The sequence below is a fragment of the Coenobita brevimanus genome, unplaced genomic scaffold, assembly GCF_032717465.1.
Source record: "Coenobita brevimanus isolate Jiangsu-jjx unplaced genomic scaffold, ASM3271746v2 jjx.HiC_scaffold_217, whole genome shotgun sequence".
NCBI lineage: Eukaryota > Metazoa > Arthropoda > Malacostraca > Decapoda > Coenobitidae > Coenobita > Coenobita brevimanus.
Genome location: NW_027643072.1, coordinates 1,269 through 145,447, shown reverse-complemented (window position 1 = coordinate 145,447; position 144,179 = coordinate 1,269). Strand labels below are relative to the sequence as shown.

General features: G+C 42.1%; 1 non-coding gene and 1 pseudogene across 1 annotated transcript; both read left to right on the top strand.

The window, feature by feature from the left end:
- Positions 1–45,249: 45,249 nt before the first annotated feature.
- TRNAM-CAU (transfer RNA methionine (anticodon CAU)) lies at positions 45,250–45,322 on the top strand. Its single transcript has one exon. It is a non-coding gene; the product is annotated as a tRNA-Met (tRNA).
- A 16,896-nt stretch (positions 45,323–62,218) lies between these two features.
- Positions 62,219–135,664, top strand: LOC145389798 (mediator of RNA polymerase II transcription subunit 24-like; annotated as a pseudogene).
- The last annotated feature ends 8,515 nt before the right edge of the window (positions 135,665–144,179 follow it).

The window sequence follows — 144,179 nt, the reverse complement described above, 5'->3', positions numbered from 1 at the left end:
TACGTATATCTCTCCATTCACTTATCCAAACATTACCTCGTCCTGCTTATAGATAACTTCGAACTCTTATTTACCTTCATAACCACTGAGTTACAATTATCAACATCCTATCATTATGCTACCTGCTCTTCCTTGTAAGAATCCTATAACTATTTTATCCACGTCATCAAGTCATTTAAAGTAATCAGCATCGTATTTCCCACCTATAAATGGAAGGGGGGAAAGTATTGGTGATTGAGGATGAAGGGTGTAGGTAAGTGGAAAGGGACGGGGAGAGTATGTGGGTGACTGGAGAGGGAGGAGGAAATGTATGGGCGGTAGAGGGAGGAGGAAAAGTGTTTGGATGATCAGAGGAGAAGGTGAGGAAAGTATGGGCGACTGGTGGGGGACAGGAGAGAGAGTGAATAATGGTGAACGTGAGGAGGTTGTTCGTGACTGGAGGAGGAAGAAGGATTGAGGGAGTATCATGAAGATGGTGGGGGATTGTGGGAGTGTCATGAAAATGAAGGAGGATAGTGGGAGAGTCTGGAGGAGGCAGGAGGATTATGGGAGTGTCTGGAGGAGGAAGGAGGATTGTGGGAGTGTCTGGAGGAGGAAGGAGGATTGTGGGAGTGTCTGGAGGAGGAAGGAGGATTGTGGGAGTGTCTGGAGGAGGAAGGAGGATTATGGGAGTGTCTGGAGGAGGAAGGAGGATTATGGGAGTGTCTGGAGGAGGAAGAAGGATGGTGTGAGTGTCTAGAGGTTAAGGTGATGTCTGTCTGAGATATGAGTGAGGGAAGAACACGTAGGTGACTGGAGGAGGAAGCGTGAAACAGGAAGGTGCGGATAATTGAGGGGAACAAAGGATTGCACAGGTGACAGAGGAGGGGGTGGGCGACTGAATGGAGGATGACAGGGGAAGGTGACAGGAGGATGACTAGAGGGTGACGGGGGGGGGGGTGATGACTGGAGAGAGACAAGGGTGGGTGTGGATGTCTGGAGGGAGACAGGGGAGGGTATTGGTGCCTGGAGGGAGACAAGGGAGGATGTGGATCACTGAAAGGGGACAGGGGTGCGTATGGGTGACTAACTGGAAAGTAAGAAAGGAGGATATAGAGTGGAGAGACGTGGAATGAGAAGGGTGTGGGTGAGTGGAGTGGGACGGGGGAATGGCCACCACAAACAACGACTTTGCACATGTACAAAGAACATCTGCCCCACCAACCAACACGGTCCCACCCCGTCCTGCTCACTTTTTGTTTTTGTACCCCCTCCCAACAAGTTCACTGTAATAATAATAATAATAATAATAATAATAATAATAATAATAATAATAATAGTAATGGTGATGATGATTATGATAATGATGAAAGTAAAGTATCCATTCTATCCAACATCCAGGTATTCATTGTCCCATCACAAGCGTAGAGACATGGGGCTTAGCTACATAGTTTGGATGTAAAAGGTGAGTGACAAGTCCGGTTTCTCCTAACTGGCATAACGCAAACCCCGAACCACCCACTGAATGGAAGCCTGCATGGATAGCATCTAGTTGGAACTTCTTAACCCACTGGATCACCAGGCATTCATTTAGTGAAATGGAGAGCACCCAACGTGCTAACAGTTTTTTGGACTACTGGAAACCACAAAGTTCGGAAATCGCCTAACATGATCTCAGTGGAGGTATTGTTTCAAGTCCATTTCTTTGTTGTGGACCTTTCTAAGATGTAACTATATGGCGGTCGTTAGAAATACAGTAAATACGAAGGAGTCATTGTACTGACGGGACTATCTGGACGTTCCGGAACAAAATAGCTGAACAGATCTAGTTTGACCTAACTGGGACCGAAGTGACCTGATCGGACCTGCATTCACTTGGATGACTTGGAACTGACTGCCTGAGCCGGAATGGATTTGAAAGGCATGACGGAACCTGAACTGATATGAACGGACGCTGACTGACATTATGGCCTGAATACAAGTAACCTACATGTGAAGGGCCAGATGTGTCCTGATGGGAACTGAATTGTTTATACTGGACCTGAGCTGAGTTAACCGAACTGGACTTGAAACAATCTGGCTAAACCCGAACGCAAGGAAAAAGGCCTGCATGACTCTTGACATTTATCTCATGAAACTGGATCCATAATATCAATGTTCCGGTGTTTTTTGGCGCAATGCCATCCCGACATCTTCATACATTTTATGAAATGTTTTTCGTATTTGTTTTACTGATTTGTAAAAATCTGTGTAAGAAAACTCCATTTTTTAAAATCAGTTTTTCAACTTACGAGCATCGTTCTAGTGAAGCGATTAACGATGGCTCTGACTAACCCGTTCCCGTTCGAAAAGCCTCTCTTGAGCTGAATAAAATTTTCTGGAGACTGTAACAAGAAATTTTCTACGTCTTGATACTGGACTATGCCCGAACTTTTGACAGAGCTCTGTAACCTTGATCTTTGACTGATCATGACCCCCTCCACCAGGGTTTAGTTCAGTTTTATTAAAAGTGTGCTGACACTGCCTTGTGACCTTCACCATTGTCCTGTTGTTCTCAATACTGATTAACTTAATCTATGGATGCTTCTAAATCCTTCACCAAGTATTATCCAAATTGGATGTCAGCTTTCTCAGCTAAAGGGTCGAAAATTTTATCTGTCCTGTGACCTTAAATTTTGACCGATTGTTCACAAAACTTAAGCATTTCACCTTTTGTCACCTTTTACCTTTGTACCAAGTCTGATCAAAATCGAATAAAAACTGTAAAAGATTACCTATTCCCGACCTATTACCTCTGATCTGTCTCGGAAAATATCTGCTGTGCTTCCGACCTTGCAAAAAGTAAAACCGACATGTGAAAGAAAAAGGTGATCTGTTTAGTCATCTTTGACCTAAAGCGCACTAACAAAGAACAAGATAAGACTATTTTCATAGACCTCCGGCGGAACTACTGCAGCCATGCAATATCTGATGTCATATCAACTGAAAATTTCAATCTGTATTTCAGAGCAAAATCGCTCACAGCTCTCCAATAGCAGAAATTGGAACTCTCCTTGAAGATGAAACAAAAAAGGATCCCCCAGGTCCACCACTTATAGACCTGTCGGATTCGCTGCAGAAAAAAAAATGCAGCAGCATGAAGAATGTGGAGAAATAGGGATTTTTGTCCTGTGTGTTTTAGCAAGAGGGGAATAAGTCAAGAGTGAGGGCAGTGGAAATGAGTTACTTGAGAGGAGCATGTGGAGTGACGTGGAGGGACAGGTTGACGGATGAAGAAGTGAAGGAACGTTGTGGGGTAGATGTGGATGTGGTTGAAAAGATTAGGAGAAATACACTGAGGTGGTTTGGACATGTGGAGAGGATGGAGAATGAAAGACTGACTAAGAGGGTGTATGTAGGTGAGGTGGAGGGAGGGAGAGGGAGGGGTAGACCAAGGATGAGGTGGAGGGATGGAGTTGAGAGGTATATGAGGGAGGGGGGGTGAGTTGGGGGGAGGGGAGTCAAATGGTGGGTGACAGAGTGACTTGGAGGCGTTTTGTCTGCGGCCACCCTTTGCGGGATTAGGGCGTCGGGCTATAGATAGATAGATAGATAGTGTTTTAGCGTATGGCGTATTAGCGTTGTCTTAGCTACTTTAGGAGATATGTTAGGTATCGACAAGAATAAATTTTAAGGTTGGATACTTAAAAATATCAATACATCCGAGTGTGGATGTTACGAAGGATTACATGTTAAGGCTTCTGGATGCGTCGGGGTCGTGCCTACACAGTGTGTCTACCGACACTCTGATGAACTGAATCTCTCTCGCATTCCTCCTTTTTTCTTCTTATATTTCGTTTTCTTTTCATTCTGCATTTTCATCCTCCCTTCCTCTACCCACCTCCTCTTCATCCTAAACCCTCATTTCTCCTCTTATTCCTCCTCCTCTCCTCCTCCTCTCGTTTCTATTTTCTCTATTTTCTCCATTTCCTCCTCCTCCTCCATCTTCTTGAGAGTTTTCTCGTTTTTTCTTTAACCAACTTTCCTCCTCCTCCTCCTCCTTCTTCCCATCCTTCTCCTCTTCCTCCTCCCCCTCCCCCTCCTCCTCCTCCTCCTCCTCCTCCTCCTCCTTTTCCTTCTCCTCCTGCCTGGCTCCGACACTGCAGGTTTCCTGGTCCTTCTCTTTATGTCTCTCTTCTCTCTCTCATTTCTCTCACTTGCTCTGATCTCTCTCGTTTGTCTTCGTTGACGTTTTCCTCTACCTCAACACTCTTTTGTGTATATTTTTGTCTTTCAGTACAATGTTCCAACAATCTCTCTCTCTCTCTCTCTCTCTCTCTCTCTCTCTCTCTCTCTCTCCCCCTCTCTCTCTCTCAGACCCTTTAAATAAAACTGCGTCTCTTCAGTTATATGCTTGCTCCTGCCAGATGATTTAGTTTAAAGAGGTTATTAGAGGCTATTTCTACCTCTTCAGTTACAAAAGTCTCCCCTAATAATACTAAATTCGTCCACTGATACGAACAAATATTACAAAGATTCACAGGTCATCGAGCTGAAGGGGCCAACTCTTCCCCTCTCCTCTCCACTACTCTTTCTTCTTCTCTTACCTCGCTTCTTCTTTCTTGTCCTCTCCTCTCCCCTTCCCTCTTCTCTTCTTATCTCATTTAACTGATGTCTCCAATATCTTTTCTTGTCCACCTATTACTTCGCTTTCCTATCCTTTTCGTTGACGCATAGAGTAGTTACGCTAGCTATGTTCTACCTTATAACAAACAGCCTCGAAAAGACCAATACGTATATAGCTGTTTGCTTTCCTTTTCACTCGTTACTCTTCTACTGTGCTTCTCCTCTCCTGCCTCCACCTTAACTCCCAACCTCTTTCCCTCTCTTCTCTCCCCTTTCCCTCTTTCCACCTTAATTCTCCCACTCCCTTTCTCTCTCCTCTCTCCCCTACCCCTCCTTCTTCCCTCCCTCCTGCTTAATTCTCCCTCCCTCTCCCTCTCTTCTCTCCCCTGCCCCTCCTTTCCTACCCTAGGCAGCGTGAAAATTTCCTCTGTGTGTGTGTGTGTGTGTGTGTGTGTGTGTGTGTGTGTGTGTGTGCGTGTGTGTGTGTGCGTGTGTGTGTGTGCGTGTGTGTGTGTGCGTGTGTGTGTGTGTGTGTGTGCGCGTGCGGCGTGCGTGCGTGCGTGCGTGCGTGCGTGCGTGCGTGTGTGTGCGTGCGTGCGTGTGTGCGTGTGTGTGTGTGTGTGTGTGCGTGTGTGTGTGTGTGTGTGTGTGTGTGTGTGTGAGAGAGAGAGAGAGAGAGAGAGAGAGAGAGAGAGACAAACAAATGTGTCATGTACGGGTGGGACAACGTATGCAAATCTATGTATGTATGTATGTAACTGCATATGAAGGAGTGCGCTTGCTACGTGTCCCTCGCCCATCATGCCTCCCCTCTCCCTTCCTGCCGCCCCCTTGCCCTCTCATTACCATAATTACTCAACTATTGGTGGTCTAACATTCAGAATCATGAACACTACTGAATAATGAAAGCGTTCACTAATCGTAATGGGTCCAATATTTCTCACACTTCCCTGCTCTCACCAACACCTTCCCCACTCCCTCCTTCCCCCCTCCACTCCCCCTGTGCTATCTGCTATTCCCTCTCGTCCCCCTCCTCCTCCCTCAGTTCCCCTCGCCTTACTTAATCTCATCGCCCTTCCCCTCCCCATCCTCCCTCCTCCCCCTATTTCTCCCTCTGCGGCAGTACTATGTTTTCTATTTCGGTAGATTATGTTCTTGTCTGCCTAAAGTATCGTGATGTACGAACAATGAGATTAGATATCGAAACTGTAAGATGCGAATTAGTTACAAAGACGGTATTTTGTTTTGGCTAACGTTACATCGATACGTTCAGCTAAGAGCAACTCGGCAGAAATGAACAGTATATGACGTGCTAGATGAACGCTGTGACCGGAAAATAAATATATATGTATATATACTTCAGCATACAGTAAGCGATTTTATGTTAACTGAAGAGAAGCCACCACAGCTAATGGGTTAAGTTTACACACACACACACACACACACACACACACACACACACACACACACACACACACACACACACACACACACACACACACACACACGTTGCGAAAAGTTTCACTGACGAAGTGGGTGGTTACTGTCCCCCTTGAGCAAGGGGACTGGTGTGTGCGTGTGTGGTCACAGCCTTGCCCTTAGATCGGACTATATGAGCTCTCAGCTCCCTTCCGGGAGGGTAAAAGCTGACGATCACGACCATCAAGTGATCCTGACCGACCCGGTGAATTACACACACACACACACACACACACACACACACACACACACACACACACACACCATTACTTGCAACTGGCTGGCCTATCATACAGCCATATCCTATATTCATGAAGTACAACACATCTTACATTTATGTAGTATGTAAAAAAAAAAAAAAAAAAAAAAGATGGTTATATAATACAGAACTGGGAAATATGATGATGATGATGATGATGATGATGATGATGATGATGATGATGATGAGAGGGGAGTAAACAGGGTGAGATGAGGAGAATGAGAGAGATGGATGGACATAACAGTGAATGTATTATGTATATTAACCTGACAAATGCCGAAGTAAGCTGGTAAGGGTGAGGTAATATGGAGCCTGACCCTACCGTGACACCATATAATTATTGATTTATCCACCGATAGATCTATCTATCTATCTATAGCCCGACGCCCTAATCCCGCAAAGAGTGGCCGCAGACAAAACGCCTCCAAGTCGCTTTGTCACCCACCATTTGACTACCCTCCCCCCAACTCACCCCCTCCCCCTCATATACCTCTCAACTCCATCCCTCCACCTCATCCTCGGTCTACCCCTCCCTCTCCCTCCCTCCACTTCACCTACATACACCCTCTTCATTCTGTCCTTGACCTCCGCGGCAGGCAGACGTGCTTCCCAGAGCGCTTCATCACACAGTAATTTAACAACTGAGTTGAAACTGATCGGATGCACTACAAAACCAACGTGCCCCTGAAATGGCTAGTGCCATGGCCATGAACGAGGGAAGGGAGGCCCCCTTGGGTGACAACGAGGAAGAAATAGATATGGATACCGGGTTTACGGAGGTCATCAGTACAAGAGAGAAGAGAAAGAGGATGATACGCGGCAGCGAGAGGGAAGCGAGTGATGAAGAAGAGGACAGAGACAACAAAAAGGTAAAGAATAAGTCGTGTGGGGTAGATGGAGGTGTTACTATACCATGTGATACGGGGAAGGCAGCTGGAGTGCAGCCGACTACACCACGTGGGTCAGGAGCAATGCCTAGCCAGGACCGTGACGAGGCCACCCCAAGGAATAGAGTGAGGCTTCTCTTCCCCACCAACACTGACCTAAATTATCACCAAAAACTACTCTGGACGGTGAAGCTTGGACTTGCATATCGACGGTTCGAGGTCCTGTTTAAGGAAGGTAGGCAGAGACCTTACGTCACAGTAGGAAGTCAGGAGGCAGTGGAGATGCTGACCACGACTGGTTTTGAGGGTGTGACACTGCAGGTTCCGGAGGAGAGGGAGAGATGCACCAAGGTTATCGTGTTTAGATATCCCATAATACTAGACCCAGAATTCTTCCTGAACGACCCTAGGTTTATCTGGGCCAAGCGACACATGAACAAGGGGCAGAAGAACCAAGTGATTGCCCTAATGAAAGGGGACATCCCAAGGCAAGCTTTTATTCCGGGTGCTGGATACAGAAGCTTACGGCCCTACATTGAGGAACCAGCATTTTGCCTTCGCTGCAGCAGGTGGGGACACAGGGCCTGGCGCTGCCAAGAGGACACACGCTGCAGATTCTGCGCTAGGAAGCACGAGTCCAGCGAATGCGGAGAAAAAATCAAGATGGGGACACGTGTCGAACCTCGGTGCTGTAACTGTGGTGGAAACCACAATGCAAGGTCTCCTCTGTGTCCAAAAAGACCAAATTATCTGGCGCGAGGGTCCGAGGGGCAGGAAGAAAGGACAGCAGAGCAGAGGACAAGGGGAGGGAGAGAATCAACGGATGGAGGTGCTGGCCACGTGAAACAGCCCTGCCAGGTCCAGGTTGTACAAGGGAGGCAGGCGTGGGTGGGAAGGCCACATGTGTATGGGGAAGGTGGTGAGGCAGAGTGGCCGCCCCTGGGGAATGCCTCGAGGGGTCCCAGGGACGAGCTGTGTGATGGCGACATAGCCCCACCTGCCAGCAGCGCAGGTCACACCTCACCCCCACATCCTAGTCACGTGGTCACCCCATCCCTCACAACAACACAACCTAACAACAACACTCAGCAGGGAAATGGTGAGTTAATCATATACATAAAAGAACTGGGCAGAAAACTAGAAGCACTAGAAAAGAAAGTTAATAAACTAATGAACCCGACAGAAAATGCTGAATACAATAGTGAGAGCACAGACAACATAGTAAACAGCAACAGTGAGAGTGAACACGCCAAAAAGTCTCCAGAGCGTAAAATTGTAATAAGGGGAAAAGAGAAAACGCTCAAAACTCACAAGGTTCTAACCAGTGGTGTTGCAGGTATAGGAAGGGTTTTGGAAACGTGCCAGGATGATGAGAAAACGTGTAAGGTGTTTAAAGGTTGGCTGGAACTGCATAAACATAGGGACAAGTTCTCCAAGGAATTAGAGGAAATATCAAATATGGTATTAGAGACACCTATGGATAATGGGTCTCTGCGAATAATGCCGCCTAACAAAGTCCCTGCCAAAGTTTTCTCATATTGCAAAGTAATATTAAAATCTGTTTCTTCGCCACTCAAGAAATCTCCCCGGGTGAGGGTGGTCTTAAAGTTTTAGTGGCCCCACCGGAGGCTCTGCAGAAGATCCTGGCCCTTATTCATGTCAGCCTAGGAGATTCTTGCACTTCTTCGTGACTATAGTTGGTCTGTGTTTACCTGACGAGACGAAACCTGACAGCTCATACAACTTCACTACTGAATCGTTGTGGCATAATATTCAGTGAGGCTTAATTATGAAACGGGAATGAATCTCCTTGGTTGCTAGCCAAATCAGTCCTCCATTCCGACTACATCTGGGCATCAACTGGGCTGACAGAGATTAGGAGTCTGCTATGTTAGATCAAACGTGCTGTAGTTTACTTTTGTATATGGTAGGCTTGTGCTATTTCTCTTGCATATCATTTACGCAATCTATTTCGGTGTTAAAGATAACGGCGTAAAAGAGAATACTAAGCCTTATTATTCAAGATAAAAATCCAACAAACAGGTGAAATAAAGCTTTCTAAGATCACGAGAATCTGGGACCCTGAGAGTAAATTTTTCTTCTAATATTAAAAAAAGTCCACTCTCAACCTTTGCTAGTACCGCACCTGCTTAACGCCTTCAGCGAGAGGACGTGTTGTTTATTTATCAGTTTTACTAAACTCTGGAAGGACGTAAAATAGTGTAATGGTTAATGAAGGCTATGATAACCCACTGCAGCTGGAGAAGTTGATCAAGAAAAAGGTAAATCAAATCTTCAAGAGGTATAAATCATAACATATTAATGACGTCCCCTTGCCGATGAGGATAATATTACACAATCTCGTCTGAGGTGAAGAGGAGCTCATGAAAGAGAAAATAATTAATATATACGGTTTCCCCTTTCCCAACAGAGGCACATAACGCACCTAACAAGCTAAACTAAGATATTATATTCTGTTCATTAAGTAAAATTGTACTATGAACAGAACAGTTTCATTCATTTTCTTGTTCTTCCTTTCTTTCCCTTTTCCTTTGCTTCATTTTTCTTACATAACATTTAAATGGGGGACACCTGTAACCTGGTGAATGGATTATTTTGTTATTGAAATTATTTTTCCTTCCTCAGTTCATCTTCTGTTAAAAAAAAAAAAACGCTACAAACTCATATTTTTGTGAAGCACTGTTAACCACACAATTACACATGTACAAGCTCTACTGTCGCTGTAATTGGGCTGGAAGTCATACTCATAAAACATAAAATAATAGGCCATCTCTTTTTTCAACGCTACACCTTGTAAAAATTAATCCATGCTGGTATATTCGTCACCACTAATATATAAGAGAAAGGGTAGTGTGTCTATTAGGTATGTACAGTTTAAGTCCTCTCTCTCTCTCTCTCTCTCTCTCGTATCAATCCATCCACCATCCATCTACCCACCCCTCTATCCATCTATCTACCTATCCATCCATCCATCGACCCATCTCTGTCTGTCTCTATCTATCTATCTACCTATCTCTCTATCATAATGTCAGGTGCTACAGAGAGGCTGGGGTTTAGAACTATGCATGAGCGTGACATGAGTTCAAAGTTTGGATCCTACTGCTCCATGAATCTCAGCGACGGCGGTGGTGGTGATGCTGTGCTGCCGTGGGTTTGGGGGACTTTGAAACACCTCTTAGTGAATTATTATACATTTACAACAGTTTTACGTCTGTCAGTAGCAAGAGTAAGCATGAAGGAAGTGTGAGTTGAGGGAGGGCAACGTAATGGCAGGAGACAGGGCGACATGGAGGCTGTTTTTTTGTGGCCACTCCTTATGGAATTAGGGCGTCTGGCTATAAGTAGACTGATAGACAGTGCAATACCTGCGTCCCACAACTGTCCCCCTTACTATGACCTTCATCTCTGACGGAATGTTTTGAGAGAATGTTCATCCTATCTCGCCTTGTCTTTTTTTTTTTTTTTTTTTTGCTCACCTCACCCTCAATCCTTTCTCCAAGTTTGGTTCAAATCGGATTAAAAGTCTAAGTTATACAGTTTGCGGACAGACAGAGAGACAGGCAGACAGAAAGGCTGAGAGAGAGAGAGAGAGAGAGAGAGAGAATCTAGAGGCTGGAGAGGGAGGTAGATTGATCTCTTACAATGTTAATGCACTACGGCACCCTAGCCTCGGGTCCTCTCATTTCCCTAGCCCTCAAGAGCCCCTTGTGCAGCAGCAGCAGTAGTAATGGTTGTAGTAGTAGTGGTAGTAGTAACAGTAGTAGTAACAGTAGTAGTAACGGTATTTGTCGTAGCAGCGGTAGTAGTACTACACTCTTAACATTAATGTTATCCAAAGTGTGGTCCTTTTACAGCTTATTTCACGTAGGTCAGTGGAGGGCAAAGGCAATCCTACGACTCTACCTACGTCCTTTCCAAAGCATTTGTTCGTGGCTGGCATCATGTATTGGCACTGATTAATTCTGGATTTCAGCATTCAAGATGGAGCGATAGCAATTTTAGGTCAGGTTAGAGTAAAAGCAGTATTGTAGTAGTTGCCAGCCAAGGCTCATCTGAATATGAACCCGGTGGACTGCAGGCAGAAGTTGTGTTCCTGCTGCGGTTCACCATCCTCTAGGGGGACAAGGAGGCCGCTGAGGGACGTTTGCATAACCGGGTAACGGAGCTGCCCGGCTATATCAGTGCCACCAAGAGAAGGCGTCTCCCTCCAGTACCCCGGAACCCACAAAAATATAAAAAAAGATTGTCTTATTATTACCTTTACCCGGCTTTGAAAGTCCCCATTATGAAAGCCCCCAAAAGATTGAATATAAACGAGTATGTCAATAAGGAAGCAGGCAGGTGGCAGACTGGAGAGCTACGGTGCACAAAATATAGGCGTCAGCGTGAAGTATAAAAGCATTGAGTGAGGGTGGTCGTGTTCCCTGTCACACACACTTGTCACTGCACCGGCCAAAAAAAAAAAAAAAAGTCATTGAGCTACACTGGCTAGGTGCTGGGAAATAAGTGAATTAATTGGTACCTCGATATTACCTGATCACCAAGTTATTATCTTGGGTTGATGGTATATTTGTTCGATTCTTACTACGGACAGATTTTTATTGGCAGGTTTATAGAGACGTTGCGTTATTATTATTATTATTATTATTATTATTATTACTATTTATATTATTATTATTGTAATTATTTTAGTTGGTGTTAAAGGCTAACAGGCTCTTACGCATCTCATGCTAAAAGTTTTCAGTGTGATCATGTCTGGTAAGTTTATGTTGTCGGTAAATAAATTAATAAATTAAAAAGTAATTGGATAGATAAAGGAATCGATCTTATATACCCCACTCTGTCCCCCAAAACCTTAATTGAACACAGACACATCAAAGGCACATTGGAACATCAGCTAGTAAAAAAAAACAAAAAACAAAACTGAATTAACATGTTCATTCAGTAGCAGTGTGTCATATATCACTTTATTATTTGCCAGCACTTCACACCCGATCATGCTTTTTAGTTCACCAGTACTGCACACCTGACCCTCCCCCCAGGTGACGTGGATTTGTTGCGTTATGACTCTTGTAATCTCAGGCGACACATGTTTCAGCACAAATAAATGCAGTCACGTTTCATTCTAAGCACAGGTAAATGCAGACGTGTTTCATTCTAAGCAAAGGTAAATGCAGCCATGTTTCATTCTAAGCACAGGTAAATGGAGTCATGTTTCATTTTAAGCCGCTAACGCACTGGGGGAGAATCTGCTAGATTGTATTTTTATTGTTACCTGTTCTTTGACGTGGCCCCAGGGTCATCTGAACGTGAACCCTGTGGACTGCAGTCTGAATCTGATCCTTCTTCTGGACCCCACTGTCTCGCTACATACGATTATATTCAGCTTAGTGGTTACCCAAACAGTGAGGGGGTTAGATACAGCTAATAACCCATTATATTTGTAACTTATTTTTCTTGCTTAATATTCCTACTTCCAGACGAATTTATTTATGTCAGAAATGGCCTCACGTACTAAAATGTGTAATGAAGACTATATATGGATCCTGTTTGAAATATCTACAGTAAAGTGAAATGAGTAATCTAGAGGCAGCGAGAAGATAATAAAAAGTAATTGCGGTAAAGGGCTTAAGAATGAGATGAAATAGAGGAAAACGGAGTGGAGGGGTTCAAAATGAGATGAAATACGGAGTGGAGGGGTTCAAAATGAGATGAAACACGGAGTGGAAGGGTTCAAAATGGGATGAAATACGGAGTGGAGGGGTTCAAAATGAGATGAAACACGGAGTGGAAGGGTTCAAAATGAGATGAAATACGGAGTGGAGGGGTTCAAAATGAGATGAAACACGGAGTGGAAGGGTTCAAAATGAGATGAAATACGGAGTGGAGGGGTTCAAAATGAGATGAAATACGGAGTGGAGGGGTTCAAAATGAGATGAAATACGGAGTGGAGGGGTTCAAAATGAGATGAAATACGGAGTGGAAGGGTTCAAAATGAGATGAAAGAGAGAGAATCGAAATAAAGGGGTGAAAAACAACCTCCATTACCCCCTGCAATACGATGACGTCATTATGTTTGTCTTGTTAAACCCTTACGATTCTGTTCAACTCGCACTGACTCCTCCTCCTCCCTCTCTCTCTCTCTCTCTCTCTCTCTCTCTCTCTCTCTCACTCCAGCTGAGAGAATGAATATGAGTGAATGTGCTTGCTTTCTCTTTCTTAAAGCCTCCTCCTGCTAAATCCGGTAAAAAAATGGATGTGCAGTTACGGATATAAACACAGATTTAGTTCATTACAAGGACTAACGAGACAACGAACACTGACTAAATGAACCCCAGCGATGCGAAGTTCCGAATCAGGTCCATTTTTCAGAATATTTTGTAAGAGTTGATAATTATTCGACTAAGAAGTAAAACGATACTATTTTTGGCAATGGAACGTAAAAACCTCTCTACAAAAATCATCGTCAGTATTATCATTAGCCTTATGCTCTGTTCACTTTAACTTGGCCTAAAATGTCCCTCTCTCCTTCTTAAATGCTGAGCTGCGGCAAAAGATTAGCACTATAATAGGGCGCTAGTTACGAAGAAGTATTAAGTAACGGATGTACAGCTATACCATTTTATTTTCAGCCACTGAGCTACGGGAAATGTGCTACTAAAGGGCGGAACTCTGAACCAAATTAAAGTGAATGGACTATAGAAATGGTTATACGTGTTAGAGATCTGCTCAGCTCTCTTGTACTGATTAATTATACCCTAGTTGGTTTTATTTTGATGGAGAGCATTTTCTAACTGAAGGGGTTAGATAGAGTCTTTACTAATTCTATCACTGCTAAGGGGGGCTCTCTAACTCAATAATATCGTCTAACAGGAAGAGGAATGAAATAGTAGTAGTGGTAGTAGTGGTAGTAGTAGTAGTAGTAGTGGTAGTAGTAGTAGTAGTGGTAGTAGTGGTAATAGTGGTAGTAGTAGTAGTAGTAGTAGTAGTAGGAGGAGGAGGAGTGGTCATAGGATGAGGAGGATGAGGAGGAATAATAATAATAATAATAATAATAATAATAATAATAAAAATAACAATAATAACAACAACAACAACAGCAACAACAACAACACTACTACTACTACTACTACTAAAGTAACGGCTTGAAGGAACTAATAATTTAACGCATGAAAGTATATCTTTCTTGGACTTGCAACTGCTGCTCTGAAAATGATCTTAGTAAAGTTCTGGTCTTTATCTCACAAGAAGGCGGTCATTGTTGCCTATTTGTCCTTCTTTCAACCAGGCTATTGGACACGAGGCGTGCAATCTTCACAGCTTTACACGCACCACAAGCCATCATTGTTACACCTTTCCGTGCACCACAAAATCTCATATTTACACCCAGCCGCGCAACTTCATCACGTAGAATGATCGCAGAATTACAGCCACGTAGCTCAGCATTAGTCAGCATACCTCTGGGCTGAGAATCACCAGTTTACTTAAGAGTAATTCCCAGTCCTAACCTAGATCCGTTTTTGTAGGAAAGAGAGGGATAAGATTGAAAATTATGGTCGAATATTGAACTCCTTGAAGCCGTGGCTATCTTTTGTATTTTCTTCTTGCCATTTTCTGACGACTTAATTCGCCTTCAGACGGGCTTACGGTACAGGAGGGGTTAGATATAGTTAAAATTCCCTTTAATACGAGAAGCCTAAGTTGAGGAAAATCGTCTGGTAGCAGCATAAATAAACTATACCATTTTCACCTTAACCCATCCCAGATTCTTGTCCTTTTACAGCATATTTTCCTCAGGACGTTGGCAGAATCAGACAGTACTCCAGTTCTCCTTCCTTTCCATAGCACTTCCTCGTGATTAGCGCCATATTCTAGGATCAGTCTATAGCTACAACTCATCATTCAAGATGGAGAGATGGAAATTTTAGGTCAAGTTAAAACAGTATAGCAAGGACGTCATGTGGAATCAGCTGCATAAAGATGAAACGTGAAAGAGAAACCAAGGCTTATATTCCCGTCGGTAAAGGAAGCTACCTAACCTCTCTTCCTTAGCTACTTATTTTTTGGATATAGCTGGTTAAAATCAATTTGTATTTTATTTTTGCTGATTGTGTTGGTATTGGAATGATTTAAATGGCACAGAAGAGAATAATAAGAGGTTATAAGCAAAATTAGTCGCCTAGGAAAAGGCGTTAGGAAGCCTCCATAACAGGAGAACCTAGGTCTGTCTCTAAATCTGACGGGCACAAATGAAGCTCCTGCAGTTATTATGATTTGATATACTGGCACTCCAGATGCCATACTGCACAAAGCAATGATCCACACAGGCCAGACATGTTCTATATTTGTCATGAGTTTTTTTTTTTTGTTAATGTGGGCCCGCCTTTCCTTTCTAAATTAAGGTTTTTACCTCTTGAGCTCGAGGATTAGTTTCTATTTTTATTCTTACTCTTCATAACTTCAAACCTGACGATTTTTTTTTTTGCATGATTTTTTTTTTTTCAGCCGAAAACACTGGATCATAGTTTTCATAAATCCATTCAGTGCTAGAGGTCTTGCCTAAGTTAAATAAAACCGTCAAAAGGCAGCAAAGAAAAGCAAGAAGGAACAATCAAATAATGCACCATCCGCGTCCTACGCTTGGTTCGAGGGACACAACAAAAGACAAAGTGAAATGTTCGGCCCTAAGACCAAATGGCAGCCAAGGGGGTTGCGGTCTCTAAGAGTTTATTGCTGTGTTTTATTTAGTTTCAAAAGAATCACTAATTTATCTACAAACTTCGGAATATTGCTCTGCCAGTCTTTTGGTACAAGATATTCAAAACCCAGTGGTTACTTGATTTGCCATCTTTTCTGTGAAGGCATAATTTCATCGGTCTATGCGTTATCTGTCTACCTTTCTAGCTGTCTGTCTGTCTGTCAAAGTATAATATCAAGTGACTTTTCTAAAAGTTCTCCGAATATATCGGTCACAAGTTAATGAAGACATTTCTTCTTACTGTAACCTATCATCCCATATATATATATATATATATATATATATATATATATATATATATATATATATATATATATAATATACACTCACACCTTGTCTCTCTGTCTCGTTCGTGGTCACCCTGTCCTCCTCCAATGCACGTCAGTTGCTTACACACTCCTACTCAGTATCTCGCTCTCCATTCTCTGTACATATCGGAACCACCTCGTAATTTTTCTTTGTCATTTTTCCCCAAACATCATCCTCTAAGCAACATGCATCGCGAATAATCTCATTTTTCTCTCTCTCTCTCTCTCTCTCTCTCTCTCTCTCTCTCTCTCTCTCTCTCTCTCTCTCTCACACACACACACACACACACACACACACACACACACACACACACACACACACACACACACACCCTAAGTCACTCTGCAGCAGATTCTGAGCAAACTTTTCTCAACAGCTCTCGTTGGGGATGGAAGCCTTTTAAAGAATCATCCACGCTTCACTTCCCTCAAACAGTGGAGATTCAAGCTGGGATAGGAGCTAGTATGTGTTTTAATGACAGTTTTCTCACACAGTAAAGCCACTTACAGCATTTAGTGAATTCTGATTTATTTTTATCACGAGTAATCTTCATATGCGGTAAAGTTAGTTCTAGTATTTCGAGTGTTTGTTTGTTTGTTTGTGTGTGTGTGTGTGTGTGTGTGTGTGTGTGTGTGTGTGTGTGTGTGTACTGATAATCTCATACACGAAAATAAACACTCTAAGCACTTTGAGACTGGTGTTCTTTTTCGCTGATAACCTTCACATACAAGTAAGTAATATCCAACAATATCAGAGAAACCTTTTATCATATATATCAAGGGTAATCAATGAATACAGCTCCTATTCCACTTCTTGCGGTAATACCTCTTGTTTTGCAGGGACGGCTCAACGTCATCAGTGTCTATCCTGCATCACTGATTCATTTCCTAGTCCCAGTGTCATACCTACGCCCACACCTGCAGATTGAGCCGTCCTGCAGCATACATAATACTACCAGGGGAGTATCTAATGGAGCGCTATTTATGGAACACCCTGAATAATAAAAAAAAAATCGTATCTCGAGAAGACTTTTATTTCTCACTATTACTCTTCGCACACACACACACACACACACACACACACACACACACACACACACACATTTAACACGGTCACCTCTCTCCATCATCATCGAGAATTTCCGGCGTCTGCGTCACTATGGCAACGCAGACAAGACGCCGCCATTGCCTTCCGCACTAATTAGATCCAATTGTGACATGCCCTCGCTCCAATTGTGATCCGTCCCGCTCCAACTGTGATCTGTTTAGCTTCGTATATGACCTGGTTCGCTAACCTGATAGGAGTTGGGGCGACACGAAAGACCTCGTCTGCCCTTTGAGATGGCTGCAGGGATGTGGAGAGTACTGTAGAGGGAAGATAGATAGATGGACAGATAGATGGATGGATGGATAAATAGGGAGACAGATAGATGAATAGATAGAGGCATAGATAAGTAAATAAATATACAGACTGATACATAGGTAAACATATGGATAGATGGATGGATGGACGGAGGGAGGGATATGTAGACAGATCTATTGAGATAAATGAATGCATGGATGGATAGATGCATGGATGGAGGAATAGATGGATAGAAAATTGGATAGATAAATGGATGGTATATAGAACGATATATATATATATATATATATATATATATATATATATATATATATATATATATATATATAAATGGATATATATATATATATATATATATATATATATATATATATATATATATATATATATATATATATATATATTTTATAAATGGATGATGAAAGGACGAATGAATGGATGGATAGAGAGATGGAAGGATGAATGGATAGATAGATAGATGGATGAAAGGAGAGAGAGAGAGAGAGAGAGAGAGAGAGAGAGAGAGAGAGAGAGAGAGAGAGAGAGAGAGAGAGAGAGAGGCATTATCAAAGTAAATGGTAAACTTGTATCGAGTTGGGAAACTACGCAGTGCAGGGGCGATGCTGAAGGTGGAAACTGGTTGGGGGTGTCAAATAATGCACACACACACACACACACACACACACACACACACACACACACACACACACACAAGCACCTCCCCCCACACAAGCGAGTTAACAGGGCGAATGGAAGAGATTGTAGTGATGAAAGAAAGCTGACTCTTGATTAAAAATTGAAAAAAAGAAACAGGATGGTGAAAGCACAAAAAATAAATAAAAAAATAAAATAAAAGACAACAAGGCAGGGCAAGGAATAAAAGCAAAGAGAATGATAGAAAAACTGGAAGAGGTGATAGTGCTGGAGCAGCAGCGAGTGGTGATGCCAAGAGGGGAAGAACATCGTTGACAATGGCGAAAATGAGAGAGAGAGAGAGAGAGAGAGAGAGAGCGTACGATATCTCTCACAATCTCATGCTCCTATGACATTCCGAGCTGAATAAAATCGCTTGGCGTTATATGGAGTAGAGCCATAGAGCTGTCCCGACCATGAGAGGGGTTAATGATGACAATATTAACGCTCTCAGGCCCATGATACACTCTCAGCTGAATAAAATCGTCTGGGGTTGGCTGGAATAGAAGACTAGAGTTGTCCCGCCCATGAGAGGGGTAATGGCAATAACATAAACACTCACGTCAGCTGCAATACAGTGCTAGAGATCTCCCGACGATGTGAGAGGGTTAATTAAGCCGGTTAGGGAAGGAACGAGATGAATCCTTTATCGCAGTGTTATTGCTTTTTGTCCGAGTTGCTTTGACGAGTCTATACGCATGTAGGAGCTCTGATTAACGGTACTCGAACTAAATGTCGTTATTCTTCATATCCACATATTGTAAAGCTCTGGTTGCAACATACCTAAATCACGTTAAATCATTCCTTTTCTCTGTGTGCATGCCGTCTTTATAATACTACTAAATAACGTCTTTACGAAATAGTGTTTCAATACTTCGGCACATGACAGGCCCATCAATCTCTCGGGGAAGGATACTTTTTGTTTTTATTTACCTAATAATGAAACACTCTGCTTTAGGCAGAACTAAAATCATGGGAATCCAAGAACAATATTTCTGTTCTTCATTGTACAGTCGAGGAAAGAACTTCGTATTATGTTTCACCTCTTCTACCACTTCTTGCTTTTCATCCTCCGGTGATTGAGTCGGTAGCGTGTGCGCCTTCCTCTCCCGATGTGGTTGAAACCCACATGGGGACGGACGTTTAAAAAGGTACAGTTGTATTATGCGGTTTCTCAAGCTCGCACTCTATGGAGGACTCCAAAACACAGCCACTTGGACGCAGTTGCCAGTTACACTTCTCACCCTACTCTCCGACAGCTTTTTACGCCTATACCCAAGCGTAAACCATAGGGGGAAGGAGGATCACTTCCCCCGAGACAAAGTTGTGTTCCTCTGATATGCGGATCAGTTTCCCTTCATCACCAGTAAAACATGGCTTGGACGTGTATAACAGAGCTGCCTACCCATCTCAAACGTGTGCAGGACTACATATATAAACATTTCACTTTTCTACTCTGGCAGTGTTTCCATACTGAGAGGCTCGACATGTTTTTCTGTCTATGTGTGTTTCTGTTTGATATGATCCGTCAGAGTGGAAAGTGATGGATATGCGCAAAGTGTGATGTACATGCACCCGAATAGTGATTTTTTTTTCTTTTTTCAATGACTGGAGTACACATGAAACAGTCGCTCTCGTGAGGCCAGTCAGCTCGGACGTGCTAGAGACCTGTGGTAGTGTTGTGCTAGTGTGCTTTAGTGATCTGTGATAGTGGTTGTGTTAGTGTGTTGTAGTGATCAGCGATAGTGCTGTGCTAGTGATCCGTGAGTGTGTGTGTTGTGGTGACCCGTAGTGACCCGTGATAGTGTGTGCTACCTTGTGTGAACTAGTGCGTAATGGCTTCCTCGGCAAAGAGCTGTGTCCCCACTGTAGGTACTGAAAAGGATTACCTTGAATTAAAGGAGGAACTTCTCGAACTGAAGCGGGAGGTACAAATTCTCAGGCAGGAGAAGGCACAAATGAGGGAATTGTTGGAGGAGATGTTGGAGGAGAAAGAGAAAAAGGCTGAAGGTTGGACACTTGTTAACAAGGGTGCAACGAAGTTCACTCTTAAAAAGCAAACGGAAATTAAGACAACTAATACATTCGACACACTACGGGACGAATGTGAAGGGAAGGCAGAGAGGGAAGTAGAGGAGAAGGACGGTGAGAGAACTTCCAGTACAGGTAAGTATAAACAGAACAAGAAAGGTAAGAAAAATGTTGTTGTTGTTGGAGACTCCCAGGTGAGATATCTGAACAGGGCCATGTATACTCCACTCGCTAAACATGTGTGTCTTCCAGGGGCCAGGGTGGCTAATGTGGTAGATAAAATTTCAAATATCGTAAAGGAAAGTGGTGACAAACCCACTGTGTGCCTCAGTGTAGGAGGCAATGATATTAGTAGCCGTAAGAGTGAGGTACTGTGGAAAAGGTACAAGTTGATGTTAGAAAAGGTTAGGGAGAGGGGAGGAACCCCTGTAGTGCTTGGTGTTTTACCAAGGTGGCGGGTTGGAAGGGAATGGTTGAGCAGGGCAATAGGGTTTAATTGCCGCCTTGAAAGGTATTGCAAAGATAATGCAATACCTTTCATAGACAGCTGGGACCGGTTTTATGGACGAAGTGCCTTGTATAGTTGGGATGGGACTCATCTTAGCAGGCAAGGAGTTACTGTTTTAGCTGGAATGATAGATAGGGAGTTGGAGGGATTTTTTCGAGATTGAGAAGTAGGTGTACAGGAAGATGCAGCAACTACAGTCAGAAATCATTATTACCATGTTTGGATAGATGCATCGATACTTGCAAAATTAAGAACAAAAGTTCAACCAATAGTGTAGATACATCCACTCAGGCACCTCAAATTGAGCAGGCGATGATAGATGACAGAACAAGCGATGATAGAAGGGCGATAAGAGATAGTACAAAAAATTGTTATATTAGTAAAGTAAAAGAGTTTCCCAGTTAGTAATAAAATAAATAACAGTAAATGCCAAGGTAAAGGCATAACTACTCGTAATAATCTGAAAGTGTACTACACAAACAGCCGGAGTTTACGTAATAAAATGGATGAACTGAGGGCTTTAATTTGTACAGAGAAAATAGACATTGCCGTTATTAGTGAAACTTGGATGAATACAGACACTCGAGAATTTTTAGCAGAATATCAGATAAAAGGCTATAATATTTTTGTGTCAAACCGTCAGGGAAGAAAGGGGGAGGAGTAGCTATTTATGTAAAGGATTCATTAAACTGTTACAATAAAGCAGACATTAAAGTAAATAGGGACACAGAAAGTGTCTGGGTTGAAATTAGTAACAATAGGGAGAAATTAGTCTTAGGAGCAATTTACAGATCTCCAAAATTAAGTAGAGCTGATAGTAAATACCTCTGGGAGGAAATTAGGAAAGCATCACAGTCCAGCTTAGTAATAATTGTTGGGGACCTTAATCTGCCAAGGATAGATTGGAGAAATCAGACAGGAGATGCAGAGTCAGAGGAATTTCTAGAGGTAGTACAGGATAATTTCCTTTATCAGTATATCAGGGAGCCCACCAGAGGTAATAATATACTAGATTTGGTTTTAGCTAATAAAGAAAATATCATTAGCGATATAGAGGTTGGTGGACGACTTGGTAATAGCGATCATGAAGAAATTAAGTTCAAATTTATTTGGGATGTCTGTTCCACTGAAAATACCTCCACCGTTCCTAATTTTCGTCTAGGAGATTTCGATGGCTTAAGAGCTTATTTTCGAACGGTATTCCACAGGGAGATTAGCAATTTGAGGGAATGTCAGGTTAGTGGGGATCCCCAGGTCATAGGTCAGGCGCAGGAAGCACGTGGGGACGTCCGTCAGGTGTCTGTGAGGGGGGAGGTGGTAGATAGGAATGTAGTCCAGGTGACGGAAATTAACTCAGCTCCAGTACCAAACAGACGTTCGACCAGTGAGAAGTATAACGAGTTAATAAATATAATATACGGAGGCCAAGATAGATATATTCCTTCAAAACCGTTTAGAACTAACAATTCCAGAACCAAGATGGTTAAACAACAGATAAAAATCTCTCATAGGCCAAAGGAAAGGAATATATAGAAAAATAAAACGTGGAGAGGAACACTTACGTAACCGGTACACAATTTTAAATAGAGAAGTAAAGAGGGAGATAAGAAAAGCAAAGAGAAGTTATGAAATTAAGGTTGCCAGTGAATAAAAAGTAAACCCCAAGGGTTTTTATCAAATGTACCGAACGAAAAATAAAGATAGGATAGGACCACTCAGAACAGAATCAGGTGACATTACCAGTGAAGATAAAGAAATGTGCTCCATCCTAAATAATTATTTCATATCAGTATTCACCAAGGAAAATCTAAGCCTGGTCCCTCAAGCAGCAAATATTTACCATGAGAATACGGAAAATATTCTTAGTAAAATAACCATTAGTAAGGAGGACGTATTGAAAGAAATTAACAAGTTAAAACCTCAAAAATCGCCAGGTCCGGACGATATATATGCAAAAATTATAAAAGAAACCAAAGAAGAATTATGTCAGCCACTTTTAACGTTATTTAATGACTCTTTAAGTTCAGGAGAAGTTCCAGAGGCGTGGAAAACCGCAAACGTAGTGCCCATCTTTAAAAAGGGTGATAAATCAGCTGCGTCGAATTATCGTCCGATAAGTCTAACGTCAATAGTAGGAAAAATGTTAGAGTCAATTTTGGCAAATAAGATTAGAGAACACTTAGAAAGATTTAATCTTATAAACGAAAGTCAGCACGGATTCAGGCAAGGACGATCCTGCCTCACAAATTTGTTGTCATTCTACTCGGAGGTCTATGAGGCAGTAGATAGCGATAAAGCTTACGATGTTATTTATCTGGACTTTAGTAAAGCTTTTGATAGAGTCCCACACGAAAGGTTAGTTAGAAAGGTTCGAGCACACGGTATAGACGGCGATATCTTAAAATGGATAGAATCCTGGCTGAAAGGACGAAAGCAGAGAGTATTAATAAATGGAAATAAGTCGGACTGGGGATTAGTAACTAGCGGTGTACCACAGGGTTCAGTACTCGGTCCCTTATTATTTATCATATATATAAATGATCTAGACTTAGGAGTCAATAGCAGAATCAGCAAATTTGCCGACGATACAAAAATAGGGCGTATCATTAACTCGACTGACGATTGCCATTACTTACAAAAAGACCTCGATACATTGTCCAAATGGTCTAAAACTTGGCAAATGGAATTTAACGTTGAAAAATGTAAAGTACTTAACGTAGGCAAGACCATTGGAGATACTAAATACAGCTTAGATAACAAAGAAATTAGCAAATCGGAATGCGAGAGAGATCTAGGAGTTATGATTAGTAACGACCTTAAACCTAGGCAACAGTGCATTAATGCGAGAAATAAAGCAAATAGGGTCCTAGGATTTATTTCGAGAAGCGTGAGCAATAGATCATCTAAAGTAATACTGAAACTTTATCTAGCATTAGTAAGGCCACATTTAGACTACGCAGTACAATTTTGGTGTCCTTACTATAGAATGGATATTAATTCGTTAGAAAATGTACAGAGAAGAATGACTAAAATGATACATGACGTCCGGAACCTGTCATATGAAGACAGACTGAAAAGACTAAGTCTGCATTCGCTAGAGAGGCGTAGAGTAAGGGGAGACTTAATTGAGGTTTTTAAGTGGATGAATGGTATAAATAAGGGAAATATTAGCAAGGTACTTAAAGTGAGCATACAGGATAGAACTAGAAATAATGGTTTCAAACTAGAAAAATTCCGTTTCAGAAAGGAAATCGGTAGAAATTGGTTTGGTAATAGAGTAGTAGACGAATGGAATAAGCTACCTAGTAAAGTAGTTGCTACCTCTTCCATTGAGAGTTTCAAGCATAGGCTAGATAAGCATATGACTAATAAGGGGTGAATATAGAATAAAGAAAATATTATAACCAATACTAATTAAAAAATAAATTTTCTTTTCAGGTTACACTATGATAGTCTCTATTCTCCTTTCACACTTTCCTGTAAAATGTCCACGCCAGTTTTTCTATACGGCGTGGTGTTCTTTCTGACTTTTTCCTGCCGGCTTCGGCTGGAGGGTTTGGAGGGCGGGGGAGAGCCTTCTTCTTTGCTATCCTTATCTCATTCTAGTAGTTCAGTTACTCTTCTAGGAGCTGCCTAGCATGGGCCAACCGGCCTACTGCAGTTATCCTCTCTTCTTATGTTCTTATGTTCTTAATATAAGGCTCGAAACACCAATATACTGTAATAAATAAATAAATAAATAAATAAATAAAAACAAGGAAGAAGAACGCCGTGGTGAAAGTATGTGTGAGTGAGTGTTGTGTTTCAGGTGAGGGTGTAGGATATACAGAGGCACAACGCTCCAACCCTTCCAACCCTTCATAGGTATGGTACAGTGTTGGTCCAGCCACCTGCCAGTTGAAGGTGAAGTTCCATGGGAAGGGAAGGACTGAAGACAATAGATCTCCCCTTACAGTGACACAAAACACACGGAAAAGAATCAGATTTACAGGCAGTTTAGCGAAGCAGACACTAAACATAATGAAAAGGCTACAGAAGGTTCAAGAAGTGATCTGGTGTCTGAGAGGAAACGAATTTAATTGCAGTTTGTGAGAGGGAAGAATAGTGACGATCTGAATTTCGTAACAGAAGTTCGGTCTGCTAGTAGGCCTTCCACAAGACCAAGTGGCAGTCCCTCAAACCCACAAGAAGAAGAAGAAGAAGTAGAAGAAGAAGAAGAAATGAAAAAAAAAATGCCATAGAACTGAAGAGGTTAATAGAAAAGGATAAGATGAGAGCTTAAATTCCCGTACCACAAAGAGGGAGGATAGAACATCAACAAAAGCTCGATTAATAGGAACAAGAATAACAACAAAGGAAATCTGATAATGGCAAGACCGAAACATAATAACTATTTGTCATGGTATTAAAAGGGTTATTGAGAAGGAAGGGATGGGAGCTATATTCCAGTACCACACGGAGGGAAGGCGAGAACAGCATCAACAAAGTCCCGTCTAATAATGGCAAGAACAATATCAGAGGTCTGTCTAAAATGTCTAACAACAGTAAGAATGTAAGGGTTAACAGGGAAGGAAGGGATGGGAGCTTAAATTCCAGGAGCACACAGTGAGAAGGAGATAACAGCAACAACAAAGGCTCGTCTAATAATGTGGAGGGAAAGGGTGGGTGAAACAAGAACCTGAACTCCCAGGGCCGGGCAAGAGGTACATTGCCACGCCACCATGTTACTGTGCAGCATCATACGGCTCGCTGCCTCTCCAAGCTTCATATATCCAGCGCTTTGTTTTGGACCCGAGAAGACGGTGTTATGTTACTCCCAGTAGGGTACATATTCTCTCTCTCTCTCTCTCTCTCTCTCTCCCTCTCTCTCTCTCTCTCTCTCTCTCTCTTTACGCTGCATCATTTATTAATTCCCCACTCCAGTGCCACAACCAAGCCCACGCCGACTGAGATGTCCTTGCAACACATAAAATATTGCCACATGAGTCTAGTGCAGCGCTGTATACGGGCGGCCAGAATACAGTACACACACACACACACACACACACACACACACACACACACACAGTCCACGCACAATAGGCAAAAAAGTCCACGCACAGGTCAAAGAAAACTCTGGGTACACCATTCACTGTCCTGTAACCCACACTGGCAGTTCATTGAGCCCTTTCACTACTATTACGTCTTATTTGGTTCTATTCTTTCTGCTTTGGGATGTTTTCATTTGACTATATATATTTTTTTCATCTGCAGTAGTGAAAGGATTAACAAGTGCTACAATTTATTCATCGATATTATTCAGCGGCACAAGTGAAAGAAATAAAAAAAAATGCTATATCTTGTTTAGCAATATAATTCAAGTGTACAAGTAAACTGAATAATCAGTACTCTTATTCAACGATATTGTTCCAGTGCAGGAGAGAAGGGATTGATCAAACATATCACTGCAGGTTAAAAAATCATTCTAAAACTCAAAAATAATAGTAATAATAATAATAATAATAATAATTAATAATAATGATAAAAATCTTGGAGGGAGCACGACTAAAATGATATAAACGTTTTTGGGGTGAAATGGCACATCGCCTCCTCACGATGACACCTTAAATACTTTATATCCAATACCACCAGACATTTTACTCAGCGTAGGAGAGACTTTTCGAACAGGAAGGGTTGATTACAGCCTTCTTTAACCCTTCCACCAAAAGAGGCCTCCCATGTAATAGTCAAAATCGTCTGGTAGGAGCAAGAAAAAGAAAAAAAAAACAGAGACGTGGCTGACTGGAGGGTTTAACAACGAGTGAACCAAAATCGTGTGTTACAACCAAGAATAAACCCCAATAGATGTTTAGAACTGTCGGGTTTGACTACAGGTAAATAAAAATATAAACCCAAAACGGAGTGATTGAAATAAAAGGTTTAACTACTGGTAAATCAGAATATAAACCTAAAAAATACGTGGATGAATGGAAGGGTTTAACTCCATGTAAATCAAAATACATCTCAAAAGGTATTCTCGAGTTGAAGGGTTTACCAACACGTAAATAAAAATCATCCGGCAGCAGCAAAAATAAACCCATAAGAGACGTGGCTGAATTGAAGGCTTTGAAGCCACAGCACAGGAGGAGCCAAGTTAGCACCTGTTGCGTATGTACTGAGTCATTTGCATGCCTTGGTGTCACACTGGCTCTGTTTGCAGTTCACACAGTACTTTGCATGGCGGTGCTTGAGCTGCGTTGCTGTTTCGGTGTTTCTTGCTTTGGTATTTTTTTTCTCTTTCTATATCTCTGTGTATCTATCTATTTATCTATCTATGTTTGTCTATCAGTCTGTCTATCTATCAAACCTTCATTTCCCGAGGTGCTTGGTATGGTCTTCTTTAGTTGTTTCACTACTAGTGATCTGTCCTAAATTGCATGTAATCATCTGAAGACAGCGAAGCTAAAATATAAAGATACGTAATGATATTGAAATGGCTGTTTCTCCCTTCACCAGCACATAACCTTGCCTGTCACGCCCTCTCTCAACAACCATCACCCTTAACTCTGACTGTATGTAGTACTTTCAAACATCGCCGCCCATAAACGCTATCAAACTCTCGTACGCCTGGGTCTCGTACTTTCATTCAGAGTTAATATGCAGCACTCCACCATCTGCATATATCAGACTTTAAAGGGTCTAAATCGCCACGCCTCACCGATTTCATTTTTTTGTTTTTCACACTGTTTTCGACCTCCACCCTCACCCGTTCAGTAGGAGGATGTCTTCTTCATTTAATTCATAGTTTCCTGATAATTTGGTTGAATTTAGGGGAGGGTATTGGAACTGGAAGGGTTAGATACAGTCTTCACCAAACCTTTCACTATTAGGATGTTTTAATGTGGTAGCCGCAATTATTTAAAACTATATATCGTATTGAGAGACTTTACTACACTCCTAGGGACATAATGTACTCTTCCTTTCAACACTGATAATAACCAGTCACATAAGCATCCACCTACCCTTAGCCATGCTTTGCTGCCAACATAAAAAATCTTTACAGTATTCAGCAGTTCTCTCCTTCCACACCATCTTTACTGGACACCTTCCCTACTCCCTCCATGTCCACTTTCTTATCCGTTTTCAAGGTATGTAAATTCCCAAACCATCTTGCCTTCTTTCTCACGTGCTGTCTCCACTTTCTGTCTTACCGAATAAATTTCCTTCTACCACTCAAAAAAACTACCGTGTTCTTTAATCAACATATTTTCTGCTGCCTGTTTCGCCTTCTTAGTCATTATTTTTTCACGCAACTTACCTACAAAGTGTTATATACTGTACAACACTTTCATTGCAATTTTCAACAATAAGGTTATGCAAGATAATTATGCATGATAAAAGATACAGTTCATGAAGCATTATTACTTGAAATGCAGAATTTACGAAACTGAGAGTCGTAACACCTTTTCCTTAGCTACTCATTCCGATCGTTACACTTCAATATCCTCTTATAAGCTATTGCTGGAAACTGTCGATGTTAAGACGATACAGAGAGAGAGAGAGAGAGAGAGAGAGGACAGAGAGAGGAGAGGGAGAGAGAGAGAGAGAGAGAGAGAGAGAGAGAGAGAGAGTACTCAGTTATAATATGCAAAATAAATCGAATAAATCGCCGAGGAAGAGTTACTACGAATCTCCCCTGCCACATGCAATACGACCCTTATAGCAGGGAGGGAAATGCCTGCCGCCACACAGTACAATATAGCACCATTTCCGAATTCAGGTCTAGCTTTATGGGCCTCAGGTATCGGACTGCTGGAGCTTGATCATAAAGCGTCCAATTCGAAATGGCTTTGGAGAATTCATGACATATCTTCCCAAGCAACTTATTTTTCACTTTATTCACTATCCTTTTGTATGTGAGTGAGGGTAATTATGCAGATATTTAAGATGGTACAAATAGCATAGATTAGGTTAAGGTGTAGTAGGCGAAATAAATCGCTAAGGAAATGGTGTTACGGAGCCTCCAATGACATCTAGAACACGGGCTGAATAATATATGTGCTGGTAGTCCCAAATTTTCTGTGACGGACGCAGCTGAATATTTATCTACGTTCAAACCAGACGATTTTATACAGTTGAAGGAAATCGTAGCAGAGAAAGGGTAAATCGTATCTCCAATTAACCTATTAAAAAAAAAAACTAAAATCACGAATAACTTTTTTGATTTTGTGGAAATGTAAGAGAATGATGATGATAAAGATGATGATAATGATCGTGATGATGATGATGACGGTAGGTTACTGAGACGTGCGTTGGTGTGCTTCAGATGACGTGTATGTTGTGTGTTTCAAGTGACGTGTTGTGTTTCAGGTGACGTGTATGTTGTGTGTTTCAAGTGACGTATGTTGTGTTTCAAGTGACGTGTATGTTGTGTGTTTCAAGTGACGTGTATGTTGTGTGTTTCAAGTGACGTGTATGTTGTGTGTTTTAAGTGACGTGTATGTTGTGTTTCAAGTGACGTGTATGTTGTGTGTTTCAAGTGACGTGTATGTTGTGTTTCAAGTGACGTGTATGTTGTGTTTCAAGTGACGTGTATGTTGTGTGTTTCAAGTGACGTGTATGTTGTGTTTCAAGTGACGTGTATGTTGTGTTTCAAGTGACGTGTATGTTGTGTGTTTCAAGTGACGTGTATGTTGTGTTTCAAGTGACGTGTATGTTGTGTTTCAAGTGACGTGTATGTTGTGTTTCAAGTGACGTGTATGTTGTGTGTTTCAAGTGACGTGTATGTTGTGTGTTTCAAGTGACGTGTATGTTGTGTGTTTCAAGTGACGTGTATGTTGTGTTTCAAGTGACGTGTATGTTGTGTTTCAAGTGACGTGTATGTTGTGTTTCAAGTGACGTGTATGTTGTGTGTTTCAAGTGACGTGTATGTTGTGTGTTTCAAGTGACGTGTATGTTGTGTTTCAAGTGACGTGTATGTTGTGTTTCAAGTGACGTGTATGTTGTGTTTCAAGTGACGTGTATGTTGTGTTTCAAGTGACGTGTACGTTGTGTTTCAAGTGACGTGTATGTTGTTTCAGGTGACGTGTATGTTGTGTTTCAAGTGACGTGTATTTTGTGTTTCAGGTGGCGTGGATCCGCCAAGGTGACATGCACGTGCTGACGGTAGGGCTGTTCACGTACACCACGGACGATCGATTCACGGCCCTGCTCTCAGAGGGTTCGCACGACTGGACACTCCGCATCGCCTCAGCACAGCGCTCTGACTCCGGCACGTACGAGTGTCAAGTGTCAGCTGAACCCAAAATGTCACAGCCTTTGGTGCCTCAGGTTGTGGGTAGGTTCATATAGTTTTCTCTGTCTCTGTCTGTCTCTCTGTCTGTCTCTCTTCTCTGTCTATCTATCTGTCTGTCTGTCTCTCTTCTATGTCTGTCTATCTGTCTGTCTGTCTATCTATCTATCTATCCCCACAACGAGACCTACAAGTGTTGAGTGTCAATTAAATTCAATATATCATAGATTTTTATGCTTAATTTTGTGGGTAGGTACGTAATATTTTCTCTGTCTCGGCTTCTTTTTCTCTCATTTTTCTCTGTGTCTATCTATCTACCTACCTACCAGTCTATTTATCAGTCTATCTACACTATTAAACCTACGAGTGTCAAGTGCCAACTGAACCCGAGATGTCACAGCCTTTTGTGATTGAGGTTGTTAATAGGTTCATAATTCTCTCTCTCTCTCTCTCTCTCTCTCTCTCTCTCTCTCTTCATTTATCTATCTACATCTATTGCCTAAACACTCTGACTCCGGCATCCAAGAGTGTCAGATGTTTGAGGAGTTCAAGAAGTTGCTCTCTTTTGTACTTAGGTTGCCAGTAAGTCCATTTTCCTCGGACTATCTGTTTTTCCACTAATTGCAGGTTACTAGCAGATGTCATACTGTGTTCTTTATTGATGATTTATGTTGAGATTAATTCCTTCACTATGATGCCATATTATTAGCATTAGTCTAATTATCCCCAGACAAAAATATCCAGTTCATGAGATATTTTTGAAATGAAGGAAAGGAGGAAGAGGAATAATCCCCAGAGCTGGACCTAGAAAGATCATGTAACCTTGCTAGGGTGACGGGAGAGCGCTACCCCTCCCAGCGAGGCAGCTACGAGGGCGGGGCGCGAACTCTCGACCTCGCGGTCTCTAGTCAAGCCCTCTACCACTGAGCCACCCCTCTCCCCGAACTGAAGGGAATAATATTATCGTGCCCTCTTAAAATGAACAAAATCCTGATGGTCAGCACAAATAATAATAAAAAAAAAATTGCCACCAGGTTGAAAGAGTTAAGGGTGAACTCCCACGGTGCAAGGAGTAGGGAGTCTCCATTAACCTAATTACTGTAAGAGGTCTTCACTTGGGGAGGAAAGTAAAGGAAAAAAGAAAAAAAATACTACTACTATTACTAATACTGTACTACTACTACTACTGCTACTTCTATTACTACTACAACTCCTACTGCTACTATTACTACCACCACCACTACCACCACCATCACCGCCATTACTGTTACTAGTGCTACTATTATCATTGTTACTACTACTACTGTTGCTGCTGCTGCTACTACTACTACTACTATTACTACAACTGCTACTGCTACCACTATTATTCCTACTACTGTACTTTATTCCTAATACTTCCACTACTACAACTACTATTGCTATCACCAAGTCTGTTACTACAACTATTACTATTATTTCCGCACGACTACCACTACTACTACTACTACCACTACTAATAATGACAATAATAATAATAATAATAATAATAATAATAACAATACAAAATAAAATATAACAAAAGGAGTTCACCAGTACCCAGAAAGGAAGAAAAATTATTCTCACTGAAGAACTTAATAAACCGCGATGCTGTTTGTAACCTGTCGTATTTTTGTGGCTTAATGGTTTCTGTAGCAAGTCATTTTCGTGTGTGTTCGTGTTTTTATCTCCTCTTTTGTGGCCTGTGGCTTTGTGCAAGGGTGTGGGTGTTGCCAGAGTGACAGTATTGTGTGGGTGTGAGTGCCAAAAATGGTGTTGTGGAAAATGTGTATGAGGTAGTACTGTTGGTGTGTGTGTGTGTGTGTGTGTGTGTGTGTGTGTGTGTGTGTGTGTGTGTGTGTGTGAGAGAGAGAGAGAGAGAGAGAGAGAGAGAGAGAGAGAGAGAGAAAGGCATCCATGGGAGACAGTGTGTGTGTGTGTGTGTGTGTGTGCGAGTCTCTGTGTATGTGTCGGTGCATGTATGTATATGTGTGCGTCAGCCTGTATACGTGCTTGTTTGTGTATGGACGTGTATGTGTGTGTGTTGTGCGTGGGAAGAATGTAACACAACACCAGCGGCCTGGTATTGACAGCGTGGTGTGGCAGGGGCGGTGTGGTGTGAAATTGTTTACGTGATGCCGTGTCTGGTGTCGTGGTGTCAGGGCTGGAGGGGGGGTTGGCGATGAGTAGGGATGAAGGATTTTTTTCTCTTCTCGGGATGAAAGATGGGGTTACGGATGTGGAGAAAGAGATGAGTGTGTGTGTGTGTGTGTGTGTGTGTGTGATGAACGCCGGGATTAGGAAACCGGAATTAGGGAGGTGAGAGTGTAGTGTGTGCGTGTGTGTGTGTGTGTGTGTGTGTGTGTGTGTGTGTGTGTGTGTGTGTGTGTGTGTGTGTGTGGTGTGTGTGTGTGTGTGTGTGTGTGTGTGTGTGTGTGTGATGAACGCCGGGATTAGGAAACCGGAATTAGGGAGGTGAGAGTGTAGTGTGTGCGTGCGTGCGTGTGTGTGTGTGTGTGTGTGTGTGTGTGTGTGTGTGTGTGTGTGTGTGTGTGTGTGTGTGTCGGGTGGCGTGGAAGGAAGGAGGGTTGGAAGAGGGATAGAGAGGCTTGGAGATGTTGTTTTGTCGTGGCCACCGTAGATGAAATCCAGGATTAGACGTCTTGAATTAATGAGAGAGAGAGAGAGAGAGTAGCGTGGTGTGACCGAGGGTGAGAGTGGTTGGGATGAAGTGTTGGTGAGAAGGAACTGGCTGGATATGGGGCACCTTTTTTTCCCTCGTGATCACCTTGGATATAATATGAGTTTTCAGCATCATAACACCTTGTAAGTTGCTCATGGTCGACGCCAGTACCCTCAGTCTGACATAATAATAACGGCACTCTTAGAATCTCACGCTGCCATGTGCTTTTCACGGAAGGGTCGCGGACACACCGGTCCGAGCTCGAGTCATCACGAGGGGCAGAGGCACCCGCCATAACGGGAGCGACTCAGCCAGTGAAGGGAAGGAAAGAGGGGGCCCCCGCAGCTACGGCCGCGCGGCGGCAACGGCGGCGGTGCTCGACGGGGGCGGGGGAGGCGGCTGTCCGGCTTCAGAGAGGCGGGAGGCACAGACGACAAAGACGACGGCGGTGGGGGCTGAGCACCCGCGCCGGAGCGCGAGCACGGCCCGAGAACCGCTGCAGCCGCCGCCGCCGCCGGCCGGAACCCACCACCGACCACCGGACCGCCCCACACCACACCACCACACCAGGGACACCAGCACCACCGCCAGTGACGCCACCACGACGACACACCCGCACCCTGGGCCCCCTCCCGCCACCTCGCCGCCCCCTGGATGCCTCCTATCGAGGCCCAGTCCAGCGGCCACGATCAGGCTCCGCTTCCAGCACAGGCCCGACTGACCCGACCCTCAGAGCCAATCCTTATCCCGAAGTTACGGATCTAATTTGCCGACTTCCTTTACCTACATTAATCTATCGACCAGAGGCTACATACCTTGGAGACCAGATGAGGATATGGGTACGCATTAGCCCGAAAATGGGTCCGTCCCAGCCCTGGGGGACTGGTTCACCCAGCAGGTTACTCAGCAAATGCGTTTTCAAGGCCCGGCGGAGGAGCACGGGACGCCACCCACCTGCTGCGCTCTACGGCAGCCGTGTTACCATTGCCCTTTCTCACTGTGAGTGGCTTCCAGGGCCACGGCAGACAGATGGAGAGAAAGAAGGAGAATATATCGTGCTGCAACAAAGACGGCAAACAGTGTGGGAGGTGCTTGCGAGTTGCACGTTGTTAGTGACAGTAACACTGACATTATTCAACAAGACAGATGCAATACATTGCCTCCTTCCACAACAGAGGCTTCTTTGCATGTGAAAGGATGAAATACAAGTCTTGCATGCTGAGTATCGGGGAGATCAATGGCCAAATAACAAGACAGACAGATAAGATATATATAATACAGTTTCCCTCAGCCCAGGCCACAGCACGTGAGGAACGACCAAGGGAACTTCATATGGTAAGCGGTAGCAACAACAACTTCACTTGCCAAGTAACAAAGGTATGGACAAAAACAAAGATATATAGAAAAGATTGAGCCTAATTCCATTTATCTTTCGACAACAGAAGCGGCAGCCCGTGTGGAAGTACCCAGGAACTTCATATCGACCTACGTACCAAGGAACAGGAAAACAGACTTGGGTACGGGCAGAGAGGAAATATAGAGCATAATGCCATATATCTTTTCGCAACAGAGGGTTTAGCTCGTGTTGAAGGTCTCCAGGGAACTTCAGATGGTCAGAGGCAGCAACATCAACCTGCCATGCCAAGCAACAGGGGGACGGGTAGATATCCGAACAAATACTTGCCGATAAGGAGAAAAAGTAATATCTTGGAACGTGAATGGATTGAAAAATAGAATTACAGACCTTCACTATTATATTTTAAATCACTGTATAGATGTGATACTCCTTCAGGAGACGGGGGATAGGGATGGCAATCTGTTTAAACTCGGTGGATATACAAAGTATCAACTTATGGCGGGTGATGGTATACGGGGTGTATCTACATACGTAAGAAATTCCATTCCATCGGAGCTGTTAGAGTGTCCCCACAGGAGTGAAGGTGTGGAGTCAGTTTCCGTCAAAATTTATCTGAGTGAGGGTGTGCTGAACGTAATTAACCTGTATGTTTCTAAAAATTGCATTACCATTAGCTCTCTGCCTGATACTGTTTTTAGTGAAGTGACCTTAGTAGCTGGGGACCTTAATGCTCGTCACAAAGATTTGGAGACAGAGGGAAAGACCAATACTAATGGCGTGAGATTTAGACAGTTTATATTAGATTACCCTGAATCCAAAATACTGGGGACACAGGAGGCGACACATATCAAGGGAGGGAGATTAGACTACGCTGTGATTCTAAATGGTCAGGGTCTAGAGGGAAAATGTGAAACTGCACCAGACTTGCTAAGTGATCACTTCTCCCTTGTTATCACTATACCACTGGGAAAACGAAAAATCACACATAGCAGAAAACGATTAACACTACCCAAAGATAAAGTTGATTTCTTTATTGATGGTGTGCGGGAATGGTATAGTGGCTATCATCCGAGCAGTGTAGACCAGTTTTACGAAGACCTAGTTAAGGTTATTAACGAATTACTCAATCATAAAAGGCGCGTGTAAGAAAACTTGCTCATACCATACAGACAAATACTATAACAATAAAGAATTAAAACAACTGTCGCAAGTGATGAGACTGGCTCACAGAAAATGGGACACTCTACCGGGAAAAGCCCACACCCTGCAACACTATGTACTTCACTGCTCAAAATTAGCGCAGTTTAGAAATCCTGCTGTAGACTCAGTGACCGAACAAGTCGTTTGGATGTTTAATAACGATAAAATAGGAAGTATACTGAATTGTAAAAACATCAAACACATACTTAAGTAGACATTGCTATATTGTGATGTAAGAGTAACTGAACAAAATATCTGAGTAGGGTGAAGAGTACATTATGCTCTTATGTAATATCTCAGAGCAGGGTGAAAAGTACATTATGTTCTTATGTTAGTATGTAATATCTCGGAGTAGGGTGAAGAGTAGCTCAGCGTCCTCATCCTTTTGAGGTGATAATGTAATATATAGATATACCTGTATACGTATATGTATGTATAACTGTTTGTCTCAATAAACTGTCTAAATTCTAAAAATACATCCTCTTAGTCAGTCTTTCATTCTCCATTCTCTCCACATGTCCAAACCACCTCAGTGTATTTCTCCTAATCTTCTCAACCACATCCACATCCACCCCACAACGTTCCTCCACTTCTTCATTCGTCAACCTGTCCCTCCATGTCATTCCACATGCTCCTCTCAAGTAACTCATTTCCACTGCTCTCACTCTTGACTTGTTCCCCTCTTGCAAGGTCCACGCCTCGCTTCCATACGTCAGGGTAGGGATCACAATACTATCATGCAGGGACTTCTTAACTTCCATACTCACCTCCCTATTTCTCATCACTGCTTTCAGTGAACCAACAACCTTCCTTCCCTGCTGTACCCTTTCATTTACTTCATCCCCCAAAGTTCCATCCTTACTCATCACACTACCCAAGTACTTGAATGCACTCACATTCTCCATATCCTCACCATCTAACTTCACTGTACATATTGTGACTTCATTCCTCTCAAACACCATAACTTAACTTTTGTTTACATTAACTTTCAGCGTCCTCCTCCTACACACTGTCCCAAATTCATTCACCAAACCTTGCAACTCCCATTCATCTTCACTCAACAATACTGTATCATCAGCAAACAGCAACACCGGAATCTTCCAAATCTCACCCTCATTCATTAGAGCCACCCCTACATCCACTGCCCTACCTTGTACCTCCTTTACAACCCCATCCATATATATATTAAACAGCCATGGAGACATTACACACCCCTGTTTCAGTCCCACATTGAGATCAAAGAACTCACTCAGCTCACCATCCACTCGCACCGTAGCCCTAGCTCCCTCGTACATACTCTTCACAGCACTCAACAATTTCCCCTCCACTCCATATATTCTTAATACCTTCCACATACCTTGCCCATCTATTCTGTCATAAGCTTTCTCCAAGTCCATGAAGGCAGCATACACTTTCCTTCCCTTCTCTAGATACTTCTCCACTAAACATCTTAGAACAAATATCTGATCTACACACCCTTTTCCCTTCCTAAATCCCCCTTGTTCTTCTCCAACTAGCTCCTCTGTCATATGCCTAACCCTATCAGTGAGTATTCTACCATATATTTTACCAGTCACACTAAGAAGGCAAATACCCCTATGGTTACCACATACTTCTCTCTCCCCTTTTCCTTTGTACAGAGGAACAATTATACCTGATTTCCAGTCCTCTGGAACCCTTCCCTCTTCCCAAGCCAATCTACACAACTTCCATATCCACTCCACAACAATCTCACCCCCATACCTAAGCATTTCACCACACACTCCATCAATTCCTGGGGCCTTTCCCAGCTTAATCTTCTTCATCGCTTCCACTACTTCCGACCTACTGATCTCTTCCTCCCTCCTCTCATCTCTTCTTCTCCCAGCCATTCCCCAACCACTTATACTCACACTGCTCTCACTCTCTACGCTCAACAAATCCTCAAAGTGCTCTTTCCATCTCCTCAATTTCTCTCTCTTCTCCACCAACAATCTATTATTCCTATCTTTCACTCCCCTACTATTTCCCCTTTCACACTGCCTTACTTTCTTTACCTCCTTCCAAAACAATTTCTTACTCTCACTCCATTTCACACTCAGATTCCTCCCAAACTCTTCATCCACTTTCTTCTTACTCTCCTTCACCAGTCTCTTAAACTCCCTTCTCCTGCTCACATATACCTCTCTCTTCTCTCTCTCATCTTCTCCCCTACCTCTACTCGCCAACCATTCACCATATGCCTTCTTCTTTTGTTCCACAGCTCGTTTCACCTCATCATTCCACCATGCTGTCCCTTGCACACCCTTGCATTTCCTCCTCACTCCACAAACCGCCTCACACGCTGCGCCTATCTCTTCCGTGAATATCTTACATACTTCTTCCACCCCTTCCATCTGCTCTAGCTCATACCTTCCCAATCTTTCTTCCACTATGCTCTTATACTCTGTCCTTTTCTCACTATCTTGCAATTTCTCCACTCTTCTCACAGGAGCTGCTTCCTCCTGTCTTCCCCTTCGCCTCCTCAACCACTTTCTTTGCAGCTCTACCTTGGCCATCACTAAGTGATGGTCCGAGACTCCATTCCCCCACCCTCTCCACACCCTTGCATCCAACACTTGTCTTCTCATTCGCTCATCCAGACACACGTAGTCTATCATTGCCTTTCGTTCAACAAGTTCACCATCCATCCTCCTCATTACTCTCCATGTATACCGGTGGATCAGACACAACATTAAATTAGACCAGATCCTCTCCTCCCCCACCCCTTCCCTCAGATCCCATCCTCCCCACCCCACCCTCTCTACACGTCCCCTCCTATGTCATCCACATTTGCTAACCAACTCCTGACTGACGTTAGTGAGGGCGAACAAATCTACCAGATCAGTTTTTGCAAACACACGCCTTTTATGCATTTGTTTTAGGATGGGGAAGGGGGAAGGAGTGAGGACCTGTGAATTTATGACAGTGGATTAGCTTGTATATTTAGGCTGTTAAAGATCATGGTGACTTCCTTTTGTAAACTGTTATAAATCCCAATCTTTATGGCTATGACTGTTACTTCTCTCTTCAGTGTTATGCCTGAGCTGGGCAAAAATGATGTATAATGCTAAACTTGTCCCTATCATGAGAGGGTTGATGGTGATTATTAAATCTACGTGGAGTTGACTATTTCCACGCATACTTACAAACTGATCTACAAGACGGTAATATACAGCCTTAATTAGGTTAGTACCGGTAGTTGAAAATCTTGGTAGGTAGTCTAAGCAGGTAGATAAAAGTATGACTAGCCTCAATGATATCAACCTGCCCATCTACCTGTCCATCTACTTGTCAATCAAATTACAGCAGCCTAGTGCCAGAGTTCATTCAAGGTAGAAGTCAGCAAGAGATACATACATAAATACTGAGCATACAGCAAGGCATCAAAAATTACCAGGACTTGGAATGGTAATGTCTGGAGGTATTGTATGCTTATGTCCTGCCCTCATAACAAGCGCTCATTCTTAACCCTTTCACTTCGATGACAAACAATTTACTTCTGTTACAAGACGATTTTCTTCACCTGATGATACACTTCTCGGACAGGACGGGTTAGATACTGTATTAATTTCTTCAGAACCTGATTTTTCTCTCCCTAAGATAACTAAAATCGTCTGACGGGAAAAGAGATTTAAACAAACTACCTAGCCAGATTCAAGGAGTTAACTAAAACCGTCTGGACATAAAAAACGTACAATAAATCAACAACTTGGAAGAAATTGAAGGGGTTAATTATATCTTGCCCATTCACTAAAATACGTTTCTCTTAATCTGAATAACATCTTGAGGGGTTGGCAAGAATATGCATCCTAACACCACCATTACCATCTTAACACCATCTCTAACTATTTTAAATGGGGAAAGGGGGAGATGCAAAAACATGATGAAGAAAACGAAACTAGGAGAAACTGTCTTCAGGACATTAGCAAAACGAGGCCATACATCAACTTAATCATTTACTTTATCATTATCATTATCATCATCATCATTATCATCACCTTCATCATCATCTCATCTCCCACAATTTAAATAAGGTGTGCAGAAAACTGAAGCAGAAGAGCGAAATAAGCAGTAAAAAAAGGAACTATCAGTAAAGTACCCAGTGAACTCATTTCTTTCTCCATTTATTCCCTCATCATGATCATCATCATCTTAAACCCACCTCATGCTCTTTAAATGGACTGTGCAGGATCCGGAAGCAGACAGGAGAAAAATAATAGTGAGAAAATTTAATAACAAAGTATCCAGTAAAGTGATTGATTTATTTACTGATTTACGTCTTCCAATTAAATCTGCCTCACACCTTAAAAATAAACATTACATAATATTTCCCAGTCTACTTTCACCTTCCATTTCACTTCTAGCTCCTCTTCCTCTCCCTCCTTCTCGTCCTCTTCCTCCTCCACTTCCATACTCATCCCTTCCCCCTCCTCCTCCTCCTTCATCTCCTCCTCTTTAACATTCAACTCTTCCTCTTTCTTCCTCAGGTCTTCCTCACTCACCTCATACCTCGCTCTCCCTTCTCCACACTTCCTCTTCCTGCTTTTTCCCATACCAATATAATCCTCTAAGTGTGTCAGGCCAAATCAGATTTTTTATCCTGGTTACCGAAGGATGTTTTTACTTTGCTGAAGGAAGCCCCACATAGGCAAGAGATTACAAATATTGATGTACGCTCTCTCTCTCTCTCTCTCTCCTTAACAACCCTGCCTCCCCTTTGTCTCCCCTCTCCCTCAATCTCTCCATCCTCCTCCTCTTTACCCCACTTTGCCCCCTTCCCTCCTCCCCTTCCTTCCCCCTCGTATCCCCCTTCCCCCTCCCTCCTCCCCAACCATTCCCCCTCCCCCTCAGTATTGTGATGGTAATAGGGGCAATAAAGACTGACTGGTCACTTTACGAGGCGATGGAAAGAGAGGAGGAATGGAACAGGCATTTTTTAATCCCCATCTGAGATATGAGCAATGTCTTAACTCTCTCTCTCTCTCTCTCTCTCTCTCTCTCTCTCTCTCTTTCTGTCTCTGTATACGAATGGTGTGTGTGTGTGTGTGTGTGTGTGTGTGTGTGATCTTTCAAGTATGTACTAATCTGTTCAACACGATAACCTTCATTCCTTCATTCTTGCCGTCTCATGAAACCTTATCCAGTTTTTGAGCGACGTTCCGAAGAGAAGGGATTGGACACAGCCTTCATTAAATTCTCCACTACAAGGGAGGTCTCCTAAGTAAATAATAATAATAATAATAATAATAATAATAATAATAATAATGTTTCCTCGGGATGAATCGTATACACTTCTTTGGGAACGGTTCACATCTCAAAACCTCTACATCATAACCTTATCAATTACTGCTCTACCTACCCCCCCTTCCCTCCCCTCCCCACTTCCCCCTCCTTCTCCCCTCATTTACCTCCCCTCCCCCTCCCTCCTCCCCTCACTTACCAGCCCTCCCCCCTCCCGCTCCCTTTACCATCAAGCCATATCTCTTCTCACTAATAAAACTCTCCTCTGAGGCGATAAGATAAGGCCCTTGACTCCCACCTGCCTCTCTCGACTACGTTAAGATTAGATGCTGGTGATAGAGAGAGTTTTTACCTTCACCTGTGGAATGATTCAGACATACACAAAAGCTCTCTTATGATTCATGCACACTCAGACACACACACACACACACACACACACACACACACACACACACACACGTCCTGAGGGGTCTGACCACCTTGATATGTGTCACTGGTATGAATAGAAAGTGTACAATTAAATGCCAGTATATGAAAGGTCGTTGCCTACTCACAAGCACCTACTACACTACTACTACTACTACTACTACTACTACTACTACTACTACCACGAATAAATAATAATAATAATAATATTAATAATGATAATAATAATAATAATAATAATAATAATAATAATAATAATAATAATAATTTTAGAGGAATCTTAAGCAATAATATACGCAATTTTTTTTTTCAACATCGCTGACTTAATTGGTTTCAGAAGGGCACGGCAGCAGGTTTGAGAGAGAGAGAGAGAGAGAGAGAGAGAGAGAAGGTAATTACTATCTTCACATCATCAACCACGTGATTTTCATTATACTCTTGGCTCCCTAATGACGTCATCTCTTTCTCTCTCTCTCTCTCTCTCTCTCTCTCAAACCTCCCCTACTGTTTCTCTTCTCTGTCCCCTTTCAACTGTTCTATGTCTTCCCTTTCCTTCCCTTTCTACTCAACACTCTCTCTCTTTCTCTCTCTCTCTCTCTCTCTCTCTCTCTCTCACTCTCTCTCTCTCTCTCTCTCTCTCTCTCTCTGCGGTATTTAAGCCAGCAGTAAATCCCCAGGTGCACTACGATAAAAACGTACGCGTACCTTACGAGGGTAGGTAGCCACACACACACACACACACACACACACACACACATGCAGAGTTAATACATACACGCACATAAACAGCCTCGTTTATGTTAATCTAAAATACATGCACATACACACATACACATTCATATAAAAACAAATATACACCTTAGTAATCCCGACATACATTGTAAATATACACATGGATGAAACACACACACACACACACACACACACACACACACACACACACACACATGCAAGCAATCCACACACTAATAAACATAACCACAAAGGCAATCTCTCTCTCTCTACCTGTGTGCTAGCCTCAATACTATCTCCATTGACCTCAATTGGATCCCAGTCTATAATATTTCTATTTATATTCGACACGAGGGGGGAGAGGGAAGAGGGGGGCAAGAGGAAGAGGGGAGGGGGAGGGGGAAGAGTGGGAGAAGGAGGGGGAAGAGGGGAGGGAAGAGGGAGAGGGGGAAGGGAGCAGGTGATTGTACCCTTTCTCCGTTGATTCGAGTCCCAATTATCTCCAGTGCTATGAGTTGTTTAATTATATATCTGTTGATCTATATTTATATTTCTTTACTACATGTCAGTCGATTTTATTCAGCTCAAGGGAAAGACACTGGAAAAAAAAAACTCCATTACTTTCAATACAATTAGTGTTATCTTACTCTCCTTTTAATACTGACATGCGATTTTATTCAGCTTAGAGAATGGCTAAACGTCTCCAGCCATTCCTTTACTACCACACGGTCTTTTATTTTATTTCTGCTAAAGTTAGGCGTGAAATAAATGGAGTACAAAATAAGCAAGTGAAATCTATGAGAAAGATGGATGGAGAAAATGGGTCAAGGATGGAAAAACAAGAGGTAAGAATATGAAGATAGGGTTAAATAGAGGTGAGATGTGGTGAAGCTGAGATGACGGGCTGACAGACTGACAGACAGACAGAGATAGACAGACAGATAGACAGACAAACAGACAGGTAGGTACAGGTAGATGAACAGAAATAAACACATACGATACATACATCCAAAGAGTCACACATGTACAGACGAAATAAACAGACATGGAAAAATAAACACACACACACACACACACACACACACACACACACACACACACACACACACACACACACACACACACACAAAGATATACAGGCAAACAGACAGACAAACGAAGAAAAGCAGACAGACCAACACTCATTACCTTCGTCCCCCATAAATTTAGGTAGTAAAGACAAGGACATAGAAAATGGGGTGAACTAATCTTACCTTTACTGCCCTCCTCTACTGTATATCCACAGGGGGAAGGGGTTAAGCACAATCTGTACATTTATCTACCTGGCTGGCTGGTTATCTATCTATCTATTTATCTGTCTGTCTCTCTCTTTATATCTTTTTCTATCAATCTATATCGTATCTATGTCAGTCTGCTTTTCTATCTATCTATGAATCTATGTATCTATCTATCTATCCAACTATTTTCAGACACCTAAATCCCGGAGACCTACAAATAAATCGCCCCTGTCACCCTGTCCTTTGCCATCAAGCTGCCTTTCCTTCAAGTCATACACCTTCAGTTAACTCTCCACCCCATCCCCTCATAGTTGATCTCCTTCTCTTTCCCACTCCACTTCACTCACACACTCTCCTAGTCAGTCTCTCCTTCTTCATTCCCTCCAACTACCTCAGCCCGTTGACATGTTAGCTTCGTCTCAGCTTCGGTCTTCCCCTCCTCCTCCACCTCACTCACATACACTCTCCTAGTCAATCTCTCTTTCTCCACTCTAACTGTATAAATCCTCCTATATATCAGTTTATTCTCGCTACAGGCAGACGATTTTTCCTCGATTTTACTGGGCTCTTGTATTAGGGGGTTTGACGAAGGCTTTATCTCAACTCCTCGGGTCGAAAAGTCTCTCTTAAATAAAATCGTCTGAAGGTAGGAAGAATTAAATATAAAATAAGTCATTGGAGAGAGAGAGAGAGAGAGAGAGAGAGAGAGAGAGAGAGAGAGATAATGATAATGAATAAAACAACACACACCTTCCACTCTGAACACACAGACACTCAGACGCACACCATACCAAGCCCAACCCCCCCTGATGCCTAGATAACGAGCGCGCGCGCGTGCGTGCGTGCGTGCGTGCGTGTGTGTGTGTGTGTGTGTGTGTGTGTGTGTGTGTGTGTGTGTGTGAGAGAGAGAGAGAGAGAGAGAGAGAGAGACGTGTGACACCCAATGGTCCTGATACCAACAACATACACACACCGCCATATGCTCACGCACGCACACAAACCCACTCGCATACACACACACAGACACACACACACACACACACACACACACACACACACACACACGTGGCTTCTGGATTAGCCGAAGGTGTTATGTCGAAAGCCAATCATGTATTTTAACCCCCCCTCTCTCTCTCTCTCTCTCTCTCTCTCTCTCTCTCTCTCTCTCTCCAACCAATAGCTCCCTCATTTCCTCACTCTTTCTTGGACGTTCTCTTACACTCCTTCTCTCTTTTTTCACTACATTTCGCTCTTCTCACTTAATTACATCCCTCCATCACTCTCTCCTACTCAGTCCCAATTATCCCCTCTCGTTCATTTTCCTCTTCTCTCCTAATAATATAGTTTGCCTTCTTTCACTGTTTTCCTCTCCCTCGTTCCTTCACCTTCCCTCTACTCAACTTATACTCCATGCACCCTATCTCTCTCTCTCTCCCTCTCTCTCTCTCTGCTTTCATCTTCAGCTCTAATATCTGTACCTCACTTCTTCCCTCTTCTTCTTCTGTTCCCTTTTCTCCAGATCTCTTTTTACTTCTTCGTTCCATTTCTTTCATATACCCTAGTTTAATCTGTCTGATCAACGTTCTTTTTCAGGCTACAGTTCTTTCCATTAGTCTTTATTTTCTTCTAGTATTAGTTTTTCCGCGTCGATAACTTTCTTGACTTACATTCTTTTTTATTATCCTTTTCTTATTCATTCATAATTTTCACTCAAAGTTTTCACCCACTTGTTCTTTCCAAAATCCTTCCCGTTCTTTTTTTTTCCGGTTTTCCTTTTTCCTCCATACTTTCTCGAACTCCAAATGTTTCCATTATCGCCTCCGTTTTCCATTCTTATTGGTTTTATTTTTACACCTGCTGTTTTCACACATAATTGTCCATTTTTCTCTCTCCTCTGATATACCTAATCCTTTTTTCTGCTAAGATGAGGGGCAACTTCAGTCAGACTGGAAGATAACTTTGACTAATAACCAAGGAGATTCATTTCTGCTTCATTACTAAGGCTGATTAAATTTGATGGACCCGCAACTTAGTACCGTATATGCAAGAGTGACCCTGTTCCATCAGATGAAATGAGTATAATTATTTTCATTTATCTTTTCCTATTCCTTACTTGTTTCTCCTTTGAGTCCGAGGCCTCGATGGCGCAGTAGGCAGCGCGTGAGTCTCATAATCTCAAGGTCGTGAGTTCGATCCTCACTCGGGGCACTATATTTTACTGGAGACAGCCTTTAGTGATTCAGTGGCGAGATGGTCTTTTCAGCTGAGTAAAATCGTCTAGCAGTACCCTAGATATGTTCCAAAACCCTATAATCTTAACACTTCTTAAAATTAGTACTCGAGATAGGGAGATGGCAGTTTCAAGCCAAGTCAGAGTAAAGGGAGTAGAGTGTTTATCTTTCTCCTTTATCTCTTTACCAAATGCGTTGCTCTGTCTAGTTTTCAACCTCTTGAATACTTGGATTTTACTCAGCTGAACAACAAACCGTCCCGTGTCTACCTAATAAAATACCAAAGAGAATCAACAGCAGCGAGAGGGTTAGGTGTCCACGTTATCATCTAATTAAACCTTTCCCCACTACGGATGTATGGAGGTACAGTGCCTTATACAGGTAGACTCTTGGACTACTGTGTAAAAGGACGCGAGATCGATCCTGGCCTGACGTAAGGAAAGCTTCTGCGGATTCAGATCTCGCTGAAAAGTCGTAACAGATCTTAAACAAGGCCTTCAAAATACCCCCAGTAATACCAGCACCATCACACCAGTCGGGTATTGGTGTTCAAGAGCCGACGCGTGATGGTGTGTGACGCAATCTGTTGCGCGTTGAAGGGCTGTCAAGCCTTGGGGAACGGACTTAAGGTTTATACGGGATTTAGCATAAAATTCCTAAGCCCTTCCGTACGAGTGACGTGGGGAGAGAGTAACGTACCTGCTGTGACCATAAATTACACAAACAGCGGAAGTCTCAACAATAAAACCTTTCACTTTGATTAACATTCAACAATTTTGCAGGGAGCATTAACCCCCTCAGTCCGACGCAGTACTTTTCACCTTATTCTGGCTATATTCAGACAATGTTAAGATTCTGAGAGACTTTTATAAATCAATGTGTTAGTAGTAGCCATCCTTAACTTCTCCCCAAGTCTGTTCAACCTAAATAAAACTGCCTGTTGGTAGCAAGATAATAATCACCATCATCATCATCATCATCATCATCATCATCATCATCATCATCATCGTCGTCATCATCATCATCATCATCGTCATCATCATCATCATCATCATCGTCATCATCATCGTCATCATCATCATCATCATCATCGTCATCGTCATCATCATCATCATCATCATCATCATCATCGTCATCATCATCATCATCATCATCATCATAACAATACTGCACAGGATGGAAGGCGTTTAAAAAGAGTGGACAAGGCAAGGGTTCAAGTTTTACATCCTCGTTCACTGTCAAATACCCGGAAGTTGAGTGTTTCCGGCAACTGCTGATTCCGTCGCCACCGCTGCAACCATGCGGCAACAAAACATAAAACGGGATACTCGGCGACACTACATAATATACAGCAGAGGAAGAAGCCACTAGTACCACCACTTCCGTCTCGTAACCACAAATACCATCACCTCCTTCTCGTAACCACAAATACCATCACCTCCGTCTCGTAACCACAAATACCATCACCTCCTTCTCGTAACCACAAATACCATCACCTCCTTCTCGTAACCACAAATACCATCACCTCCTTCTCGTAACCACAAATACCATCACTTCCTTCTCGTAACCACAAATACCATCACTTCCGTCTCGTAACCACAAATACCATCACCTCCTTCTCGTAACCACAAATACCATCACCTCCTTCTCGTAACCACAAATACCATCACCTCCTTCTCGTAACCACAAATACCATCACCTCCTTCTCGTAACCACAAATACCACCACCTCCTTCTCGTAACCACAAATACCATCACCTCCTTCTCGTAACCACAAATACCATCACCTCCTTCTCGTAACCACAAATACCATCACCTCCTTCTCGTAACCACAAATACCATCACCTCCTTCTCGTAACCACAAATACCATCACTTCCTTCTCGTAACCACAAATACCATCACCTCCTTCTCGTAACCACAAATACCATCACTTCCTTCTCGTAACCACAAATACCATCACTTCCTTCTCGTAACCACAAATACCATCACTTCCTTCTCGTAACCACAAATACCACCACCTCCTTCTCGTAACCACAAATACCATCACTTCCTTCTCGTAACCACAAATACCATCACTTCCTTCTCGTAACCACAAATACCACCACCTCCTTCTCGTAACCACAAATACCATCACTTCCGTCTCGTAACCACAAATACCACCACTTCTTTCTCGTAACCACAAATACCATCACCTCCTTCTCGTAACCACAAATACCATCACCTCCTTCTCGTAACCACAAATACCATCACCTCCTTCTCGTAACCACAAATACCATCACTTCCTTCTCGTAACCAAGATATATTTTTCAAGGAGGAACGAGAAGGAAGTACGGTGTCTTCTTAAACCTCTTGTTCCTTCTAAAAAAAAACAAAAAAAATCTTATAGGAATGCCACATACTCCATCCATTCCTTTACCTCAAATTCTGTTCTATTCTGACCTCAGTTTCGAGAGGGGAATCAATAACTTCTATACTCTTTTCACCTCAACTTGGTCTAAAACTGCAATGTGTCAATCCTGAATTCTAAGCTTTAACAACAGATTAGCATTTAAAATATTATGCTAGTCACGAAGAAGTGCTATTAAAAGGTTGTGAAGCCGCCACTACTTTTTTTTCTATCAAGCTTTGTAAAATGAGCTGCAAAAGGACGAAAAGCTGAGTCCAAGAGACTCCCTATTACCCACTGCTTAGCGATTTATTCCTGGGTAAGTGAGGTTAATATAATTTTGTACGTTACTTATAAAGAGCAAGATGATATTAGCATGATTTAAACAACACAGAAGAGGATAGCAAGGTGTAATACGCAAACTAAATCGCTCAGGAAGAGGTGTTAGGGAGAGTCCTTATCCGAAGAGAATACGGATGTGGGTGAAAAAAGTAGGCTACGTGTTGCAGAGAGCCATGTGAAACTATGTGTGTGTGTGTGTGTGTGTGTGTGTGTGTGTGTGTGTGTAAATTTGTAGTTATATTTATGTACGTATGTATGTATGCTATTACGGAACCAACAGTAACTATAGAAAAACACATGTATCTTTATTAGGAGGCAAAATATATATTAATATGTATAGGCTATAGACGAGCAGATACCGTGTTGCGAGAACGGCTCAGTCTCCTGGTGTGGGCGCGAGTGTTGCAGTGAGATCAGAAAATGAAGAAACGACGCAGGGTAAACTGTGATACGACAAGCTGATCCGTCCCCGCAACACACGAGAGGGCGACAAGAGCTGCGCCGTATTGGTAAAGAAATAAAGAGCAGTTGTCTTCCTTTGTCTTATTATTTTCTTCTTCCGCCTCCTCTCTTCTTCATTCTGCTTCTTCCTTTTCCTTTTCTCCTTTCTAATCCCTTCCTTTTTCTTTTAGCTTAATTTTCTACTTACTACTTGCCTTCTCCCCTCTCTGTTCCTTCGTCTCTCTCTCTCTCTCTCTCTCTCTCCACTGTCTTCCTTCTCTCCATCACACCTCTCTCCTTTCTTATCTCTTTCTTCGCCTTACTTTTTGTCTCAGTTTCTCCATCTTTCACTTCACTAGCCCTGCCACTCTCAGCCCCCCCCCCTTCCCACTTATCTCTCCTCTGATTCAAATTAACTGCCATTCCCGTCTGCTAATCTCTCTCTCTCTCTCTCTCTCTCTCCTGTCATCCCCTACCCTTTTCATTGCCCACCCTAACTTTTCAATTCCCTATCCATCCCCTTCCTCTTCATCGGCCTCCTTCTCTTCTCCTTCCCATCTTTTTCTCCCTACCTCGATCCCCTGCCCTGCTCTCCCCCTACCCCTTCCCCTCCCCGTCCCTGCCCCTGCCCCTGTGGTGTTTATGAGGGGCAGTAAAGCAGCATCAGGCCAATAAAGTGATCTGTTCACCCACACCAAGACATCCAGCAAAAACCACACACACACACACACACACACACACACACACACACACCGCTCGCTGGTGCAGTGGTAACGTTCTCGCTTGCCATCTGGTAGACGAGAGTTCGCGCCTCGCTCAGGTTGCGAAAAGTTTCACTGACGAAGTGGATGGTTACTGTCCCCCTTGAGCAAGGGGACGGGTGTGTGAAGGTCACAGCCTTGCCCTTAGATCGGACTATATGAGCTCTCAGCTCCCTTCCGGGAGGGTAAAAGCTGACGATCACGACCATCAACTGATCCTGACCGACCCGGTGACCGACCCGGTGAATTACACCCACACACACCTCATGACTACATAAACATACACATATATACACATAAAATATATACCAATATACAGGTATGTAGTCTAAATATACAAAACTACGAAAATATAGATACCGTATATATACAGGGATATAAATCATTTCTATGAAAAACGACGAACATGTAAGTGCGTACACTATGCATACATACATACGTACACAAACGTAAATACACACTCTGCTACTTTCACAAACACTTACATTTTGACTTCACACACTTTCACCTCTCTCTCTCTCTCTTTCTTTCTCTCTCTCTCTCTCTCTCTCTCTCTCTAACACGGGCCTAAGGTAATGTAATTTGATGAGTCTACACAAGGCCGCCATCTTGAATTTGGAGGGGGGAGGGGCAAGGAGTGTGGAGAGTAAGTGTGGATGGAGGGAGAGGGAGGAAGAGAAGACGTGGATGGGGAGGGAAGGAGAAAAATGAAGAAGGAAGAGCAAAGTCGGAGAGAAGTGAGAGAAAATGGGATAAAGAAATGCCAAGATAAACAGGGATATGATTAAAAGGGATATGATTACAAAATAAAGAAGAAGAAGAAAAAGAAAGGCGTGAAGAGCGAGAGAATGTGGAAGAAATGGAAGAGGGGGAGTGCAGAGGTGGAGAGAGAGAGAGAGAGAGAGAGGATGTACTGAGGTGACAGAGTGTGGAGCAAAGTGAGGGAAAAAAAAAAGTCAGTTTTTCTTATAATGACGATAATAAAGAGAGGCAAAGGGAAGGAACCTTAGAGACTCTCCCTTCTAAAGAAAGATGATGATTAAAAAAAAGCAAAATAAAGATAAATATCAAGAGAGAAATGGAGAGAAGAAGCAGAGATGAAAGGAAGAAATGTGGGTGACGAGAGGAGAGAAGAGGAGAGGAAAGGAGAGGAGAGGGAAGTACAGGAACAAAAGGAATAGCGATTGAGAAGACAAGAAGAAAAGTGGGAGAAGAAAGCAGAGAGATGAATAGGAACAAGAGGAAGAGAGACTGAGAAGACAGGAAGAAATCTGGGAGAGGAGAGGAGAGGAGACGAGACGAGAGGAGAAGGAAGTATAAGAACAAAAAGGAAGAGAGATTATGGCAAGAAGGGGATGTAGGGTGAAAGAAGGGGAAAAGAGCATGATGTTTACTGAAATAAAGAGTACAAAGGTAGCAAGGTTTTTATATATAATGAGAGAGAGAGAGAGAGAGAGAGAGAGAGAGAGAGAGAGAGAGAGAGAGAGAGAGAGAGAGAGAGAGAGAGGGAGAGAGAGAGAGAGAGAGAGGGAGAGAGAGAGAGAGAGAGAATTAGTTTACAGTAGATTAAACTCCCTAATACATTAACAGCCTTCAAAAATATAGCCATTCTATTCAGCTCCAGTATCTCTCTCTCTCTCTCTCTCTCTCTCTCTCTCTCTCTCTCTCTCTCTCTCTCTCTCCTCATTATACCTCAACCCCTCCACTACAAAGACGATTTCCTTCAAGTTACCTCCAGACGATTTTATTCAGCTCAGGCTATATCAGAAACTAAAAGGATTCAATATTCCCTTCATTTACCCCTTTACTATAGCCTCTCCTCAGCTGCATTAAATCGTCTGAAGGAAGAATTAACTAAGCGTCGTCTAATACAGGCGGTTAAATTCAGCTAGGAATAAAATCGTCAGTCCTTCTTGTCTTTTTATTCTTACTATATTCAGACGATTTTTTCTTCATACTGGGGCAGGATTTTAGATGTGAAGGTAAGGAAGGATATACAATGATTTAATTCATCTAGTTAGAGAGAGAGAGAGAGAGAGAGAGAGAGAGAGAGTGTGTGTGTGTGTGTGTGTGTGTGTGTGTGTGTGTGTGTGTGTGTGTGTGTATATATATATACTCTTCACAGCATTCAACAATTTCCCCTCCACTCCATATATTCTTAATACCTTCCACATACCTTGCCCATCTATTCTGTCATAAGCTTTCTCCAAGTCCATGAAGGCAGCATACACTTTCCTTCCCTTCTCTAGATACTTCTCCACTAAACATCTTAGAACAAATATCTGATCTACACACCCTTTTCCCTTCCTAAATCCCCCTTGTTCTTCTCCAACTAGCTCCTCTGTCATATGCCTAACCCTATCAATGAGTATTCTACCATATATTTTACCAGTCACACTAAGAAGGCAAATACCCCTATGGTTACCACATACTTCTCTCTCCCCTTTTCCTTTCTATAAAGGAACAATTATACCTGATTTCCAGTCCTCTGGAACCCTTCCCTCTTCCCAAGCCAATCTACACAACTTCCATATCCACTCCACAACAATCTCACCCCCATACCTCAGCATTTCACCACACACTCCATCAATCCCTGGGGCCTTTCCCATCTTGATCTTCTTCATCGCTTCCACTACTTCCGCCCTACTGATCTCTTCCTCCCTCCTCTCATCTCTCCTTCTCCCAGCCATTCCCCAACCACTTATACTCGCACTGTTGTCACCCTCTACATTCAACAAATCCTCAAAGTGCTCCTTCCATCTCCTCACTGTAGTGGAAGGGTTAATGTAGTGTGTGTGTGTGTGTGTGTGTGTGTGTGTGTGTGTGTGTGTGTGTGTGTGTGTGTGTGTGTGTGAGAGAGAGAGAGAGAGAGAGAGAGAGAGAGAGGTGGGGGAGTTGATGAAATGATGTGGAAAAATACTACGTGTCTTGTAATCACTCACCTGCATTGCCAAAATTCTATCTCTTGAGCATTCTTACTTGGTGTGCATCTCCCCCTGCCTTCGACCTCCATTTTTCTAACGCTGTGTGTCCAGGTACAGCATGGTCTTGACGTTGGCTTGCTTGTTTGACTATCTTGAGTTTGTGTTCAGCCTTTGGTTCCTTCTCTCTGAAAAATGAAATAGTGTTAGTATATTGTATTGCTAGCACTTACTGTTAGGAATTTGGCGGAGAGGAACACGCAGAGAACATCAGGAAAATGGTAATGAAAATAAAAAAGATAAGAAAACTGTATAAATAAATGAGGGAAACCTGTCATAGAGGTATCCAGGAAAAATGGCCTTGGGTTCATTCTTCCTTGCATAAAAAAAAAATACACAAATAATATAGACTCCTTCAACACTTCGTCTTAATTTAGTCCTTAATCTTAAAACTATGAGACCAAAGGAGAATTAAAGACCTCAGTTTTTCACGGTCACTAATGTAAGACCAGCAGGGATCAGATTTATTAGCCTGCATGCCACATTTTGAGTTCCTAATTAAGATATCATACAGGTAAAATCAACACATCAGTACAGGTGCATAATATCAGTGATGGTTTGTGTAGCGTGTTGTGAAGCATGTGAACTGCAGGATTTTCTATCCATCTATCTATTGCCAGCCGCCTTAATCCCTTATATGGGGTGGCCACAAACATATCGCCTCCACGTCACCCTGTCCCCCGCCATTTCACTTCCCTACTCCCTCTTCACACACCCCTTCCCCATATACCTCTCCACTCCATCCCTCCATCTCATCCTTGACCTTCCCCTCCCTCTCTCCCCCTCCACCTCAGTCGCATACACTCACCTCTTCAGTCTCTCACTCTCCATCCTCTCCACATGGCCAAATCACCTCAATGTGTTTCTCCTAACGCTTCCTATCACATCCACATTCACACCACAACGCTCCTTCACATCCTCATTTGCCAGTCTGTCTCACTATGTGACTCCACAGGCTCCTCTCAAACAACTCATTTCCACTGCTCACGCTCTTGACTTATGTCCCTCCAACAACATCGAAGCTTCACTTCCATACGTTAGAGTTGGTATCACAATACTGTCATGTAATAAATTTTTCACTTCCGTGCTCGTTTCCTTGTTCCTTATCACTGCCCTCAAGGAACCAGCAACCTTTCTTCCTTATTGTACCCTTTCAAGCACTTCACCCTCCAAACTTCCATCCTTACTCATCACGCTACCCAAGTACTTAAACGTATTCAGAGTTTCCATTTCCTCATCATCCAACCTCACTGTACATTCACTGACTTCACCTCTCTCGAAGACCATAACGTTATTCTTCCCTACATGTACCTTTAGATTCCGTTTCTTACACACTCTCCCAGACTCATCCACGAAGCCTTGCAGCTCCCCTTCGTCTTCACTTAACAACACAGTACCATCTGCGAACAACAATACAGTGAGTTTCGAAACACTGCCCTGTCTCACTAGGGCCACTCCAGCATCCACTGCCCTGCCTTGTATCTCTTTTATAACGCCAACCATATACAGATTGAACAACCATGGAGACATGACACATCCCTGTTTCAACCCAGTCTTCAAATAGAAAACTTCACTCAGTTCACTATCCACACGCACTGCAGCCTTAGCACCATCATACATACCCCTCACAGCATTCAGCAACTTCCCATCTACTCCATATATTCTTAATGCTTTCCACAATCCTTGTCTATCCATCCTGTCATTTGTTTTCTCCAAATCCAGTATTTTACCGCAAATTATTACTCGATGCATTCCGGTATATATTATGCTTATAGGTCATGAAAATTTGCCAGTTTAATGACTACATTCATTTTGTTATGAGTATTTATTAGACTTTACAAATCTGACACATAATTATTACCAAGTTACAGTGACCTAATATATCTATCCTGGCATCATCAATATACTAAAACGTCTGGTGTCACTGTTCTGACATGCTTCCAATACTGTTAACTGTTTAAGCCGACCAGTGCTATGAACAGTTTTATGAAATATTCTTTTTTCTCATCCATGCATTCATCAGTGCCTAGAGTAAGTGTTTTATTTATGGAACGGTTATCTGAACTCCTCGATATGTCGATAGAGTAAGTGGGAGAGGTTTAAACGACGGAATACAGAATACGGAAAGGTCAGTGAAAGTGATATCCACATTTGAAACAATGACTGGCAGCATCCAAGGTTGAACATAACACATGAAGTAATAATGATGAGACCAGAATATCTGACAGAATAGTGAAAATTCTTTACTTATTCAACATCATGACACCTTCTCATTATTATTATTATTATTATTATTATTATTTAACTGGTACAACCTGATGATTATAATTGGCTCAGGTGTGAACACTGCAGGTAACTGGGTTGTCAACAGTCTCCTCTACTCCTGCCAGCGTCTAGAGATTTCTCCTAAGATGGATGAAGCTCTACTGAAGGGAAGAGGCTGTGTGTGTGTGTGTGTGTGTGTGTGTGTGTGTGTGTGTGTGTGTGTGTGTGTGTGTGTGTGTGTGTGTGTATGTGTGTGTGTGTGTGTGTGTGTGTGTGTGTGTGTGTGTGTGGAGGTGTGGCTGTGTATGGAGGTGTGGCTGTGTGTCTCTGTAGGATATTACACAAACCAGCTCCATAACGTGGTGTCTAAATATGTATATCATCATTTCGTAAAGCCTCTTATTTCCTAAGTACAGAATCACCCACTGTCTATCAATAAAGATAATATATACTTACATATATTCACACCATATTACTTCTACCAATGACATACACACACTCTGACACATAAACATAACCAATACTTTACAATATTTCCACTTTCACAAACATCACACTCCCTACACACCCATCCCATTCCAAGATGTACTTTGCCAGCATGTGGTAGTTAATTCTGCCTTTCACTCTCCCTCATATTTCTCCACTTTCATATGCATCATCCCTCCTACGGACACCCATCTCCCACTGGCACCTCGTCAGCATGGAAGTTAATTCTGGCTATCACTCTCCCTCCGACTGTAAGGTCCGACCCTACACTGAACGTAGCATAGATTAATAAAGATATATATTCAAGGAAAAACTCCAGGATTATGTTAAGCTGAGAGAAGACCTTACAGAGCAACAGAAAAGAAAAATCAATTGACTCGCTACTATGGATGTATTTATATCTCGGTGCTCTTTCTTATATCTAAAACTAATCTCTGGAGGGGTGACCACAAACAAACCGCCTCCATGTTACCTTGTCATGCATCATCAGGCTGCCTCTCCTTCAACTCACACCAGCATCGTTCATATACCTCTCCACAGCATCCCTCCACCTCATTATTCTCGGTCTCCCACTACTCGTCTCTCCACCTAACTCACATACACTCTCTTATACTCCTTTCACTCTAACTTGTCCTAATATTACTGTCTCTGTCTTCAGTTCTGAGCTGTAGCAATACGAATACCAGAATATGACGCGTAAAATAAATAAATAAATAACAAGCATCATGGTAGGTGGTGGTAGGTGGTGGCGACCATCATCCACTCACTTGATGTAGTGCTGCCTACTTCTTCCTTAGCCTTTATCATTCTTTTTCTGTGCCTCCCCTCCTCTCTTCCTATTTCTCGCATCTTTCCTGTCACTTCTTATTGCTTTTCTTTCCTTTACAGGTGGCTTTACATTGAGTGACAAGCCAAATGGTTTCCTGTAAGCCAAGAAACCATTTACAACGCTGGGTGGTAACCATATAACCAAACCATACGTGCTCCCTACGTGTCAACAAGTGGGTTGGTGGAGGGTTAGTGCCCCTCCCCGTAAAACAAATAACTCAAAGTCAAATGGCCACCCATTACGGGATTATGGCGTCTGGCAATAGATAGATAGATCATGGTAGGAACGTACGTAGAACCGTAGTACTGTATTATATTTTCCTGCCACTGAGCTACATGAAATAAGCTACAATGGGACGAAAACCTGGGCCAAGTTAAGGTGGAAGAACTATAGGTAATCTCTCAGTCTTCATTGCACATGGCCAAACCATCTCAAGGTACCTCTCCCAACACCCTCCAGCGCATCCACATCAACACCACAGCGTATCTTTACTTTTTCAGATTAATACAGACGATTTGGCGCAGCGGCGAGAACTCGTAGCTATCAAAGAACGAATGAACAGTATCCTCGCTTACCCTTCTGTACCTCAAGAAGACGGGGAAGCTGTTTACACACTATAATCCTATCACTGAGTTAATATACACACAGCACCTGCGTCCTCCCCTTTCTCGGTTAGAGGGTGACTGATGGGATTCGGAGCTTCAAGAGTTCACAGAGTTCCAGTTCGAGACAGAAGACTCATTTCAATCATGCTCGGTAACATTTGCTTTACTGTATATTTCATTTTAACTATACTCTTTTCACTTATGTGTTATATACTTAAACATTATCATTATCTTTACATTAACCACTTCACTCTGAGAACGTCTCTTTGCCTCTGTTCATATTACTGTCAGACGATTTTAATTATCTAGAGTAAAACCTGTCGAAAATGATCGCTTATAGCATCATCATCCATTAACCTCTACGTAAGATGCGCCTTTTTAATTATATCTGCCACCGAGTCTCAAGATATTAATATATATATATTTTTTTATTATGACATACATATTAACATCTGACTGCCAGAATGTATCTCAGCTGAATGAAATAATCTTAGTAAGTATTTAGGTGCGTTTACACTACCCATAAGATCCTCTCAGTATCCCACACATCATCTTGGCTCATCATCATCATCATCATAATCATCATCTTATCACCGTTATTATTAGATTACCCATCATATGACTACAACATGTGTGCCCATGCGTGTATTACTGCATGTGTATGCAGATATAAGATGTGTGAGTTAGAGAAAGAACAGAGGAATTAGTTGGAGAAGAACAGGGAGGCTTTAGGAAGGGAAGAGGTTGTGTAGATCAGGGCCGGTATTAATAAAAACTTCTAGGAGTACTCTTAAAATTATTACTAAATGTGGTTGTAGATGAGAGTTGCTTCTAAAAGTTCCTCCTAGGAGGACTCGTAGTAGTAATTTCGCTCCTACCATGAAGTGTTACCAGCACAAAGAATCTATCTATCTATCTATTGCCAGACGCCTCAATCCCGTTTGGGGTGGCCACAAACAAATCGCATCCAAGTCGCCCTGTCCCCCGCCATTTCACTGCCCTGCTCCCAACTCATACCCCCCTCTCTCATATACCTCTCCATCCCATCCCTCCATCTCATCCTCGGCCTCCCCCTCCCTCTTCCCTCATCCATCCCACTCACATACACTCTCTTCGTCAGTCTTTCACCCTCCATCCTCTCCACATGGCCAGACCACCTCAGTGTGTTCCTCATAACGCTTCCTATCACATCCACATCCACACCACAACGCTCCTTTATATCCTCATTCGTCAGCCTGTCTCTCCATGTGACTCCACAGGCTCCTCTTAAATAACTCATTTCCACTGCTCTCACTCTTGACTTGTGTCCTTCCAACAACGTCAAAGCTTCACTTCCGTACGTTAGAGTTGGTATCACAATACTGTCATGTAGTAACTTTTTCACTTCCATGCTCACTTCCCTGTTTCTTATCACTGCTTTCAAGGAACCAGCAACCTTTCTTCCCTGCTGTACCCTTTTAAGCACTTCACCCTCCAAACCTCCATCCTTACTCATCACACTACCCAAGTACTTAAACGTACTCACATTTTCCAATTCCTCACCATCCAACCTCGCTGTACATTCACTGACTTCACCTCTCTCAAAGACCATCCCTTTACTCTTCCCTACATTCACCTTTAGATTCCGTTTCTTACACACTCTCCCAAACTCATCCACCAAGCCTTGCAGCTCCCCTTCGTCTTCACTCAGCAACACAGAGGACCAGGTGACGCATCGTATTTTCGTCTCCGGTGGCGATGAGTGGATGAGTTCTTCTGGCTGAATGTTGGTGACAGGTGAGATGACTTTTTTTTTTTTTTTTTTTTTTTTGAGTTCCTAGGGCAGGTGCAAATTCTCTCCCTGGAGGATTGGATTGGTGGAAATTTCCATTGTGCCTGGTGTATTCTCAGTGTGATGGGGGCTGTGTCGGGTGTGGTGGGGTTTGTTGGGGGTGGTTGTGGTGATGCTGGGGATGTGGGTGAGGGTGTGGCTGCATACCTGGGTGGTGGGCGGGAGAGACGGCTGGATCTGGTTGTGTGGGTGGTGAGGACGGGCGTGGGTGGTGAGGTGGTGCGGCCACGTGGTGCAGTGGCTTGTCATGGGTGGATGGTTGAACATCCTGGTGTTGAAGTATGTGGTGGTGGGTGCGGGGTTGGTGCGTGGAGTGTGCATGTGGGGAGATTGTGTGGGCATAGGGGTGGTGACAGGTGGTGATGTGGTGGGTCCACGTGGTGTACCGGCAGGTGTGGGCGGTGGGTTGATTGTCTAGGTGGTGGAGTGTGAAGTTGTGGTGGCAGTGATGAGCAAGGGGCTGGTGTGTGGTTTGGCATCGGAGGTGGTTGGGGAGTGGGTGTGCTTGGGGGAAAATTTGGTGGGTGTAGGGGTGGTGGCGGGTTATTTGAGGTGTCGGTGACGTGGTGGGGTGACGGGGGGTGGGTCGGGGTCTCCCAGGGGTCCATCCTGCAATACAGACAGCTCCAAAACAAACTCCGTGCATGTCTAATGGAAACGAAAATAAAGAGGGCAAAGCTTCAATATCTCCAAGGCATTTTAAAGAGAAGAAATAATTCACTATTAATGGAAATTGTAGAAGAGCTGAGGGAACGCAAGAGTAAGTGGATGAGGGAATGTGAGAAGGCACTAAAAGATCTTGACCTAAATACAGAAGGGTTAAAAAATATAACAAAAGATGAACTAACCAGGAAAATATATGATGACACAAAAAGGTGGAGAAAAGACATGGAAAATAAACCAAGCTTAGAAGTATATAAAAAATGGAAGAAAGAAATAGGTGGAGTAGATGAAATATATGATAATTCACCAGCCTCCATAATTCTGTTTAAATGCAGATCTAATACACTAAATTTAGCAAATAGAAATAGATTCAAGGGAACTGAGCCAAATTGTCCAATGTGTAATGTAGAGACAGAAGACGATACATTTTTTATTAGACTGCACAGGATATATGGAAGAAAGAACACAACTGGTAGAATTACAACAGCCATATATAGAGGAAAGAAATAAAATACTTGGGAATCTCCTATTTAAAACAAGTGGTATTGAAAAAAAGAATTTAATAATATTTAAATGCTGGAAAAAAAAGAGAAAGGAAAGTGAAGGGGCTCAGAAATTCAGGCGACTGATTATAGCTTACACGTAGTAAGAGAAGAGGAGGTGTGACCACAGAAAGACATAAGAAAGAGAAAGAAGGAAATCGTTTAGAGGTGCCGTTGTAAAGGCAATACCTCAACAACATCACAAACAAAATTGGAAATTTTTTATTTAGTAACATAAACATTGAACAGAAAAAAGGTATCCTATATAACCTCTGGGAAATAAGAGAAAAGAAATTAATGGAGCAAAACACAACGTAGTGAATGATTGAACAGGAATAGAGTTCAGGAGGTGCCGTTGAAAAGACATTACCTCTGACAATCATCTGACAATCAGTAAACATCTAGAGTTAGACTTGTTGTGTGTGGGAGATTACAGAAACTTTGACCATTTTTGTTTTGACTTTATTAAGACCGGCTCATTTATCTGGTTGTGGCATCAGAATCAAGATACATTGTGTGGGACGTACAGACGTAAGTTACTCTGTTGGTAAGCCTAATGTTAAATTTCAGAACTGAGGGCTTATAGGAAAAACTGGTCAAAATAGAATCGTAGGAGAGCGTGGCATGTTTGTTACATACCTAATTCATGTATGTTCATTTTGACTTCTTTTCTATATGAAGGATTTTTGGTGAATGTACGCTTTAAGCAACAGAAAGACATTACCAGTTAACATTCACATTCCTCAAGCTTGGTTTCAGTTTTTTCCTGGCTGCTTTGAGGGTGGTAAATGACCTTTTCCTGTTATTATCATCACATTCCTTAAGCAGTACCTGAGGTTGTTGGTTTCCGGCATAATGGAAGGTGGATTTTGTTTCCCATCTCCCACTAGCTCTTAATCCATGCAAAAAGATTTCCAGATATTCATATGGTTTGCTGGTTGTCCAACAGTATCTGATGATAAACCTCGTAGAAAGTCTCTTGGAAGTTAAACAGAATGAGGTCTATGGTTTCACCTTGATCTTACTGTAGTGTGATATACAGTAATCCCTATACTATCCGGACGCCCACTTTCCGGACACTCCATTTACCGGACATTGTGGGCCTGGACCTTCAGAACCCAAAAATGGCCAAAAAACGAAAAAAATCTCCCCCCAATCCAATTTTTTTTCCCTCCTGTAATTTGAAATTGCCGCGCGGCACCGAACAGCTGTTTACACCACGGCCTCTTCCCCCCTTCCTTCCTCCCCCCTCCCCCCTCTCCTGTCAGTATTGCCATTTGATATTTTTCATTACCAAATGTTGGCCAATTTGGTAATGAAAAATTCATTTGGTAATGAATTAGAATAATGCATTACCATATGGATTTTTCACATGTATGAGGATACACAGGATGGAGATGGTGGATTGTCTGCTCTTTCTGATTAATCTACCAGCCTACATAACATGAAAATAATCAACATGCTGTTAATTATAAGAAGAGTGATTGCATGTACTGTATTTCCACTTGTATATATAATTAGGAATAAATGCTAGCTTTACGAATTTGGTAATGAAAAGTTAGATTTGGTACCGGTAATGAAAATTGAGGAGTTTGGTAATGTGGCCGTTGGGATCTGGCAACTCTGTTTCCCCGTCACCAACACTCCAACAGTTACTGCTTTACTTCGATCGCGAGTGGGTGTTTATTACAGTGGATGCCACACGTGCTCGTTTTTTGTGAATAAACAGTGAATGAACTACAATACCTCGCCAGTAGACCACATGAGAATTTACAGTGTTGTGCAATGTTAAGAAATTAGAATTGGAGTGCAAAGGATTAACAGTGGAGTGCAAACTGGCAATTGAAACTGGTGGTTGAAACTGGCCTGGTGCAATTAACAATGTGCAGTGTTAAACAATTAAAACTCACAGTGCAAGAAATTACTGTAAGTGCAGCACAACACTGGATTACTGTGTGTGCTTCATGAGCATTTTCACCACTGCCAAAGCCTTAGAGAAGGACAGACGTGCTGTAAGTACCCTGGCTGAGGTACAGACACTTCTAATTCCCCATTCTTTGGTTCCTTTTCATTTATTTCATGCTTTATGTCCATTATTGGTGTGAATAGGGTCTTAAATAGGTTTAAATATGTGCTGTGCATGTCTGGTAGGGAGTTATTTAGGTGACTTTCAAAATTAGGCTGGGTTAGGGTCCATAAATACCAGTCCAGGAGCCAGGGACTTGTTGTAAGTACCCAGAATGTTTCATATTGTACTGTATTTTCCATACTTACCTCTAAAACCTCATTTCACTCTTTTATGTCCCTTATTGGTGTGAATAGGGTCTTGGGTGCTATACATGTGCAGTAGGGAGGTGTTTTTCTGAGTTAGGCTAGGTTAGGGTCCATAACTACCAGTCCAGGAGCCAGAGGCTTGTTGTAAGTACCCAGAATGTTAAATATTGTATAAACTCACCTCTAAAACCTCATTCTCTGGTTCTTTTGCATTTATTTCAGTCTTTTATGTGCCTTATTGGTGTGATTTGGGTCTTAAATAGATGCTATGCATGTCCAGAGTGAGTTGTATAGGTGTTTGTCTGAGTTAGGGTCCATAAGTACAAGTCCAGGAGGCTGGGGCCCAATATCCGGACAGGACCACTTTTGGGACATGCCTTTGGCTCTGTTACATCGGATAGTGGAGGGATTACTGTATATATACATATATATATATTTTTTTTCCAGAAGAGGAGATGAAGGCCTGATTTTAATCCTGAGTGCATAGCCTGTTGGCTGTGTAGAGGGTTGAGGTGAACATTGATCACCATGGTTCTAGAACCAGTCACCAGCAGTAAGGTGGGCACTATTCGCTCCCTGCTTATCAGAGCTTGGCGGGAACGATGGTCAGACCTGCAGTGGGGAATACATATAAAGACGGTGAGAAGAAAACAGTCACTATTTTATGTTTAGGAGTTTTATATAGCAAACTAAAACCTTGCTGTGAGTACGGTACCATGATTATAGTAATTCAGGATGAAAAATGTTATTGATTGAGAAGAAAAGTGTGGCTTATGTGTCAGCGCTGTGAGAACTTTAGAAATGCTGCCAAACACCATTCTTGTATGAATAATACAACTAGAGGACACTTATGATAGTTTCCAAGAAGTTTTGTTTTTTCAGGTGTTGCCTTGGGGTGTGAGTGGAGACATCTACCACTTAGCTGATTACATTCTGCAGCAGGCTCTAATGGGACCCCTGCCAAATACCCTTATCCTGTCCTACCTCAGACACTCTCTTAGTTCTCAGGTAGGTTGAGTGACATTCCTCTGGTAGGTTGAGTGATGTGGTGTGTCATAATTAAAATTTTATGATGCTGTCATAAAACTGAGAGGTTTTTGTACAATTATGGTTTGTATGAAAGTATGAACATTTCCATCCAGTACTATATTATGTTAGATTTCATTGTACAGTAATATGATTGAATTTTGAACCTAAAAAGTTTTGGGATATCACAGTTTATAATTGAATGAAATATGCTATGATTATTGCTTATGGTCATGTTTATGTTTGTTCATGTGTATGAAATTTCACCAGTATGGTAAGTTTTTAACTTGCAATACTGTATTTTTCTTTTGGCTTTTGGGCTTAACTAACTCTGTGGGAGAATAGTGACAAGACTGAGTGTTTATGGATTTCATGGGAAGCTCTTTCTGAAATGCTGGATATTATTCTTTTGAATTTCTTACTGGTTATGTGAAATTATTTCTTATCTAATTCACACATTAGCAAAGTAATGAATTGCTGTTATTGCAATATTATACTGTAGTTTATATTTTTTTTCTCAGATTGTTTCGTATGGTGGTGTGATTGAGAGCATCAGCAAGTATGATGGACTACACAAACCACACTGTATTCATGCTTTACTCACCCTTCTGCAGTCAATGATGGTACTCCATTAGTGTTTGTGTATCTCATGTGTTTTGCATAGAACTGTACAATTACTCAGTACTTGAGTTATTGCTAAATGTTTTGATAGAAGAATGATGAATTTTAATGATATACAGTACTCACTCAATGTAGTGCTGCTCTCAGGTGTCTGCCCTTTCCTCTCCATCCTTCTTTCCTTCCATTCTCTTCTGTCTTTCTTTCCTTCATTCTTTCATTATCCTTCTGCCTACGGGTGACTTTATACTCCCTCATCTGTCTTTCTTTCCTTCATTCTTTCCACTTCCATCAGCCTGTGGGTGACTCTACACTGAGTGACGAACCAAATGGTTTCCTGTACACCAGGAAACCATTTTCTACGCTGGGTGGTAACCATATAACCAAATTTTGGCGCCTGGTGGTTTAGTGGGTAATTATTGCACTCCAATCGGATTGAGCTGGTGAAAGTTTATATCCAAGGGATGGTTGGGGTTTATTGCTCATGTAATGCCACTCAGGGATGAGTGAGGTTGGTCACTCTCATCTTAAATGTCGGGACCAACTGCCTAGCCCCGAGCTCCTACGCTCCTCATGGGGCATTGTAGGATTAGATGATGGATGGATGGATACAGTACTGTAAGCCATTGTGTATAACCATAATGGAATATGTAGCTTTCAGACATTCATTTCATTTGAAATTTGTATTTGTTAATACAGTTTGAATTATTATTATTTTTATTATTATTGTTGTTGTTTGCTGTTATTATTATTATCTTCATCATGGATCTTTTGTTGCCCCATTGGAAGCATAGGAGCCCAGGGCTAGGCAAGTTGGTCCTGACGAAGAGAGTGTATGTGAGTGAGGTGGAGGGGGGGAGGGGGGAGAGGGAGGCTGAGGATGATGTGGAAGGATGGGGTGGAGAGGTATATGAGAGAGGGGGGTGTGAGTTGGGAGCAGGGCAGTGAAATGGTGTGGGACAGGGCGACGTGGAGGCAGTTTGTTTGTGGCCACCCTGAACAGGATTGAGGCATCTGGCAATAGATGGATAGATAGATTATTATTATTATTATTATTGTGGAAGGTAGGGGTGCTTACCATCCATTCACTCAGTGTAGTGCTGCTTTGGGTGTCTGCCTTTTCCTCTCTTCCCTCCTTCATCTTCTGTCTTTCTTTCCTTCATTCTTTCCTCCTCCTCCTGCCTGCTGGTGACTACATTTCCTGTTCTGTCCCACTTTTGTCCATTCTTTCCTCTTCCTTCTGTCTGTGGGTGACTTTACACTGAGTGACAAGGCAAATGGTTTCCTGAACACCAGGAAACCATTTATTATGCTGGGTGGTAACCATATAATCAGACTGTGGTGCCTGGTGGTTTTTTACTCATCAACTTTGTCTGTTTTTAGTAGTGTATCGTATAATATAAACATCATTGAAAATGATAGTATACAGTTTATACCAATATAACCAATTTGAGGGGCAAATAAAATCCTTGGGAATGTTTTTTTTGTGTGTAAGTCCAGGCTGCCCTTGTGGCATTTTTTCTGATCATGTCACACGATTATTATTAGTCATTATTCTTATCCATCCATCCATCATCCAGTCCTATGCTGCCCCATGAGGAGTGTAGGAGCCCAGGGCTAGGCAAGTTGGTCTTGACATTTAAAATGAGTGTGCCCAGCCTCACTCATCCCTAAGTGGCATTACGTGAGCAGTATACCCCAGTTACCTCTTGGATATAAACCTGCACAGGCTCAATCCGATTGGAGCACCTTAATTACCCAATAAATCACCAGGTGCCGTAATTGGGTTGTATGGTTATCACCCAGCATAGTAAATGGTTTCTTGGTGTACGGGAACCCGTTGGAATTGTCACTCAGTGCAGAGTCACCTGTAGAAGGAAGGAAGAAGATAGAATGAAGGAAAGAAAGACAGAAGAGGAAGGAAGGAAAAAAAGGAGGGAAGAGAGGAAAGGGCAGTCACCTGAGAGCAGCACTACATTGAGTGAGTGGATGGTGAGGGTCCCCACCTACCACTTATTATTATTATTATTAGATTCGATGATGATAGTGATTTTTAGTCATTATTGTTACAGTACTTACAAAAAATTAGTAAAGTAATGTAATGGTTTCAGAAAAGTGTGTCATGCAGAGGAAAACCTGAGGATTGTCTGATTCTAGCTACTTCCATTGTTGGTGGTGTAAAATGGTTGGCACAGGTGAGTGGAAGTACAGTAAAGTGTCATATCCAGTACTGGTACCTGTACTTTTAACTGTCTCCTTTAGTTATAATGTAGCAAATTTAGTTTTCTGAGTTACTTCCTTGTTATGCTGGTAGTTCTTCTTGTATTTTACTTATGCATGTGTGAACCATCAGGTTCAGTATGGGAGAGTAGCATATGCTTATATTTAGTTTTACGTGGAGAAAACTTTGCATTCAATTTTTGCCACATCCATACCAACAGACCTACAAAACTTTTCTCCATGCTAGGCCTATCCCACTGCCCATTACCGTCTCACCTTAACCTACCTTTTCCTCACCACCCATACCACCCATTTTATACCTTCCTTCACCCACCACACAGTAAACTTAACTCCTTCATGGCTGCCGGCGTCAAATGATGTTTAGCCGATAAATGGCCGCAGGCGTCGTTTGAGCGGGGCCTATAAAAAACTGCAAACATTTTTGGGAAGTGAACGAACATTCTGAACGTCTTCGGACTGACCTACAATACACTCCCATATACCTCATCGACCAGTTCAGAGCCTGGTGCTGTAATGAGTGGATTTTCAATTTTTCTGCTCCTGGCCATTCGTAAACAAGCAGAACTGCACCCATTATCTCGACCCAGGCAAAAAATATCATCTTTGTCCTCTCTTGCAAATCACACACAACCACCTGTTTACGATTATGAATTAATACAGGCACAAACAAACATTACTTGATAATATGCAAAAAATACAATTTTGTCTTGGTATCTTTACCTATTTGCTTAGGTTTGTTGTACTGGTTTGGATCATTCAATGCAGCACCACTTGTAGAAAACTGTAAAAACATTCGGGAAGTGAACGAACATCTGGGACATGAGACTGACCTTCACACTCTCACACCTCATCTGTTGCTGCCAGTTCGCCACCTGCTGCTGTGACGAGTGGATGTGCGATTTTTTCGCTCGTGGCCATGCCTAAACACACATAGTTACACCCATTATTTCGACACAGACAGAAAATATCATCTTTTTCCTCCCTTGCAAAACACACAACCTCCCTGTTTACGGTTATAAATAAACACAGGCATAAACAAAAAAGACATGAAAATAAAAGAAAAATTCATTTTTGTTTGGTATCTTTACCGATTTGGTCAGGTTTGTTGCACTGTTTTGAATCATTTTACACATTCTTTGCCTTTCACAAGCATAACAGGATAGTTTTCTGTGTTCACGTGATGCTTTTGTGGGTGAAAAGAATTTCCTTCCCTTCCTGCTAATCAGCTTGTGCAAGGTGCGAATGGCAGCTCGTCTTGCTTATATCACTGAATATTATTAGGCAACAGCATGTACATACACCTATCTAAAGAGTATGTGTGCAGGGATGGATCATTGCTAAGTACTGCATATGAACAGTAGCTAAAGCCATTCACATGAAAAATTCTAAATGTAGCAGAAATTTCTTTTGTATAATCACATATGAACACCTGTAGTGTGCTCAGGAAAGGAAATGGTAGCGTGTATATAAGAGAGCTTTGTACTTTGTACAGGTGATGGCATGGACTATACAACAGCTGGTGGACCTGTGCACAGCCCCTGAACATTCGACAAATCTCAGCTTGGCTGCTTCTATTCTTGTCCACATTCTCAGCTCACCTTTCCTCACCTGTATGCTTGAAATTGGACGCCGAGAAGAACCAAGTAAGAATGGAAGTTTACTAATGGAGATATTACATGACTGTAAATATTGTTTTATGTATGTCAAAACTTTCCTTAACCCCTACACGCCAGGGGTTTTACGACATTACCCACTCCTCCCAACAGGGGATTTCCATGATTTTGGGAAAAATACCCTTACATCAAACCCTGTTATCTGCCAAACTATATTAGCTAGGGAAAAAATTAAAGATACATAAGACTCACCAACCCTTTCAAATGAAAGTAACTTCAGGTCTCCAGGTGGTCCCATCGATGAGTAAGGATAAGTTAAAGATGACTGGTTTTCTGTGTTTTGGCTGGCTGTTTCCGAGCGCGTGCCACTAGCAGTGACCTTGGACTCGCTGGCCAGCTTTGGCAGCACTGACTGGTGTGGTGATTGTAACACTGTCCAGACTTCCTTTGAGGAAAACTGGAATTTTCCACTCAGTCTTTGACTTTTCATTGCTCACCATCGTAAGGATGAGTCATCACTCTGTTCATGTGGCTCCCCATAGAGTTTTCTGGCCATTTCATAGTGTCACTGTGCCCTGTAGGTGTGTGGGAAAAGAACAGCTCTTTGATTTTCTGTACTTTGTTCTTGCGTCAAATATAATCATTTCCCACTACTAAGGCATTTATATTTGCACTTGATATCACAGTTATGGGTAATTGCACTTTGAGAAGTAAATGCTCTGGCTGTTTCATGCAGTATGGTTGAGCAGAAAATGGCATTTTTGAGCCACTCCTTGCCTCTGCCTCGCATTCTATGCGGTAAACTCGCGCATTGAAGGGTTTTTGGTTATGGTTTTTGGTCACTCGTGCACAAGGTGAATCGCGCACTGCGATGACGTGCACTGTGCGAACCTACTGTATATGTAACCCCGTTTCTGGCCGGGGTGGTGCTTACCTGGTTTTCCCTCCAAGCGCCTCAATTATTGTAGTAGTAAATTGAGTAATTTTTTTTTTTTTTTTTTTTTTTTTTTTTTTTTTTTTTGCAGGTGGAGAATTTGAAAAACAAAGCAATGGTGTGGTGGTGGTGGTGGTTATTGAGTAACCTTGGTCTGTCTGGCTGAGCAGACCCACCAGCCACAAGCAAAACTGCCTCTGCAGGGTTGCCCCATTCAGTGAACTAATATTCTCTTGCAGTGGACACTGGACAGTGCCTCATCACAGCAAGGTGCAGGAAAGGGGATGGAAATTTGGTTCCTGGATGGATGCCTCATTTACATCTCCACACAGTTTATGGGCACCATAGTAGGCTTCACATCACCCCATTATTTGGTCATATGTAATAACATTTACAAGATTATGAAAATCCCAGCATGGATTTTGTCTCTGTTTGTGGGTGTTTTTCCTGCATATGAATGGTGACTCTGGTTACCAGGCTGGTAACTGGATTTCACTTCATGGTAATACTTTCAGCACTCCTATTCAGGTCTCTCATTACAAACATGCAACAACTCTTAGGCATCTGTCCTGTCACCTTATATGCAGCAGTTGGTCCCAAAACCTTGCTTTCTCTTCCTAACCTGTATCATTACAAAGTGCATATGCAATGATCACTGCTTCTTGAGTGCAAATTTGACATAAATGCAATTCAGGTTGATACATTTTAAAGTTTTTATTCCTTTCTTACAGCCTTGAAAAAGCTATATCATTGATGAATATCTCTGGTGAAGGTAACTGTTGTATGCTGAACTGTTCCAGCCATGTTACTCTGTAGTTTGATAGCCAGTTGGATGTTTGCTTGTTATGACAAAGAGAGACTGAAGCTGTTTGTGATTGATATACTGTATTTTGTCAGACAGCTGAGAGTTTTGAAGACATAAATGACAAGCAAACAGATGTCAGACAGCTGAGAGTTTTGAAGACATAAATGACAAGTAAACAGATGTCAGACAGCTGAGAGTTTTGAAGACATAAATGACAAGTAAACAGATGTCAGACAGCTGAGAGTTTTGAAGACATAAATGACAAGTAAACAGATGTCAGACAGCTGAGAGTTTTGAAGACATAAATGACAAGTAAACAGATGTCAGACAGCTGAGAGTTTTGAAGACATAAATGACAAGTAAACAGATGTCAGACAGCTGAGAGTTTTGAAGATGTAAATGACAAGTAAACAGATGTCAGACAGCTGAGAGTTTTGAAGATGTAAATGACAAGTAAACAGATGTCAGACAGCTGAGAGTTTTGAAGACGTAAATGACAAGTAAACAGATATATGTTCCATTAAACTGGACATTGTTAGCATATTCCTCTGCATTTTTTTTTTTTTTTTTTTTTTTTTGATCGTACCCACCCATATAGCATTCAGAAAATTAGGATGTGATGATGATGATGATGATGTTGATTCAGAAGTAAAACTAAAATATGCAATACTTTTGTTCAGGTACCTGGGGCAGCTGTGTTAAGAAAATGGTGGAAGTTGAGACATTGCTAGCAGGTTTGTTGAGAACAAAGATAATCTTATTAACACTGTCTGGTAAGTTGCAGTTGCTTACTTTATGACAGAAGTATCTGCTGAATTAATGCATGGATATATAGTTGTAAAGAATATGTCAAGATTACATAATTTGCATAAGGAAACATGTATGAAATACTGGTCTTGTAATGTATGCAACACATGTATTCTGCTGTAACTGAGCTTTAATGATTACACTCTTTTTCATTAATATGAATGGTGTTGTGTACAGCCAACTACGTGATCACCAACCTTTAGACAGTGTGGGGAAAAAGCACAAATTTGATAGCATGAAGGTGCCTCTTTGCCACGCCATGCATAGCCTGGTCATGTTGGAGGTCCTCTCTCACACCAGCCGCCATGCCTCAACTTTTGCACAACAACTACTTCTTCTTCAGCAGCTCCAGGTATGCTCACTGTTTCTTTTATTACTGTTCATTAACCCTTTCAGTCTGTTGATTTGTTTTATTGATCATCTTGCTACTTGCAGATGATGTTATTTCTGTATATCTCTATATACCCAGGTTGCTACCCCCAAAGAAAGGGATAGCCGAGACAGGACGACACACTCCCAATTTACTCATCCACACAAACACACTCATTTGCATCTTAGCCCAAAGGGGAGGAGGGACAGATTCTCACCGTCCCACACCACACAAGGGTCAACTGCGCAGTTCAATCGGTGTCCATCCCCGTACCCGCACCTGACCTGATCAGCTGATCAGACCAAATGTGGGAGAATATCCCCTCAGGTGCGTCGTCATTTATTCTTCCACAATTTCTCTCCAATCATTTCTATCACGCGCAGCCACTCTTCCATGCTCAACAGACATCCCTCTCGCATCCAACACTCTCTTCACACTATTCATGGTTTTCCTCTCAGCCTTACACCTCTCACATCTGATTGGATGATGTTATTTGGATATGTAAAATCCATCCTAGACAACTTACCAGCTAACAAAGCTCCAAGTCCAGATGGAATTCCTCCAATTGTTTTGAAAAACTGTTCCCTGAACTTGCTCCTGCTGTAGCTAAATTATTCAGACTATGCATACGTACCTCTTCATTCCCTGATTCTTGGAAAGAAGCCAATATCCACCCAATTACGAAGAAAGGAAATTCGTCTAACCCCCCTGATTACAGACCAAGAGCTATCATGTCTTCTCTTGGTAAAGTGTTTGAAATTGTAATTGATAAGCACATAGGTAAACATCTTGAATCCAGCAGCTTGATTATTGATAGACAGTATGGTTTTCACCACAAAAGATCCGCTATTGATATACATAATTTCCTGACTCATGTGATCCATCAGTCAGTTGACCAACTTGAAGAAACTTTTGCAGTAGCCCTTGATATTTCTAAAGCTTTTGACGGAGTGTGGCACCGTTCCTTGCTATCGAGACTCCCTTGCTATGGCCTAACATCTTTTGTTCCTCTGATTTCCACATATCTGAGTAACAGAAAGATAACAGTTTAAGTAGTTGATGTATATTCCCATTTCCACTTGATTAATGCTGCTGTGCCACAAGGATAAATTTTGGCTTCAACCCTATTCCTAATTCAAATGAACCCTTTTGCACACGGTAAGTTTCGGTGAGTTTTCTGGCTCACGATTTTATTCCACCCCCCTCTCCGCCAGCTCCCCTGTGCAACTATGAAAACATGTATTCTGGCCTTATTTTTGCCACCCAAACATATGTCTATCTATCTATCTATATGTATACATATACAGTAAAAGTCCATTAATCTGAATGGCAGTGGACTGAGAATCATTTGGATTATCAGATTTTTCTAATTTTGAGGTGGGACCCCAGAGACAATTTCATGTTTAAACTGAAATTTTACCTAATGGATCACTTTTCATTCACTCATAATACAATATGACACATATTAACATTATGTAATACACAAATTTTGTACTTAATAATGTTTACTGAAGACACGAACTGTAATTGGTAAATTAAGAGATGTTATGGGTTTCTTAACGCACCTGTAATGTATAGTGTTGAAAACAGCAGTTGTAGGCAGGTAAATCCAAGTAAAGAGAGTAAGTCCAGGATTATTAATAATATGCACGTATTGTCAAAGCACAAAAACTTAATATGTATTACTGTGGAAAATTCCTTAAACATACAGTACAGTATACTGTATTTCACTTTGTTTGTCACTTTCACTCATCGTCCTCAAGCATCTGCTTAGGACTACCTGTTTCTTCTAGAGATCCTTGAGGTGCCTTCTTTGGAGTGTGGGTAGGTGGTCTTGGGTAGTCATCAGTGGATGTACCTGAATGGTTGCTCATGCACTTCAGCTACTCACAGCTATTAGCCTGCCTGACAGTCTGGGCACATTTCTTGTGGAACTCATTTCACAAGATATGGAATTTGGTCACCTCATCCCCATTGTAATGATTATTTTGTTCAATGAAATGCACCAGTTTATCAAAGTATACAGAAGCTTCCTTCCATGAATCCTCCATGACAACACTGCCTGGCACTTTGGCACATTTGGCACCCAGTGGAATGTTTTAAGTTTGATTTTTTTTACTTTTGAGAGTTTTTGTCAGCCTTCTTCAGAAATTCAGAATACTGTATTGGGAGTTTTGGATTATCTGTGTTTAGATTAATGGACTTTTACTGTATATATATATATATATATATATATATATATATATATATATATATATATATATCTATATATATATCTATATATATATATATATATATATATTATATATATATATATTATATATATTATATATATATATATATATATATATATATATATATATATATATATATATATATATATATCTATATCTATCTATCTATAGCCCGACGCCCCAATACCGCAAAGGGTAGCCACAGACAAAACGCCTCCAAGTCACTCTGTCACCCACCATTTGACTACCCTCCCCCCAACTCACCCCCCCCTCCCTCATATACCTCTCAACTCCATCCCTCCACCTCATCCTCGGTCTACCCCTCCCTCTCCCTCCCTCCACCTCACCTACATACACCCTCTTAGTCAGTCTTTCATTCTCCATTCTCTTCACATGTCCAAACCACCTCAGTGTATTTCTCCTAATCTTCTCAACCACATCCACATCCACCCCACAACGTTCCTTCACTTCTTCATTCATCAACCTGTCCCTCCACGTCACTCCACATGCTCCTCTCAAGTAACTCATTTCCACTGCTCTCACTCTTGACTTGTTCCCCTCTTGCAAGGTTCACGCCTCACTATACGTCAGAGTAGGGATCACAATACTATCATGCAGTGACTTCTTAACTTCCATACTCACCTCCCTATTTCTCATCACTGCTTTCAGTGTACCAACAACCTTCCTTCCCTGCTGTACCCTTTCACGCACTTCATCCCCCAAAGTTCCATCCTTACTCATCACACTACCCAAGTACTTGAATGCACTCACATTCTCCATATCCTCACAATCCAACCTCACTGCACACTCTGTGACTTCATTCCTCTCAAACACCATAACTTTACTTTTGTTTACATTAACTTTCAGATTCCTCCTCCAACACACTGTCCCAAATTCATTCACCAAACCTTGCAACTCCCATTCATCTTCACTCAACAATACTGTATCATCAGCAAACAGCAACACCGGAAGCTTCCAAATCTCACCCTCATTCATTAGAGCCACCCCCACATCCACTGCCCTACCTTGCACCTCCTTTACAACCCCATCCATGTATATATTAAACAGCCATGGAGACATCACACAACCCTGTTTCAGTCCCACATTGAGATCAAAGAACTCACTCAGCTCACCATCCACTCGCACTGTAGCCCTAGCTCCCTTGTACATACTCTTCACAGCACTCAGCAATTTCCCCTTCACTCCATATATTCTTAATACCTTCCACATACCTTGCCTATCTATTCTGTCATAAGCTTTCTCCAAGTCCATGAAGGCAGCATACACTTTCCTTCCCTTCTCTCGAAACTTCTCCACTAAACGTCTTAGAACAAATATCTGATCTACACGCCCTTTTCCCTTCGTAAATCCCCCTTGTTCTTTTCCAACTAGCTCCTCTGTCATATGCCTAACCCTATCAATGAGTATTCTACCATATATTTTATCAGTCACACTAAGAAGGCAAATACCCCTGTGGTTACCACATACTTCTCTCTCCCCTTTTCCTCTGTATAAAGGAACAATTATACCTGATTTCCAGTCCTCTGGAACCCTTCCCTCTTCCCAAGCCAATCTACACAACTTCCATATCCACTCCACAACAATCTCACCCCCATACCGCAGCATTTCACCACACACTTCATCAATCCCTGGGGCCTTTCCCAACTTAATCTTCATCGCTTCCAGTACTTCCACCCTACTGATCTCTTCCTCCCTCCTCTCATCTCTTCTTCTCCCAGCCATTCCCCAACCACTTATACGTGCACTGCTCTCACTCTCTACATATACTGTATATATATATATATATATATATATATATATATATATATATAAACACACAGTATATACACAAATATATATAGATATATATATATATACACATACTGTATATGCATATATATATATATATATATATATATATATACACATACTGTATATACATATATATATATATATATATATATATATATATATATATATATATATATATATACATACACATACTGTATATACATATATATATATATATATATACTCATATATATATATATAAGCATTTACAGTGCTCGTCAAAATTATCGAGCGCCTACCGCTGGGCGCGCAGTACTTATGGCCAAAAAAAAATCACCCATTTCTGGGGGTAAAAATTGAGCCACAAGTTTGCGGCGCTAGCATGACGTTATGGTACCCTGAGGCCTTCCGACGCGCTGGTTGGTTCCCGCCTCAGTTGCCCACGGGCTGCCTGAGAGAGAGGAACTCTGCTGCGTCTCCCTCTCTTTTGGCGCCATTTTTTACCGAGTGTCCCGCAGTGTTTTGGCTTTCACCATTTTGTTATGGCACCTACCCATGAACTATCGAGTGAAATCATATCCCAGATCATTGCTCTAAAGGAGGCAGGCCACCAGACAAAGGAAATTAGTGAATTGGTTGGTGTGGCTCGATCGACAGTGCGTCGGTGGTGCACGTGGTTTCGAGTGGAAAACAGTGGTGAAGTTCCCACAAAGAAACTGAGGCCTGGTAGGCCTAGGAAAACTTCCCCAAGGTCTGTTAATGTTTTAAAACATGCAGTGGAGTTTAATCCTCGTGTGAGTGCAAGGAAAATAAAGGAGAGCAACCCGGAAGTGTTTGGTGAGGTGTCTGTGAGAACAGTGTCTCGTAGGGTCCATGAACTTGGTTACACAAGTCACAGGCCTGTGAAGAATCCTCTTCTCACAAAAAACCAGTGACTTCGTAGGCTTGCCTTTGCTAATAAATATCTTAACTGGGATGAGGAGCAATGGTTGTCAGTGTTGTGGTCTGATGAGGCAACGTTTAGTGTCACCTGTAACAGAGGAGCACGTGTGTACCGACGCAAAGGTAGTGACCCACTTGACCCACGGTATGTAGAGAGCACAGTTAAACATCCTGATTCACTCATGGTATGGGCTTGTTTTTCTGGTCAAGGTTTGGGGAAGCTTGTTGTGCTTCTGAAGAACATAAGAGTGAATCAGGATGTTTACCTGGAGTAAAGGATACCCTATGAAGCACTAAAGGTAAATAAAATGCATTATTTATATGTTTTTTGATTGTTGAAAGGTTTGTTTCGTAGGAGGGACGTAGGGCGCTCGATACTTCTGACGAGCACTGTAGTAAAAAATGACCAGCTGGTTGACTAGGTTGGGTTTCACCAGGCCACCTGTATTGCTGGGCCAGGCAACCAAAGATGTACAGTATGTTGCTTGCCACAGGGTGCAGTGTGAAGCATTGCTAAAACACTAGGCAACTTGTCTCTTTAGCTGCTCAGTATAGGAGGCCACTTACAGCAGACATGTGGGGGGGGGGGGCTACATCTGTGTCCTAAGACGACTAGGGCAGGGAACATCAACATTAGCTGGCTCCCTTACCTGGTGATGAAGGGGGAGCACTTGGTTCACAAGACTGATGAAGATTAATCCAGTTGCCACAACTAGGTCACCAAAAGAAAGGTTGTCGATGACCATGCTTCGAGCCCCATCACCATTTTAACCCCTTCTTTACCGAAAATGTGTTTTGATGTACCCCCGTACATCGCCAGTAAACACCCGTGAGACACCGGGACTGCTACCGTTGTACGCTGGTACACCCTCTAATGAATGGCAGCTTATGGGCCTCAGGGGAGCCCAGTAAGGCTGTTTCTGAGGACCTCGGGTTAGCAACAGCTCTGTGTTTTGACAACAAAGACTGTGACGAAGTTCTGACGAATTCTGACATCATAAGATACATCATGACTGAGTTACAGTGGCACCAATGGCTTGCTCACTCATCTGTGATGTAACCTCTTTTAGACCAATCATTATTTTATTTATAATTTTTACTACAGATATCGTACTATATTTTCTGCTGACATACGGCAAAGTTTACACCCCTTGGCCTGCCTGAGAGAGTCAGTTACCATGCACTTGAGCACGAGAGAGGGTGTACAGGATATTTTTCTCTCATGGCGTCTCTGGCAGATTCCGATAGTGACGAGTTTATTCCTCACGAGGATACTTATTTAGATGTATCAGATGATGATGCAGCAGTGTCTGATGTGTCAGTAGATGACTGTGATCCTGAAAATGATAGCGAAGTTGATGTGAGTGAGGAGGAGGAGGAAATTAGTAGGGAGCTTAGTGACGCTGCATTCTCGGCAACAAGTGGGTCAAGGTCGCCATCACCATCACATGTGTCCACACACTTCATGCTCAGCTTACAAGGTAAATAAATAAGCCATCCATCTGTGCAGGACATTTTTTTCAAGCCAGTTTGTACAGTAGTTACCTGGATAACAGTACTTTAGCATAAGATATGTAAACTTATATACCGTAATGATTTATTTAATAATATTTTTTTATTACCAACATCATGCTGGGTTTATGTGATCATCAGTATACAAACAAATAAAAAAAGAGTGAATGGTTTCGACTTGGCAAAAAATATACACTATCCCTCACACTACGGGAGGGGGAGCTATCAGGTCGGTATGGGGGGTAAACATAATGTTTACACTGGGGGGAGGGGTCGGGAAAGAAGGGGTTAAGGTAGTTGACTTCAGTGTGAAGCACATTGATGTGTGTCCAGTTTCACTGAGCACCGTTGAGAGGATGGTCACATGGAGAGGTTGAAGAATGAGAGGTTAACTCTGAGAGTGTGAGTGAGGTGGAGGGGGGAAAGGAGGGGGAGACTGAGGATGAGATGGAGAGATGGAGTGGAGAGGTACTGTAGGCCTATATGAGAGGGGGTGTAAGTTGGAGTGAAGGCAGCATGATGGCAGAGAACAGTGACATGGATGTGATTAATCTGTGTCCACCTTTTATGGGATTAAGGTGTCTGGCAATAGATATATGGATAGATAAACTGATAGACTATGTTGATAGATTTTCCAGGTTTTGTACTTTTCTCTCCTGTTTCAGAATCTTTCCCACTTCATAGTAAGTGGAGGAAAAATTGAATTTCACTGATGATGATCTTGATTATTTGTTATTGTGCTGTACCTGACAGTATTCTGCAAGCACCAGTCTGATAGTATTGTAATAATACTTTTTTTGTCACTTTCAGGGTCTGAGCACTGAAGAATTGTTCGTGGAATTATTGCGGAGTAGTTTTCTGGGTCTGAGTTGCCCAGAGTATCAGCCCTACCAGGAGCTGAAGTGGGTGGGCTTCACCTTCATCAAGGTCCCCTCCATCCTCAATACTATCCACCTTACGTTAAATGGACCAGGTTAGCCCTCTCTTACCATCAGCTCTGCTTTGGTTTGTGTGTGTGTTCTTACATAATTGTTCTTACCTAATTGTATCTTTACAGTAATGAGTCAAGCTCATACTGTCCCATGTCTTAAGCCATTTTTATCGTACATATCCTTAAATTTATGAATTGTCTTGGCACACACTATTTCATTCGGTAGTGCATTCCACTGATCAATTGCCCTATGTAGGAAACTAAATTTTCTTACGTCTTTATCGCCTCTCTTTTTATGCAGTTTTTTGCAGTGTCCTCTTGCTGATACATCCCTATAGGTTATGTAATAATTTATGTCTATTTTCTCCTTCCCTAATATACATTTTTATTGCATAATCATGTCTCCTCTTTTCCTTCTCTCATGTAGTGTAGGTAGATTCAGTTTTTCTAGTCTTTCTTCATAACTTAGATCCCTAAAGCTTGGTACCCATCTTGTAGCAGCCCTTTGAACTTTTTCAATCTTATCTCTGTGTTTTTGGAGATGAGAATTCCAGACTACTGATGCATACTCCAGGGTTGGTCTCATGAATGATGTTATTATCCTACTTAGCATGTCTTCATTTATGTATGTGAATGCTATTCACATATTTGCAAGCAGTGTATACACGTTCCGTACCTTCTCACTGATGTGGTCAGCCGAGATAGTCTGTTATTGATAATCACACCTAGGTCCTTCTCTCTTTCTGGTGTGTGTAGGGTTTTACTTCCTACCGTATAGTCCCAATCTGGTCTTTTTCCACTTTTACCAAACTTGATTATATGACACTTGTCCACATTGAATTCCATTTGCCATGTACTACTCCATTCATGAAGTTTATATAATTCTTCTTGTAGCTCTTTACAAGAGTCTGCATTAGTAAATCTCCTTTGTATTTTTGCATCATCATCAAACATATTTAGATAGCTTTCATTTCCAGTGTTGCTATCTGTATCATTTATATACACTAAAAACATAATTGGTGCCAGCACTGAGCCCTGTGGAACTCCACCAGTCACTTCCCACCATGATGAGTAATTTCCCCTTAGTACTGTTCTCATTTCTCTTTTTTTGAGAAAATCCTTTATCCAACAATACTGTTTGCCTTGGATTTCTCCTTGATGGTACAGTTTCTATAAAAGTCTTTGATGTGGTACTGTCAAATGCTTTCTTGAAATGTAAATAGATACACTACTGTCCACACCTCCTTCTCTTTTCTGTAATGTTTCTGTTACTCTGTCATAGTAGCTCAACAGATTAGTAACACATGATTTTCCCTTTCTGAAACCAAACTGTCTTTCTGTTATAATACTGTGTTGTTCTAGATGATTTCATCCATCCATCCATCATCCAATCCTACATTGCCCCATGAGGAGCGTAAGAGCCCGGGGCTAGGCAGTTGCTCCCGACATTTAAGATGAAAGTGACTAGATGATTTACCCAAACTTTTCTTATCAGCTTTTCTAATACCTTGCTTACAACACTGGTTAGTGATACTGGTCGGTAGTTGAGTGGATTTTGTCTGTTCCCTTTCTTGAATAAGGGGACAATGTTTGCTTTCTTCCAAATATCAGGTAGTTTACCTTGTCCCATGGTATCCTTGAAAATTAAAGATAATGGTTTACTTAACTCCTTTGCACATTCATGTAGAAGTGGTATGTCTCTCTCCTGTACCATGTCAATTGCTCATGAGTAAAAGCTCAACAAGTTGGAAACTCATAACCTTCCACTTCTAAATCCAAACTGACATTCAGCCAAAATATTAATCTCTTCTAGATATTTTATCCATCTGTCTTTCAGGATTCTCTCACACAATTCTGCGACCATGCTGGTTAGGGACACTAGTCTATAATTCAGGGGTTCTTCCCTGTTTCCTCGCTTATAAATTGGTACCACATTTGCCCTCTTCCATTCTTGTGGCACTTTCCCCTCTTCCAGAGAACACACAACTAAACTGTGAATTTTATCCGTCAGTTGTTTTCTGCATTCCTTCAGTACCCAATTAGAAATTCCATCTGGTCCTGGGGCTTTCGTTACATCTTGAATTTCCAGTAATTTATACACTTCCTGTACCTCCACTTATATTTCTTTTATCACCGGTACATTTCTAATCACTCTCTTCTTCCACACACTCCTTTTCGTTTCATTTTCGTTTCATTTTTAAAGGCTCCACCATGCTTGCATGTGTCGCCCTTGGTCACCTAATGGCGGCTTTCCACACTGCACGATCCATTGCAGCCTCCCTGTTCATTCCCTTAACCCTGAGGTAACACTTAATGACCTCGTCCCATTAGTGAAAACCGATTGGAAATATATATTTGTTCATTATTTCGGCTTGCACTGCTGCATCTTTATAGACCTCTCCTTCTACTTTCAGTTTGGTGATTCCTTCCTTTTGTTTCATTTTGCCATTAACAAATCTATAAAACAGTTTGGGTTCATCCTTACTTTTGTCTATTATACCTTTTTCAAAATTCCTTTCTTCTTCTCTACGTATTCTTGTGTATTCATTTCTAGTTCTTTTATATTCTTCCTTTGTTCTGTTGTTACCTCTCTTTCTCCGGTTGTTCCACGCCTTATCTCTCTCTCTTTTTGCTGTCATACACCTTCTATTAAACCACTCCTTTTTCCTGCTTTCTTTCCCTCTTACTCTTGGTACAAATTTTTCCACTCCCAAATTATAGAGGTCTAGAAAGATATCTCACTTCCTCTGTATCTCTCTTGTTTCTCTGAATTTTCTCCAATCCGCATTTTCGAAAAATTTTCTCAATCCTGTAAAATTTGCTTTCCCAAAGTTGTATCTCCCCTGCCTATAAAGCTCGTCTCTTGGCTCCACGTTCCCTATTTTCATCTGGAACTCAATGACCACATGATCACTTTTTCCTATAGGACAGATATATTTCAGTGATTCTATTACACTGGGTTCTTTGGTAAACAGTAATTCTAACCTTCCTGGTGTGTCCTCACCTCGGAACCTTGTCTCTTCTTTGACCCATTGCGTCATCACATTATTCATTATTACATTTAATAATATAGTGCCCCACGAATCTTTGCTGCCCCCTGAGTCCCATTCTTCCCAGTTCATCTCTTTACAGTTAAAGTCACCCACCAAAATTATATTGTTGCTTTTCTCAATTATTTTTTGTAAATAACTGGCCATATCTGACAACATTTCCTGGTATTCATCATCACTCCATGCTCTTGTTTTAGGGGGAACATACACTACTGCCAAATCTCGCTTGTTATTCTCTCCAGTTTCAAATCTCATATTTATCACTTTGGGCCTGCCTTCTCCCATTTCCACAGTATCTACATTGATGTTGTTCTTCACTACTATCATCACTCCTCCCTCCGATTTTTCTTTTCTGTCTCTTCTCCACGATTTGTATTTACCATCTCCCATATGAACATCAATATCTTCTCTGAATTTGGTCTCTACAAAGCACATAATATCAGGTTCATGTACCCTCAAAAAATCGTTGATTTATAGTCTTGCCGATATTAAACCATCAACATTAATATATGTCCCCTTCACATTATTTTTTATGTTTTTATACCTTCTTTTCTCCTTCTCTCTGTCAGTACCCTTTTCTTAATTTCTGATCCATGACTCTCCAATAAAACACTGCCTTCTCTTCCTCCGTTCTCTGCTCGTTTTTTACCTTTGCTTCCTTTACTAACTCCTTTATTTTGGCTCTTTCTTCCTCATTTGCATCTCTCCTTATCCAAACATTTTTTTAACCCTTCCTTGTCTGATAATTTCCATGTTCTACTGATAATTTTGTTTACTTTTGCCTGAGACTTATACTTTACCTTCAATGGCCTTGTCCCTCCTTCCTTGTACTTTCCTAACCTAAACACCTCTTCAATCTCTTCTTGAGCTTCGTTGTTTTCCTCCATGACTATTGATATTATTTCTTTAACCCCTTAACTGCGGGGCGTCACTTTCGTGACGCATGGGAGCAAGGGATCATACCGCGGGGCCTCACTTTTGTGATTCTGTGTTATTTTGAATTTGCCCGGACTTTCAAGTGGTGGCTTGTATCATTTATCAGTACTGCCAATGTCCAACACTAGTCAGCACTCCTAATCTCATCTTTACTCCCATCCATTGTTGACAATTTAGCCATTTCTCCCCGTTCTTGACTCCCCTCCCTACCTCCCCTCCATTACCCTCTCCTCTCGCCTGCCCAGCCGTGCTGCGCTAAGTAAGTCTTCCCTGGAATTTTCCACTGATTTTGTCCATTGAAATAAGCCCTATGCCCTATTCTTATACCAAATAATATATACAAAAAAGAAATAAGGTAAGTGATAGTGCCATACACCTGGAATTGGCTAATTATCACCTGACAACACCTCACGTGCACTCATTCGCTAATTTTCGCTGCTTATTTCCCCTTGAAATATGCCGTATAATCTATTCTCTTAATAAAAATATATATAAGGAGGGAAGGGAGAAGCCAAAGTGATATTTACATTCACCTGGAACTACCTAATTTATTATGTATTGTCTAGATTTGCTGCCAATCATTTCATAGCATATGTATTAGCAGCTGTCACCAGGCTGAGATTAGCAGCACTGCACTTCCCCTAGGCAGGCCACCACACACTGTATTCGGTTTACTGTCGTCTTTCAAGGTGAATGCACTTCGGATTCGCGCCTGTCCTATTCTGCCGCTTTTGAGCCCCATGCAAAGGGCCCTGTGACCTCTACCCTCTACTAAACCTCGTGTGGAAAAAGGTAAAGGGTTAAGTAAGTGGTGTGGAACGTGAACTGGCTAATTTGTCAATGAAAATGATAGAGAGTGACTACAATCTTTCTGGTGAGTAAAACAGTGCAAGTGGAAATGTAAATAATGTGTAAACAGCAAGTGAAAGCAATGAATGTAAATATAAGTGAACAGTGGAAAATAGTTTTACAAGTTACTGCAAGTGACAGTGCATAAAAGTGTAAGTAAAATATAAATGTAAATAATGTAAATAAAATAGAGAATGTGAATAGAAATGTAAATAAGTAGTAATATAAGAATACAAGTATATATACTAGGAGTAATGAAAGTGAAAGTGAAAGTAATGAAAATGAAAGTGACAGCTTCACTCTCTATGCTAGTATACACGAGAAAGTGAATGCCTGGAGTGAAATAAACTACTAGTACTGTACTGAAAGAAGCTTTTCATTCATTCATTCATTGTCAGACACCATGTATCCCAAACGGGGTGGCCAAGGGCTTAGAGTACTTGTATATAAATATTGTAAAGTAGTAATATAAGAATACGAGTATATATACTAGGAGTAATGAAAGTGAAAGTGAAAGTAATGAAAATGAAAGTGACAGCTTCTCTCTCTAGCTAGTATACACGAGAAAGTGTATGCCTGGAGTGAAAATAAACTACTAGTACTGAAAGAAACTTATAGATAAATATTGTATATATAAATAAGTGTAATAAAGTACTAGGAATATAAAGTGTGAGTGTGTTTATAAATAATAAATGACAGCTTCGCCTCAGAATACCATCGTGGAACCAGCATGGGAGGAAAGCTCGTATGCGCTCGTAATTTACGTTGCTTTCACAGTGTTTTTTTTTGGAGTATATTTTCCAAACTACTTGAAATTCATAGAATAGTGTTTGTAGTTATAATATCAGGCAGTGGTAACCATATTACAGAGTGTCGGGAAGTGTAGAGTGGAGACTTCGTTACCCAACTTCAGAAGTCTTCACAAGTCTTAAGGTAGTCGACGAAGGCTCAACAAACATCCCAGGGGAAAGCTGAAGGTATGTGCCATATGCATATGTAATTATAATATTCTAGGACTTATAACTGATTTTTGGCAAATATTTTTAAAAAGTCAGTCAGAATGTGAATATCCCCTCGTGAGGTGCACGGACCGCCTCCGACATGCCCGCGCATAAGGGGTTAACCTTACTCAGTTCTTCTCTTTCTCTTTCTGATCTCTTTGTCATACGTTTTTCTTTAACTCCTGAAATTATTACACATTTTTTCTTATCTGCTACATCCCTAACTAAAGATTCTCTACTTCTCAGCACCCTAACCACTTCTCTCTCCACCTTTTCCTTGCTTTGTTGGTGTATAATCTCTTTCAAATTTACATTTCCCTCTTTCTGAATTTTCTTCCACCCCTTATGTTGCTCCTTGATTTCTTTAATGTGTTCATCCTGTATTCTTCATTTGGATTCTTACTCATCTAGTTTGCTTTTCATCCTATCTCTTTCATCTTCCAACCTCTTATTCTCACTCTTAAGCTGTTTTATTTCTTTTGAGGCTGATTCATTGCTCACTTTTAATTCAGTAACGTCTCTTTCTTGTTCGTCACTACGTGAACAAATTTTTTCCAGTTTATTTCGCAGACTTTTGATCTCGTTTTCCTGCTCTGTTGTCCGTTCCTGTAGCTCTGTAATTACTGCCCATACCTTTTTTATCTCCTGGACATTCGTCTCTGCTGTTTTCTCTACACCTGCTATTCTTGTTTGGTTCAGCTTAATACTTCCATTTCCCATGTCCTCTTCAGAGAAGCCCTGGAACTCTCTCTCACTACTTGTAAACAATGCACCGTCCCTTTCCACCATGAATCAACCATATGGAGGCTTTCTATTTTCGCTGTATCTTGTTGTTTTTATAACCGAAACCGTGATTTTTTAACTACTGTCCGATGGGACCACCACTCATGCCCTCATTAACTTAATCACAAATAGGCTAGTCTTCGTTTTGTCACTGATTCAGAGATTATTTCTCCATGATCCAGGAGGAGCTCCGTCTCTATCGGCTTCCTGCGTGTGTGTGTGTGTGTGTGTATTTACCTGTTTGTGTATTTACCAGTTTGTATTTACCTACTTGTGGTATACAGGAATTGAACTAAGCTTGTGTTGTCCTGTCTCCATATCTACATTTATCTAGTCTAGTTTTAAACACATGATTGTTTTTTTGCCTGCACCACCTCTTCGTCTAAGTCATTCCAAATACTTATGCTTCTGTTCGGGAAACTGAACCTTTTAAGATCATTAAGACATATACTTTTCCTCAGCTTAAAGTCATGACCTCTTGTTCCTCCATCATCCAACACAAAAAGATCATCTCTACCCACTCGTTCCACTTCTCATACATTTCTAATTATTATCAAGTTACCTCTTTCCCTTTTCCCATCCAGTGTTTGTAACTTCAGTTTTTCCAAAGTCTCCTCATAGGTGAGTTCCCCTAAGCATGGTATCATCCTCGTTGCCATCCGTTGAACCCTTTCTAGTTTATCAGTATGCATCTTCAAATTAAGTGACCATACCACAGCTGCATACTCTAGTCTTGGTCTTATCATGGTCACCATTAACTCCCTCAGCATTTCCTCGTCCATATAATTAAAAGCGACTCTCATGTTGGTAAGTAATCCTTGAGCTCTCCAGTGATTCTGTTTGTATGCTTTTCAAGTTATCCTGAATAATGATTCGCAAGTCTTTCTCATCTTTTCTTTTAATATTATCTCATTGCCCATTTTATATGTCCAGTGCGGTCTTTTTTTCACTCATTCCTATTTCTGACACTTAACACTTCTTGGCATGAAAATCCATTTTCCAAGTCTGGCTCCATCTGTGGAGTTTGTCCAAGTCCCCTTGCAGTTTTTTACAACTATCAGTACATTTAAAATGTTTTGTGGTTTTAGCATCATCTGCAAACATACACGTGTAACTATTCAGACCCTCTGGCAAATCATTTACATATATCAGAAACATTATTCTGGTTAATATAGAGCCCTGGGGTACTCCACTCTTGCACGAGATCCAGGAGATTTTGGTCCCAGCAGCTTTCTTGGCTTATTATATCTAGAGTATTCCAATTTATATTTGTATTAAAATCTCCAGTTAGCATAATTCTTTCCGATTTCTCTTTCATTTTATGGAGTAATGCTTTTAAACTCTGAATTGTACTCTCTGCCAGGTCCTCATATTTGTCTCTTTCCCATGTGTTTGATCTGGGTGGCATGTACAAATTGGCTACAATTACTTTCCTTTCAGATGTATTGATCTCTTCTGCAATCAGTTCTACTTGTGAGGGTATATCTAGTTCTATTTCTTTGACTTTTTGTTTTTTCTTAGTTAATATTATAATTCCTCCTCCCTTTTTTAAGTTCCTATCTCTTTTCCATATATTATATTCCTCTAAGTTTAGTAGGTCATTTGATATCCTTGGTGTTAATTTTGTTTCAGTTAGGCATATTATATGTGGTTCATTTTCTCTGACATAATCAACATCTCTAATAATTTAGTTACAATTCCATCCACATTTGAGTACATCAGCTTAATCATCTTGTTTATATACTTGTCATGACATGGTTCTACTACCTTCCTCCTTTTTATTCCCTCCTGTTTATGTACCACTTTCATACCTGCAATCCTATTACTTTGTAAAAAACTGTATTCTTCTCCTCTTCTGATTTTCCCTCATTTTTTGTTTTTGCTTCCTCCCTCTTCTCTTTCAGTAATTCCAGTTCCTCTTGTGTTAGGCATCTTTTTATCCATACACTTTTGAACTCCTCTTTTTCCATAAGATTCTTTGCATTTTTTAGTATCCCCTCCACGGTGTTTACTCTCTGGAAGGTTACCTTTAGGGGTCTTCACTTGCTTTTCTCGTAATTCCCTAACCTTTTGTGTTCCTCTATGTCTTTACTACAGATTTCCTCTGATACTTCTTTCAATAAGCTCATTACATTTGTGTGTGTGTGTGTGTGTATGTGTGTGTGTGTGTGTGTGTGTCTCTCTCTCTCTCTCTCTCTCTCTCTCTCTCACTAATGCTGGTACCTCTTCCCCTCATTTTTTTTATTTTTATTTTTTTGTCCTTCTATACAGTCATTATTCAACCTCTTACTTCTGTTTGATGTTCTTAGGTTTGTTTTTTTCACCTGTTAAACATATTATATACAGTATGGGCTTATAAGTTGTAGATTGGAGTTACCAGTCATAGCTTGCAGTTCAAGATGATTTACAAGTGTTATAGTGATAACAGATTCATTCACTTCTCAGTTACATATATATATACAGTACTGTTGAACTGGGTGATATTTCTGTATACTATTGAGCCAGTGCTGAACATGGTGTTTAAATTTATTGCAGTTTTGCAAATGCTGAAGCAGTAAATTTTGATCAAAGGTTAATTACGGTAGAGAGTGAGACTCAGTTTACTCTGTGAAGAGCTTCTGCTCTTTGCATTATACCTTTGTATGATGTGAAGAGCAGAAACTTGTAGGGTTTGGAAATGGAAGATCTGCCATTTATTTGTCCCGGATGGTGATTTCCATGGTTACTGCAGCACTGCATCCCATTGCCAAATATAACTGGATGAAACAGACAGAGCAAAACAAAGAAATGCACATGTGAATTATGTCCAATGCTGATTTGTATGTTGTGCTCAGCAGTAGTTAGTGTGGAACAAGCATTAATAAGTTATTAACATCATTATGATTAGCGTCCTATCTCTTTTCTTCTCGCCTGTTTACAAAGATGATATTCACACTTATAGTACAGTAATGCATGTATTCTTGCTGGTGTACCGTAGGTGACTCTGGTAGTGGAGGCGAGTGTGAAGACCTTGCAAAAGCAGTACAGCGGCTCTCTCAGATGACCCTTTTGATGGATCAGGTGGATTCTCGTATCAATTGCAATTGCTTAGAATACCTTCTCAATGAGCTGATCCATGTCAATAAAAACCTCATTCCAGAAAGGGATGCCCAAGCAGTTGTTGCTATCAGGTAGGTTCATAACTTTTGCTCATTAAAGGTAACTTGAACCATGTACAGTACTTGTATACAGTAGGTATATACCACTTTCTTTTTTGTGTCGAAAAACTAAATGCAACACTTCTTCCTCATCTTGAATTCTCTCTTCATTTGTGTATAATGTACAGTAATTGTCTTCCAGCATATTCACCTGAATGCTATTCTTTTGATTCAGCTGAAGGATATGTTTCTTCCTCCTATCCAAATCACTCAGATATACTGTACTCACTTAAAAATTTTATCACTCCCTCACTGGCATGTACGAGAAAAATTGGTTTATGTAGAACAAACCAGCTGCTTCATCAACAGAATAAGCTGTCAGTATTCAGTCTGTATGAGTCTCAGAGTTACCCACAAGTCACATTCTCTGGCCAGCCCCTCCAGTTCAGCAGACCGCAGAATCTTGGGACTCACTGGATACACATGTGACTTTTTCTTAGCATGCAAACAACATTGGTGCAGTGCTCCTACATGAACTGAGGACACTACAGATGCTGGCAGGTGTGAGCTTTGGCTATCAGAAAGAATCGCTGATAATAGTTGACGAGCAATTACACTCAGTCTTCGAGTAACACGGACGACATACTGTACACTGGACAAGGACCGTGGTGCTCAAGCCTGTGTCACTCAGACAATATGTTTGTTTATTTAATGGTTCAGTGTAGTATGACGTCTTACCAAAACTCTTATTTTTACCTCTTCTTACCAACCTGTCCCACATAAATTACCCCCTACTTATACCCATCATCAGCTAAAACATTGAAAGAGCTATAACTTGCCAGCAAAGGTACCCGGTGTTGCCGGGCCAAAAAAGAGGCGAACACTCTAATCTTATTTGTTCTGGTTCAATCATTGTGTCTACTCCAGAAAGACCATGTGCTTCTTGTGGTTTTGAAGGGGGGTTATAAGAGGTCCAGAAACTTTCCATTTCAGCTTTCACAGACTAATGCACAGTATTTGTGTGCACTTGTTTACTCTTAAGCCCCGGTTACACACTAGCGACTTCAAGGTCATGTCTTAGTTGGCTCCCACTCCTTCTGACTGGCCTCGAATCTGCTCTGCTCACGACTGCCTGATGACCGGGCGTGATGTCCTCATGAACATGACGAGATCACGAGGCGACCGTGAGGTGACGGAGCTACGGGTTTTCAAATTTGAAATTTAACAAATTTTTGTCAGCCACAACTATGACATGACTGCCCACGAACGCAAGACAACTGAATGACTTGTTTGGGGGATGCACCCCAACCTCCCCACAACCAACCCATGGGGCGGGGCATCACACCTGGACCACCAGTGACACCCAGTGTGGGGCAGGTCATCACACCTGGACCACCAGTGACACCCAGTGCATCACCATGCACCTCTCCTGTGTTCCACCCACTGTCAAAAACAAGAGACTGCTCATGACATGCAGTCGTAATGTTTTTTTTGTTTTTTTTCCCCCCCCAACAGCATCACGACACGCAACTACCGCATCACGATGCTTCTGATTGAGCTAAGACTGCTTCACGACCGATGTACGACACTCCTGACTGCAACGCAACTGTGACATGATTTTTGGCAAGTCAAACGTTAAAAAATCGTGAGGCCCGACGAGTTGTCCCAGTAGCTCACGAGCACCTGAAAGAGTCCGGGCTTTGCCGGTGAATCAATGGACGATCGATGAGAAAATGCGTTACGACTGTGACTCGCACGGCGGTCGGACCTTGAGTTGCTTGTGTATGACCAGGGCTTTACCGGTGACCCCAAATGACCTTCAACCAGTGACCTCAGATGACCTTGGAGATCAGCCTCACATAGCTTGTGTTGGACCTGGAGGTCATGTGATTCTTTATGCCAAGAATTGGGCTGCTGGGTCCAGTCGTTTGAGCATGTATTGCTGGTGACCTCAAATGACCTCCGACCAGTGATCTCAAATGACCTCAGAGGTCAACCTTACATAGCCTTGGTCCGAACTGTAGGTCATGCGAGTGTCTATGCCAAGAATTGGGCTGCAGGGGTACCTTGCATTGCCTGGGCAGGCACCCTACTGATGTCCTCAAATGACCCAGATCCGAATTTTGACCCTCCCAAAGCCACCCTTTAGTGTCCCTGATTCAGAATATATATGGGTCTTGGGGTCTCTGGCCCTTGATTTGGGTGTGATTGAAGGACAAACAAACAAACAAGCAATGCAGCTCATTTATGTAAATAGTCATTAATTCATTCATCATCTAGTCTTGTGTTGCCCCATGAGGAGATTAGGAGCCCAGAGTTAGACAAGTTCTATCTATCTATCTATTGCCAGACGCCTCAATCCCGTTTGGGGTGGCCACAAACAAATCGCCTCCAAGTCGCCCTGTCCCCCGCCATTTCACTACCCTGCTCCCAACTCACACCCCCCTCTCTCATATACCTCTCCACCCCATCCCTCCATCTCAACCTCGGTCTCCCCCTCCCTCTTCCACCCTCCACCTCACTCACATACACTCTCTTCGTCAGTCTTTCACCCTCCATCCTCTCCACATGGCCAAACCACCTCAGTGTGTTCCTCACAACGCTTCCTATCACATCCACATCAACACCACAACGCTCCTTTATATCCTCATTCGTCAGCCTGTCTCTCCACGTGACTCCACAAGCTCCTCTTAAATAACTCATTTCCACTGCTCTCACTCTTGACTTGTGTCCTTCCAACAACGTCCAAGCTTCACTTCCGTACGTTAGAGTTGGTATCACAATACTGTCATGTAGTAACTTTTTTACTTCCATGCTCACTTCCCTGTTTCTTATCACTGCTTTCAAGGAACCAGCAACCTTTCTTCCCTGCTGTACCCTTTCAAGCACTTCACCCTCCAAACCTCCATCCTTACTCATCACACTACCCAAATACTTAAACGTACTCACATTTTCCAATTCCTCACCATCCAACCTCGCTATACATTCACTGACTTCACCTCTCTCAAAGACCATCACTTTACTCTTCCCTACATTCACCTTTAGGTTCCGTTTCTTACACACTCTCTCAAACTCATCCACCAAGCCTTGCAGCTCCCCTTCATCTTCACTCAACAACACAGTATCATCTGCAAACAACAGTACAGGGAGTTTCCAAACACTATCCTCTCTCACCAGGGCCACTCCAACATCCACTACCCTACCTTGTACCTCTTTTATTACCCCATCCATGTACAGATTGAACAACCATGGAGACATGACACATCCCTGTTTCAAACCAACTTTCAAAGAGAAAAATTCACTTAGTTCACCATCCACACGCACTGCAGCCTTAGCACCATCATACATACTCTTCACAGCATTCAACAACTTCCCATCTACTCCATATATTCTTAACACTTTCCACAATCCTTGTCTATCCACCCTGTCATATGCTTTCTCCAAATCCATGAAAGCCGCATACAACTTCTTTCCCTTCTCTAGAAACTTTTCCACTAAAGATCTAAGAATGAATATCTGATCTACACAACCTCTTCCCTTCCTAAAGCCTCCCTGTTCTTCTCCAACTAATTTCTCTGTTCTTTCTCTAACTCTGTCTATAAGTATCCTACCATACACTTTTCCTATTATACTAAGAAGACAAATGCCCCTATGATTACCACACACTTCTTTTTCCCCTTTTCCTTTGTACAAGGGAATAATTATACCTGACTTCCAATCCTCCGGGACTCTACCTTCCTCCCAGGCCAATCTGCACATCTTCCACATCCATTCTACTACTATCTCTCCCCCATGCTTCAGCATCTCACCACACACTCCATCAATTCTTGGGGCTTTCCCCGATTTAACTTTCTTCATTGCTTCCACAACCTCTATCCTACTGATTTCTACCTGTCTTCTCACCTCCCTCCTTCTCCCAGCCATTCCCCAGCCACTTATACTCGCATTACTTCCTTCCTCTACGTTCAACAATTCCTTAAAGTGTTCTCTCCATCTGCTCACTTTTTCTCCCTTCTCCACTAGTAATCTACCATGTTTATCTTTCACTCCCCTGCTAACTTCACTTCCACCCTGTCTTACTCTTTTCACTTCTCTCCAGAACATTTTCTTACAGTCCCTCCACTTTACACTCAAATTCCTTCCAAATTCCTCATCCACTCTCTTCTTACTCTCTCTTACTAAACTTTTCACCTCTCTCTTCCTTTCCACATATAACTCTCTCTTCTGCCTCTCAACTTCTTCCACGCCCCTATTTCTCATCCATTCATTGTATGCTTTCTTCTTTTGTGCCACAGCCTGTTTCACCTCTTCAGTCCACCACGCTGTTCCTTGCACCCCCCTCCGTCTTCTCTTCCTTCCACACACCACATCACATGCTGCACATATTTCTTCTGTAAATATCTTACACACACCTTCCACGTCTCCCATCTGCTCCAATTCATATTTGCCCAATCGTTCCTCCACTTCTCTCTTATACTCTGCCTTTTTCTCATCCTCTTGTAACCTTTCCACTCTCCTTGTAACTACTCCTTCCTCTCGTCTTTCCCTTCTTCTATTCCTCCATCTTACTTGCATCCTAATTCTGGCCACCACCAAGTAGTGGTCAGAAAGGCCACTCCCCCAACCTCTATAAACTCTTGCATCCAATATACATCTTCGCATCCTTTCATCCACACACACATAATCAATCATTGCCTTCCTTTCATTCAGTTCACCACCCACCCTTCTCATCACTCGCCATGTATACCTGTGGATCATTTTATGCCTGAAGAGGGTATTGGCTATTACCAACCCCCTCCCAGCACAGATGTCCACTAACGCACTCCCATTCTCATCTATCTCAGCAGGCACACCCCACTCACCAACTATTCCATCCACCTTCACATTACCAACTTTACCATTCATATCACCGATCAAAAACACTCTCTCATTCCTTCCAAACTTTTCCATGCACACTTCCACATTTGTCCAGAACTCTTCTCTCACTCTTCTAGCACGATCTTGCGTTGGCGCATACACACACACAATCGCCCACATTTGTATTCCAACTTTCAACTTTACCCACACAATCCTTGACCCAACTGATCCATACTGTCTTATGCTCTTCTTCCATCTTTTACTCACAACTATACACACTCCTTCCTTTGCCCTCTCATTCTCATCTACTCCTGCACATATACCCCATCCATACTCCCATTCTCTCACACTTTCTCCTCTCCATTTTGTTTCAGTTATTCCACATACATCCACTTTCGCATCCTCAAGCACCTGGACAATCTCTCTCTCTTTCACCTCATCATTCGCTCCTCTTACATTCCATGTACACATTACCAAGTCCTTTGTCCGGTCCTGGGTCGTCAACGTTTGGTCAGTCCTTGTCCGAGGCTTCTTGTTTGTTTTTTTAGTTAGTTGTTTTCCGGGGAGGGGCACTAACCCTCCGCCAACCCTTTTAGTCGCCTTTTACGACAAGCAGATTTTTCACCAGTGACCTCCCTCCAGTCCCGACAGATTTTCATAGGTTTTTTTTTTTTTTTTTTTAAACCTCCGTTTTTTATGAGAAACCGAAAATTCAGAGAGAAAGTGCTCACCTGAGCTTAGAAATGCCTGGTACAGATGACCTTCCCTTCATCTGGTACCGTCTTGTATCAAGTCTGGCTCCAGATAAAACGTTTTCTATGAGGGATAACTATTCCAGACCACTCAGAATAGGTAGATATTTATTTATTTGGTACAAATTTATGTGTAGTATAAGAGTATATTGGTTTTCTATCTATCTGTCTATTGCCAGACTCCTTAATCCCGTACGGGGTTGCCACAGACAAATCGCCTCCACGTCGCCCTGTCCCCCGCCATTTCATTTCCCTGCTCCCAACTCACAATATACCTCTCCACTCCATCCCTCCATCTCATCCTAAGCCTCTCCCTTCCTCTTCCCCCCTCCACCTCACTCATATACACTCTCCTCATCAGTCTCTCACCCTCCATCCTCTCCACATGGCCAAACCACCTCAGTGTGTTCCTCCCAATGCTTCCTATCACATCCACATCCACACCACAACGCTCCTTTATATCCTCATGTGTCAGCCTGTCTCTCCATGTGACTCCACAGGCTCCTCTTAAATAACTCATTTGCACTGCTCTCACTCTTGACTTGTGTCCGTCCAGCTATGTTAAAGCTTCACTTCCATACATTAGAGTTGGTATCACAATACTGTCATGTAGTAACTTTTTCACTTCCATGCTCACTGCCCTGTTTCTTATCACTGCTTTCAAGGAACCAGCAACCTTTCTTCATTATTGTACCCTTTCAAACACTTCACCCTCCAAACTTCCATCCTTACTCATCACACTCCCCAAGTACTTGAACGTACTCACATTTTCCGTTTCCTCACCATCCAACCTCACTGCACATTCACTGACATCACCTCTCACAAAGACCATCACTAAACTCTTCCCTACATTGACCTTTAGATTCTGTTTCTTACACACTCTCCCAAACTCATCCACGAAGCCTTGCAGCTCCCCTTTCATCTTCACTCTACAACATAGTATCATCTGCAAACAACAGTACAGGGAGTTTCCAAACATTACCCTCTCTCACTAGGGAGACTCCAACATCCACTGCCCTACCTTGTACCTCTTTTATTACCCCATCCATGTACAGATTGAACAACCATGGAGACATGACACATCTCTGTTTCAACCCAACCTTCAAAGAGAAAAATTCACTCAGTTCACCATCCACACGCACTGTAGCCTTAGCACCCTCATACATACTCTTCACGGCATTCCACAACTTCCCATCTACTCCATATATTCTTAATACTTTCCACAATCCATGTCTATCGACCCTGTCATATGCTTTCTCCAAATCCATGAAGGCCGCATACAACTTCTTCCCCTCCTCTAGAAACTTTTCCACTCAAGATCTGAGAATGAATATCCGATATACACAACCTCTTCCCTTCCTAAAGCCTCCCTGTTCTTCTCCAACTAATTCTTCTGTTATTTCACTAACTCTGTCGATAAGTATCCTGCCAAACACTTTTCCTGTTACACTAAGAAGACAAATGCCCCTATGATTACCACACACTTCTTTTTCCCCTTTTCCTTTATACAAGGGAATAATTATACCTGACTTCCAATCCTCCGGGACTCTACCTTCCTCCCAGGCCAATCTTCACATCTTCCACATCCATTCTTCTACTATCTCCCCCACATGCTTCAGGATTTCACCACACACTCCATCAATTCCTGGGGCTTTCCCCAATTTAACTTTATTGCTTCCACAACTTCTATCCTACTGATTTCTTCCTGTCTTTTCACCTCCCTCCTTCTCCCAGCCATTCCCCAGCCACGTATACTCGCATTACTTCCATTCAACAGTTCCTTAAAGTGTACTCTCCATCTGCTTACTTTTTCTCCCTTCTCCACCAGTAATCTACCATTTTTATCTTTCACTCCCCTACTAACTTCACTGTCACCCTGTCTTACTCTCTTCACCTCTTTCCAGAACATTTTCTTACAGTCCCTCCACTTTACACTCAAATTCCTTCCAAATTTCTCTTCCACTCTCTTCTTACTCTTTCTTACTAATCTTTTCACCTCTCTCTTCCTTTCTACGTATAACTCTCTCTTCCGCCTCTCAACTTCTTCCATGCCCCTATTTCTCATCCATTTGTTGTATGCTCTCTTCTTTTGTGCCACAGCCTATCTCACCTCTTCATTCCACCATGCTGTTCCTTGCACCCCCTTCCATCATCTCTTCACCCCACACACCACATCACATGCTGCACATATATTAGTTTTCACACAGTAATATAGGCATTATGAGCATTATTTCACTCACCAAACCAGTCGAGCAGGGCAGTACTCCCGAGGTGGATGGAAAGCTGATGACAGGGAGTGCTGGAGCTCCCGTTTCATCAGCCCTCAGGACTAGTTCCTGACCATCCCCCTTTGCTGAACTTTTTCAGTGTCTCAGTTACACAGAGAGTAGGCCAGCATGCTCTCCAGTACAAATTTCTCTATCTATCTTCACCAAACTACATGCACAGTACACACTACACTTTCTATTCAAAATTTACCAAAATGGCGTCAGTTCACCTAGCCTCGGAGTCCCCAGGGGGGGGGACCATAAATGCCCCCGCCATCTGCCCCTCTCCCGGTGACGACTCGAGGTGCCTGGAACCACTGTCTGACTCTCTTCTTCTTCATTTCTGCAACATTCGCGGCCTTTCATCTAACTTTCGCTCTGTTGAGCACCACCTCTCCTCCTCTAAACCTCACCTTCTTTTTCTAACGGAGACTCAGCTGTCTGAGGCAACTGACAGCAAACCCTTTTCTGTATCCTCCTACTTTCTTTATACTCATTTCAAAGCCAAAGGTGGCTGTTGTGTATACATACGCAACGACTTATCTTGCTCTCGTGTTCCTGAACTTGATTCTTCTGAATTCTCCACTCTCTGGCTTCGGCTTTCCTGTCATTCTCTGACTAAATATATCTGTGCTGTTTACTTATCCCCTAATTCTACTGACTATCAAAAATTCTTCGACTATCTTACTTCTACGATGGAACACATTCTGTCCATTTCTCCTTTCTCTGAAATCTCCATTCTTGGAGATTTCAATGTTCACCACCACCTTTGGCTCTCCTCTCCTTTCACGGATCCACCTGGTGAACAAGCCTACATCTTTTCTATCCTTAATGACCTAGAGCAGCTTGTACAGCACCCTACCCGTATCCCTGACCGCCTTGGAGAGAGCTCCAACATACTTGACCTCTTCCTCACAACTAATCCTTCAGCTTACTCTGTTAATCTTTTCTCTCCGTTGGGCTCCTCCGATCACAACCTTATTACCTTAACCTGTCCTATCGCTCCAGTACGGCCTGCGGACCCTCCAGGGAAACGTCGTCTCTGGCATTTTGGAGCTGCGGACTGGGAGGCCCTCAGGCAGTACTTCTTTGATTTTCCCTGGAATGATTATTGCTTCCATGGCCGTGAGCCATCTGAGTGTGCCTTGCGCATTACGGAGGTTATTCTCTCGGGCATGGAAGCATACATTCCTTTCTCATATCCTTTGACTAACGCAAGAAAGCCTTGGTTTAATCACGCTTGTTCTAATGCTGTCCGCAACAAGGAGAAGGCCTACAAAAGGTACCGGAGCCAACCCACCCCTGAATCACATAATCTTTACGTTTCTGCCCGGAATCGTGCTAAGTCTGTTCTTCGCTCTACTAAAAATAATTTCATCCATACTAAATGCTCTCAACTCTCCAACTCGAATTCTTCCTGCTCCTTCTGGCACCTTGCCAAAAATCTTTCTAACAACTTTACCTCATCATCCTTCCCTCCTCTTTTCTACTCTGATGGTTCTGTAGCTATTTCTTCTACTGATAAAGCAGATCTCTTCGCACAGACTTTCTCCTCCAATTCCACCTTAGACAATTCCGGTGCTGTTCCTCCATCACTTCCCCCTCTGACTTCCTCATGGCTGACATTAAAATGTCTTCAGTTGATGTATTTTCTGCCATTACTGGCCTCAGTACTAACAAGGCATATGGGCCTGATGGGGTCCCTCCTGTTGTTCTCAAAAACTGTGCTTCTGTGCTTACACCCTGCCTAGGCAAACTATTTCGCCTTTGTCTGTCAACTTGTACCTTTCCTTCTTGCTGGAAGTTTGCTCTCATTCAGCCAGTCCCAAAGAAGGGTGACCACTCCCAACCCTCCAACTATCGTCCAATTGCTTTAACGTCCTGTATTTCAAAAGTTTTCGAGTCAATTCTTAATAAAAAAATTTTAAGGCATCTTTCCTATCACAACCTTCTTTCCGATCGTCAGTATGGGTTCCGTCAGGGACGCTCCACTGGCGATCTTCTCACCTACCTTTCAGACTCCTGGTCATCCTCCTTTCGGGACTTTGGCGAAAGCTTTGCCATTGCACTTGACATCTCAAAGGCTTTTGATCGAGTCTGGCATAAATCTTTAATTTCCAAACTGCCCTCCTACGGTTTCTATCCTTCTATCTGTACCTTCATCGCTAGCTTCCTTTCTGGTCGTTCTATAGCTGCTGTCGTAGACGGCCATCGTTCTTCTCCTAGATCTATCAACAGTGGTGTTCCTCAGGGCTCTGTCCTATCACCAACTCTCTTCCTTTTATTCATCAATGATCTTCTAAGCTGTACATCTAACTCTATCCACTCATACGCTGATGACTCCACCCTTCACCTTTCCATTCGGTTCCCGCAACGCCCATCTCAACAGTTACTTCAAGAAACAAGGGATGAGGCTATGGCACACCTAATGTCTGACTTGGCTCATATCTCTGACTGGGGTAAAAATAATATGGTTGTCTTTAATGCTTCTAAGACTCAGTTCTTACACCTATCAACCCGACAAAATCTTCCACAGGTATACCCACTAATGTTTAATAATATTCAGATTAATCCTGCATCATCCTTGAACATGCTTGGGGTTTCATTTACTCGGGACTTATCTTGGAAAGATCATATTGCATCTCTTGTAAAATCTGCTTCCAAGAGATTGGGTGTGCTAAGCCGACTCCGCTCTTTCTTTACCCCTGCACAATTGTTGACTCTATACAGGGGTTTTATCCGCCCCTGTGTGGAGTACAACTCTCATGTGTGGGGAGGCTCCCACATACAGCTCTTCTCAATAGGGTGGAGTCAAAGGCTTTTCGTCTCATTAACTCTCCTCCTCTTACTGACTCCCTTCAACCTCTGTCTCTTCGCCGCACTGTTGCATCTTTATCTCTTTTCTATCGCTACTTTAATGGTCACTGCTCCTCTGAACTGTCTGCTTGCATTCCTCCACCTCTACGACGGGCGCGTAGCACCCGTCTGGCAGCAAACTCTCATCCCTTTTCTGTCCAACTCTCTAATGCAAGAGTTAACCGTTACTCCCAGTCTTTCATTCATGCAACAGGTCAGCTCTGGAACTGTCTCCCTCTGTCTGTATTTCCTCCTGCCTATGATCTCCAGTCTTTCAAACGCAGTGTGTCCAGGCATCTCAAAATGATCGGATCTTGAATTTGGCTCTCTATTGTATTTTGTTTTTCTCTTGGAGGGAACTGTTACTGCGGGCTCATGGCCTTTGGTTCCTTCTTCCTCGCATTAAAAAAAAAAAAAAAAAAAAAAAAAAAAAATACTGCACCTTCATTGGCGACGTTACCTCCTCATCACTTCTGATCATTTCTTCCTCTAGCACCACGTAAACTTTGTCCTCCACATTGTCATCGATTAGGGAATCACCCTCACCTTGAATTTCATACTGTGGTGCGACATGTCTTTACTGACCAGGTCACTGGTAACAGTTGAGTTGCTGAGACAATGGCATGTGGGGGGGGGAGGTCACTCGGGGTAAGGCATTGTCCCCACCTGGCCTCAGGTAGAGGAAGGTGTCCCGCATATATGTACCAAAAATCACAAGCGAAATTTGAAAAATGTGCAAATGACGGACCTTGCAATTGCATAGCATTTATAAACATTGACGGGACTCACAGTGACAAAACGTCCGTGTGCATATGTACGTTAACAGGATGGGGAGGGTTAAGATGTGAGTGACCAGCCTAACTCATCGCTGAGTGGCATTACATGAACAATAAACCCCAACCACTTTTTGGATGCAAACCTGCACAGGCTTAATCCAATTGGAGTACCTTAATTACCTACTAAACCACCAGGTGCCATAATATGGTTATATGGTTACCACTCAGCATAGTAAATGGTTTCCTGTTATACTGAAAACCATTTGGCTTGTCACCCAGTGTTGAGTCACCTGTAGACAGAAGGAAAAGGAAAGATTGAAGGAAAGGAAGACAGAAGAGGAAGGAATGAAAGAAGAAAGTAAAGGGCAGCACTACATTGAGTGAGTGGATGTTGAGCACCCCCACCGACCATTAGGCGATATAACTTTATTGTGATTAGTCAAGTTCAAATGAAATGGAGGACTAGAAGACGGGAAGGACATGAGACGGTCATCAGGGTCAGCTACATAACAATCCCTCTCAACATTTGTGACTGTGAAACTCCTGTGTGTGTAAGTATAGTGACTTCCCTGCTACCTTTCCCATCAAGTGTAACTAACCTCTTAGATATGAAGTTAGCAAATAAATGACCTGGGAAGGAGTCACTTTGTAAACTTCTTGGGGGAGGACACTCTGATGGAGTCTTATTACTACTCTCACTTGATCCTGATGGCTGCACAGCTCCAGTCTTACTAGTGTCTAACAGTGGCTCTACAGGAGTCTGTTTATCAACTACTGACTGCTCCACTCTGACCTTATCAACATTATCTACCCGCTGGGGAGGGGAGGGGGTGACTACGGTTAACAATATCTAGGGGGTGGCAGCTCTCTGTTGGTGTCATAAGATCCCCAGGAGTTTACCAAAGTAACGTGTTTCACGTTGGAACTTTTCCCTTGTTTTTTCCAGCACCAGTCCTCCAAGTGCCCCGTTTTGCTAATACTGGCAAAATCTGACACTTGACCCTCTGGCAACACTGTTCTCGCTTACTTTTGTGGAACTAACTTGCTCTGGGGTTGCGGTGTTCCCAGTAGTGTCACTTGACATTAACCTGCCTTTCTCAGAGGAAAGGTTCACAAAAATTGGTTGGTTCACTGTCCTACCTTTAACAAATGACTGAGGCTTATGTTCATGCTTATGAATAATGCTATAATTATCTGCTACAACAGCAGCCTCAGGTAGGGTATCTAAATCTTTCTCTGCTAGGTATGTAGCAGCATCCCTATCTGTGTTACCAGTGAAGTTCTCCTAGATCATTAATTCTCTCAGTTTAGAGAAATTGTCAACTTTCTTAGAATGTAACCATTGATCAAATAAGTCTGTGAGTATGCTATCATATTCCAAATGAGTCAGATCTTTCTGTTTAACCCCTTAACTACGGGGCGTCACTTTCGTCACTCTTGGGAGCAAGGGGTCGCCGCGGGGCGTCACATTTGTGAGTCTGTGTTATTTTGAATTCGCCCGGATTTTCAAGTGGTGGCTTGTATCATTTATCAGTACTGCCAATGTCCAACACTAGTCAGCACTCCTAATCTCATCTGTACTCCCATCCATTGTTGACAATTTAGCCATTTCTCCCCGTTCTTGACTCCCCTCCCTACCTCCCCTCCATTACCCTCTCCTCTCGCCTGCCCAGCCGTGCTGCGCTAAGTAAATCATCCCTGGAATTTTCCACTGATTTCATCCATTGAAATAAGCCCTATGCCCTAGTCTTATACCAAATAATATATACAAAATAGAAATAAGGTAAGTGATAGTGTCATACACCTGGAATTGGCTAATTATCACCTGACAACACCTCACGTGCACTCATTCGCTAATTTTCGCTGTTTATTTCCCCTTGAAATATGCCGTATAATTTATTCTCGTAATAAAAATATATATAAGAAAGGAAGGGAGAACCCAAAGTGATATTTACATTCACCTGGAACTACCTAATTTATTATGTATTGTCTAGATTACCTGCCGATCATTTCATAGCTTATATATTAGCAGCTGTCACCACACTGACATTGGCAGCATTGCACTCCCCCTAGGCAGGCCACCACACACTGTATTCAGTTTACTGTCGTCTTTCAAGGTGAAACCACGTCGGATTCGCGCCTGTCCTATTCCGCCGCTTTTTAGCCCCATGCAAAAGTCCCTGTGACCTCTACCCCCTACTAAACCTCGTGTGGAAAGGGGTAAAGGGTTAAGTGAATGGTGTGGAACGTGAACTGGCTAATTTATCAATGAAAATGATGGACAGTGACTACGATCTTTCTGGTGAGTAAAACAGTGCAAGTGGAAATGTAAATAATGTGTAAACAGCAAGTGGAAGCAATGAATGTAAATATAAGTGAACAGTGGAAAATAGTTTTATAAGTTATTGCAAGTGACAGTGCATAAAAGTGTAAGTAAAATAGAAATGTAAATAAAATAGAGAATGTAAATAGAAATGTAAATGAGTAGTAATATAAGAATACAAGTATATATACTAGGAGTAACGAAAGTGAAAGTTTCACTCTAGCATGTATAAATACTATGAGTTATGAAAGTGGAAGTGAAAGTGGCAGATTCGCTCTCAGCGCTAGTATACAGGACGAGAATGTGAATGCTACGTATTTTACTGAAAGAGAAATTGAATGCCTACAGTGACAATAAACTAATATTACTGAAGGAAACTTATGGATAAAGACTGCAGATATATATAAGTGTTATATAGTAATAGAAATATATGGATAAAGACTGCAGGTATATATAAGTGTTATTTAGTAATAGAAATATAAAGTGTGAGTGTTTTTATGAATAATAAATGATAGAACACCAGCGGTGAACGAGCGCAAGTGGGAAGGTCATATGCGCTCATAATTTTCATTGCTTTCACGTGTTTTTTTTTTTTCGGAGTATGGATTCCAGACTATTTGAAAATCATAGAATAGTGTTTCTAGTGATAATATCAGGCTGTGGTAATCATATTACGGGTTGTCAGGAAGTGTAAAATGGAGACTTCGTTACCCAACTTCAGAAGTCTCCACAAGTCCTATGGTACTCGACGAAGGCTCAACAAACATCCCAGGAGAAAGCTGAAGATATGTGCCATATGCTTATCTAATTTTAATATTCTAGGACTAATAACTGATTTTTGGCAAATATTTTTAGAGAGTCTGTCGGAGCGCGAATATGCCCGCAAGAGACGCAAGTCAAGCCAAAACAACCCCGCGGTTTATGGGTTAAAAGTAGATAAAAATTTAAGCCTATATGCCTCTGGCATAAATTCATATGCTTTGAGAATGGCATCTTTTAAACATTCATAGTTAGAACTTACGTTTAAGTACTTGGGTAGTGTGATGAGCAAGGATGGAGGTTTGGAGGGTGAAGTGCTTGAAAGGGTACAGCAGGGAAGAAAGGTTGCTGGTTCCTTGAAAGCAGTGATAAGAAGCAGGGAAGTGAGCATGGAAGTGAAAAAGTTACTACATGACAGTATTGTGATACCAACTCTAACGTTATGGAGGTGGAGCTTGGACGTTGCTGGAAGGACACAAGTCAAGAGTGAGAGCAGTGGAAATGAGTTATTTAAGAGGAGCCTGTGGAGTCACATGGAGAGACAGGCTGACAAATGAGGATATAAAGGAGCGTTGTGGTGTGGATGTGGATGTGATAGGAAGCGTTAGGAGGAATACACTGAGGTGGTTTGGCCATGTGGAGAGGATGGAGGGTGAAAGACTGATGAAGAGAGTGTATGTGAGTGAGGTGGAGGGGGGAAGAGGGAGGGGGAGGCCGAGGATGAGATGGAGGGATGGGGTGGAGAGGTCTATGAGAGAGGGGGGTGTGAGTTGGGAGCTGGGCAGTGAAATGGCAGGGGACAGGGCGACATGGAGGCAATTTGTTTGTGGCCACCCCAAACGGGATTGAGACGTCTGGCAATAGATAAATAGATAGATAGTTAGCACTTTGATCAACTGATAAAGAAATATAAGCCACCTGAGCCTTTCCTTTCAAAACACTCTGCAGCAGTACTGTCCAAGAGTCTTTTGGCCAAGAAAGATGACCTGCCACCTTTTCAAACATATGGAAGTACTTAGTGACATCTTGCCCATTAACCCCTCAAGACTGATGCCGCATGATCTTGCTTTTGTGTAATTTGACATGCCAGCCTATCCCACTCGATCGATAAAGACACACAAAAAATGGGGGAGGGTAACTCCGCCCCTTTGGTGACGTGTATAGGATCAGACCAATGAGAGCTAGTGTCTAGGGTGGTATGGCATGATTGGCCCCCTAAGGTAGGGGAGAAGGAATCCCTCCCACCACCATCACTTTACCTCCGTCAGCCCAATTGCGTCATCTCCACATTGTCCCCTCCCAACCCACCATACCTCCAACATACCCTGTACAGAGGTGTATGTGCATAGCAACCTTTCTCCCTTCTCCCTTCTCCCCTGTCCCTCCATCCTCCTCCCCCCTCCAGCCATACACACTCCACCTCCACTTTTCTCCTGGCTTGTTTTGTTGCTATGGGCATATGCCACACTGACAGCTTGTCCTACCAACTCTAGGGAACACTTCACATTAACATTAGTTATATATATATAATTATTTACCATAAATAATGCATTTTCTGTACATTTTCTGTTTTCGCCCATGGGGTATTGGTAACCTTTTTGCATCTTTGACAGGCGGTTGTGCAATAACTATTTGGTCAATCTGGCTGAAACATACATTTTCAGGTGTGTAAATTCAGTCTCTTGAAATGTGGAAGAAATATTTTTACATTGGTGAAAGGCGAAAAATTGACCCTGTTTTGCGGCTGGAGGGACAGACCTGCTGAACAAATTGCGTACTTTAGAGGTTAATGGGAGTGCTAGCTTTATGTTCCTGGCAACATCAAAAGATTCCCTGGCAGACAAACTATTAGCTCAGGGTGAACTATCATGGTGCTTCAGTCTGAATTCATAATCCATTTCCTTTGTCTCACTTGGGCTTGTAACTCAAGTTCTCTCACTTTAGCTTGCACTTCTGGTTCTCTCACTTTATCTTTCACTTCAAGTTCTCTCAGGCCAATTCTGACTTGCTCAGGTTGCACTTTGTCGCCAGTATCATGAGCTGAAAAATCGCTGGGGCAAGATATCTCTGATGCCAAAACCTCAGGATCAACACCTTGTGCAGTATCAAGTAGCTCAGGACTAACTGTGGAGGACTCATTTTACGTAAACATGGTGTCCAGTATTAAAACAAGTAAATTAGTCTTAGTGATTGGGGCAGAAAATCTCAACTTCAAGGCCTGGGCAAGCAATATGAGCTCATGTTTTGTGAGTGTTATTCATTCTGGTTGGGGAAGGCGTAGACTCCAAAAATGTTTTCACATCACTGTCACTCATTAAGGCCATGATTACTGATTATAGTTAAGTAGGTAAGAGTAAGCACTGTGTATTTGGCCAAGGTTACCAATATTATGTCACAGAGCTATCCCGGCAAGGAGGTTGCCAAATTGTTATGGGTGTATATATTACGGTGCACTCTTAACCCATAATTAATTGCCAATAGGGGTAAGGTAAAGCTTTCAAGAAAATTAACTTTACTTTACACTGTAATGTACACACACCAAAGAAGAAACCAGGATTCGTTTTACAAAGGGGAATTCACGTAGGCCTCACAATACAAATGTAAAACGAGGTATTTCTCTTACCTAACCAGATTACAATCAGTGGAGGCAAGGAGAACTCGTCGATGATATAATCTAGATATAATGCACACACTAGTGTCATATGAAGTGAACCAAAAATGGGAAATAGTGCACAAACAGTGTGTTTTGTAATCTTAGTAATGTTTGAAAATACTGTATGTTGAAAAGTGCAGCAGAATGTGTCTCTCTCGCTAGGTCCTCAAGCTTTATAGTAGCCTTACTCCGCCTCTCCTGGCCAACTAGCCACTAAGCTGTCTTAAGTATAATCTGCAGTCAGTATTAAACAACGGAGGGCACCGGCTATCAATTACGAGTTAACATATCCCAAACATAGCCAATGAGTAGCTGTCGAGAAAGATGGAACTGAACTGTTATTGGAAAACACTCTCACTTTTTGTCCCTCCCACACTATATGTCACTCCCACTTACGGTCAAGGACAAAGGTCTCTGTGTAGTTCTGGGAAAAACATTTACTGATATTCTGCCTAGAAGCAGAAAAACTGACTGCTGAGTAAACAGAAGGAAAATAGCAAGGTCTTAAATTCATCAACTACAGGCAGCAAAACTGATGAGGAAAAGATTTAACATTCTTGACGGCCCGCCTTATCTCTCTACTTTATCTTCACACCTTCTGTTTCACCCATTCACTACTGGGGTAACTACGCCAGTGACACTACCCACACGCTGAATCAGTAGCTCACAGGAGGTTGTTCTTGAGAGCTCTGCACTGTTCATTAACACTTACATCAACAGCTCCCTGTTCAACCACCACTCTACTCACCATTCTATAGAAGGGATTTCTTACTGCTTGGTCTTTCTTTTAGTTTCCATATTTTTCTCCTAGGTGCATAGGTCCTCTTCTTCATGACCTGCTCTTTTAGCACCATGTCACATTTCAATAATCTGTGTTGCTTCATACACTCTTCACTCCCTATAATTTTAACATCCCTCTCCAACCTGCTATCAGTCCTCTTGACCAGGAATTTGTCTATCTGGCTATTATTTCCCCCAGACTCGTATGTAATCAACCTACTCTCTCTTTTCCTAAAATGCTTGGAAAATAAATGTCAGAAATGAATTTGTCATGGTTTTATTATTAGATTAAAGCATTTAAAATTTTCATTAACTGAATTCCAAATATTCACAGCAAAATTTCAAATTTTTGAAATGCCTTAAATCAAAATTGGCAGCCAAAAGGGTTAAATTGATCTCGTTTGTAATACCATGTTTATTCCCTCCGCTATTATCTTTTTCAACTGTCATTGTGTTTTTGTTGGAAATGGAGTGTAATTCATATGAAGGAAGTCACTTCAGAAGTTTCTCTTCTGATAATAAGCACATATTCTGAGCCCCTTCAGCACGGTGTATTAAACTTACTAATCATAACTGTAAATTGTATGTTGATTTTTACAGAGTGCAAGAATCTAACGTCCTGGCAAACATCCAGAACAACGAAGGGCAGGGGTCCCATATTGGTAACCCAAACCTCATCCTTCATGCCCAGCCCACCGTAACTAGCATTCTGAAAACTCTAAGCAACAAAAATCAGGTCAGTCACTTTTAGTGTCTTAAGTCTCTAAACAGTAAGATCATACACCCACCGCAAATTGACTTAGGACCTACACATCGAATTGCTATGGAAGAGTTGTCTGTCTTTGCTTTGTGTTTCCACTTCTACCAAGTGAATTTTTGGTGCAAGAAGTAACTGGCAATTCCTATGGTGTTGGCAGGAGGTGGTGAAACACTCAGCATGTCAGTGCTTGCCCAGAAGGGAGAGTGGGAGTATATGTTCCTGTAGCTCCGAGCCCCTCTTTTTTCATATGCATTACTGTTTGCCCTGTTATTTTCCTAGAGTCGAATTGTCATGCCTGGAAAGTACTGCTCAAGGGATGAGAGGGTCTGTATCATTGCTTGGAGGTAGGATAATGTCCCTGTTGACACGATTTGTGAATGTACTGGATGCGCAGAGTTGACCGTCATGAAGATTCTTGCTGCAATGTGCGGCCTGCCACCTGATATCATACCAGAGCACAGGCATGGTGGTGGAAAGAAGAGGACGACTTCCAGAGGTACAGATACGCTTCTCAAGAGAGAAGTAATCAAGAATCCTCAACTGACAGCAGCAGAATTGAAGAGAATGCATCGCCAGCTGTTACAAGACGTCTCAGTTCGAACTATCCAACACCGCTTGCAGGAGCAGGGTTTGCCAAGCCACACCGCAGCCAAGAAACCGCCTCTCACTGACTGCATGAAGAAGCAGCGCACTCAGTTTGCCAAGAAGTATGCACACTGGATATTGAATGAGTGGAGAAAAGCTATGTTTTCTGATGAAAGCACATTTCAAGTGTTCCAGGTGCGTTTTGCCAAGGTTTGTCGCCCTGCCTCCTGTAATCGATATGACCATGCTTACACGGTGCTGACTGTCAAGCACCCACAGTCTGTAATGGTAAGTGGTGTTTCTCAGGTGAAATGGGAAGGAGAGGCCTCTACTTTCTTCCTAAGAACTTGATGATGAATGGTGGCCGGTACATTCAAGTTGTGAAAGATCATATGGTATACTTTTTTGCTATTCATGGGTGCAACTTTTTCATGCACGATTCAGCTCCATATCACAAGTCAAGAAAGGTGACAAAATGGCTTCAGGATAATCGGTTTGAGGTCCTCGACTGGCCTGGCAACAGTCCGGATCTAAATCTGATAGAAAACTGCTGGGCAAAGATGAAGAAAATCATGGGAGAGAAGAAGACACCCAATTTGGACAACCTCAAGACTGAACTGACATAGTTGGTGCAAAGAAATGTCCTTACTTTGGAGATCTAAGTGATTCCATGCCAAAATGTATCCAGCTGGTCTTGAAAAACAAGGGAAACATGATTTCTTATTAATGAATGGCATTTCATGAACAAATGTTGTGATATACTATGATTTCTGTGTTTTTTAATACCTTTTGGGGGGAGGTCCTAAGTCAATTTGTGGTAGCTATATATATACATACATACAGGCATACCCCAGTTTAACGATGTAATCGGTTAGGTACAACCCCATTGTTAGGCTGGGTATTGTGTATCGGGGTACTTTTAACATGTACAGTAATGTGGAGCGTTTACCAGCCTTGGTTTTCCCCCCCAAACCAAGGCCAAAACCCAGCCAACTGAGCCCAAAAACAAGTTTAAAACCAATCTAAATGGCTGTCAGGGAAGCTAACCTAAGCCTAACACCTGTAAATAACTCACTAAAACCAACAAATACAATTAAAAAATCGTCAAATATAAGTCTGGAAAGAATCAAGTTTAGGAAACTGTACCCAAAAATGACAATGTTCACCTCACATTTGGCTAAAACACATTAATCTAAACCTAAAAACAGTTTATAAATCAACCTAAACACACAGTTTTAGTCTAAAATATCATCAAAATCGGTTTTTAAAAAAATCAAAACCCATCATTAAACCGGGGTTTGGCCATCATTAGGCAGGGTATGGTGGTATTTCTACTCCCATCGTTAAGGCTGGGTATCGCATCTAGGGGTATCGTATATCAAGGTATTATTGTGTATGCAGTAACTTCTCAAATAATGTGAGGGTTATGTTCCTGGAGAGGTTGCCTTATCTAAAAACGTGTTATTTAAACATAAGTTTCCCATAAGAAACAATGGTAAAATTGGGGGTTACGTTCCTGGACTCAGGGAAAGTCAACCCATTTGGGAAATTATGCTGCTCTGAACTTAAAAGAAACGATATTAATTTGAAAGAAAATCCACATACAAAACAAAAACAGTTTATTTGGGGAGAAGTAAACAACATTTGAGCCCTAGTTGGGCCGAAGCGTTGTTTACTTCACCCCAAATACATACAGTACTGTTTTTGTTTTTTACATGGATTTCCTTTCAGTTTTGCTTCTTTCACGGCATTGTCAAAGTTCTTCAACATTATTGATACATTAGGAGGTCATAGAAACAATATAGTAACAGCAACATTTTCATTACGGTAAGTAGGTCACAAACAATAACAACACACAGCATCACTTCATCTATGCATCACTCGTCATCTGCTGCTGTCCCTCCTCACCCCGTTTCCCAACCTCCATCCCTCCCCCACCTACTGCTGCTCCCCCTCTTCGCTCTGCTGTCCTGATATTTAAAGACTTAATTTACCATAATGAAACAGGTACAATATATATACAGTATATATATTTTTTCAACTGAATACGGTAAATTAAACCGTCCCCGAGACGGTCTATCAGCTCGGGACTGTCCAAGACGCGCACAGCTAATTTGAAAACATCACGTACGTGTAAAATCGCGTTAAATCGAGAAACCCTTGTTAGTTAAACATATCTCCTTAAATATTTGCTCGTGTTAAAACAAAAATGCACTGGTTAAACTCGCGTTAGTTGAGAGGTTACCGTATATACATACAGGTAACTCGCACGGAACACGAGGGTTTCGTTCCTACCGTGCCGTGTTAGGTGCGAAATCGCGTATATTTAAACTACTCCGTATTTTGCTCCCTAGACCCCCCAAATGTGTTGTTTTGCTGTTATCTGTCACTAGAAAGCACTTTAAGTGGTTAGAAGGTTTATTTAATGTTATAACTCACAAATACAGTACTCCTGAGCAAAACTTCCACACACAAATACTGTACGTAAACACAAGGAAACATTCCGACGCCGATCATAGGTAATAAATTAGGTTAACTGGTACCAGTGCTTTAACTTACAAGTACATACCAGAACAGTACATATTTAACTTAGAAATGCAGTACTGTGATATCGAATGATTTCAGTACATAATCTGTTAGGAATGGCTGGAAAAAAAAAAAATGTTATGAATACATTTTCACCTTTTTGATATATGTTTATGGTAGTTTCGAGTTATTTTTTACGTTATCGTTGTGCCCATGCTTGGAAAAGGGAGCGAAAGAGTTGAATTTTCAGTCCTAAATGAGAAAACTGCACGTCCTCCAAGGCTAGACTCTGCCACGGGAGAATAAGGTGGAGGGTCAGTCCGATTAGCAATAAGGAAGTTGTGCCACAACTTCGAGCTCCCACACCACGAGAATGGCTAAAAATAGAATCGTAATGCAGTTTCAGAACGAACAATAAGTCTAATTATTACGAATACAGATGCAAAGCAGAAATAAATACGTTTACAGACAGGGAAAACGTATTTTTTCCGTCATAACATGTTCATCTTTCTCAATCATTTTACGTTCATCTTTATCATTTTACCTTGTTATTTTCGCAATATATATTGTTGCCTCGTAAACAGGGTGGTTGTTTGTGTTTTGCAAGGGAGGAAAAAGGTTGTATTTTCTGTCTGGGTCGAGATAATGGGTGTAACTATATGTGGTTAGGCATGGCCACGAGCGAAAAAATCGTACATCCACTCATCACGATAGCCGGTGGTGAACTGACAGTCTAATGACAGATGATACTTGAGACGGTGAAGTCAAGGTCATGTCCCAGATTTTCGTTCACTTCCCGAAAGTTTTCACAATTTTCTACAAGTTGCAAACCATTACAGCAAACCTGAGCAAATAGGTAAAGATACCAAGACAAAAATGTATTTTTCTCTTATTATAAGTCTTTAACGAACAAACAAAAAAAAGGCAATATTCCGACGCCGATCATAGGTAATCATATAAATCAGGTTAACTCCTTCATTTAATGCTTTAATTGCTTACAAGTACATACCAGAACAGTAAATATTTAACTTACAAATACAGTACTGTAGAAAAGCAGTACAGTAAGAGTTTAACGAACAAACAAAAAAGGCAATATTCCAACGCCGATCATGGGTAATCATATAATTCGGGTTATCTGGTTACAAGGCTTTATTTAATGATTTAACTTTATTTAAGTGCTTACAAGTACAGTACATACGAGAACAGTAAATATTTAACTTACAAATACTGAACAGCACTGTGGAAAAAACGAACAAATAAAAAAGGCAATATTCTGACGCCTATCAGGTAAACTGGTTATAAGACTTTATTTCTTGCTTTAACGTTATTTAATAGTACTTTAAGTTGCACATAAACTTACCAGAACAGTACGGTACTGTAAATATTTAACTTACAAATACTGTGCTACTGTACTCGGGAATGTCTCACTCACTGAATAATTTCCCGCCTAGATCGTCACGTAATCAAAACAAACCGGGCGCTGCCATGGTGACGTTCGAGGATTTGATATTTCAAAGGCCTCTCCTGCGTTAATTTGTAGTTTTCATAATGGTTTTTAAATCTTACGTTGTCTTATATGTATCCCAGCCCTTACCGTGTATAATTGCGAGCGCGTTCCGTGAGATCGTGTTCCGTGCGAGTTACCTGTATATATATATATATATATATATATATATATATATATATATATATATATTAAATATATATATACTGTATGTATATGTATAAATATATATATACAGTATATATATGTATAAATATATAGATTGATAGATAGATACTGATATCTATCTATCTATTTATCTATATATACATACACTTATACAGTACCCTCGCGTCCAGCACAGTAATATTGTCATGCACAGGTCCCGTGTTGGACCAAAAACGTGTTGGACAAACAACAGAGCTCATGGGGAAAAATGAATTATGTCAGCAACCCTAGGAAAAGTCACCCTAAATGCCTACCATATATCTTTACATATATTGGTACTACTGTAATTATAATAAATGGTGCTGTACTATGAATGATAACTAACCTTTTAGGATAGTGTTGGTGGGCTTGCTGGGAATGGAAGGTGGTATCCGAGGCTGTAGGTAGTCCTACTGGGTCCCTGGAGGATGGCTGCTGGCGTCACTAGCGGGTAATGGCTGCTGCTCCTCCTCAAGCTCCCTCATAAATCCTGCGAAACCACACTCAGAATCACTATCCTCATCCACATCCATGGAAGGTCCTGCTTCTGCCTGTCCTAGCACTCCGTAAGCCTTCACTGTTGCCAGGATCTTGTCTTGGTTTTTTATTATGGTTCTCACTCTGGCTTCATTCACGTCGTAGGCCTTGTGATGTCCACTTTCCTCTCCCTTTTCTTTTTCCTCTCGATGATTTCTAGCTTGGTGGCCTGAGGGAGGTGCCGCCGCTTCTTGGGGTTCTCAGAAGGCTTCCTAGGCATCGTGAGCAGTGTAAAATGCAGTAGCAAGGGCAGAAAATGCAGAGAGAAAAAAGCACCTTCCAATGTGAATTATGCGACTGAGTGACACTATGGCGGGAGAAATTTAAACAAAACATCACGTGAGAGCAGAAGCATTTTTGATTGGGCGACATCACGATCACGTCACGATAGTGGGTGGGGGAGGCAACTTGATCAGAAGTTTTGATTGGCTGTCAGCATCACAGGAACGTCCAGTATGACCGTGTTGGACCGGGGGTGATCATGCTAGAGGCGAACTCTGTGGATTTCGCCCACTTCTCGGAGCTCCGTGCGTGTTATGCTAATGCAACCATGTTACAGTAATTAAATTGTATTAAATCATACTAATTTTTTGCTCTCCGTGCTGGACGTGAATCGTGCTGGACAAACGCGTGTTGGACGTGAGGGTAGTGTATATATACAGTAATCCCTATACTATCCGGACGCCCACTATCCGGACTCCCCACTTACCGGACATTGTGGGCCTTGACCTTTGGAACCCAAAAATGCCCCAGAAAAGAAAAAAATCTCCCCCAAATTCATATTTTTTCCCACCTGTAATTGGAAACTGCCGCTCGGTGCCAAACAGGCCAGCTGTGTTCACACGCAGCCCCTTCACCCCATCCTTCCTCCCCCGGGGGGTTGCCATTTGGTATTTTTCACTACCATGTGTGGACCAATTTGGTAATGAAAAATTCTTTTGGTAATCTATCTATCTATCTATTGCCAGACACCACAGTCCCGCAAAGGGTGGCCATTTGACACTGAGTTAGTTGTTTTGAATCAGAATAATGCATTACCAAATGGATTTTTCTCACTTATGAGGATACACAGGATGGAGATGGTGGATTGTCTACTTGCTCTGATTAATCTACTAGCCTACATAGCATGAAAATAATCAATATCTAACTATCTATCTATCTATCTATAGCCCGACACCCTAATCCCACAAAGAGTGGCCGCAGACAAAACGCCTCCAAGTCGCTCTGTCACCCACCATTTGACTACCCTCCCCCCAACTCACCCCCCCCTCCCTCATATACCTCTCAACTCCATCCCTCCACCTCATCCTCGGTCTACCTCTCCCTCTCCCTCCCTCCACCTCACCTACATACACCCTCTTAGTCAGTCTTTCATTCTCCATTCTCTTCACATGTCCAAACCACCTCAGTGTATTTCTCCTAATCTTCTCAACCACATCCACATCCACCCCACAACGTTCCTTCACTTCTTCATTCGTCAACCTGTCCCTCCACGTCACTCCACTTGCTCCTCTCAAGTAACTCATTTCCACTGCTCTCACTCTTGACTTGCTCCCCTCTTGCAAGGTCCATGCCTCGCTTCCATATGTCAGGGTAGGGATCACAATACTATCATGCAGTGACTTCTTAACTTCCATACTCACCTCCCTATTTCTCAACACTGCATTCAGTGTACCAACAACCTTCCTTCCCTGCTGTACCCTTTCACGCAGTTCATCCCCCAAAGTTCCATCCCTACTCATCACACTACCCAAGTACTTGAATGCACTCACATTCTCCATATCCTCACCATCCAACCTCACTGCACACTCTGTGACTTCATTCCTCTCAAACACCATAACTTTACTTTTGTTTACATTAACTTTCAGATTCCTCCTCCGACACACTGTCCCAAATTCATTCACCAAACCTTGCAACTCCCATTCATCTTCACTCAACAGTACAGTATCATCAGCAAACATCAACACCGGAAGCTTCCAAATCTCACCCTCATTTATTAGAGCCACCCCCACATCCACTGCCCTACCCTGCACCTCCTTTACAACCCCATCCATGTATATATTAAACAGCCATGGAGACATCACACACCCCTGTTTCAGTCCCACATTGAGATCAAAGAACTCACTCAGCTCACCATCCACTCGCACCGGAGCTCTAGCTCCCTCGTACATACTTTTCACAGCACTCAACAATTTCCCCTCCACTCCATATATTCTTAATACCTTCCACATACCTTGCCTATCTATTCTGTCATAAGCTTTCTCCAAGTCCATGAAGGCAGCATACACTTACAACATACAAAGCCCAGCTGGTGGCTCTTCTTCATAAATGGATAGTTGCCTGCATCCAAATTTTCACAAGCTATATGAACCCACTCACTGCAGTAGGCGCACTTCAGTGCTTGTGCACTTTTTGCTACAGACCCACTGCAGCGAGGGCACTGGTGTTATTTGCTCATGATAAAGGAGAACAAAAAACAAAACAAAATGACAACAACAGCAAAACGTATATACAATACTACCCGGAATAAACCTGGGTAGCGCCGCCCCCGTTTGTGTCACCCTAATTTAGGAGAAAAAAAGAAAACCAAAAAAAACACAAAGAACAGAAATGGAAGAAAAACAGGGTGTCTGCGAGGTCTCCACGAGCAGGTGGGGTACGACTTGACTACCCTTCTAGGAAAGGTAATGCAAACCAAGGTGCCGCAAAAGTGCTGAGATGGTATTGACAACTTTTCCCAATTCGAGCTTTATGGCAGCAGCAAATACGTCACTTAGGCAAGACCTCATTGGTTACGATACTGCCACTGCACAAAGCAGGAGAATATGAAAACATGTTTGATTTCATTTTAGATCTTAATTTCCTCCTCCTTCTGCTTCTCCACGTGCTCACTGAAGTGCAAAGGTAATGGTTCAGTTTTTGCTTGTTATAGCCACAGTAAGAGCAAATGCAGTTTTAAAGGTGTTCTATGTAATACAGCGTACTGTGAACTTGTGAACAGTTATAAATTTTTTATTTTCGATTAAAAGAGTGATAAAGGTTAAGGAAGAAGTAGGCAGCACCACTCACTTGATGTAGTGCTGCCTACTTTTTCCTTCACCTTTATCACTCTCTATGTGTCTTCCTTCTCACATCCCATTTCTTTCATCTTTCCTGTCCTTTTTATTACTCCTCTTTCCTTTTCAGATGGCTTTACACTGAGTGACAAGCCAAATGGTTTCCTGTAAGCCAGGAAACCATTTGCAGTGCTGGATGGTAACCATATAATCAGTCCATACATGTTCCCTTTGTGTCAGCAAGTGGGCTGGTGGAGGGTTAGTGCCCCTTCCTGTAAAATAGCTAACTCAAAGACTAACGATCAGTGTTGTAGTCAAGTCCAGGCACCTGGAGACCAAGACCAGACCCTCCGAGACCAAGACCAGATCCTCCGAGACCAGACCAAGACCAGACCCTCCGAGACCAAGACCAAGAATTTATGTGTCTGGCGAATGAATGAAAAGTAGGTGCAGCCTGCAGGTGCTGCACTGCTGGTCAGTTTTCACGGGGGTCTCGGCCCCATGAGTGAGTGCATTAGTACCCCAGTCACTCAGTTGCAGATTATGTATCGATGCAATACTCAACACCTTTTAAACAAATTTAAATTGATTATCGCACATGAGTTGAATGAGGTTGAGGTTGAGTTGAATGGGAAGACAATTACTATGAAGAATGAAAAGGAGAAGAGGGCAGTGGGGATAATTCCCAGGGCCAAAACTCAAGAGTATGGAAGGACCAGGGCCTACACCAGGACTGTGACAATTTTGCTTCTTTTTCTGGCCCATGTCAAATGTTTTCCAATCACTCCAGGGTGCGGTTGTAGCTCTTTACAGCCCTGCACACCGGCATTACGGCTTTTGAAAGTTTTTTAAGTTTTTAAAGTTTTGAAAGTACGGTTTTGAAGTTATAATGTAGGATGTTGCATACTTCATCAGTGCCATCGTACTCATAGATAGCTGCATCTTCCTCATGCGAAAGCTGGTTTTTGGAAGACTAGTTTTCGCACTTCTCTCCGAGCTTTATCCATGCCTAAACATTCCATACACAACATATTCATCTGTCGTTTCTCGTGAACAGTCGAGGGGGACTGTCTATTTTACAGGATAATTACACAAGAGACCAAAGGGGTTTCAGGATACAGAGGTGGGAGGTAAAAATTTTCATAAATTTTTTTTTTTTTTTTGGTTTTATGCCTGGTATCCCCAAAGGGCTAAGGCGTTGCCCCTGGGTAGAGGACTTTTTTGGACTGAAGTGTGTAGCATTTTATGACCGGATGCCCTTCCTGATGTCTACCAGTGACCCTTGGGTGGATTTGATCCTCCGACCCTTTGGTCAGAGTGGAGTGCTCTAACCCACTGAGCCACGGCTGCTAAAAAAAAAAAAAAAAAAAAAAAAAAAAAAAAACATAAGTAAAAAATATATATTTTACCTCCATAAGTGCAGGTGATACTGTGTTGTTGAATGAAGGGGAGCTGCAAGGCTTGGTGGATGAGTTTGAGAGAGTGTGTAAGAAACGGAATCTAAAGGCGAATGTAGGGAAGAGTAAAGGGATGGTCTTTGAGAGAGGTGAAGTCAGTGAATGTACAGCGAGGTTGGATGGTGAGGAATTGGAAAATGTGAGTACGTTTAAGTACTTGGGTAGTGTGATGAGTAAGGATGGAGGTTTGGAGGGTGAAGTGCTTGAAAGGGTACAGCAGGGAAGAAAGGTTGCTGGTTCCTTGAAAGCAGTGATAAGAAACAGGGAAGTGAGCATGGAAGTGAAAAAGTTACTACATGACAGTATTGTGATACCAACTCTAACGTATGGAAGTGAAGCTTTAACATAGTTGGACGGACACAAGTCAAGAGTGAGAGCAGTGGAAATGAGTTATTTAAGAGGAGCCTGTAGAGTCACATGGAGAGACAGGCTGACAAATGAGGATATAAAGGAGCGTTGTGGTGTGGATGTGGATGTGATAGGAAGCGTTAGGAAGATTACACTGAGTTGGTTTGGCCATGTGGAGAGGATGGAGGGTGAAAGACTGACGAAGAGAGTGTATGTGAGGTGGAGGGGAGGAGAGGGAGGGGGAGGCCGAGGATGAGATGGAGGGATGGGGTGGAGAGGTATACGAGAGAGGGGGGGGTGAGTTGGGAGCAGGGCAGTGAAATGGTGGGGGATAGGGTGATGTAGAGGTGATTTGTTTGTGGCCACCCAGAATGGGATTGAGGCGTCTGGCAATAGATAGATAGATAGAAGTGCTCCAAATACTTCTTACGGTTGTACCTACTAATTGTTTAAGAGAACAGTTTTCGCTAACTTTCCCTCTTGAAAGGGGTCCTCATTCGAGTCTGGTCACTGCCCTTCTTCCTGCTACAGACGATTGATTGGCCCCCAGGTGGCCCCTCCACTTTGGTGGGGCTAGAAACGCCACTGGGCCACATGGTCATGGCCCCCCGCTCATAGGGGAATAAGTTGTATGAAATACGAGGGTGGCTGTGAAACACTAGAAAATATTCTGATTTCTTCTAAAAAGGTCACAGAAGTCACTGCAGGCCTCCGTAATAGACATTTGAAAGCTCTGAAAGATCATAACTCGAAAGGTTGAAAGCCACTTATGTCTGACTTAGTCCCCATCACTCCAAAATCTGGCTACGTCCGTGTAAGGGAGGAAATATATTTAGAGTTTAATATATGTGAACAACTGAAAATCTAGGTAAAATATTTCTGCTTTCATTGCTTCATTGGCATGAAGAAACAAACATATGAAAATAGACATTTTTGTGGTTACGTTATCCAAGCGAACTAGCTAAACCTGTGGTGTACGTGTACGAAGGGTGCGGGGATTGCATACACCATACACGTATATGAAGTACACGGAGGTGAACAGAGCTGCAAACATGCATGCATGCAAACGGAGATTATCATTGTGAGAATGGCCAGGTAATGCATGCTCTCTTGACTCGCATGCACTCTATTGGCGCTTGCAGGGCTCAGCTCATGCATCATCACCGTAGTGCTAGCCAGGCAGTATCTATAGACAGTACAATGCTGTATGGTGCGCCACGAATTGAATCAGCCATGATTTTTCTCCGTGTATGATCATAAATTCCGACCTTCCCCACGCCGCGATGCATTTTGTAATGCTGGTCTCGAGCCAAAACTCCGAGACCAAAAGCTTCGAGACCAAGATCAAGACCAAGACCACATCAAACTGGCTCTGAGACCGGTCTCGAGACCAAGACCAGTCTTGAGACCTACAGCACTGCTAACAACTGCTGCAGGCAGGTTTATGGTGTCTGGCTGTGGGTAGATATGGATAGATAGATAATGTTAAAACTGGTGATTATCAGAACTTTCATGTCAGAATTTGCCTATTGCTAAACAGTCCCCCAAATGATAAATTTTAATCCAAAATACATTATTAGCTATTTATTTTTGAACAGTGATATGTCTGGTAGTAGTAGAGTAACCCTAGTCTGTCTGGTTGAACAAACCCATGAATTGTAGGCAAGCAAGTACTCCTGCAGGTTCATCCAGTGCGGTGAACCAGTGTTCCATGTTGGCAGACAGTGCCTCACTATAGCGAGGCATAGGGAAGAATGGAGGTTTGGTTCATGGATGGATGCCATATTTGCGTCTCTCCATCCAGTTAATAGAGGCACTATAGTAGGCTCCACATTAGTCTGGTTCACAAGATATAATAAATTACGTATTACCAAACCATAACTGCTATTTTTTTGTTTTTTTGAGGGGATGGGGAGAGGAGGGGTTTGTTCCTATCTTAATGTGGTGCATCAAATATGTTATCTATATATGTATGTGACTTTTTTTTTTTTTTTTTTTTTTTTTTTTTTCCCCAGGAGTCAGTGTTACCAGTGATGAATCTGCTTATCAGTGGCAAGAGTCGGGACCTTCTGTTGGCTGCTGCAGCTGCATCAGGAAGCTTACACATATTTGCACAGAAATTTGTTAAGTTCAATGAAGCTAGTATGGTAAGATTTTAAAGATTCTTTGCACAGATTCTTTTGAACTTGAAAATTTGAAAAATTAAGTGAGCTCTTTTCATGATCTGAAATCAGATCAAAGCTGGATATCTGACCCTGTGTAATTTTATTTTATTTTGTGTGTGTGTGTGTGTGTGTGTGTGTGTGTGTGTGTGTGTGCATGCATGCATGTGCTCTTGTGTGCATGTATGTGTGTGTGTGTGTGTGTGTGTGTGTGTGTGTGTGTGTGTGTGTATGTGTGCATGTGTATATATATTTATCTAGTTGTAGTTAGTGGTAGGTGGTGGTGACCATCATCCACTCACTTGATATAGTACTACCTACTTCTTCCTTAGCCTTTGTCATTCTTTTTCTGTGCCTGCTCTCCTCTTTTCCTATTTCTCCCATCTTTCCTGTCACTTCTTATTACTTTTTTTCCTTTACAGGTGGCTTTACATTGAGTGACAAGCCAAATGGTTTCCTGTAAGTCAAGAAACCATTAGCAGCACTGGGTGGTAACCATATAACCAAACCATACATGCCCCCTACATGTCAACAAGTGGGTTGGTGGAGGGTTAGTGCCCCTTCCTATAATACAAATAACTCAAAGTCAAATAACCACCCCTTATAGGATTATAGCATCTGGCAATGGATAGATAGATAGATTTATCTAGTTGTGATATACAGGAAATGAGCTATGTTCGTATGGTCACATCTCCATTTCTCAACCAGTTAATCTTTGCTTTAACCTCATTTAAGTTTTTGGAGTGGATGATCTCTTTGTCCTAGCTATTCCACAGGTCAGTGCATCTGTATGTAAAACTGTATGTTTTGATATCCTTCAAGCAACTTGCCTTTTTCAATTTCTTTCCATGTCTTCGTGTTCCTCCCCCATCCCATACAAACAGATCATCCCTGTCATTTGTGTCTACTCCCATTATGGCCCTGAACCCTTCAGTCTTGTCACCCCTCTCTCTTCTTCCGTCTAAGTAAGGCAGACCCAGCTTTTCTAGTCTTTCCTGATATGATAGATCTGCCAGACTGGTGACCACCTTTGTTGCTCTTCTTTGTATTCTCTTGATATTGTTTATATCTTTCTTTATATGTGGGGACCACAACACTTCCTCATATTCCAGCCTTGGGTAGATCATAGCCACTACCAGTTTTTTCATAATCTCCTCATCTATGTATTGAAATGCCACTCTTGTTTGTTAGGAGCTCATATGTCCATCTGACAGTCTTATTAATGTGTTTTTTGGGAGACAAATTATTCTGGACCAACACTCCCAGGTCTTCTCTTCTCTTGCTTTTGTGATTGGGTCCTTTCTCTTCGAGTAATTTAGTGATGGCCTCCTAGTACTTTTACCCATTTCCAATATTTTGCACTTTTTTGCATTGAGTTTCATTTCCCACACCTGGCTCTAATCGTAAATCCTGTCCTGACCTTCCTGTAGCATTTTACATTCCTCTTCGACTTCTACTCTCCTCGTGATCTTTGTAGCATCTGCAAACTTGAACAAGCTTTCCAGGAGTAGGCTATAAAAAAACACAAGTTTATGAATGGTAGGCATGTTTTAAGAAAGGCAACATGTCAGTCCAAGACTCTCCTTGTCCTGGCCACCTTTTGACCTCTCAGACAGATGAAAGCATTGAGAAAATTTGACAGGCAAGCCTGGAAGATCACTATTGATGAACTACTGGAGGCCACAGGCATTTCTTGCAGTTCATTTCAGCGGATTTTGACACAATATCCTTGCATGCACCAAGTCTTGGCAGAATTCATCTCCCGTCATCTAATGGAAGATCAAAAAACATATTGTGTGAATGTGTGTCTGATCTTGAAAGAACAGTTGAGTAATGACCCATAATTTCTTTCAAGTGTTATCACAGGTGATGAGACCTGGGTTTATGGGTGTGACCCTGTAACAAAGCAACAGTCCAGTCGGTGGAAGACGCTAACATCTCCAAGGCCAAAATAAGCATGTCAGGTCACGTCCAACATCAAGACTGTTAGTCTTGTTTTTTGACATTGAGGTAGTTATTACAAAGAATTTGTTCCCTGTGGACAGACTCAGAACCATAATTTTTACATTACAGTGCTGAAGCATCTGTGGGAGAGCATCAGGCACAAACATCGAGAGAGTGATGCACCCAGAAATGGTTCTTGCATTGCATCACAACAAAACTCCATCACACACACTGCAATGTCAATTCTGCAGTTTTTGGCCACAAACAGTCATTGTTGCTCTGCACCTCCCGTCATGCTCACCGGATCTCTTTCCCTGTGATTCTTTCTTGTTCCCTGAAATTAAGTTATAAAGAAAAGGTGGAAGATTTTACAACTTACAAGACATCCAGGAAAAAAATCCAGGAGTCTCTGGACAAGGTGACAAAAGAAAACTACAGGAAGTGTTTCCAGGAATGGGAAAAGTGCCAGGACAAGTGTACAGAGTCCCATGGGGACTACTATGAATGGAACTAAAATGGATTTGCTGTAAGTTTTGTAATGAAGGTTTATGTTTACAATTCCAGGAAATTTGGGGTCTCCCCTTGGATGTGAAGAGTCCTGTACAGTAAGCCCTCGAAATACAAAAACCCGAAGTACGAATTTTCGATGGTACAAAATCGATTAATATAGGACAAATTCCACAGTACGAAAATATCTGTCTCGATGATACGAAAATCGATACTCGATATGAAAGGAAATGCAGAGATAGCCCGATTATCCAGACTATATGATGTGAAGAAGTGCCTGAATAGTCTGAAATAACGATTAATCTGGCGGAAACAAAACACAAGTACTGTTAGATTGATTTATTTACCGGTAAATGTACAATGATAGACACAACTATCTTCCCAGTTCAGTCTGAAGAAAATTTACACCAGGTGAAATACAATGAAAACCCTGTTTCTACTAGTGCGTGTTTCAAATGGTTCGATTTTTCCACGCTGTATTCGTCAGACTTTGGGAAGATACTTGTGTCTTTCATTGTACACTTGAAGCAGCAGAAAGACCTTACCAATTCAATTCATAATCCTCCAGCTTGTTTCTGTAATTTTCTGACAACTTTCAGTTTGGCAAATTACTTTTTCTTGCTGAAAAATTTCCTCCCCGTTATTATCGTCACTTTCCCCTACAATTGTTTCCAGCGCAGTGGAAGAAACTCAGCGTGCTCAAAGGTGGATATTGTTTCCCAATTTCCCAACTGGAGGTTAGGTTAGGTTAAAATTATTAGGTACAGATAAGCTCGGTTAGGCCAGGTTTAGTTAAACACTTAGGGAAGAACAGTCCTTTCCGCCATTATGTTAACGAAATAAACGAGTTGTCACACCAGAACAGCTAAAAATGACGGGGAAACAGATTTAATAAGAAACGTTTACTGTATTTATCAACCCAGAAATAATCTGAAAAATACAACTGACTATCAGGAAGAACTGATTTGGTAAGGTGCTCTTACTGCTTAAAGTAACACATATGTTTAGCCCCCTCAATGGCTGTTGGGTTCAGATATTTGCGTGCTCCCGTGGTCGGCCTTGGGACCATTTTTTCAAAGTTCTAAAATCAATTTATTTTTCTTACATATGTGAAAAGACTCCTCTGGCACACCTGGCTTTTTTTTTTTTTTTTTTTTTTTTTTTTTTTTTTTTTCCCCCCCTAAACCCATCCTGTGATTTGCTATGATTCGTGTAAGAATTAATAAAATTAGGATGCGTGTTACATCAGCATGTGTACATCGACCGAAAACATCTGGGACGAAGTGAACTGTGAACGCCAGACTGCTTGAGGTGGTAGAGAAGGGTCGTGTAAACACACCAGTGACCCTCATTCCCCTCCCATAATTGCTCGCAGTTTTTTTTAGCTCACCCTAACTCAACGTCACTGACACCAGTACAGTAAGGCGTTGTTCAGGGCCAGCAGCTATGAAAGCGATAATGGAATACATTATTGTTTGTATCAGTCCTCTCTCTTTCACACATACACTTAAGAACAAACAATAGAATGAGCAGTAAATCTACACTAACTCAAAGGAGCAGAAATAACTGTGCTCAGTCGGTCCGAAATATATTGGGAAGAGTGATACCGAACGAAGAATGTGGAACTGAATGCTAACCTACGAGAACATGTGGGATGAAAAAGTAATTTTTTTCTGATTAGTAAATACTTTTGTTCCATATTGTCTCTTAAAATTGTAAAACCCATAATCTTTCGTGTAAGCATACAGCCTAAAGACCTTACCAATTCAGTTCATATTCCTCTAGTTTGTCTTCTATACTTTTCTATTTTGAGGGTGGTAAATTATGTTCCCTTGCAGAAAGAAACTTACTCAAAATTAGGACACATGTAACATAAGCATGTTAAACATTGGCGAATACATCTGGAGTGAAGAGAACGCCTGACTGATGGTATGGTAGAGTAGGGTCATGTACACACACCAGTGACCTTCGTTCCCTTCCCGTAATTGTTCACAGTTTTTTATAATGCCCTAACTCAACGTCATTGACATCGAAACAGTGAAGTGTTGTTCAGGGCTGGCAGTTATGAAGGGGTTAATGGAATACTGTATGAAAATTCAAAATGGGCGCGGTGCATAGCGCTGCACTCGCTTGCCGAGAGAAAACGAACTAACCCCTCTCCGGTAAACAAATTTTCGCGCGCTTCTCAGTTGAGTCCATGTCCCTCATCTCTTCACAGCCTTACTGTACGAGAGGATATTTTCGCAGCCCTTCACCTTTTCATATTGTTCCGCCATGCCTCCCAAGTGCCCTGCATCATCTCCAGCATTGGGGGAGCAGCACCGTACTCTAATTCTGGAAAGGAAATTGGAAATTATAAGACCCCATAAGGAGGGGCAGGAAGTCTCGGAGATTGGGTGTGCTTTAGGCGTTGCTGTTTCCACCATTGGGACTGTGACGAAGAAAAAGGAGATGTACAAGAATATGGCCACCTCTTTCTCTACAGTTGTATACAGGTATTGCTTACTTCTTAACAGAGGGGAGTGAAGTTTAGGTGGGGGCCTGAGGGGGTCCTGGAACACATCCCCTCATTTATATGTATATTTCAATGGGGAAAATCGTTCCGATATATGAAATTTTGAATTACAAAAGTTTTTTTTGGTCCCTATCCCTTTCGTGTGTCAAGGACTCACTATACTTTCTTTCACCATTTCAGGTTTCTATCTGACCCCATCTTTAAATGGGAAAATGATTCTAAATGATAATGATAAGTTTTATGTTACTTCATGCTGTGTTACACAGAATGCTAAAATTCTATCTATCTATCTATCGCCTGATGCCATAATCCCGTTAGGGGTGGCCATTTGTCTCTGAGTTATTTGTTTTACAGGAAGGGGCACTAACCCTCCACCAACCCACTTGATGACACGTAGGGAGCACGTAATTGTTTGGTTATATGGTTACCACCCAGCGTTGTAAATGGTTTCTTGGCTTACAGGAAACCATTAGGCTTGTCACTCAATGTAAAGCCACCTGTAAAGGAAAGAAAAGCAATAAGAAGTGACAGGAAAGATGGGAGAAATAGGAAGAGAGGAGGGCAGGCACAGAAAAAGAATGATAAAGGCCGAGGAAGAAGTAGGCAGCAATACATATTCACAATACAGTAAACCCTTCATAAATTGAACTATATGTGGGTCTAGGGTAGTTCAACTTACAAATTTTTTGACTAACTGGAAATAATTGTAAAAAACTATATTAACCCCCTCCCCCTCAGTAATCACCAGTTATGTACAATTACTTGTTTATTAACGCTAAACTAAGGAAGCATTCTAAAGGAATAGAAATAAACATTTCGGCACATGTTATAGGCTAGGCCAGGGTAGGAGGTTGCATAGGTGGAGGGATGCAGTAGTCACTTAATTACGTAAAGTTCTGCACTTATATACTTCACTTTACAATCAGTTGAACTAAAATGTAACACTTGGGATATAATAAACTAAAATGTAGCACTTGGAATATAAGAAAGTAAAATGTAACCTTTTGAATAAACACAAAGTCATGCCTCAGCCAGAGTTCGACTAGCTGGAAACTCTGCCTTCTGCAGGGTCAACGTATCCAGGTTTTACTGTACTGTAGTTCTGTAATGTCGTAACAGACATACATTTGTATCAGTAATTTTCATTTATTAGCCCCTTTAATCATGATACTGCCTCTCAGTTTTTCTTGCTGTATGTATCTGTAAGCTGGGTAGAAATATAGAGGATTGAATACTGTCTTCTGCACAGGATCCACAGCCTGGTGAAACTTCAAAGATGGCTGCAAACCGTGCTCTTATGTTTGACATCTCCTTCCTGCTGTTGTGTCACATTGTCCAGCTGTATGGAATTGATGTAAGTAAGCTCTCTTCTCTATTCTGTAGAGGTCGTCTTATATATCTTTGTTGTTTGATAATACAAAAGCATAACTTGTATGACAGAATAGATAGGCAAGGTATGTGGAAGGTATTAAGAATACATTGAGTGGAGGGGAAATTGTTGAGTGCTGTGAAGAGTATGTATGAGGGAGCTAGGGCTACGGTGCGAGTGGATGGTGAGCTGAGTGAGTTCTTTGATCTCAATGTGGGACTGAAACAGGGTTGTGTGATGTCTCCATGGCTGTTTAATATATACATGGATGGGGTTGTAAAGGAGGTGCAAGGTAGGGCAGTGGATGTGGAGGTGGCTCTAATGAATGAGGGTGAGATTTGGAAGATTCCGGTGTTGCTGTTTGCTGATGATACAGTATTGTTGAGTGAAGATGAATGGGAGTTGCAAGGTTTGGTGAATGAATTTGGGACAGTGTGTAGGAGGAGGAAGCTGAAAGTTAATGTAAACAAAAGTAAAGTTATGGTGTTTGAGAGGAATGAAGTCACAGAGTGTGCAGTGAGGTTGGATGGTGAGGATATGGAGAATATGAGTGCATTCAAGTACTTGGGTAGTGTGATGAGTAAGGATGGAACTTTGGGGGATGAAGTAAATGAAAGGGTACAGCAGGGAAGGAAGGTTGTTGGTACACTGAAAGCAGTGATGAGAAATAGGGAGGTGAGTATGGAAGTTAAGAAGTCACTGCATGATGGTATTGTGATCCCTACCCTGACGTATGGAAGCGAGGCGTGGACCTTGCAAGAAGGGAACAAGTCAAGAGTGAGAGCAGTGGAAATGAGTTACTTGAGAGGAGCATGTGGAGTGACGTGGAGGGACAGGTTGACGAATGAAGAAGTGAAGGAACGTTGTGGGGTAGATGTGGATGTGGTTGAAAAGATTAGGAGAAATACACTGAGGTGGTTTGGACATGTGGAGAGGATGGAGAATGAAAGACTGAATAAGAGGGTGTATGTAGGTGAGGTGGAGGGAGGGAGAGGGAGGGGTAGACCGAGGATGAGGTGGAGGGATGGAGTTGAGAGGTATATGAGGGAGGGGGGGGTGAGTTGGGGGGAGGGGAGTCAAATGGTGGGTGACAGAGTGACTTGGAGGCGTTTTGTCTGCGTCCACCCTTTGCGGGATTAGGGCGTCGGGCTATAGATAGATATAGGTAGATAACTTGTACAGCAGTCTGATGATTAACTAAGACGACTTTATTTTTATTATTATTATTATTATTATTATTATTATTATGATATTTATTTTTTCAATTTATTTTTTCTTTTGGCACCTGGTGATTTAGTGGGAAATTACGGTGCTCCAATCGGATTGAGCTGGCGAAGGTTTATATCCAAGGGATGGTTGGGGTTTATTACTCATGTAATGCCACTTAGTGATGAATGAGGCCGGTCACTCCCATCTTAAATGTCAGGACCAATTTGCCTAGCCCCGGGTTCATATGCTTCTCATGGGGCAATGTAGGATTGGATGATGAATGAATGAATGATATTTATTTTGTATTTTTTGCTACTACCAGTCATTGTTATACAGCTTAAGAAGGAGTAAAAAAAATCCCAGTTAACCTTCTCCATGCAATAACACAATTTGTACTTAATTCATGTTACTGTTAGACTATAATAGTTTGCTAAGGAAAACCCATTGTGATGAATGGGTTGAGATAATGTAGTACAGTAGTATCTGTTCATAAGCTTTAACCCTTTGGAGATGGAATGTTTCCATCAACAGAGTGAAATTGGTAACAACTAGCATAAAATTATTAAATGTCCCAGGTCTCATTTGTCCTTTTTGGCATAAAAAGCATCTTTTATAACAATACATTTCTGTAATTTGTTATACTTGAAAGAAAATTCTGCATTTGGAGGCTGCAATAGGATTATTAGTACATTAAAATGTGTTAGCGGCATAAGAACTAACAGTCAGGAATAGGAGCATTGGGGTGGTAGGTGGGGGCACTCAACATCCACTCACTCGATGTAGTGCTGCTCTTGGGTGGCTACCCTTTCCTCTCTTCCTTCGTTGTTTCCTCTTATGTCATTCTTTCCTCTTCCTGCTGTCTATGAGTGACAAGCCAAATGGTTTCCCGTACACCAGGAAACCATTTACTATGCTGGGTGGTAACCATATATCTAGACTATGGCACCTGGTGGTGTAGTAGGTAATTAAGGCACTCCAGCCTGATTGAGCCTGTGTCAGTTCATATCCAAGGGGTGGTTGGAGTTTATTGCTCACGTAATGGCATACAGGGAAGAGTGAGGCTTGTCACTCTCATCTTAAATGTCCCAACTTACCTTTCCCGGGCTCCTACAATCCTCATGGGGCAGCACAGGTTTAGATGATGGATGGATGGATGGTATGTGGAGTATTGTAGATTGTATAGGATAAGAAACAATGAAGTCTTGGCCATAATGACATCTCCACCTGCCATGTGGGGTTATGGACAGCATTCTGCATGGCCATAAAAACTAGGACAATAAATCATGTGGGTCAATCAGCCAGAGTTTGTCATAGGCTGTGCTCCCTCCCTCACTCAGCAGTGTGGGATCATTCTGACATGTGTAATATTAACTTTAGTGAAGCCCACTTTAAAATAATAAGTTCATGCTGTAGAGAAAATCTAAGAACATTGGAATACATTTGTTAAGACAGAAGATTATTTTCTTCTTATGCTTTTCTTGATGGAAATAACAAGTAGAATGATCTTCCTTTCTCATTCCTACTTCAGGTGGTGGTTTCAGAAGAGTGTGAAACTTTTGTGGAGCAGTGGATGAAGGAGAACATGCCAGAGCCTGGCAGAGTCAAGGCACCTCTTGTGGCCACACGCACTGACCAGAGTGCCGTTGAAGAGTTCATCAGGGAGGTCAGTGTAACAGATTTGAAGCATAAGTACAAGTTAGTCGATTCATATGTGTTAAGTTTTCTGATTTCACAGTCCTTTGAATTGTCCACAAAGGAGGCACACTCATACTAAAACTGTGGTTATTGTGAAGGTACAACCAAGTCTGATCCTGTCAGAAGAGGATCCAAGTTGGGTAAAACCTATGTAATCACAAACACAGTTTTCTGTGTATGTTTATAATTCATCTGATGTATTTTATATATGGTTAAGCGTGTGTATGTGTGTGTTTTCTGTGCTTTTGTCTCTTACTTCGGTGTTTGCAGTAGTCAAACCCCGATATGTGATCCCGCAATAAGTGATACCCAAGCTTAATGATGTGGGTAGAAATACCACCGTACCCCACCTAACAATGGCTGAGATCCGGTTTTGCAGTGTGTCCTGCTTTGTATCGTCCGGGAGCGATGGGCTCAAAGTTTAAATCACACACTTTTCCGCAGCAGACTTAGCCCGCCCACTTGCCAGGATGCGCGGAAACACTCGCGCAGCCGCGCACCCATTGCTGACCCCCGCATGAACCCATATTGCTCTTCTTACACCGCCCGTCACGGAGTGAGGATCTCTCTTACGCTTGCCTTCCCCATATCGTGTTGTATCACCAATATTATGCAAGCCGCTGTCGTAGTGCCTCGTAACTGTGTCCCAGGAGTACTGTGAATAGGACAGTGATACTAACCGTGTGAGGAGTGCGATTTTTTGTTAATTTTGACCTAATTGATTGTGATCATGTCTGGTAAGGGCATTGCATGTGGTGGGGCTAGTGGTGGTAGTGGTAACCCTAGTTGGGGTGGTAAGCAGCCTGCTAGTGTTGGAGCTGGTGGTGTTCCCATGAAGCGCCCTCGTAAAGCTCTGTCGGTTGAAGTGAAGTTAGACATTCTAGAGCACCACGACAAAGGCGAGGGTGCATGTGCTGCCGCACTTTGCAGCAGTTGGTGAGGGTGTGTGCCAGCGACGACAGGACGATGGTCCAGTCATTCTGGAAGGGTTATAACATATGCCACGCCATCAAAAACATCGCAGCTGCATGGAGGGAAGCAGGCCAGCCCACCATGAGTGGTGTGTGGCACAAGCTATAGCTGGAGTGCATACATTCCTTCACCGGCTTCCCCGAGGGCATGCAAGCACCGCTGGTAGAACGGGTGCTGTAGGACATTGTGCAGCTGTCGGACAAGGTGGGCTTCGGGGAGGTCGACAAGGAGGAGATGGAGGAGGTCCTGGACAACCACAGGGAGAAGCTCAACAACGAGGAGCTCCTCATTGTGGGGATTCAGCGGGGGCACCAGGAGGCAGAGGAGGAGAAAGTCACTCTTGAAGTGTGAGCCCTTAGTATGAAAATTCTGAAGGAGATGATGGCCAAGGTTGACAAGGCCATCGCACTTGTGCATACTCACGACTCTGTCTCAGGACAAAGCAAAGGCACATCAGATCAGCTGGTGGAGGGGATGAAGGTATACTGGATGATGCTGGAGGAAACGAAGAGGGCAGCCAGGCAGACTACCATCACTGCCTTCTTCAAACAGGCCCCCACCATGCCAGTGACCTGTAGAGGATCTCTCCAGCCCTTGACCAGCGGAGAATCTCCCCAGTCATCATTCAGCAGAGGAACACTGAGGGCTTTCTCCCGCCGAGGACATTGTGCTCAGCCCCTGGGCCCGTACTTATAAAAACTACATCATAGTTAGGTGAAAGTCATAAATGTGAGACTTAAGGAGTACCTCATCATAACTAAGTTGAGACTTTGTTAGGTCGAAGTCACAAGCTGCTGAGTTAGCGGTTGGCGCTGCGTAGCACTTGAGAGTTTCAAAAAATGAAGAAAAATCTAAGAAAACAACAGAGAAAAGATGCTACAAAAAATCAGAAATTACTACGATATTTTCTTAAATGTTTTCAGGGTAAAGTAAACAGATTAATGTCATTTTTGAGGAATTATTAATTTACCACTTTGTGTTGTGGACGAGGACATGTTGCCTCTCCACACCACCTTGTAAACAAACACCACCACCGCCATCCAAGCATGGAGAACTCCAACAGTGTAACAAGCAAACGTTCCAGAAAGCAAAATTGGACCCCGATGCCACATATAAGCTGGCACAGTTGTATCTTGAGAACATACACATGCTGAAGGGGGTTAAAGCCTTGTTTCTTGCCGTTGGTCTTGTTAAGGTCTCCTGCACCAAATCGGTCACAAAAATTATGCCTGCACGGTCCAAACAATATCTCTTGACCAGTTCTGCATCACTTAGCTCGTTAAGCACATCTTTCCTTTCACGAAAACGTCTTGGTTGGCGCTGGCGAATTTGTTGTTGTTGTGGTGCGGCGGCCATCTTTACTGTTATGATCGAGTCATAAGCCGCGTCCGAAGCGCTATAACCACTCGGGAGGGGTCTTAAGCTATGACTCAGTTTAAGTCGAACATAAGGACTTATGACTCGCTCCTATGAATTTAGGACAGACTTTCGCCTTATGACTGAGTCTTAGTGTTTTATAAGTACGGGCCCTGGTTCTGGACCTCACCTCAAGCCGATCCCCATCTTCCGCGTCACCTGAGTTTCCACTGCTGAACTCAGCCACTCCATCACTATCTTCCTCGCCTTAGCCTCGATCTCTGGCACCACTTCGGCCACTGTCTCTGTTTCCCTCGCCACCATGTGAGCCACTGCATCTATCTCTTTGCCTTACCACCTCAAACAGTCATCACAGCTGTCTCCCATGCCACCTTGTCTGCCATCGCATTGCATCCCATCGCCACCTAGTGAGTCTTTGCATCGCACCCCATTGCCACCCCCAGAGCCATTGCATCAGTCTCCCACTACCATCATCCCACCTCGCCAGGCTTCCTTCCCCTCTGACCCTCCCCTGGAGATGGGGTTTGAAGGCTTTGAGGAGGAGGAGTGAGTGCTAAGGAGCACCACATGTACCCTAGCCTTGGGGGAGATAGCAAGGATGACGACCAGGACCAGACATGGACTCACAAGACGTAAGTGATGATAGGTATATGATATTTTTTTATTTTTTATGATTTTCAGATTTTATTTGTTGGTTTTAGTGAGTTACTAACAGGTTTCAGACTTAGGTTAGCTTGCTTTACAGCGTTAGGCCATTTAGATTGCCTATATACCTTATTTTTGGATTCATTGTGGTGGGTTTAGGACTTGGTTGCGGGGAATCTCAAGGCTCAAAAATGCATCCCTATACTTTACATGTTAAATCAGCCCCGATATGTGATACCCCAGTTAGTGTTGGGGTTTTTCTTAATGCATCACATTGTTAAACCCAGGTTGACCTGTACTATTATGCAGACTTGTGAATTAATAATTTGTTTTATGTTTCATGCACAGTATTACATCTTTTTGTTGAAAAGAAAAATACAGTTTAGTACAACAGACTGTTAATTTGCACTGCTATTGTGTCTGCAAATTTTACTGCACAACTTGAAATGTGGAGATCACGTCATTGAAGCTCATGATATATTGTAATGGTGAAATACCCCAGTTTTTGTAGAGTACCTCCTTTGGTTCTCATGAAAAATTTGTATCCCCACCTGATCATATGTGACATTAATTGCAGTACACATACAACCTCTCGGAACATCACTGTGCATAAAGAAGACTTAATTAGAGTGTACATATGGTTAATTAGTGGTGATCACTTTCCATGACAGAACGGGCAGTGTTTGGGAGTCAGGGAATGGGTATCTTTAGATGATGACTTCTGTAGGGTAAAACTGGGCAATTTTGCTGTGTACGGTGGTTTTTGCTAAATACAAACTGCCACATATGGGATACAGTAATCCCTGTACTATCCGGACGCCCACTTTCCAGACACCCCACTTACCGGACATTATGGGCCTGGACCTTCGGAATCCAAAAATGGCCAAAAAAAGAAAAACATCCCCCCAAAATCCGAATTTTTTCCCGCCCGTAATTTGAAATTGCCACTGGGCGCCGAACAGCTGTTTGCACCATGGCTCCTTCACCCCTTCCTTCCTCCCCTCTCCCCCCTCCCCTCTCAGGGTTGCCATTTGGTATTTTTCGCTACCAAATGTGGGCCAATTTGGTATTGAAGAATTTGTTTGGTAATGAATCAGAGTAATGCATTACCAAACGGATTTTTCACACATATGAGGATACACAGGATGGAGATGGTGGATTGTCTGCTCTCTCTGATTAATCTGCTAGCCTACATAACATGAAAATAATCAACATGCTGTTAATTATAAGGAGAGTGATTAATATTCCATCCATCCATCCATCATTCAATCCTACGTTGCCCCATGAGGAGCGTAGGAGCCCGGGGTTAGGCAGTTGGTCCTGACATTTAAGATGAGAGTGACCAACCTCACTCATCCCTGAGTGGCATTACGTGAGCAATAAACCCCATCCATCCCTTGGATATAAACCTTCACCGGCTCAATCCGATTGGAGCACAATAATTACCCACTAAACCACCAGGCGCCAAAATTTGGTTATATGGTTACCACCCAGCATAGTAAATTGTTTCCCGGTGTACAGGAAATCATTTGGCTTGTCACTCAGTGTAGTCACCCACAGGCAGAAGTAAGAGGGAAGAATGAAGGAATGAAAGACAGAAGTGGGAGTGTAAAGTCATCCGTAGGCAGAAGGACGAGGAAAGAATGAAGGAAAGAAAGATAGAAGAAGATGGAAGGAAAGAAGGATGGAGGAGAAGACAGGGCAGACACCCGAGAGCAACACTACGTTGAGTGAGTGGATGGTGAGCGCCCCCACCTACCACAACACTTTTATATATAATTAGTGAAGAATAAATGCTTGCTTTATGAATTTGGTAATGAAAAGCTAAATTTGGTCATGAAAATTGAGGAGTTTGGTAATGTGGCTGAGTTTCAACCTTGCAACCCTGCTCCTCCCTCACCACCAGTTACCGCCTAACTGTCATCACAAGTGGATGCTTATCACAATGGATGCCACACATGCTCATTTTTGTAAATAAACAGTGAATAAACTGCAATACCTCGCCACTAGACCACGTGGGAATTTACAGTGTTGTGCAGTGTTAAAATTTTAGAATTTAGAGTGCAAAGGATCAGCTGTGGAGTGCAAACTGGTGGTTCAAACTGGCCTGGTGCAATTAAGAGCAGAATGTACAGTGTTAAACAATTATAACTCACAGTGCAAAGAATTGCTGTAAGTGCAGCACAACACTGGATTACTGTACGTACTTCGAGAGCATTTTCACCACTGCCAAAGCCTTAGAGAAGGTGGCCACAGACGTGCTGTAAGTACCCTTTACACTGCTGTTTTCCATAACCACTTCTAATTCTTCATTCTCTGGTTCCTTTTCATTTATTTCATGCTTTATGTCCATTATTGGTTTGAATAGGGTCTGAAATAGGTTTAAATAGGTGCTTTGCATGTCTGGTAGGAAGTTATTTAGGTGGCTTTTAAAGTTAGGCTGGGTTAGAGTCCTCAAGTACAAGTCCAGCAGGCTGGGGCCCACTATCTGGACGGGACCACTTTCTGGACATGCCTTTGGCTCTGTTACGTCGGATAGTGGAGGGATTACTGTATATTTCAAGAGCAAGAGTTTACACACCCGATGATGTAAGTCTCGTCCAGGTTGACCGAGTATTTCACACACAGCAGCGCGGCAAAGAAAATAATAGTTACCCTTCCCAGTCTGGCGAGAGGAGGTACCTCGCAGAAAGTGACCTCATTACAGTGATTCACCTGTTATGGAAACTGTAATATGACTATATATCTTTAACATAAAGGTATCTATCTATTTATCTATTGCCAGATGCCACAGTCCCGTAAGGGGTGGCCATTTGACTTCGATTTATTTGTTTTACGGGAAGGGGCACTAACCCTCCACCATTCCGCTTGTTGACACGTAGGGAGCACGTATGGTTTGGTCATATGGTTACCACCCAGTGGTGTACGAGTAAATGGTTTCTTGGCCTACAGGAAACCATTTGCATGTCACTCAATATAAAGCCACCTGCAAAAGAAAGAAAAGCAAAAAGAAGTGACAGGAAAGATGGGAGATATAGGAAGAGAGGAGGGCAGGCACAGAAAAAGAATAATAAAGGGTAAGGAAGAAGTAGGCAGCACTACATCAAGTGAGTGGGTGATGGTCGCTGCCACCTGCCACTACATAAAGGTATAACATGGCTTTATGTGTGCAAAAATGTTTCACTTACCATAGGAAAACAAATAATTACAACATTAAAGGAGTAAAAAGCTTTGGCTTAGAGATGTAACCCACAGAAATATATGGTAATGCACGGTAGATATCCAATAACAGACATTACTTTGGGCTAATAACATACACACATATTACCATACATACACTAGGTATTGCTACAATAAAAAAGCAAAGTCTTATTTTAGATTATAAAGTGTAATAAAGCCGAGAAAAGACTCCTTATTTGTTGCATCACGCGAGAGTGTAGGGTTGTAGCAGAGAAGGAAGGTGGAGGGAGGGTGGGGAATTTCCGGAGGGAGGAAGTGAAGAGTGTGGAAACATCACTCATTCAAGTAGGAAAGAGAAGTGGTGAGGGATACGTCTCTTGGCAGCCATGTCAGGGGAGTCAGGTGAGTGGAGGGGGGGGGCAGGAGGGGAGTCACTGCTACAGCCAAACCTCACCTCTATGCTGTAGTGGCAGCAGGAAGGGTAGAAAGATTGGGATATGTCACATAAGGCATCAACTGAGGGGGTAGGTAGAGGGAGAGAGATGGCAGAGGGGGGGCTAACCCCCCCACTCTGTTGGCGGGCTGGAGCCCTCCTCCCTCCCTCTCAACTCGTAGCTGGTGTGGTCTTGGAGCAGGTTACATTAAGTAAGAAGTGGGAAACTTTGAATGCAGTTTTGTATTGCATTTGATCTATCGCGCTTTTTAGGCCAGGGTGTCAGAGTAATGCAAACCCCCACAGGGCTGTTTAGGGTGTTAGGGGTTAAGCCGGGGTATTGCATCTAGGGGTTTTGTATATCGCGATATTACTGTATACGGTATATATACAGTATATATATAGTGAGAGAGAGAATTTGACTTTAAAAATTTAAATTTCTTAATGCGTTTACACTTTTTGCGTGGCCTTGAAGTCGAGGTGGAGGACAGAGCAAGTTTTGGAGGCCGAGGTCAAGGCCATGACGCAGAGACCAGTCCTTAGCCCCGTGCCTGATGTGTACTATGGCAACCCTATACGTGGATTCTGTATTAAGAAACATAATTTTTCTATACGTGTGTGTATTGTAAGTATATTTGACAATTGGATTTTAAAAAATAGATTAACTTATTCTGTGTTATATAAAATGCCTTAAAAAGGAATGGGGTTGATGGACTAGGAATCCTTAGGAATCCTACTACCCAGGAATGATCTGGGGGGGGGGGGAAATGATGCAGAAGTTTCACAGCTGGGCTCCATGCCTACTTGGGAGCCTAATTAAACTGGGCAAGCTTGTATGGCTGTGTGTAATGAGCAGTGTGAATGAAAATTATAAGAGAATAAATAAGAGGAAGTATTCATGAAAGGAAGAAATTGTCAGTAAGTGAATGATGGGAAAGCTATGATATGCACAGTGTCAGGTTCGTGTACTCATGGATGAGTTGGACAGTAGAGGAGTTTGTTGAATGATGAATTAAGAAGATGATTAATGATTATAATTGATGCTGTCACATATGCTCCTTCTGATGACAGAGGTATTGAAGGAAAGAACAGTTGCAGCCTTAGTGTAAAATAATTTCAGAGTTATACTGTACTTGAATAAAAATTTGTGTTTATCATTTTTCAGCATGATGCGATGGAGTGAAGTGTGCCAGGTGGCAGGTGTGGCATTGCGTGAGGTAGTGACAGCAGCACAGCAAGGAGCACTTCCACTGCAGCATGTGCGAGAACTATAAGACCGCCTCCGATACCACCTCTGTTGCCTCCCCATATGTGTTGCCACTTGGCTCTGCTCTCATGTCCAGGTCGGTCTGGTCTGGGATGATAGTCTTATTGAATTGATTTTTGCATGACATGCAAGAGCTATTACAAGTTTCAGATACAGTTTACTGTAGTCAGACATCAGCTTTCATGAAGTGTTCCATTTGAAGATTTAAATATTTGTGGCATTATCAAAAGTTCCACAAATAACAATTGTAGGAGGATCTGAGAATTACAAAGGATTAATGATGTGACACATTTCCCTATTTCACTTTGCATGCTATTGACAATTAATTTATTTCTTGTTATTAATAACATGATAGGTGGGGGCACTCATCATCCACTTACTCGATGTAGTGCTGCTCTCGGGTGACTGCCGTTTCCTTCCCCTTCTGTCTTTATTTCCTTCATTCTATCCTCCTCCTTCTGCCTATGGGTGACTTTACACTTCCTCCTCTGTCTTGCTAAATTCCTCCTCTTTCTGCCTATAGGTGACTGTACACTGAGTGACAAGCCAAATGGTTTCCTGTACAGCAGGAAACCATTTACTATGCTGGGTGGTAACTGTATAACCAAATTATGGTGCCTGGTGGTTTAGTGGGCTACTAAGGCCCACAAAACCAGCATGCTTGTTTACGTCCACAGGCTTTGGGTGTATTAGGTTTTCCTACTACCTCCGCTGATTCTTTTAGCACTTTTGTTAGTTTGTCATTCAGCTCATCAATGTCACATTCAGCATTACTGAAAGCCTGAAATCTGTTCCTTATTTCCAACTGAAAAGCTGCTTTGTTTTTGCTGACTTTTATTGGGCATATCTTTTTGTCTTTAATCATCTTCTTTCTTTCACTTTTGAAATTAAATCTTGCTGTGCAACCCACCATTCTATGGTCACTTCCAATATTTACTTTGTTGATAACTGTGACATTTGTGATTGTGTTATTCTTATTTGGTATAGTGAAGTCGATTTCATTCTTGGTTTCTCCATTTGGGCTTCTCCAGGTCCACACTCTCCCTGTTCTTTTGTGAAAGAATATACACACACACACACACACACACACACACACACACACACACACACACACTCAACCCCTTGCTATCACGCATTCAGCTATCGCGGTTATCTGCTATCGCGCTCACATCAAATGCACAACCATACATGCTATCATGCACCCCAAGACAGCTATCACACGTCGAGTTTGAAGACAGGCTAAGCGAAACTTATTCACACGGCACTTCATACGAGGTTTGCCGAGGATACGATGGTTAATCGAAACGGTAACGTGGTAAAATTGCTGACGATACCACAGGCATTTGGAATGCATCTGAACGGATTCCTGCCGAGGATACGACGGGCAAAACAGTGTGACCAAAATCCAGGCGACTCGACAGAATATATTGTACTACAGCATTGAAATTTAGCCTAGCACTGAATACTTATTAATACTGTATTTTAGAATAAATATCAATAATTTTGAAACCCTTATAAAGAGGTAATATTTCCTATGCAGAGAAAACTGTGATGTCGATATAGTAATCACGTGTTTACAACTGAGATGGGGCTCTGGCAACAGTATGAGGAATGTGTGTGATAGCGTCCAAGTTTTGTTCCACTTAAATGTTCCTCGGCCGTTCCTGATACGATGTACCGTGTGATACCCCCTTTAGCTGTGGACACTAAGAAATCATGGAGACAGCTAAAGAGATCTGACAGCAACTAAGCCACTCCCAAGCCTCGGAACCCTTCATACCACCCAAGCCTTAATCCTTATAAAAGTTGGATGGCCCTTTATGTTGTTTATTTATTTATTATACTGTTATTATTAATATAATAATGCTTTATTTCATGTTAGAGGAGAGATTGGCAGGAAATTGTAGGCATAAAGTGGTTAAAAGTTAGAGAAATGGGCCACCAAAAAACCAATTAGAAATTTTCCCATTGATTGTTCAGTTCAGCTATCACGCATTCAGCTATCACGCGCGTTTGCTGCAACCAATTAGGCGCGATAGCAGGGGGTTGAGTGTATATATATATATATATATATATATATATATATATATATATATATATATACATATATGGAAGGAGTGAGAGAGTGTTTTTGATTGGTGATATGATTGGTAAAGTTGGGAATGTGAAGGTGGATGGAATAGTTGGTGAGTGGGGTGTGCCTGCTGAGATAGATGAGAATGGGAGTGCGTTAGTGGACATTTGTGCTGGGAGGGGGTTGGTGATAGCTAATACCCTCTTCAGGCATAAAATGACCCACAGGTAAACATGGCGAGTGATGAGAGGGGTGGGTGGTGAACTGAGTGAAAGGAAGGCAATGATTGATTATGTGTGTGTGGATGAAAGGATGCGAAGATGTATATTGGATGCAAGAGTTTATAGAGGTTGGGGGAGTGGACTTTCTGACCACTACTTGGTGGTGGCCAGAATTAAAGTTCAAGTAAGATGGAGGAATAGAAGAAGGGAAAGACGAGAGGAAGGAGTAGTTGCAAGGAGAGTGGAAAGGTTACAAGAGGATGAGAAAAAGGCAGAGTATAAGAGAGAAGTGGAGGAACGATTGGGCAAATATGAATTGGAGCAGATGGGGGACGTGGAAGGTGTGTGTAGAATATTTACAGAAGAAATATGTGCAGCATGTGATGTGGTGTGTGGAAGGAAGAGAAGACGGAGGGGGGTGCAAGGAACAGCGTGGTGGACTGAAGAGGTGAAACGGGCTGTGGCACAAAAGAAGAAAGCATACAATGAATGGATGAGAAATAGGGGCGTGGAAGAAGTCGAGAGGCGGAAGAGAGAGTTATATGTAGAAAGAAAGAGAGAGGTGAAAAGATTAGTAAGAGAGAATAAGAAGAGAGTGGATGAGGAATTTGGAAGGAATTTGAGTGTAAAGTGGAGGGACTGTAAGAAAATGTTCTGGAAAGAGGTGAAAAGAGTAAGACAGGGTGGAAGTGAAGTTAGCAGGGGAGTGAAAGATAAAAATGGTAGATTACTAGTGGAGAAGGGAGAAAAAGTGAGCAGATGGAGAGAACACTTTAAGGAATTGTTGAACGTGGAGGATGGAAGTAATGCGAGTATAAGTGGCTGGGGAATGGCTGGGAGAAGGAGGGAGGTGAGAAGACAGGAAGAAATCAGTAGGATAGAAGTTGTGGAAGCAATGAAGAAAGTTAAATCAGGGAAAGCCCCAGGAATTGATGGAGTGTGTGGTGAAATGCTGAAGCATGGGGGAGAGATAGTAGTAGAATGGATGTGGAAGATGTGCAGATTGGCCTGGGAGGAAGGTAGAGTCCCGGAGGATTGGAAGTCAGGTATAATTATTCCCTTGTACAAAGGAAAAGGGGAAAAAGAAGTGTGTGGTAATCATAGGGGCATTTGTGTTCTTAGTATAATAGGAAAAGTGTATGGAAGGATACTTATTGACAGAGTTAGAGAAAGAACAGAGAAATTAGTTGGAGAAGAACAGGGAGGCTTTAGGAAGGGAAGAGGTTGTATAGATCAGATATTCATTCTCAGATCTTTAGTGGAAAAGTTACTAGAGAAGGGAAAGAAGTTGTATGCGGCTTTCATGGATTTGGAGAAGGCATATGACAGGGTGGATAGACTAGGATTATGGAAAGTGTTAAGAATATATGGAGTAGATGGGAAGTTGTTGAATGCTGTGAAGAGTATGTACGATGGTGCGAAGGCTGCAGTGCGTGTGGATGGTGAACTAAGTGAATTTTTCTCTTTGAAAGTTGGGTTGAAACAGGGATGTGTCATGTCTCCATGGTTGTTCAATCTGTACATGGATGGGGTAATAAAAGAGGTACAAGGTAGGGTAGTGGATGTTGGAGTGGCCCTGGTGAGAGAGGATAGTGTTTGGAAACTCCCTGTACTGTTGTTTGCAGATGATACTGTGTTGTTGAGTGAAGACGAAGGGGAGCTGCAAGGCTTGGTGGATGAGTTTGAGAGAGTGTGTAAGAAACGGAATCTAAAGGTGAATGTAGGGAAGAGTAAAGTGATGGTCTTTGAGAGAGGTGAAGTCAGTGGATGTACAGCGAGGTTGGATGGTGAGGAATTGGAAAATGTGAGTACGTTTAAGTACAGTACTTGGGTAGTGTGATGAGTAAGGATGGAGGTTTGGAGGGTGAAGTGCTTGAAAGGGTACAGCAGGGAAGAAAGGTTGCTGGTTCTTTGGAAGCAGTGATAAGAAACAGGGAAGTGAGCATGGAAGTGAAAAAGTTACTACATGACAGTATTGTGATACCAACTCTAACGTACGGAAGTGAAGCTTGGACGTTGTTGGAAGGACACAAGTCAAGAGTGAGAGCCGTAGAAATGAGTTATTTAAGAGGAGCCTGTGGAGTCACATGGAGAGACAGGCTGACGAATGAGGATATAAAGGAGCGTTATGGTGTTGATGTGGATGTGATAGGAAGCGTTATGAGGAACACACTGAGGTGGTTTGGCCATGTGGAGAGGATGGAGGGTGAAAGACTGACGAAGAGAGTGTATGTGAGTGAGGTGGAGGGGGAAAGAGGGAGGGGGAGGCCGAGGATGAGATGGGGTGGAGAGGTATATGAGAGAGGGGGGTGTGAGTTGGGAGCAGGGGAGTGAAATGGCGGGGGACAGGGCGACTTGGAGGCGATTTGTTTGTGGCCACCCCAAATGGGATTGAGGCGTCTGGCAATAGATAGATAGATAGATAGATAGTATATGTATGTATACAGTACAATCCCAGTTAACCGGGAGGCTTGGGGAATTTACCTCCCCGGTTACAGATTTTTCCTGTATTTCTGATATTCAAATCAAGTCTATACAAAGGCTATAATTCTCACAGCAGTAAATACAATTCAGGTACTCACCACTCACATCAAGGGCCACACTAAGAGATTCCATCTGAAAAACTGCCTCGTAAACACGCACCATGATCATAACGCACATGCATGCAATGCCTAGCAGTACTGCAAAATGCACAACTCTATTCTGTTAACTACCAAATTATTCGGTGTATGTACTGTACTCATAGAAATGGAAAAATAAATAAAATCTTGAACATTTATTGGTGAACTGATGTTAGGACTGCACTGTAGAATTATCACGACACCTGTGCCCCCACGTGAGCTTTGTTTACGGACCCGGCCCCAACTGACTGCCACCATTCCACCCATCACCGACCAGTCAGCTGTTTTGCACCATTCTGTCAATTACCGAAGTATTCGTTGTATGTACTGTACACATAAAAATGGAAAAATAAAGAAGTAAAATCTTGAACATTTATTGGTGAACTGATGTTAAGACTGCACTGTGGAATTATCACGACACCTGTGCCCCCACATGAGCATTGTTTATGGTCCCAGCCCCAACTGTATTTCTTTCCCACCTGACCACCACCATTCCACTCCTCACCCGCCAATCACCTGTTTGGCACAAAATAAAAGAAATGATGTACAAAGCGCAAGCATTTTTTTTTTTTCCCCCCAACAAAGTAAGCATTCATTCCTATTAACTTTTTTTTTTTTTTTTTTTTCCAACTCTGCCAGTGCATATGGGTTCTAAGATGAATTAATGTGGTGCAAGTTAGAGTCGGTCGGTTAGGAAGAAAAACGCACTGGCATTGCTGTTTGCTGATTTGCTCTCCCGAGGTGTCTGGTTTACAAATTCCATGCCTGTCTTTGAGACGATTTAACCATCCAATACTGAAATCACACTCGACTTCTATATTCATTTTGCTGTTAAACTTTCTGGCTTTTTCTTGTATAAGAGGACCAGAAATATGTGCTCCCTTAAATCTTGCTGAGCAAAACCAAACGTACGATGAAGAGTATGCCTTTTTTCAATGGACTTACTTGTTTTGCTTTTCATGAAACATTCATTGAGCTTGGATGCTTGGGTCTTGATGTCATAAATCATTGAATTTCCTACATTATATTCAGTCATCGTTGTTTTAAATTGTTCGCCTTTTTCAAGTCAATTGCCTATGTCCAGCTTCTGTTTCAAGGTGAGCACGACATGCTTACGTTTAGTTTGTTCTTTAGGCATTTTGGAGTGTTGAAACTATCGTCCATCAGAGCAACACAACAGCAAGAGAGCTTGTTTACTGTCTGGTGGTAAAAAGCAGACCGGTGATTTATGGAGGGTGTGGAGGATGACTGAGTTCAAGTAGGGGAAACAGGGGGAGAGGAAGGGTGGTTAAAAGGATTTACACTTGCCGGAAATGCCTTCACCTTGCTTTGTCCGGTTTCACCCAGCCTCGCGTGATGTGATAAAACGGCGGTTTGGCAGTCCATTCAAACTGGCGTACAGTTATAACTTACTGACACATTCACCAGCCCTTGAATTTTCCCGTTTTTCTGAGTATTCTGTTTGGATACTGGATAGCAGGGATTGTACTGTATCTATATTTAACTCTCTCATGGCTGTGGATGTCTAGTATTCTATCCCTCATCCCATACCACTCTCAAAACCAATTTCTTTTGATTCTCTCTGAGTTCCTTGCTGCAGCCATTTAGGTTTTACTAGTTTTCACTTTTCCCATTGTAGTACAATATTGACTTGGTGAAATATTATTAGCCCATTTAATATGTTTACCTCCATCTTTTTGTACTCCTGTTTCTGTTTGATGGTTTGATTCAGTTTAGGAGTGATATTGCAGGCTGGAGGGATTGAACATATCCTTTGTTAACTCTTTCACTCCTAAAGATTTTTTAAGGTGACTAAAACCATACCATAGTTGCACAAGTGAACTAAAGAAAATAAGTTCTGTCTATCTTTCTGTCTATCTATAGCCAGATGCCACAATCCAGCAAAGAGTGGCTGTTTGTCTTTGAGTTAGTTGTTTTACGGGGAGGGGCACTAACCCTCCACCAACCCACTTGTTGACACGTAGGGAAAACGTATAGGTTAGTAATGTGGTTACCACCCAGCGTTGTAAATGTTTTCCTGGCTGACAGGGAACCATTAGGCTTGTCACTCAATGTAATGCCACCTGAAAAGGAAAGAAGAGTAATAAAAAGTGACAGAAAAGATGGGAGAAATAGGAAGAGAGGAGGGCAGACACGGAAAAAGAATGATAAGGGTGAAGAAGTAGGCACTACATCAGGTGAGTGAATGGTGGTAAGAAATAGGAAGAGAGGAGGACAGACACAGAGAAAGAATGACAAAGGTAAAAGAAGAAGGCAGCACTACACCAAGGGAGTGAATGGTGGTAAGAAATAGGAAGAGAGGAGGACAGACACAGAGAAAGAATGACAAAGGTAAAGGAAGAAGAAGGCAGCACTACATCAAGTGAGTGAATGGTGGTAAGAAATAGGAAGAGAGGAGGGCAGACACAGACAAAGAATGATGAAGGTGAAGGAGTTAATGGTGATGAAATGAGTAATCAGATGAACTAAAGTGCTTCTGTTCCTGCAGATACAAGGGCCAGTGTGAGGACAAGTGGTGATGACATGGCTGAGAAGGTGGCTCTCTCCTCCATCATCGTAAAACAAAAAAACAAAGGAATACAAAAAGGTAATACAAAAATATCAGCAAACATGCATGATTAACCTCTACACCGCGGGCTTGTTTACCAATGACTTGCGTGTGCCGCGGGGTTATTTGGGCTCCGACAGACTCTCAAAAAATATTTGCCAAAAATCAGTTATTAGTCCTAGAATAATAAAATTACATATGCTTATGGCACATACCTTCAGCTTTCTCCTGGAATGTTTGTTGAGCCTTCGTCGGTTACCGTAGGACTTGTGGAGACCTCTGAAGTAGGGTAACGAAGTCTCCACTTTACACTTCCCGACAACCCGTAATATGATTACCACAGCCAGATACAAACACTATAAACACTATTCTACAATTTTCAAGTAGTTTGGGATCCATACTAAAAAAAAAAAACACTGTGAAAGCAATGGAAATTACGAGCGCGTCTGACCGTCGCACTGGCACTAGTTCGCTCTGGGTACTCTGTCATTTATTATTCATAAAACCCCTCACACTTTATATTTCTATTACTATATAACACTTATATAGATCTACAGTCTTTATCCATAAGTTTCCTTCAGTAGTATTAGTTTATTGTCACTGAAGGGATTCAATTTCTTTCAGTAAAATACGTAGCATTCACTTTCTCGTCCTGTATACTGGCATTGAGAGTGAATGTCACTTTCATCTTCACTCTCATAACTCCTAGTATTCAGACATGCTAGAGTGGAACTTTCACTTTCATTACTCCTAGGGTATATACTCGTATTCTTATAATACTACTCATTTATATTTATATTTACGTTCTCTGTTTTATTTACGTTATTTACATTTCTATTTTATTTACACTGTGTTGTGCACTGTCACTTGAAATAACTTATAAAACTATTTTCCATTGTTCACGTATATTTACATTCATTACTTTCACTTGCTGTTTACCCATTATTTACAATTCCACTTGCACTGTTTTACTCAATAGAAAGATCGTAGTCACGCTTTTATCAATTGTCAGCCCTTTACCTCTTTCCACACGAGGTTTAGTAGGGGGTAAAGGTCACAGGGCCATTTGCATGGGGGTGAAAAAAGGCCTTGAAGTCAGCAAGATG